The 119,876-nt window shown below is 33.9% G+C and overlaps 2 protein-coding genes and 1 long non-coding RNA gene across 41 annotated transcripts; 1 reads left to right on the top strand and 2 right to left on the bottom strand.

Moving 5' to 3' along the window:
* Nucleotides 1-2,726: 2,726 nt before the first annotated feature.
* LOC105219505 (microtubule-actin cross-linking factor 1) lies at nt 2,727-93,768 on the bottom strand. 38 transcript variants are annotated; one of them, XM_054234035.1, is made up of 33 exons: nt 93,625-93,768; nt 88,547-88,746; nt 73,984-74,045; nt 72,695-72,754; nt 67,632-67,721; nt 67,138-67,308; nt 62,521-62,800; nt 55,285-56,198; nt 54,742-55,110; nt 53,319-54,237; nt 51,947-52,577; nt 51,741-51,876; nt 49,891-49,974; nt 48,315-48,536; nt 35,252-35,373; nt 26,476-34,426; nt 24,911-25,057; nt 17,366-24,840; nt 17,053-17,278; nt 15,036-16,995; nt 14,601-14,778; nt 13,910-13,957; nt 12,222-12,266; nt 11,046-11,117; nt 10,717-10,897; nt 10,540-10,657; nt 10,243-10,472; nt 10,063-10,180; nt 6,159-6,337; nt 5,770-6,043; nt 5,374-5,536; nt 4,597-4,653; nt 2,727-3,332 (listed from the first exon to the last, which is right to left on the bottom strand). In XM_054234035.1, the coding sequence occupies exons 2-33, from the start codon at nt 88,638-88,640 to the stop codon at nt 3,188-3,190; spliced, it is 23,721 nt and encodes a 7,906-aa protein (XP_054090010.1). In that variant the 5' UTR covers nt 88,641-88,746; nt 93,625-93,768; the 3' UTR covers nt 2,727-3,187. The 38 variants fall into 38 exon arrangements, with proteins under 38 accessions (XP_054090010.1, XP_054090009.1, XP_054090008.1 ...); XM_054234034.1 differs by having other exon boundaries at nt 93,460-93,752; XM_054234033.1 differs by having other exon boundaries at nt 93,550-93,752.
* Nucleotides 93,769-106,879: 13,111 nt separating this feature from the next.
* Nucleotides 106,880-108,021, bottom strand: LOC128922877 (uncharacterized). Of its 2 annotated transcripts, XR_008472075.1 has the most exons (3): nt 107,764-108,021; nt 107,315-107,670; nt 106,880-107,252 (listed from the first exon to the last, which is right to left on the bottom strand). It is a non-coding gene; the product is annotated as an uncharacterized LOC128922877 (long non-coding RNA). The 2 variants fall into 2 exon arrangements; XR_008472074.1 differs by having other exon boundaries at nt 106,880-107,670.
* A 3,889-nt stretch (nt 108,022-111,910) lies between these two features.
* Nucleotides 111,911-117,429, top strand: LOC105219506 (tyrosine-protein kinase Shark). The gene is made up of 8 exons (XM_011195702.3): nt 111,911-112,207; nt 112,261-112,340; nt 112,410-112,820; nt 112,885-113,412; nt 113,471-114,075; nt 115,859-116,385; nt 116,439-116,610; nt 116,664-117,429. Exons 1-8 carry the CDS (start codon nt 112,126-112,128, stop codon nt 116,986-116,988), a joined length of 2,730 nt encoding a protein of 909 aa, XP_011194004.1. The 5' UTR covers nt 111,911-112,125; the 3' UTR covers nt 116,989-117,429.
* Nucleotides 117,430-119,876: the final 2,447 nt, after the last annotated feature.

Below are 119,876 nucleotides of genomic sequence, written 5' to 3'. Positions count from 1 at the left end.
TACGAGCTAATAATGTTGCCATGTGAATCGATTACTTTTAACAGATCTCTGATTTGAGCCCACGCTCGACGGAAAAGAAGGACAATTTTCTGTTTTCTATGAGCGCCTAGAAGTTATCTTCGGAAAAACATTTGGTAAATTTAGCCTCTAAGACGAAGCATCGCCAAAGTTGAGGTTGAAGCTGCAGAACGATTTTCTACTCGACTTGCAATCCTGCTCTCTGAGAACACCCATCAGAATCTCGATATACATAAATGAACTGTGGAACGGCTTTTCAAACTCTCTGCGTAACGCTGCGGCATAAACGACGCCAAAAAAACGAGATGGTACTATGGGAATTGCCATGTCGCAACGGAGAGATAGCCGATTGCTTACCTCGCAACATTACGATCGACCACAACACGAAGATAGTGGGATATATTCCACGAACTGAAGAGGGAGACCAAACGCATTTGCAGACATAATAAGAAATATGCCGAAATGAGAAAGTATAAAGAGCTTAAAAAGGTGGACGACATGGGTAAAGTTCTAAAATTTCATGAAAATATGAAGTGGATTTCTGAAGTTTTCAAGTCTGGAGCATTCTCATGTAGGAACCAAGGTGGTAATCTCGTCACTGATGTAAAGGACATTCTGAATTTATGGAGGGAACACTTCTCCGAATGGCTGAATGGCAGTGCAATATCACCAGGAGAGGCCGAACCCAATTCCCCAATCGATGATGAAATGTTCCGAAATACTTTGTTTCTAACAGAATAAATTCAAACTTGTAGTTCTCGGAAGAGCTGTGTAATTAAGAAATAAATAGACTCGTGCTTTTAAAATTGAAGTTCTGATAAATTACAGTCAGTTCAAACGTAACATATACTAAGCGTTTAAAACTTATAAAAAATAATATCCCTGGTAAAATTTCTGAATAGATCAGTTTGTAGTACATTCCTCTTGTATGATATTAATTTTAATGTTGTTGCTGTTCTGTTCGCTCATCTAGACAGTTAAGACCAATATATTTTAAATTTTCTAGAAAAAATTATGAATTAAATGAACCATTCCGCCGTATAAGCCATGATTTAAATTCTCGTTCTACCGCATTTGATCTATAAGATTTACTCTTTATCAAAAAAAAAAAAAAAACTACTGATCAGTTCAAGATCTCGCCGGTCCTGACTTTCATGATTGGCAAATTCCGCCCGTTGGGTTTTATTATTATTAATATGAAGAGTTCATACGCCGTTTTAGATGTGATTCTAGAATTAGTAAAATTAGAATTGAATTGAATAATTTTATAACGAAAGTTTTCAAATGCATTTCAATATTTGTTATAAAATAGTTAATAGTTTAACATTAATTTCACAGTAAGTCCTTTGCTCTTTGGCTAGATGTGAAGTTTCTCAGACTGCGAAAATATTCCATGCTCCGAATCTGGCCCTATTTTTCATGCTAAAAGTCTTTATTATGAATGACCAGTTATCAGTCTATCTCATTGTATTGCCTCTATACAATAATCGGATGGCAGGGGCTATATATTCGCTTTTCGATCCAACATCCCCTGGGGTCTTTTGCGGAGCAATATAATATTATTTAATATTGTACATTAGATTAGATTAGATTTATTAGAGGATCGCACTGCGACCTATGGTCTATTGTGCCCTCTCCTATTTATCACAGAATACCGTCCAGTCCTGTAGCTCTAAGAAAACTTAGCAACGCTGCAGGGCTGGTGGTCGCGATACATTCCCTCTGGGGATATAGAGACCCCATTTCCTTCCTCCTTAAACCCGCAATCGCGTGACATTCCAGGAGCAGGTGCTCAGGTGTTTCCGCTTCCAAATCACAGAATCTGCACAGGTTCGTAGAGCAGATTCCGAGTTTATTTAGATGACACCTTAGTCTGCAGTGGCCAGTGTAGAGTGCCACTAGTAGTCTCATTTTGTTTCTTGGGAGCGCAATTAGCTGCTTGAATCTTTTGCGGTGGTACCCTCCTAAGAACAGTTTCGAGTGGCGAAGTCCCTGCAGCCGAATCCAGTAGCGATTCCTACTTTCTAATTCGCCTTCGAGTAGTTCATTTCTCAGAACTTGCGGACCAACGGCAATGAAGGACTCTGGCCCCACCGGTCTGGTGGCCGCGGCTTTCTTAGCTAGCTGGTCTGCGAGTTCATTGCCTTGTACGCCTCTGTGTCCCGGTACCCAGAACAGTGTTAGTTTGTTATTGCTGCACACTCTATTCAGTTTTCCAATGCAGTCCAGGACCAGCCCCGAGTTTATTTCGAAGGATGATAGTGCCTGGAGGGCCGCCTGGCTATCACTGATGATGACAATTCGTTCGCCATGCTAGTTCCTGTCTGATATTGTACATATATATATAGGTCCTTTGTAATATAATTAAAATATTTGGAACGCAATTTTGTTTTATGTAGTTGGTTTACATGCTTAGCTTCAGAAGTTCCTTGGGGACTATGAAAATTTAAACTTTGTCATTTATTGCCAAAAATTTGATAAGCTGTAACCGTATGCAATATATGAAAATCAATTTTGACAAAGTTACATTCATTATCTTAATTTATTTTATACAAAAAAGGAAGAATAAATATCTTAACATAAAACCCTCTGAATATCGTGGGTAATATTTTAAAGGCGTAAAAATTAGTGTAGAAGAATGAATAGATATTGAAAATAAAATGAATCCAAAATTACCGTTAATTTTTTTAATAAATACATTTCGTATATAAAAAGTTGCGCAAATACATTTTTTATTTAAACAAATTAAAATACAAAAGTGTTAATAAAATTATTATTAAAATATTAGTTATGTATTAAATTTACATAATTCGGTATATATATATTTGTTTTTACACTTAAAACATATTTGGAACTTAGTTATATGACTTTTAACTGGATTGGTTATTAAATTTCAAATAGTATATTATATATGTATACAATCAAGCATTATGGAACCATAAACATTCGATGTAAGCTTAAATGTTCCAAAATCTAATAACTTTCGAAAAATAAAACAAAATAAATTAGTAAAGTAATCGATAACAATATTAGTTGGGTAAGGATACTATTATAAAGTTTTCGTTGTCTTTTAAGCGTTCAATTTTATCTTAATTATTGATTGAGTAGATAAAAATGAAAAGCGGCACCCATTAACTCCTTTGAAATCGCATAATTGGTTTAAATAATTTTAAAGGCGAAATGGTTCCCGTTTACTAACTGGTGTGGTTCCTCGTTGCATTTGCGATCTCATAGTCGAACTTATGGTTGGATCCCCGGAGCCTTTGCGAGGTGTACGCGCACCAGAAGGCGTTGTGTTCCCACTAGTATTTTTTCTAGAGAGGTGAATAAATATAATTAACATTTAAACAATCATAAGCAATTGTGGAATATCTAGCGTAAATGTCTTTTGGTTTGCTTTGGCTTCGATTGATGTGGTAAGTAATGCATATATTATAATACATAATTAAATACTTTTCATTCGCATGCTAGCGCTGTTTATCGTCAAAAAATTCTCAAACAACTAAGGTATATTCGTGATTTTTGCTAAGAGCATTATCAACATTTAAATATTAGAACAGTGGATTTAATTGTATTTCGTTACTATGTTAATTATAATAAGTTACTATGTAAATATGGGGCCTAATCATTCATTCAGCAGCGTCTTCGATTTCGATACGAAATGGTTTTTCGATCAAAAATATGATCCAATCATTGCTTTACAACAAAGGGGAAAAGTAAAACTGCTTTCTCGACAAATTTGATAAGTATGATAAATTAAATTGTCTGATCTTTTTGTTTCGCTTTTTTGTAAATATTTGAAATCGATACAACGATCGATACAAGTGATAGTGACATCTAAGCTGAAGGTTGTATAAAAATTCGTCTAAAGAGGAGGATGCATCAGTATTTAGTTAGTTAGTTTCCATTATCTGGTCAGCGCGTCATATATGATGAAGATTTAATTTAAATTTGGGTTGGGGAAAATTGCACCAACTGGTCTCTTGTTAGTGCTACTTACTATAAGGATCTCAGCCTGAATATTTTCTGTTGCAGTTACTGTTTAACATCCAAAACTTTGCATGCCTGTGAAACTCTGGTCTGATATATGGAGGGAGGGCAAAAAGTATTTACTTTGTCTGATGTTTTTTAAGTCTTTCGCTTTGTTTAGTGTGTCATCAGCGATTGTTTACATAAATACTATAAAATGGTCCATTTTTTTATCTATGAGCCGCAAAAAGTATTTTAATAAATAGGTAAGTGATCTAGCTCACTTTAATTTTATTTTCTAAACAGTTTCAACGTGATCGAATCGTGATTAGGCCCAATAACTAATTTTTATAATAAAGCAAAGCACTCGCCAAAGTTGAATCCAAATTTGCGTTATCCACTGATTTTTGAAAGTTCTATTTTTGTTAACATGGATTGAAACAAAAAATAAATTGAAAACTTATGCTGAGATTAAAATAAAAACGCTTAGCAAAAATAATGTTAATAGCCATTACGACTACGAGATTTAAACAAATTAAATACTTTGTGCTGTTAGTCTAGCTTTTAACAACTAATAGTGCAAATATTTATAAAGATGAGTCCAATTACCTAGAGCCATAGCTGCTTAATCGTGGAATGCTGGATGCTCTACTCATACCACCATTGCTGCACCAATAATTATCCATGTATACCATTCGGAATTGGGTTAATTGTAGATGTGTTAGTTTCATATGCAATTTATAAAGATAAGACATAGTTAAAAAAATATTAGTGTTTATAGTGAAATTGGTTTATGTGCCACATTTACAATTAGAGATATAAAATATAACAATAGTTTTAACAAATACCGCTATCTTCAATTTCAGTTGAGTATTTCGTTAATATTTTTTGAAACATATTTAGATTTTCCTTTTTTAACATGCATGAGCATACAATAGTATTTATCGTCCAACAATAATGCATATCGGAAAAGTTTGAAAATGCTCTATATTTATTTTCTAAAGACCATAATGAATAAAATAAATAAATTTCAAATACCAAAGATATTATTCTTACACGTCTCCTAAATCTCATAAACGTCCATATAAGCTTAAATTAATATATGTAATTAGATGCGACATAGTGGTTTTTTATCATTGAAACTTTAATATTAACTGTAAAAGTATTTTATATATTTTTAAATCCGATCCTTTACTTTTAAAACGAATGTATTTATTATCGTGTTGCTACTAGTTATGTTAATAATATGCTACTTCAGGTGTCAACTGTATTGGTATATTATTTTGTGTGAAAGAAGTTTAGAAAAAAATACTTTTTGCTCAGGTTACATATAAATATTAAAGGCATTTGAATAAGAACTGATGAGTTATATTATATTTTGTATACCTTGACTGTGCCGGACTGGCTGATCCCGACACTGTTTTCCTTCCAGACGTACCTACATCAGACACGGTTGCTGATGTCACCGATAAGCGGGCTGGCCGCGATGTGGGACCGGTTCCCATGGTCAAAGATTTTCGCTGTGGGATGCGTGATGGCGGAGTTTCATCTAAATAAATTGAAAAAATATTTTTAAACAATGTTCTATTATAATCCAGAGTCTTGCTTTTGTAACGAATAATACATTTTGAACATTGACAATGTCTCAGGAAACTACAGATAATTTTTACTGATCTGAAGAGAATGTTCGTTATATTCGAGGTGTTTTATCAAAAAAAAAAATGTATAATTAAAAATCTTTATTTAAATATACTTATATTTTCAAATTACTCAATCGTTTACCTGTGCTATCCAGTGATAGATTCGATCCATGTCTGGAAGGTGGTTTAGAACCTTGTCGGCTTAAAGGACGCGAATTAGGTTTAGAGCCTGATCTAGATCCTGACGGAGTTACAACACCACGAGTACTGGTATACGTAACTTTTCGAGGAGTGTACCGACCTGATGTTCCAGTTTGACCAAATTCATTATCGCTTAGGGAATCGGGAGTAGAAGCAGATTGTGAGGATCGGGTTGGGCGTGACATTGGTATAGAACGTACTGACCGTTCGCGCACCTTTAATAATAAATAAATAAATAAATATAAAAATATATATGTGTAGTGAATAGAGATATTTAAATTCGAAATTTAATTGATTTTGCTATTCAATAACTTTTTTCTTTTCACTTACCCAGTGTGTAGTGGGATGACAGTGTAGTACATGTGGGTTTAATGGTAAAGTTCGACTATTATTACAACGTACAAATACTGTACCTCCTGAACCCATATGAATGGGAAAAGCACATGGAACTTGCTCTTGAGTACGTATGCGTTCGAATATTGGCATTAATTCTGCCAAATGCTCATCGGCTAGAGATTTTAGTAAATATACTTTGTCAATATTTTACTAACGTAAACTAATAATTTGAGGCGCAAACGGCACATGATCATTTAAAAAACTTTGAATTTTACATGTAATGTTTCGTTTCCATGTAGATATGTTTAATTATAGTTTAACAAATAATTTTCGTTATGAAACTATATATACAAGAAATAAAGGTTTCCCCTCTCTTTATTTTGTATTCAAATCAACGTAATGAATATTTACTGCACGTAACTAGTTTTAGGCATGCTATGGCTTTAATAAAGAAACCACATTTAACACTTTCTCCCAAAAAGGAAAATCACACCGCGAAAAGTAAGAGATTCACATATACATAAACACATTCGTTGTCCGATGGGTTGCGGAAAAACATTATGGTTACCCTTATATAGTTAATTAATTTACCTTTATAATGGGACCTTGTCCACTCATGTAGGGTGACATGCTGCCATTTTGCGTGGCATTTGGTGTGGAACGACGAGGTGTAAATGCCGCCATACTTTGTGATACACCATCCGCCAAAATAAATTGCTCTCGTAATTCAATATTAGTACGACCTTTAGCTGCTCAGCAGTTATATTTTGCAATATCATTCAGTGATTGTTAAAAAGCGATAGCAAATAAAATAATAATCCACAGCGATTTGGACAGTTTTAGGCATCGGCAGTACATCGGTTTATTGTAAAACAATGAAGCAGCAACGCATTAAATTACGTCATGGGTACACAGTCACATATGATATAAGGGTCAGCGTCGATATGAAGTACGTTTTACATTTTATGGTATTATATAAGGTTTCAGGATCAGTAAACAGGTTTGCAAAATAAAACAAAAGATAAACAAATTGTTATAAACAGGAAATAAAAACAAAAATTTAAATATAAATCATAATAATAATAGCCGAATATGATTTAACATAAAACCCATGCGGACTCATAGCATCGTAAGTAAGGAATAAAGACAACATAGCATAAAAAGAGGTGCCGAAAACAAAATATATTGAAATTATATCCAAATTATTGGGCCTAATCATTGAATCCACAGCGAAATCGATTACGATCGAAAATTTTCTTGCAATCATTGATTCCGCTTTACCACAAAGTGAAAACGTAAACCTCTACATCTATTAGCCGAGGAATGTTTTTAACAAGTCGGTAAGGGAGTTCACTTCGATCGAAATTTTATTTTCGTTATGGTTTCAATGTTTGCACCGTAAAATTTTTCGATCGTATCGAACCATTTTTCGATCGAAACGGATTCAATGATTATGCCCATAGATGATTTTACAAAAATGAAAATAATATATACGAGGGCTGCTATATATATTTCTGGCCTAGGCAACACTAAGTGTTGCCAGGTACAATCTGACATTTCCATTGGAAAGTTTTACATTTTTTAGCACGTGCGATCATTTTTCACAACTTTCGACGTGGATTATCGCGACAAGAGTGCATCGATGAACTAAAATCTTTGTATGGCTATGAAGCACCATCCTATAGCACTGTGAAAAACTGGTACAACGAATTCAATCGTGGCTGACGCTCGCTCAAAGACGAATTCCGTGAAGGTCGTCCAAAAACAGCCGTTGTGCCAGAAAACATCGATGCCGTACGTGAACTGATAATGCAAGACCGTCATGTAACATACCTTCAGATAGAGGCATGCCTATGCATTTCTCCCACCAGCATACATTCGATATTGCATGAACACCTGGCCGTAAAAAAGGTTTGTTCTCGTTGGATCCCGCACAATTTGACAATCGCTCAAAAAAAGTGCTTCGAAAATTGGTTTGAGCGCATGCAAAAGTGTATAAATCTTGATGGAGAATATTTTGAAAAACAATAAAACCATTTTCGTTGATAAATATTCCTATTTTCATTATTAGGCCAGAAATATATATAGCAGCCCTCGTAATAATAAATTTAATAATTTTAGAGATACTGGAGTCATGGAAAAAATAATAAAAAAATCGTTGTCCTTCATGTAAGGCAAAATACAAGCTTTCCAAAATTTATCTTTATTTTAGTATATGTATGTAGTTAGTAATACTTTTAGTTAATGAGTACATATAAAGGTATGAAATTCTTATGCATCATATATGAAGAAGTGCTCTTCGGATTTGGGCTTATTTTGTGAGCTTTATACCCACGTAAAAATATAGCTTCCTGTAAGGACAACTGAATTATCTCTATAATTACATCAGTAAAAATCAGACAAATTGAATATTATAGCTTCTTATGTAAGTTTTTTTCTCAATTCCAACATAACATATTGAATGTTATACCAGAAAAAAGATGTGCGAACCATAATTCAAATATATTTTTATTTGGAAGAAAATTATGTACTTAGCCAATATGTTATGATCTTATTCAACACATTACGTTATTTGAGAGCGCTATAAGGGGACCTTATTGGCGATATAATGGGAATTGGAAAGATATCAGAGAAGATGTTCAACATCTGAATGTGAATATTAAAAAAAAAAAGATAAATGATTACAGCAAAAGAATGTCCTCTAAAGTAGTGCATGAATGAAATGTTTTCGATTCATAAACAGTTTTATGTAAATATGTATATGCTCGTTCGTGGTTTTGGCGACAGTGGTAATTAAGTTGTAAGCGATAAATGTGGATTAAAATAAAATGAATCACAGCGTATATAAAAATAAATTAAAGACATGGAATCATGCTAAAAACGTTACGTGTCTTCTTAGTCGCACTAGTGTTACATGTTAGCAAAAGCAAAATGTAAGTGATCGTGGCGATTCTATATAGTTTGCAAATTTTTAAGTACTACAAATTTTCGATTTTTCTGTTTGTTAAATGACCATTTCCGTTTCAGCACCAAGCTGGTGATAATATTATATTTAATGATAACATAATGATAAGAATATATGAATATAATATATTTCCAATTAAAACAGTATCCAAGCAAAGGCATGGGGCATGTTTTAATTGAATATGCATACCAAATTCATTGCTATAAATTAAAGCTAAATATGGTAGAATAATTAACATGATCGCAATTATACATTATAATTAATAGAAAACTTTTTTTTGTAGTTCTGTTATAGTTTAGTCGATATAGTATTGTAATAATTATTGACAGTATGATTGAAATTATATATATACTAAACTACTAGCAACTTTTTAGAAGAACCTAAATTTTGTCTTATTGATGATTTGTAAACATTTTATAGAACAGAACGGAATCCAGCGCCAATAAAGTTTTTGGAAATTTTAAAAGTTCTATAACTTATTAAATAAATTTAGAATTTGAATTAAGTTTTGGTAGATTGCGAAATATTTATAAAATGCAATATATTGATTATTATATATGAATTAATTCACATCTAATAAAAATTTTATTTATAAAGTATAGTAGGCTTACGCAGGGACATTTGCAAGCATGCCTGCGTGTATGGTAACTCGTTTCAAGAGAGCTAAATTAATTTCTTTAGTATCACTATTACATACCTTTTATGGTTAAAAGTATTAACTAACATCTATTGCCAATATATTCAAAATGAAAAATTGTTGAAATGAATGTGACTAATATGGTTATTGTGAAATTTATTATGAAAACTGCAGTTATTTTAATAGAATATAAATATCTAATCAACTACTTAAAACAGTTTTATTACTTATATATAATAAAGTATATCTATTTTATCTATGGAATACCCATTTAATATGGGATGTAAAAAACTTACCTCTACAAGGATCATTCTTTTGCAAAAATTCATCAAGGGCAACCCAACCTCCGCCGACGCGTACCATAACAGTACTGCGCAAAATTCTAACTAAACGCAGCTTTTGTGAATCCCCAAACTATAAAAAACATATTACATGTAGAACGTAGAATGTTCGGAGATATTACAAAAATGACTTACTCTATATTTGCCTTCTCCTACTTGGAATACACGGAATTTTTGCCTGCAAGTACAAAGCATAACTAGCCGTTTCACTTCGTCGTGTATTTTATCTGAATCTGTCGCAGGCTTGCGCTCTTGCCAGTCGGGTCTTAAAGCAGCAATAAACTCTTGCCAATCAATTAGACCTTCCCCATTACGATCGAACAAATCTGCTACAGCACTCATTTCCATGCGGGATGTATCGAATTCTGAAAGGGAAAAATATATTTTTTATTGCTTTTGCAATATACACATAATACTGGTTAATATAAGTACTTGTGTTTAATATGCCATCCATGAATTCACTACGCGGGATGAGACCGTTGTTGTCTTTATCCATTTTACGGAACAGATCCGTCAAACGTGATTTTTTGTGGTTCATGTATTTAAGGAACTAAAAAAATAGTATATATTAAAATCAATAAATTTATGTTAATAATTATTTAGGCCTACTCTCTTTCTCCAATCATCCCAACTAAAGTTTCGTACTCGTTCCATGTCCTTCAAATACATCATATGCTCATGAAGGCGCCGCTGACGTTCCCATGACAACATCCAAACATAACGCCATTTATCCCACAATAAACTGGCGCGGGGTGACCGAAATTCTATGTCTTGTGCAACCGAACTCACGCTGTGGAAATATATGTTATGTTTTTACCTATTAATGCTGAATTTACACACATAAGCTACAATATCTTCTTCGTAAATTCTAATGATAAAATGCATATGTATATTTTATTATATCTTCTTTTAAGTTAATTATTATTATAGTCACATACCTTGGTGAAAATCGGGGGCCGTAATGTGGTAAGCGATCTCGGTCTGGCGTATCACGACTAGGAGTTAAGCGACTAAAGTAAAAAACATATATATTAGATATTGATGTAACATTTTAAAAATTTTATAATAAAGCTCTCTTAAAAGTACAATCACTTAAACAAAAAAAAAATCGAAAAATAGCCTTTATTGGAAACATTTCTTATGAAAAATAATAATGAAACTCAATATTGAATGATTGAATTTATATAACATAAATTTTAATAAACTTTTAAGCATTAAAATAAATCTATAATCATTTATTTCAACTGTACACGTCACCCTAATCACTTTGGTACATATAACGCTATATGTAACTAGTTCAGTTTTAGGTGACACAAAGAACCGTTATACTACGTTCGGACCGACATTTTGTGTTTTCATTGACAAATTCAATTTTAATATTTGCTTATAATTATTATTAACGATCGTGTTTTATTGAATCATGACAAGAAAATGTTAATAATGAAGGTATTGGCTTTGAAAAGCCAGATAAATATCTTGCGCAACGGTGATTCTTCAAGAGACTCGTACAATTCAGCACATTTGCCTTGCAAAAAATATAGGAGAGTTGTACAAACAACGTTTCATCCTATTAGGTATAATAAAGGAACTTGGGCCGCCAATTAAATAATGATGAACAAAAGTTTGTTTGTTTGTACCTTTCCGACAGATTATGCATCTTAGTTTTAATTTCGGCCGCTGTGAATAGCACACCTTGTTGCTGCAACTCCACTGCCATTTCTTCTAAAATGTGGCTATTTTTTCTGGGCCCGCGAAGAGCACACACCTTATTTCGCCACAATTCAATTAGGAGCGCTGCCTCCCTCTCACCCCAGGAATTTCTTTTTTTGTACTTTTGTTTTTTCTCCATTATTTTTTAAAATGTAAACAAATATTAACTGACAATTTGGGGATAGTCTTAGGGTATGTCTTCCAATTATATCGACTAAACTAGAGCAGACATCGATTGTAATGAGTGGAATGTAAGTTTTCAGCGAAAACTGTGATTTCGTTTGACAGATTTTGTATGGATGAAAACACAAGTTTTCGAACGAAAACCCATTTTTTCAATGAAAACATGTTTTCAATGTCGTTCCGAACGTGGTATAATAGTGTGTGTATTTACATATACTTACTTAAGTCGACGAGAATTAAGCCCCTGGTCTCGAGAGCCTTTGAAACTGAAAAAAGAAAACACCAAATTTCAAAATACTTAAATAATGATAAATAGTATTAGTATATAAATAAAAACAAGTAAGGAAGGGCTAAGTTCGGGTGTAACCGAACATTTTATACTCTCGCAATTTATTGATGTAATTTTATAAAGACAACACAATTCGACCCATATATTCGGCATAAAGTTCAATAGAATAACGAAAATCATCATAAATAGTATATGGGGACTGAAGTAATTCCTAAACCGATTTCACTCGTTTTCACCACCAACTTATAATTAGGTATATAGGATCTGGGGGAAGTTATGACCCGATTTTTACCATTTCAGGTACAGAGAGAAACTGTTATAAGAAAAAAATTCAGAGGGAATGAATTACATTAAAATATCTGAGGGATTTACCTATATTTTCGGTGAAAAATTAACCTTAGGCACTGAGTTCTTCATGTTCGATATCAGGGGCCTTGAAAAGTCATGGTCCGATTTTGACAATTTTTCCACAAGTGATGTCACAGCTCAAATACAGTATTTGTGTAAAGTTTTATTCCGCTAGCTTCATTGGTTCCTTATGAATACATTATAAAGTGAACGAATCAGATGGAATTCAAAATTGGGTTATATGGGAAGTAGACGTAGTTGTGAACCGATTTCGCCCATATTCCACCCGTGTCATCAGGGTGTCAAGAAAGTGTTATATACCGAATTTCATTGAAATCGGTCGAATAGTTCTTGAGATATGGTTTTTGACCCATAAGTGGGCGACGCCACGCCCATTTTCCATTTTGTAAAAAAATCTCAGTGCAGCTTTCTTCTGCCATTTCTTATGTAAAATTTGGTGTTTCTGGCGTTTTTCGTTAGGGAGTTAACCCACTTTTCGTAATTTTCAACCTAACTTTTGTATGGGAGGTGGGCGTGGTTATTATCCGATTTCTTTCATTTTTGGACTGTATAAGGAAATGGCTAAAAGAAACGACTGCAGAAAGTTTGGCTTATATAGCTTTATTGGTTTGCGAGTTATATACAAAAAAACTTATTTGAGGGCGGGGTCACGCCCACTTTTCCAAAAAAATTACATCCAAATGTGCCCCTCCCTAATGGGATCCTATGTTCCAAATTTCATTTTCATAACTTTATTTATGGCTTAGTTATGACACTGTATAGGTTTTCGGTTTCCTCCATTTTGTGGGCGTGGCAGTGGACCGATTTTGCCCATTTTCGAAAGCAACCTCCTCAGGGTGCCAAGGAACATGTGTTCCAAGTTTCATTAAGATATCTTAATTTTTACTCAAGTTATCGCTTGCACGGACAGACGGACAGACGGACGGACAGACATCCGGATTTCAAATCTACTCGTCATCCTGATCATTTATGTATATATAACCTTATATCTAACTCTTATATTTCTTGGTGACACAAACAACCGTTATGTGAACAAAACTATGATACTCTGTGCAACAGGTTGCGAGAGTATAAAAATACAGTTGAACTTCCCTAAATCGAATCACCATAATCCACAAAAAAAAGGAAAAATGAAATTTGACTTCTATTGCCAATTCAAAAATTCGAGTTATGGAAGTTCAACTGTATTTTTTTATTTATATCATATACTAATACTATACGATTTCAGTCTTTGAAATGTACTCAACGTACCTTTGTCTTCGTAAATTACCATCAGGGAATTTCTCTCCTAATTCATGACTGTAGCCGGCGATATTTCCAAATGGTTCCAAATTGAATGATATTGGCAAAAGATTTAAATAAGTAGGAAAAAACGTATTATGTAATATATAAATATTTATTCTAAAATATATATATATATCTATTATCTACTAATCTACTAATGTAAAAGTAGTTGGCGACGGCGCGTTATATACACGATTTGATGATTCATAATAATAATTAAATCAGGTTAATTGCATCAATGAAACTTTAGTCCAGTCATTCAAATAGACTGTACGCAATGGACAGAATACAAAACGTGGATAGATGGATCAGTTATGTGGCCAAGTTATAGCAAAAGAAAAATAATTCTACAAAGCGGGATTGAGAAATTAAAAGTTCGCTGTGAATGGAATGGTTCGCTATTGAATAACAAGAAGAAAGTGAACCAGAAGATATGTGGTCTTTAAAACAAACTGAACTCTTCTGTTTATTGATATAATAAAAGAAATTATGTAGATCATTACGCAATTATTAATAACTTTTAGGCGCACACAAACCTAAAAAGGGTCAAAAGGTTTTCCATACGGTTGAAGGTAATTAATAATTGACAAACTGTTGCCATAGAAAACGAGATGAAAATATTTGTGACCATGTATGGATTTAATATAATTAAACTTACATTGGCGTTTTAGATACTCGTGACATGCTTCTGCGTGAAGTTGAAGGTGGTTGTTTAGGTTTACATGCCCGGTCCACTTCTACTTGTCGTCGTGCAGTATTTTCCATAAACTCTTTATGGTCTTCAATGAGTTTTTCCAATTCTGTAATGTCATCCGGCAAAGCTTCTTTTTCCAAATCTACCAATATACAACATATAGATGTTAATAAAACGGAAAACAACTGTAAATGTAAAAACAGTTTTGTACAAAATATACTAATTATTTAGAAGCTAAGTTATAGGATTTGATGAGATTCAGATATAATACAAATTTTATTTTAGGTTTATGCAATTGAAACAAATAGCTAGAGAGGTATTAGCAATTGGTCAAATAATGTTAACCATAATATAAATTATATTTATCGTGATTAAAATTGAATAAAAACTGAATATTACTTAATAGTGTCGCCTCTAATCCATTAAGCCAAGCCAAAAGTTCTTCGATAATATCATCCAAGTCCTTAAGTGATTGTAAATGATGATTTAATTTAGTTTCTCGATTAATAGACCATTGTAGCACTTCATCCCAACGCATTTGGATTATTGACAGCCAATTTTTTATTATTGGGATGGAATCTGGGTAAGCTTTGTTTATAATTTCTTCAGCAAACTGGAATGTTTGGGTCTTCTGTATCTCACGATTTTGCAAATCTTTTATAAACTCAGTATGCATCGTGATCATTTCTCGTGTTATCTTTTCGTCATCTGGAGCATTCTTGGCATAACGTAACTTTTGCTCCGCATGATCTAACCAATCAAACAGTGAATGTATTTCTTTATTCAATTTTTCAGCATCTTTCAGTGCCTCGCGTAAGCAATCGTTTCGTTTATTTGCTGCTTCTTTTACTTCATTCCAAAGTATTTGAAGGTCATTTAGTTGTTGTTCTACTTGGACGTTATCACTAGATTTTTCTAATTCTTTGCCGGTTCTCAGTACACCTTGCATCTGAGCTGATCGTTTTTGTAAATCATGTTCGATATGCTTATGATGTTCTATTAATCCTTGCACAGTTTCTAGGTCTCCATGCACCAAAATGTTTTCATTCAAGCGATGTTTGGCTTTTTTCAACCAATCAAGTAATTCACTAAGCGCATCAGAAAATTGACCGGACAAAAGTAACGCTTCCTCCATTTTACGTTGACGTTCAATGCTTTTAGACCACACCGTTGACCATTTTTCCTTTAGTTCTGACAGCATTTTAACGAGTGTTGTTTCATCGCTCTTTGGAGCTCTTTCTAGAAGACTTTTGCCTGAACGCATTGTAGTATCGTAAATTGTTTGTTTTGTTGCTAGTTGTCGGTGTGTATCTTTCAACCTGGCAATAAGTTTTTTTATTTTGAGAGGTTCCTTTGATTTCGATGCTTCTTCAATTATTTGATCTAGCATTTTATCTGTATCATTAAGATAATGCATAATGCTATTCCAAGAGTCATTGTATTCTCTTGCTTCTTTATAACCGTGGTCTAAGGCACGAGTACGTTCAGAAGTTTTGCTTACGATACGCTCCCAACGATGCTGAACGGAAACTAGGAGATTCTTTATTAAAATTACGTCCTGCTTTTGGCTGAAATATTTCAAATGTGTTCCTTTTTTATCAAGTAATAGCATTGCTTCACGGTGAGTGCTAACATCTTTCTGTAAAATTTTATGTTCTTCCATTTGATCTTGGATTGTTCGTAAAACTCGTGACACAGGCGGTGCATTTGATAAATGATTCTCAGCTTGGTCTAACCAATCAACAAATGCTTGAAGGGTGTCATGGAACTCAGTAGCTTCTTTTAATGCGATTTCCAATTTGATCTTCTTGTCAGAAGCCCGAGAAATTATTGCGTCCCATCGTTGTTTTAATGTACGAAGCGTATGTTGTAGATTACTTGAAGGTACTTTAATTTGATTCTGTCGTTTGATATATTCTTGACCTTGAACTTGAATAGCCTCAACTTTGGGACGATTTTCTTCTAGTTCATTGTAAACTTCCATAAACCGTTCTAGCTGCTCAGTTGCAGTTTCGGGCAAGCCTCCAACTGGCTTACTTGCACTTATAACAGCATCCACATCACCAAGCCATCCAAGAATATCTTGAACTTCCGCAATATATTCTTGTGCTTCATGTAGAGATTCTTCAAGCTCATGTTGACGATCAGATGCCTTTTGTATCAACATTTTCCACTTGGAGTTTAATTTTCGTAATTTCTCTTGTGTGGTGGAAGCTTCCAATGTTCCCTTCTCAGTTTCAATAAGCTGCCTTCCGGCATCATTTAGAGTGTCCACGGAGTTCTGATGAGCTTGAATGTCATTCGCAATTACTTTTAGTTTGGCTAACTCTACCTCCAAAAGTTGTGGATCACCTGGTATCTGGAAAATTAATGAGCTTAGAAAATGAAGAAAATATATTACATATTAATAAGTTACTGGTTTCAATTGATCCAAGGTGACATCCGTCTTATCAATCCATACAAGTAATTCGTTAAGGGCATGTTGAAATTGTCCTAGATGTAAAAGAGCGTGTTCTAATTGTTTTTGACGATCTACCATACTGCGCAGTAAGGTTTCCCAACGTTGATTAGCAATTGACAATGGTTTTCTAATCGATGCAGCTTGTTCAATAGATGTACGATCTGTTAATTCTACGGCTTGCCTGTTTATAATGCAAATTATCATTAGCAAATTTCACCCAAAACTATCATTCCGTTGACTATATACATTTAAAGTAATTATGACTTACCTATTTAATGCTTCTACCTCCAACATATGCGGATCAACATCGTTTTTAAATTCCTTAAGTTGCTCAATTTGCTTCTTCACTGCATCAATGTCAGACCCTACTGGTCCAAGCCGTTCAAAATTACGTTCTGCTTTATTCAAAAACTTTTCTAGATTTTGCAAAGTTTCGTGGAACTCCATTGCTTTTTCCATTGCATCAATTAAATTTTCTTCACGTTTTGCATATAGAGCTGTTATATTATCCCATGCGTTATCTAAGTCCTCGATATGTTTCTTAACTTCTGGTTTATCGGGTTCGCCACACATATTTATCAAATTGCTACCATTGCGGCGCACTTGCTCCACTTCTGGCTTAGTTTTATCAATTTTAAAGCGAACTTCCTGCAAGGCAACTTGTTGTTTTTGAATTTCCTGTGGCTGGGCAGCAGGAGGTTCTTGTGATGATAATGTTTCTTCCAGATCTTTAAGCGTGCCCATTACACCATTTAATTGTTTCCAGAAAGGTTCTGCCACGTTTAAGATATCGTCAAGTGAGCTGCCACGATTTTTCGTGGCCTTTTGCACATCATTCCAAAGGCTGTTCAATTTTTCGAGTTTAGACTTAATATCTCGTACAGCTGGATCTGCTTTATTACCGGCTTTTGCAATAACTTCATCAGCTGCTTTTTTAACAGCCGTAAAGGCATCTGAACGTTTATCCAAATCATCGGCTAATGACGCGTTGTCTTCGATTTGCTCTCTTATTTTTTGTGGGAGCGCTGACAGTGGATCTAGTTGATTAACTTGATCCACGGTATTAGCTAAAGCTCGGAGCATGCCTTCTAATTTATCTGAAAACTGGCTTGATTCTTGCAAAGCGTTTTCCAGCATTTGCTGTCGTTCACGTAATTCAAGACGAAGTGCTGAATAACGAGCGTTATCGGAATCAAGAACATCATTTATTTTAGCATTGTCATCATCAGATACAAGAACTCCTAAGGCTTCGCCTGTTTTATTCAACTTATCAAGCAAAGGTTTATGTTCAGTAATTGAAAGCAGAAGTCGTTCATTTTTATCCTGTTGTGTTGTTATTTGATCTGGCCGCAATACTGGCATGCTGAACCTCGAAATTTGCTGTTCCATATCATCTAACCAACTGCATAAGCCGGTATGAGATTCAGCAAAATGTTCCGACAAAGGTAACGCTTGTTCTAATATTCCTAGACGTTCGCCACATATTTGAGCAACGGAATCAACGATTTCTTTCAGATCATCTAGTTTTTCTCGGAGTGCAGATATATATTCGCTCTGTGGAGATTCTCTCAAAATTTTTTTGGATGATGCGGCAATATCACGAACGCGACCTTTTTGGCTTGAAATGTCATCATTAATTGATCGATGTTCTTGTAATTGAAAACGCACTAATGCCGGCTCGATGCCAGGTGGATCGGCTTCGCGAAGACTTGTGTCCATATCGCGGAACCATTCCAACAATTCATCAATATCTCCAGTTACTTCCTTTACACGTTGAGTACTGAGATGGAAACGTTCCGCTTTACGTTGAATCTGCTCTACTATTGCATCAAAGCGTCTATTATCTCGTGTAACAATATTTTCAATGGAAGATGAACCTTCGCCAGGCGATAGTTGACATAATTGAGGTCCAACCAAGTTAATATTGTCTATAACAGGTCGCATTTCAACTAATTCCGTTTCTAGACGTAGCAAATCTGCATGACTAAATTCACTTGCTGTGAAGGCACTTTCAGCTATTTGCATCCAATCTAACAAACGTTTATGAGAATCATGAAATTGTTGCACTAATGGAAGAGCATTCTTGGTCTTTTTAAGGAGTTCACCTCCCCGTGTTGCCAATTCTCCGTATCGTCGCTGAAGTGCGTCTAGTTTATCTTTAAGTTGTAAAGCTTCGTCATTCGAAATGTGTTTCATTAACTCGGAGCCTGAATCAACTGTAGATTCAATGTTGGGTGCCTGACTAGCAATATTTTCATTCAATTCTACTAAATAATCCATTTGCTCCATTAATTTTTCCGGATAAACAGCAATAGGTTTAAAACGTAATAATTCCTGTTCCATTCTTTCCATCCAGGCAACCAGTTCTTGATATGTTATTACTAAATGTCTTAATCCTTGACGGGACTCAGCTAACAAGGAACCAATATTTTCGCTTTGTTCAACCGCGTTAGTAAACCGATCGGATATATTTCGAACTTTCTCTGCTAATTGCACAGCTTCGTCTTCACCAACCAATTGCATTAATTGCCCAGCAATGTCTGCTAACTCCGTAAAATTCGATTTTTTAGATAATATTTCAGCATGCAATTCGTTGTGTTCCTTGATGCGATTTTGAATTTTTTCTTCATCTGTTGGAACAAGCTCCATGTTTTTGATGGATCGTTCTATGCCATCTAACCATAGCTCCAGAGGAATAACTTTATCGTGAAAAGCTTTGGCAACGTTCATTGCGGCCTCCAAATCATTTTCTCGTTGTTCAGCTCCATTTGTAAGACGATCGAAACGTTTGACAAGGTCATTTAATTGACTTTCAATCGAATCTCGTTCTGAAGATTCACATGCATTAGATACTTCCATGCCCAGTATGGAAAGTGAAGACATAGAGTTTTGCCTGTCCATTAACATTTTCTTCAAAAACTTTTGTTCTTGCAACTGTGCTTTTACAACTTTATAGTCCGAACTGGGAGGTTTTTGGTTTGCCACCATTTCCTCCGTGTCTGCTAGCCATTTCGAAAGGCCTAATAAGGCTTCTTGAAATCTACCAGATTGTAAAAGAGCTACGTCCAACCGTCTTTCACGTTCATTCATTAATTCTTTGAGATTATTCCAAGTATCATTTAAAGATTCTAATTCTCTTTCTATAACTGCTGTTGAAACGCCATTACCAGCTGACCTGACAAGATCATTGCCATTATTATTTACTTTGACAATTTGCTGCGAAAGAGCTTCTACTTTGAGATTTCTAAAATTACGGAAATCGTCCTGTTGGCGACGAATTTGATCTAATTCTGAACTAACTGGTTTAAAGTTATTGAATTCCAATTTTAAGCTTCTTAAGTCATCCAGGACTAGTTCTTTTGCATCATTAAAGTCTAATAAAGACTTCAATGTGCTCTGTAAATCACGTTCTCGATTACGGCAATGGTTATCCAAACGATTTAGTGTATTACGTATTGAAGATATTTGAGCAGGAATTTGATTTTCCGTGGAAATTCCTGAATCCATAAGAGCAGTAGAATCACGCTCCATATTGTTTACTAGATTATACATATCCTCTAGTTTTGAGCGTATTATGGATATTTCTTCCAACTGTGATTTCACGACTTTAACTTCACGGCCTGGTGGCGCTAAGTTTTCGATCTCTTGTTCCAAATTGCTTAAATCAACCAAAAAGTGTTTAATTTGGTCATTTAATTTTGAGATGGTCGAAGCAGCTGATTGTAATTCATCAAATCTATCACTAAGACGAACATTTAAATCGGAAACACGATCAAACATATTATCGACATCATTACATAAGTGATCGCCATCGCCTCCAGTTGCTTGACATTCTTGAGATATTGCCTTTGCCATACATTTTAATTCACTTAGAGGGTTTTCCAATTTTATTAATTCATCCCGTATAGCTTTTACACGTTCCAGAAGTTTTGGGTCTTTTGCAGCACCTCCTAATGCATCATGCGCAGCTAGACGATCTTCACACCGACTAACAGCGTTATCCAAATTTCTTAGCTGATCATTGAAATCAGATAACCGCCTTGAACAATTCTCGATATCTTGCGTTTTATTAACTAAATCATTGTTAAGTTTTTCCCATCTATCCTTTATATCTTGTAACTCGCACTTTATTGGATCTTTGTCAATGTCACAATAACCGATGAAGGTTTCTCCGGAACCCCTAGTTGTCTCGTATTCATTCGAATGTTTCCAAACTTCACTTCGAAGAGTTTGAATATCACGTAAGCGATTTTCAATGTTGGATTTATATAGTTTTCCGGGCGTTAAAGTAGCTAATTTATCCTCTGCCATTCGCAACCATGATAAAAATGCCTCCGATGTTTGTGCATATTTCTTACAATGTTCCATACATGTTTGAAGGCGAGAATGTCTATCGGATACTTCTCTTCGAAGTTTATCCCATAGTTGTTGTATTCGCTCCAGATCACGTTTTATAGTTCGATGTTGTTGGCGATCACTCAATTCCTTTCCTTTGTTTGTAAGCATTATAATTTCGTGTTCTCGTGCCATTACTTCACGATAGATAGGTTCATGAGCGTCAATTTGATGCTGCAAAGTTGGTTTATGCGCCGATAAAAGGAGTTTCTCAGACAAATCCGACAGTTCTCCGGATAACCATCCTAGCATTTTTGTACAATTTTCCGAAAGATGACGGCTGTCTCGTAATGCTGCTTCAGTTTCTGCTTTTTTCGTGTCCAATTTCCTTTGTAAAGCCTGATATTGTTTTTCTAAAGCAGCAACTTTGGAATTTACATCAGCTCGAGAAGCAGAATCCCCAAGAACATTGCAAAGTAATACAGCTGATTGCTCAGCGTCCGCAAGTAACGATCTTTGTCCCTCCAATTGTCTGTCCAAATTTTCAATTTTACGTAAGTTTTCGTGACTGTCACCATCTTCAGATAATCCATCTAAGTTATCACTGATATTTTGTAGTGCCTCACGTAATCTATTTATAGCTGCATCAAACTCTTTGCTACTGTCCGCAGCTCCGCCTAGGTTGTTGGCACGTTCATCTAAGCGTGCGACTATGTCATCCCATTTGTCTATAATATCATTCAATTTTTTGTTTATATTTTGTATATCGGAAACATTTGTTATACGATTTAGTACATCATGGCCGATTTCTTGAAAATGGTTCAATTGTGGTTGTTGTATACGGAATTCTTCTCGCAGTACTTGCACTTGCTGTACTTGACTCTGGACCATCCTTGAATCCGTAGAAATAGGACCCAAAACAGTGAGTATTCTTTCTTTACTTTGCAACCAATTTGATAAATTGCTGTGTATATCTAAAAAGTCACGAAGTCTCTCAGAAAGCTCTATTCGCCGCTTGCACGCTTCACTTAAACTTTTCCATTTCTCAATTATATTCTCACTTTCTAATCTTAATTCATCTGCACCAATAACATCAGATTTTCGACGAAGAATATCTTTGATCTGTACCTTAGTAGTATCTAATAAGCTTTGCTTTTCGTACATATCTTCGAGAACTTTTCTGGCTTGTTGAATACACTGCTCTGCTTCATCTTTATTTGATGCAGATTCTTTCGGAACTTGACGCTGAATTCGATCCAAAAACGAAGTCAAATTTTTCAAATTCTCATACTGTTTTCGGACTTCTTCAGTCAAATTATCGATTTCATTCTGTCGATCTGTTAAACGAACGCCAATCAAACTGTAACGATTATTAATCTCTTTTAATTGCTGTTGAACTGGGGATAATTCCGAAATTTGGAAGCCGTCTTGAGAGGATCTGCGACTTCCAAATCCACTAGAGGTGGTAGAAAGTGGAGATAAAATTCCCAACTTAATAGGACTTGGACTTCTAGCATCTCCAGGTGCCGCACGCATGGGGCTCACTCTCTTAATTGGACTATAAGACATACGTTTACGATTTGGACTTTCTGGATTAAAAAGTGCATCATATTGAGCACCAATTTCATTAATTTTGTCTATTGTATCGTTATAGTCCCTATATTTGTAAACAAGCGGTTTAAGTTCCTCATGTTGTTCACGAATTTTTTTTAAATCTAGAGCTATAGGACTCATCTTACTTATGACGCTTTCCATTTCAGACAACCAAGAAATTACTTTCTCTTTCAATTCTTCATATTGAACTTTTTGTTCGACTTTCAGCTTAGAAAGTTTGGTTTTGTCATCCAATGTCACATTAATACTTCGCCATAGATTTTCTAGCGATTTCAATCGATCACGTAAGGGATTAGTATCAGTAACATCACGTTGCCCAATTAAATCCTTACAGTTATCAACGCATTTTTCGTATACTGGGGCTTTTTTCTCTTTTGCCCCCATTAGGTCGTCAATGAGCGATGATATTTTATCTATTGGCAAGTTATTTGCATCCCTATTATCCATCATTTCTTGTAAATTATGTAAATCCTGTTCTGTGCTTTCCATTTCGTCCAAACACTTTAGCAAATTGTTATAAACATCTTCCAAAAAATCTCCTCTCTTACGCAACTTTTCAGTGAGTTTCTCAACTTTTTCAGAAACTACTTTTAAATTAGTTTCAACATTTTTAGCAATACGTGGATTAGATGCAGAATCCATGAGATGCTTTGCTGAAGCTTGCACACTATCAATTGTTGCATGATGCGAGGTTACATCGGCATAGAGTGCTTTATGTTCACGCATTTGCTCCTGCAAACGCTCTTTCATAAGAGATGCGGGACAATATTGCACTTTGAATTTATCTTCGGCCTTATTTATCCAAGTGATCAGGTTTTCAAGCGCATCTTGTACTCCTTGAGATTGTACTAATGTTTTGTCGAGGATTTTACAATGTTCACCGAGTGTGTCAAGCATTTTTTGGTATTTGCCTTTCAATTCCAAAGCAGGTTTTTCCAATTTTTTCGCTTCGTTTGGACTCAGTTGACTACCCAAGATTTTTACTAAATCATCTAAGGTTTGATCGATATCATCTATCAAACGGCCATTAGATAACAAATCATTGTGAAGCGATTTTGCTTTATTCATTTGATCGGATGCTGATTTTGTGTCGGCAGAAAGCGGTTCTGATAAAACCCGCGAAACTTGTGGTTGCATATTTCGAATCCAATCGTCTGCTTTATTCAAAGCATTTTGGAATTCTCGTTGACAGCCATTAAGTCCGGATATACGGTCCTGAAGTGCATTTGCGCGATGTAACAAATCTTTGTATTGCGTCGATATCAATGAAACTTCTTGGCGGATAGGACTCTCTGCATTCGATATTGGTTCAATATGGGGTAGGCGTTCTGGTAATGAAGTACGGAAATCATTAAGAATTGATAGAAATTCTTTACTGCCATCGACGAAACGCTGTGCTGACATTGTTATAAATCGAAGATCAGCTTGGTGTCCTATAACGTCGCATACGAATTCACGTATAGAATCACTATTTATTGTTAAATGTTTTAAGTCAGCCAATGATTGTTCCTTGTCTTCAAGACGATGTCTGGCTTCTTGTAACCAATTGAAGAAAATACTTAACTCGCCACATATTTTATTAAGCTCATCACGAATAGCTTCAAGACGTCGTAATAAACGTGTAACACGATCAGCGACACGTTCAACTCGTGTACGCAATTCTCTTCCAGCATTTTCCAATGTTGCTACTTCCGGTGTCGAAAGAACATCAGCTCCGGTTAAAACAATTTGACGTATTTGTTCTAAACAAGACGAAACTGGTCGTTGTTGTCCTTCAATTTCCTCTTTTATTTGCTGAATGTAAAATAAAAAAGAAAAACTCTTGTAGTCAACGATATGTACATATATGTATATATATACTTACTCTTAAAGTATTTGTTTGGTTGCGGATATCATCAACTTTTTCTTTCGGACCGCCCACATTTGCAATTCTGTGTTCAATTGTGCTGACCCACTTAAGTAATTCGTTTACACTTTCCTCACATATGTTGAATTTTTCAAAAACGGCTTGCTACAATAATACCGAAAATAACCATTAGGTAAATATAAAGATGGTGTGGATTATATCGAAAAAAATGTGTCGAAGAAATTCTATTGAAATAAAATGTATAGCGGTCTAAACCAGCTTTATCATTTGGTGGTCGAAATTGCTTATGAAAATTTGACTTTTCGGTCATTAATAATGATAAAATGCTTTTCGAAAGCAAACCCAATATCCATAAGTATGTCATATATGTATATTAAATTATTATATTTGCGAAAAGAAAGCACACCTTTATGTTAATATACTTCTTTTAAAATATAGTTAATAACAAAGCCATGCAAAATAATAAAGCATATAAATAACGTATAAACAAGCAAAGTACAAAATATACAACGATTTTCATAACAATTATATATCGATTATTTGTTTTATGAACATTTGGCAATTTAAAATATAAATCTGAAACGATGAAGCTGAAAATACAAAAATTTAAACATAAAATTGCATAAATACAATATAATAAAAAGAGAACAGGAGAAATTCACAACTTACCAAACCAGTATTACGTAAAATATATTTGATATATATAAACCAAACTCGTTGTTGTGCAATTTCAGTATAATATAATAACTAATTACCACGATATCGGAATTTGGTCAATATAACCCAAATATATTAACATGCTTACTATTATAGTATCTAAAATGCAATAAAGTTAAAAAATTTTCTGTACGCGTTTGAGAACTTAATCAATGATTTACATGCTAAACTTCATTCACAAAATAGTCCTGGCAGATTACAAGGAATACATTACATGTACATGGATTGGAACTCTAAACAAATTGATTTGCCTAGACTAATAGGCATATGCTTTTTTGTCGCCTTTCTTGATTAGAATTAGATTTCCCTTCGGGCTAATTTCAATATTTATTTTTTTTACTTTTACTGAAGACGAAAAAATGTTGAGCTGCTTATTTGAAGTTTATGAAGAACTAATAATGAATTCTTAAAACGTTAAGGTCAAATGTACAAAACAATCCTCAGAAAACTCACGTCAATAATATTAAGTATATTTCCCGAATATGAATAAATGTTATATATATATATATATATATATATATATATATATATATTTTGAATGAATTGAACATATTCAAGCGGAATAGTATCATATCTGATATATGAATAATATCATATCTGAATAATATACTTATACTATAGAAGAAATGTCTTATGGTTGAGCGTTCAAAAAACATACAAACAGATGGACATGGCTGATCAGATTGGACCAAAAGCGTCTCTTTTTTATGCTTACAAATGTTTTTAGTGATGGGGCCTTTAAAACGTATTGGCCGATCCCTTTCACTTCATATAATTATTACAGTTTTATATTTTTCTTCATGCAATATACTTACATATTTAATATTTAAAGATTTATAACTTACTCGCTGTTCGGCAGGTAATATGAGGCCCATTTGAACTGCTTTCGATAAATCAATATTATTTTTATTGTTCCCATGATTTACTAAACGACCGTTAATTCCATCGATGAGACCACTGTTAATAGCTGATGTTAAGGAAACGATTTCATCGGTAACGGAGCCACGCACCACTGTCGACGAAGGATCTAGCAGGCCGCATGAAATGGCTTCTAATAGTGTTGACTGATTGCCTGGTTCTGAATTGTTAGTTGTTTGGAATGGGTCGAATAAACTGCCACTTTCAGTATTGTATAAGTTGAATTGTATTGCTTCTATTAAACCAAAGGATCGTTTTGGTGTAATAAGCAAACCAGATTCATATGCATTTTGCAGTGTACATAGTTTGGACGTCTTTGTGTTCAGCACGTTAGCTTTATTTGCATCTATTAGACCTTTCCGGAAAGCTTCAGATAATCCAACTAATTTCATTTTAGCTTCATCCTTAATTAGTGCTGAATAAGGATCAATTATACCGGCAGTGATAGCATCTTTCAACGAATAAATCTTGACATTCTCATAGGCTTGAGATTGAGGTTCAGAGCCATGGTTACCATAATTTATTATGTCATGTTCGTTCGTTTTAAAAGTTATTAATCCAGTTTCCAAATCAAGACTTTTACTTTCGACCGCCTGATCAAACGTAATGGGCTCGCGCAAATATACAATAGTTGAAGGCTCGATTGCAAAGAATAAAGATTTCGGATCGATTGAAGTTTGTTTGTTTAAATCAATTAAATTATTTTGTTGAGCTATAGAAAACGGAATAAGTTTAGAAGAATTTGACTGCCGTATAAAAGCAGTACTAGGGTCAAGGATATTAGAACGTATAGCTTCATCCAAAGACATTTCTTGAGGTTTGATGGTAACATTTTTCGGGGAAGATCTTTCTAATAAAACCTGTTTTACGGAGATTTCCCCAAAAAGTTTCGAAACTGGCACTAAAATACCTTTACTAAAGGCTGTTTCATAATTGAGTAACTCACGAGTTTTAGCATCTGTAACATGTCCTTTGCTAATGTCTATATACCCATTATCAATAGCTTCAATTAAATCACTATTACACATTTCACTTTTGTATATAGTAGTTTTTGGGTTTATGAAACCATTATGTATAGCGTCATATAAATTATAGCATTTATTAGTAGTTGGGTCATAAAATGTGCCGCTCTCAGGATTATACAATTTCATACTAATTGTTGTTTTAAGACCTAGAGGTCGTCGAGTTGTAATAATTAAGCCACGCTCCCGCGCATTTTGTAAGTTTATCAACTTCCCATTTAAATTGTAATAACCGTTTTCATTAATAATTTCTTTTGTAAAGGCATCAGATAACTGCATGTATTCTTCGTTTTGACAATCTTTTATCAAACTATTAGTTACGCTCACGATATTATCAGAGCATGCTTCTCTTAAGCTTAGTTTATTGCCAGTGATGGGATGTAAAATTTTATTTTCTACCTTATCGTAAAATCCCATACCCAGTATCTCATATAACCCGAATTTTGCGCTCTCTATATCAACAATGAGACCCATATTTAGTGCCGTCTTTAAAGAAATACATTTATTGCTATGAAGGCCTTTGAAAACACCATCTCGCTTATTTATAACTCCTAATCTACATGTCTCATTTAAATTGTACATTTTTTCATTTTCTTCATCGAAATAGCAAGGTAATTGGGCATCTATAACTAAGTCCCGAATTGCTTCTAATAATGTTATTTTTCTACCTGTTTTGGGGTCAATTACCTTTCCTGCACTCTCATCAAATACACCTTGTTGTAAAGCCTTTTGAATACTTATTGGTGCTTGAGTGTCTTTTAGTATTCCTATTTCAAAAGCATGTTTAATATTAACTCTTTTATTGTTGTATGCCACAAGACCTCGTTCCCAATCAATTACGTCTGTCGCCTTGGCTTTCATTAAGTCAATGTTTGTGTAAAGTCCAGTCTCAAAATCTTTTAACTCTAAATTGTTAATGTCAATCAAACGCGAATTAATTCCTTCGACTAATGAGATTCTTTTGCCAGTTTTCGGATCGGTTATAGTACAATCGTGTTCGTTATAAATGCTTTTGCTAATAGCTTTACCTAAGGAAATTGGTGTTTTAACCTCAACTAGAATTCCATTCTCAAATGCTTCTTTAAAATCGGTTTCAGCTTGATCGATTTTAATTGTACCCTTTTTGGAGTCGACTATGCCAGCATCTATCGCTTCCATAAAAGGAAACGTTTCATCAGCAAATTTGACAATAGTCGAGTAAGGATCTATAATTCCCCTGCGAATAGCAGCTTCAGTTGAGAGTTTTTCTCTTGTAATTGAGTTACTAAATTTGCCTGATTTTGGATCATATAGACCATGATATACTGCATCAGGCAAACTTCTCTTACGCTTTGATGGAACTAATACTCTATAATCTAAAGCCTCAATCAATGACATTTTTACCGATGTATATGGATCGATAATATACCCACCAACGGGATCTAGTAGTCCTTTAGCAATCGCCTCTGTTATACTTAAAACAGAATCGGTTCTTGGATCCAATATAATTAATTCATCTGGATTTATATATTTCAGTGCTATTGCTTCTTTTAAAGTGAAAGGCTTATCATCGATTTGTAGGGTGGATGTTGTGGGGTCAAACATATCTCGTATAAGGCAGTCCACCAAAGATAATGGTTTCTTTGTGCTAATCAAGTAGCCTTTAACAAAGGCTTCGTCAAGTGTTAGAAGCGGATATCTTAACACGCCTTTAACGGTATCAAGGATACCCTCTTTAGCAGCTATTTTACCGGATACAATGGTTCCCTTTTCGTCATTTTTAATTAAAGAAGTTTCTAATTCAACGAAGCCTAACTCGATAGCTCGATGTAAAAGCATTTCATTTCCAGTTATTGGATTCAAAACTTTTCCGGTATTGGGTGAATAGTATTCGCGTTGAAGTAATTCGGTTAAACTCCAAGTGATTTTATCGGTTTTTACTAAATTTTTTTCCATTCCTACGTCAAAAGGCATAAACGTATTTGATTTGGTATCTTTCACTTGTCCGCTCTCAGGTACAACTAGCTCATCTTCAATAGCACAATGCAAATTTAGCTCCTTATTTTCCAAAGAGTCTACTATAAGAGATATTTTAGGATCCACTAAACCAATTTCTATGGAACGCTGAATATCGACTTGATTCTGCGATTTTGAATCATACAGTTTTCCCGTTTCCTGATTATATAGCCCCTTACGTATAGCCGCTTCAAGAGAAATCGGCTTGCGTGCACCAGCTACAAGAAAGCCTAATTTAAATGCTTTCTCTAATGATACTTCATGCAATGTCTGAATATCTATCATTGTTCCTGTTTGCATATTTACTACTCCCAACTCAATTGCCATACGCAGTGGAATAATTTCACCACTTACCGGATCTCGTACCGACAGGGAATGAATATCAATGACTCCATTATTAATAGCATCAGTGATGGAGCAAAGTGTACCATCGCCTAACAATATTTTACCACTTTCTGGATCAATGACGTTTTCAATATTAGATGATTTTGATTTCATTCCTGGATCGGTATAAATAATCCATTTACGGTTAATACACTCGAAAAATGGAACCTTTCTTCCAGTTTTTGGGTCTACCATATGGCCATTATGACGATTTAACAGGGGGCGTTCTAATGCATCTAGTAAAGTCTCATATTCACCAGTAGTAAAATTTTTTACTAATATAGATTCAGGATTAAATACTCTATGATACAATACTAAGTCTTGGAAGGAAATTTTTCGACTTGTTGTGGGGTCTATGAAATATTCATTTTCTAAATCATATGCATTGACTTCACTCAATTTTTGTGCCGTTAATAAATAGGGATAACTTAAAAGGTACGAAGTCGTTTTTAAAACCACTAAACTCTCACTGTGAACTTCAACTTCATCTTGGAGAGAGAGTGTTTCATTTTCTAACAACTTTTCTACATTATCCGAGAGTTTTTCGCCATTTATAATGGCTCTGCAATCTATAGGATTAATTATTTTTCTTGAAATGGCATCCTCAATTGTATATGTTAAGAAATCATCGGATGTGTCTGTAGTAACATTTTCATCGTAATCGAGTTCAGTATCTAAGCTTTGCTTATCATTCAAGCAAAGTGTGATATTCCGTCTGTCATTGCTATTGGCAGGATTTTCATTTGTCGATTTATCGGATTCTTCCATGACGAATTTTTCAATGTCATGTACAATTTCTTCTGTATTCCGTACTGAATCTAATTTTTGATTATTATCCGGTTTATCTTCAACTATAACATTATCGTTTGCAAAACATTCCGAATCTGCATCATCCCAATTACTTTGCTTTGAATAACCTGTATAATCTTCATCTACTTTTAATTTCTCGGTCAAAATACCTAACTCCTTTGCTTCGCCCACTGTGCATATTTCACCAGTTTGAATATTCCTGACTTCATTGTTTGAAACTAGAATATACCCTTGCATCAATTCAATGGTTTTTGTGGTAACAGTATGAAGAGATTTCATTGTTTCCATAGTTCTACTACTGGACAAAGGTTTTTGGGTCATAACGAAATCACTTAGCGGCTTTAATAACAAATAGCCTTCTTCTAAGGCGAGACGTATTGGTAGCTGCTCGCCAGTTTTTAAATATTTTACAGTTTGGTTTTCAATATCAATTAGGCCGTCAGACAAAGCGTCGTCTATTAGAACAGCATCTACCCTGGGAGGGTAGGGAATACACATGATAAGATGGTTTTCTATAGCTTCTTTGACTGTCATTTTTTGTCCTGTATGTGGATGTTTTATTTCATTTTTATTTGAAACTAAAAGCTTTCGCTCAACAGCAACAGGGAATGTCATTGCTATGGGTGGCAACGTTGTAGAAGAATAATTTTCATAGTTTAAATCAAAGAATTCTTCTTTAACAGCTTCGGTTAGATTGGAAGTTTTATTGTCTAATTTAAAAATTGAGTCCATGCCATCAACTAAGCCAATTTTTAATGCTTCTTGAAGTGTACACTTCTTTGGTTTCATAATCACTGAAAGCGGATCAAGTACATCGCAAATAATAGCTTCATTAATACTAAGTAGGTAACCATTCTCAGGATGTATTATTTTTTGTGAATCATTATCAATCAGACCTTGTGCTTGGAGTTTCGGTATTGACAAACTTTTGGCCAGTGGTACTAGTATATGATTACTTGTTTCTGGGTCAATAACTTCTGCTTCAACAGCTTGATTTATATTTAACCTTCGATTTCTCTGTGTGTCTAAAATATTGCCCATTTGCCCATCAATAAGACCCATCTCTAATGCTCGTCTTATCGTTAAATTCTTTTGTTTGGACACACTTTCGAGAATATTTTTGGTATCATCGTCAATAATTCCTTTTTGTAGAGCATCAATGGGTTTTAAGATAATTTTTCGCATTTTTTGCAATGGCACCGAAATACTGTTCGCCTCACTTAGCACAATGCCTCGTTCGTAGGCTACTTCAACGGGAATTATTTCGCCAGTTCGCGGATCAGTAGTAAATCGAAGTGTTTGTAAAGCATCTTCTACTGGGACAAGTGGGGAACCAGAAACTTTTATTAAACCAATTTTCATAGCTTCCATAATAGTTTTAGATTCTCCACATTTTGTCAAAATCAAGCCTTTTACAGGATCAAAAACTCTACGACTGATTGCTTCTTTAACAGGAACATCTTCATTTGTAAAAGTATCAAATATACGTACTAAATTTTCATTCAATTTGTCTTCCAATGCCGCCTCAAACAGATTTTGTGATTGACCCGTTTCTGTAAAAATCACTAACATTGTTGAAGGGTCAAACATTATTCCTGGGGAAATTTGTAATGGATCGGGGCATTCTTCTTCGCGCAAAGCTTCCTCCATTTGATTGAAGTTGGGCGATATATTTTCGACATTTGAAATTTTTTGAGTTATAGTTATATTGGTAGGAACATTTACAGTTTTTGTGTCTTTTAAAATTGTTTTGCTTTCAGAGGAAGGTTCAGCATCAAAACGTTTGTAATCAATTTTTTTGGTATTTCTGGAGTCATTTAATTTTTCTTTTTGGTAAATTCCTGATTGTAATAATTTATCACTCTCAGATACATTGCTAACGTTTATAGAAGTTTTCTCTCTTGTTAGCTCACCATTTACATCAGGGATTAGAAGTCCATAAGACAGTGCTTGTTGTACTGAATAAACATTACCAGTCTTACGGTCTTGATACAATTGTCGGTCTTCATCAATTAAACCTTGGCTAACAGCATCGGCAAATGATAAAATTCTTTCTTGAGTTTCCTGACTAGTAGTTTGTATTGAAACATACCGATTAACTGTACGCGTAACAGTTTCAGTTGTCAGCGTTATATTTAATAAGCTACTTAGAAATAAAGCACCTTCTGGTGAAATAAATTTCTTTTCAATAGCTAAATCAAGAGGCACATTTTTTCCAGTCTTTGGATCTAGTAAGTATCCGGTTTTATGATCTATTAAATTATGATAACATAAATCAATAACAGTTAATTCATTACCTCTCGCGTCATGCACCCCGATGCATTTAGTAAACATTTCGTAAACTTCTTGCCGCACCATATTTCTCCTCACCGCCACGTCTAAAGGTACATACTCGTTTTTACTAACTTCCAACGCAAAACTTGGCCCTTTTTTACATAAAATATCACGAGATAAGGCCATATTAAAGCTAACAAAATCATTGCTTCTTAAATCTTTAAAACCATCTATATTAAATATGGATTTTTGTGACACCGAACTTATAAGACCACGCTCTACTGCCTCTGGTATACTTATGACCTCACCGGTCATATAATCCCTGTACTTAAATTCCATCGGTAGTATAATACCAACGTTTATTGCCTCCTCCAACGTAATTAATTCTCCCTTTACTTTACTAATGCATTTTAAATTATTGTAATCTAACACCCCAAATCTAATTGCTTCCATTAGACCTAATTTACTTCGACGCATTGGGCTATACATTTTCTCGTTATTATCTAGCAAATTAAAATCAACCACATCTTTCAATGTGTAAGGCTTAACGATGAGCTTTCGAGTCTTAGCCTCTGTAAATGTTAACTTTTCTTTTGTAGCTTCATTTAAATAACGTCCAGTTTTAGAATTTAGAATACCAAGTTTAAGAGCTTCCTGTACCGTAATTTTAATATCATTCTTTGCATCAACCACTTCAACGATATTGGGATCAATTAATTGATTAGCTACGGCGAGGTCGAGTTTGAATTTTTCACCAGAATTACGATCTGATATCCAGCCTGCTGCATCTACGAGACCGTGAGCAATAGCATCACTCAAGCATAATGCACTTGATTTGATTGTTACTGACTCATGCTTTATCATATATCCTTGATTGTATGCCTCAGCCAAACTTAAAGACTTTTTTGGTTCGATACCAACACTATTTATAGATAAAGTCTCGACAATTGTCTGGGAATTTGTTATGCTTTTCTCTTCATTAGAAGTGTTGTGAAAACGCATTTCGGAAGATCCAAGTCCTGATTCTGCTTCATTTATCTCACTCTGTATTATTTCCAATAACGATAATTCTCGTCCTTTAGAATTTTTAATTGCGCCAGGTTTTAGCAAATACTGAGACAATTCTGTGTCGATCAATCCTTGTTCCGCTGCTGCTTCCAACGGAATATGTTTACCATCTAATATTATTGAACCTGAACGTACGTCCAAAATTCGCAAATTAATAGCTTGTCTGATTGTAATATTCTCCGCTGTTCGTGGATCACGTATGCCGGCAATATCCAGAACACTGTCATTAGATAACACATTTTCACCCACCGTTATGCTGGTTGTTTTTCTTTTGAAGCCACTGGTCTCGGTTCTTCTGGCAATCGGAGTTGTTTTCGATGAGGATCTATAAAAGAATATACAAATTTGTGAGGTTTTATAGATTTTATAATTGTATTTTGCGTCCACATTATATTAAATTTCGTTTTCGATTAAACGTAATTTCAGGTTTATTTATGATTAATTTTAAACAAATTTAAAAACGAAACAAATTAACTAAATAAAATATAATATACTATAATACAAAGTGAATTCATTAGGGGTTTCGAAAATTTAAATTTATGTTCACTGGAATTCTATTTGTTCACGTCGCATGTTGGTGAGTCTAGATAAAACATAATTCAGCACTAATCTCTACATTATATATTTATAGTAAGGTTAATATACCATATAGTATCAAAACGTATTTGTCTTAAGATATGGCTTATAATTGATGATTAGACGACGTATAATGCAGGCATAATTATAGCCTAAATTAAAAAAAATATATATTTTAATTCCAATTGATTGTGTTCTCTTGAATATTAAGATTTATATAGATTATGTTGTTAAGTTAAGAAACATCTATAGAAATGGTCTCACACTCGTAAGGGGACGAAATGCAGCTACCTGCCTGTTGAATTATTAGTTACTGTCATTTATAGTTTGATTTTGAGCTTTAAGTGATTGGTAAAAATGTAAGCCACACAGCTTCATGTCGCAAGAAGCCATTCATTATTAAAAAAAGAAATGGTATTCAACTGCGGGGTACGACCTGTACCATCAATATAATGCTAAATAGGTTTCAGTCAAAAATACTTAATCAAATTTAATTATAACAAATAAAATGTTCAACAGAATATTACGCAAAACTCACATAAAGAATATTTATATAATCAGTTGAAAAACTCACCGTATTTCACTAAGATCAGTTTTATCAAATATTGAATTGTACTGATCTTCGTCCGAAACAGCTCTTTGTGCAACATCAGCTCTAAATGTTTTAAGAGGGGTCTGAATACTTTCAGCATATTGCTAAAATTAAGTGTAAAAATCATTGTTAGTTGATATGCTACTTTTTTCGACAATTTCGACTATGTTTACCTGGAATTCAAAAGCGAAATTATATTCGAAGTTATTCATTATAACTTATGAGATATTCTGCCTTCACTCTGCTTGAGATGTTTATTTTTTATTTTTTAAAAGTTCATGTTTCTCATATTAATAAGTTCGCACAAAATACTAAGGGATTGGCGATGATTCCATCCGGTAACAGGTATTTGAGAAGGAAATATTCGAGAATATTACAAAAGCATTTATTTTTAGCTTCATCTACAGGTCATACTTTAGAATTCCAATGAACCCAAATATTTCAAGCTTCTGTCTAACAGCTGATATATTTCATATCAAAATAATTTTGCATCAGTTCAAAAAATTTTATCAACAAAAGGGAGGAGCTAAGTACTGACTCAATTGAATAGATGTACATTTACTTTCATTATTCATACATTTTTGATTAATTAAAAACACGTTATAAAAACGTTTGATAGGAATAGATAATATTACAAAGTTATCAAGAAGGTTACTGGAAAGAAATCACCGATACAGAGCCTATTTTCAAGATAATACCAATTATAGTTACAAAAATATATCGAAAAGTTGAAAGATAGCTATAATCCGTGTATGAACCTCGATGATAACAATGATAAATACGTTGATTGTTAAAAAATATTGAATTTTTCTAAACGATATGAAAATCAAACGAGGAAAATAATACGCAGCTGTTTATTATAAAAATTATTTTTGGGAATGTATGGTTTATTTCAATGAGGACACAATTCCCATTTTTTAGCGCTGCGATCGGGGAGTTTTCTTTGAGAGAGGACGTACTCCTGATTAAAAAATAGATATTCCCTTTTAAAATTAAAAAAATAGAACATTTGAACAAGCAACATATTTCATTACATTTAACACACTTTAAGCATATTTTTCACTTCAGATGTTTGAAATTAAACTGTATAGATTGAAACTAATTTACATTTTACTTTTTGAATAAAAAATATTTTAAAAATCACTTTTCACACTCTAAGTTGGCAAGTGTTAGTTAGAGATAGTCAGACCGTGACCGCCAAAGAAATCGGAAACGTGCCTCAATGAGTTTTAAACTCTGTTCGGGATGCAGGTGTTGTGTGTGTGAACATAAAAATAGTTTAAGACCGTCGCCCAAAAATCTATGTTTGTACGTGTGATTGTCATTCAATGTTTTGGAAAACGAACTTGCTCAAATACTTCAGCGAATACGTGTGAATAAGAAATGAGATAAAAGTTGTTTCGGTGCGGAAATACATAATACAATTCGCTGTTGCACAAAAAATAAAAAGGCAAAAATAATTCCAACATTTGTTAATCCTAAAGTATTTAGCTATATAATGAAAATTGGAATAATTATGCACGATGACGCCGTGTTGATAAAGCCACACGAATGACATCATCAACTAATTATTTATTATTGAAAGCAATAACACACCAACAAGATTAAATATATTATTTGTAGCTGCGTATGTAAGGTAACATTAATACACGCTAATAATTCATATTTATTTTTGGAACTAGTTAACTTTTCATACAAAAGACTATGCAATACAAGAATGTTTCGAAAACAAGCACTTCAATTCATTTCGAATTTTACAATAAAATAAATAAAATGTACGAACAACAAGTACGCGTGTTACTTTTATTTTTAGAGAAACTAAAGTTTAAGACAACAAAAATTTAGAGGCGAATAGTCGTCGTCACTCTAACATGACGCTTGAGTTACTGAAAAGTTTTCGTAGCAAATGTGTTATTTCAGAAGCTTTCGCTTAAATTTTGAGGTTGCCATATAGCAAAACAACTTAGTTGAACGCAAGCTAATGTCGTAGTGGTGGGTTAGATAGCAAGTTGGCAGCTTGCTTTGAGAGACAATATGAGAGCTTTTGTCGAAGCAGTAAAATAGAAAAAGAGTAGGCGAACGCAAGCGCTGTTGACCGCTTTCATATTTCATAGAATAAGGGCGCTCTCTGCCACTCTCAATAATTGGTGAATTGACATACGGTTGGATACACATAGTTCATTCATTTAAATATGGTAATCTAAACTTAATTGTGTTATGTATTTGCACAACTAACACTTAAATTTTTTAAAACTGGCTTTGAGGAACAAATCTTTACCTTATTTGACCTTCGAGGTATGGCATCAAGACCTAGCGCCAGCCACGAATTATCCAAATACCATATAATGTATCATTATTTTTGTTTTGTTCTACAACCAGTTTCACAAGCGTAGTAACCACAAACTTTATTAATATGCTTAAATATATATATATATATACTTATGTATGTATGTACATACATGGCACAAGGTGTTGATATTTTTATACTCTCGCAACAAAAGCTTAGCAAATGAGTATTATAGTTTTGTTCACATGATGGTTGTTTGTAAGTCATAAAACCAAACGAGTTAGATATAGGGTTATATATATCAAAATGATCAGGGTGACGAGACGAGTCAAAATCCGAATGTCTGTCTGTCCGTCCGTCCATGCAACGGATAACTTGAGTAAACATTATGATATCTTGGCGAAACTTGGTACACATATTCCTTGGGACCGTGAGAAGTTGCACTCAGATTTTTTTACAAAATGGAAAATGGACGTGGCATTGCCCACTTATGGGTCAAAAACCATATCTCAGGAACTACTCAACAGATTTCACTGAAATTCTGTATATAATATTTTCTTTCCTGATAACACGTGTGGAAAATGGATGAAATCGGTTCACAACCACAACTTCCCATATAACTCAGTTTTGAATTCCATCTTATTCCTTCACTTTATAATATATACATAAGGAACCAATGAAGATAGCGAAATAAAACTTTGCACATATACTGTATATGATCTGTGGCATCACTTGTGAAAAAAATTTCGAAATCGGACTATAACTTTTTAATACCCTGGATATCGGATATGAAGAACTCAGTGCCTTATGGTAATTTTTCACCGAAAATATCGGTATATCTCTCAGATATCTCAATCTAATTCAGAGGAAATCTTTTTCTTCTAATAGTGTGTCTCTGTAGCATAAATGGTTAAAATCGGGCCATAACTTCATATAGCTAATTTCAGGATTTTCAAAAACAAATGGGCTTAATAGCTTATAAATCGGTTAATATGTGAGCATATAATCTTAGATATAATGTATGTTTGTGATGAAAATTAGTGAAATCGATTCAGCAATTACCTCAGCCTATATACTATACATATATATGATGATTTTTGTTTTTCTATTGGACTTTATGCCGAATATATGGGTCAAATTGTGTGTTATCTTAATAAAAATATAGCAATAAATTGCGAGATTATAAAATGTTGGGTTGCACCCGAACTTAGCCTTTCCTTACTTGTTTGTAAGTAAATTTTGTCAAACGAATTATTCAAACAAAATAGCATTTCGTTAGAAAATATGAGTATCTAAAAACGTTTAAACATGTCCATGCTATTGGTATTTTCATACAGCTTACATTTTACGGAAGCCGGTATAACATAGAATTTTCCATCCGTACCTTTTTTCAATAGTCATATGTATGTACATAGTATGTACATATCAAAATCTGTATTTATATTAGTCGATAACAGATAACAAAAAAATATTGTGCATCTTTGGTTCAACTAGAAGTAAAATAAAATTAATTTTATTTTCAAACAATAACAATCCCATTAATTATTCACAATGATCGGCTATTTACAATAGCATGAGAATAAAACAAGTAAAGAAGGGCTAAGTTCGGGTGTAACCGAACATTTTATACTCTCGCAATTTATTTATTTAACTTTATTTATATTATATAATACACAATTTGGCCCACATATTCGTCATATATATTGTATAAAGTCCATTGAAAGTTGGAAACCTTAATATTAGGTTAGAAGCACCGAGGTCATCGTGTTCGTTATATGGGGCCTTAAAAACCTATGGTCCGATTTCGGCGATTTTTAGAATGGGGCTGCCACACTATTAACATAGTATTTGTGCAAAGTTCTGCACCGATATCTTCACTAGTATTTACTTTATATATTGTAAAGTAAACGATTCAGATTGTCTTCAAAGTTTTGGTATATAGGAAGTAGGCGTGGTTGTTAAGCGATTTGGCCTATTTCCACAATATATAATTGGGATGTAAGGAAACTATTATAAACCAAGTTTCATTGAAATCGGTCGAGTAGTTCCTGAGATATGGTTTTTGACCCATAAGTGGGCGACGCCACGCCCATTTTCCATTTTGTAAAAAAATCTGAGTGCAGCTTCCATCTGCCATTTCTTATGTGAAATTTTGTGTTTCTGACGTTTTTCGTTAGTGAGTTAACCCACTTTTAGTAATTTTCAACCTAACTTTTGTATGGGAGGTGGGCGTGGTTATGATCCGATTTATTTTATTTTTGGACTGTATTAGGAAGTGGCTAAAAAAAACGACTGCAGAAAGTTTGGTTTATATAGCTCTATTGGTTTGCGAGATATATACAAAAAACTTAGTAGGGGCCACGCCCACTTCCCCAAAAAAATTACATCCAAGTATGCCCCTTCATAGTGCGATCCTTCATACCAAATTTTATTTCCATAGCTTTATTTATGGCTTAGTTATGGCACTTTATGTGTTTTCGGTTTTCGCCATTTTGTGGGCGTGGCAGTGGTCCGATTTTGCTCATTTTCGAAAGCAACCTTCCTATGGTGCCAAGAAATAAGTGTGCCAAGTTTCATCAATATATCTTAATTTTTACTCAAGTTACAGCTTGCACAGACGGACGGACGGACGGACAGACAGACATTCGGATTTGAACTCCACTCTTCACCCTGATCACTTTGGTATATATAACCCTATATCTAACTCGTTTAGTTTTGGGTGTTACAAACAACCGTTATGTGAACAAAACTATAATACTCTCTTTAGCAACATTTGTTGCGAGAGTATAAAAATATAGAATATTTGGATGTGTAAAAACAGATTGGGAATACCTCAGACAGATCATGGAATGTTATGAAAGTAAATATGGCACTATATTAAATACAGACCAACTGGAATCTTTGCTGTGAACTCTCAATACCCTAATGATATAAGAGAAATAATTAAATTGAAGCGTAAGCTACGACGTAAGTGGCATCAAACTCGTTGCCATGTTGATAAATCTATTTTAAATAAAGTGTCGAAAGATCTTAATCGGAAAATTAAGAGGTTTAAAAATGAAAGTTTGGCAAAATATCTTCGATCCTTTACCAATGTAAGAAATTTCGATTACTCTCTTTGGAAAAGCTGTAAAAGACTACAAACACTAAAAATCCAGGCGCTTATGTTTGGGACAGAGATAATTCAAAAAAGTATTTTCGGATTATTTAGACAAAATAAAACAAACCAAAAATCAAATGGTTACGAAGTGATTAATGCCGACTAAAACAGCTTATTCCTACTTATCTTCTTACAGCCCCAATTCACTTCTACCGAAAATATCGAAACTTTTTGAGAAAATTCTCATAAGACGTCTCAATAAAATCGTAGAACGAAAAACCAGAATAAAAGCGCATCAGTTTGGGTTTCGAGCTAACCATTCTAAGATTGATCAAATCCATAGAATTACAATATTATAGAAAAAGTATTTGAGGAAAAGAAATTCTGTTCTATGTGTTTATGGATGTTGCAAAAGCGTTCGATAAAGTTTGCCACAAAGGACTGCTTTCGAAATTGAAACTGATTTCACCGAAACAGCATAATGAAATCATAAAATCATATTTATCAGATAGATACTTCCGTGTTAAAGAAGAAGACTAGTATTCTTGTCTTAAGGAAATAAGAGCAGGAGTTCCACAAGGAAGTGTGTTGGGCTCGCTTCTTTATATTTTATCGAACGCTTTTGGCAGATACGACTCAATGAAGCTAAGTCTGTACACATTGTTTACACGTATAACAAGATACAGTCTTGCCAATTTTCATACACGGTGTACGAATACCATACTTAAACTCCGCTAAATATTTGGGAATGACACTTGACTCTAAGTTACGGTGGAAAATTCATGTGAGAAACAAACCAAACGGAAAGAGCTAGACATGCGACTCAAGAATATTAATTGGTTAATTGGTATCAAATCAGTGTTATCCCTCGAAAATAAGTTACTTATCTATAAACAAGTACTCAGACCGATATGGAGCTATGGTGCACAACTCTGGGGTTGTACTAATGCAAATAATAAGAAAGTCATCCAACAATTCCAAAACAAAATACTAAGGATAACAGCCGGTTTCACGAAATTTTTTAATTGAAAATTAAGTTCCATTTAACTTTAATTTTAATTTTTATTTAACTTTGCACCTAAGTTTCCTGCGTTTCACCATTATTGACATATGGCATCCAAAAAATTAAAAGGTACGAGTAACAGCTGATTTATGTAAACAAATAAATTGTATTTCTTTGTCAAAATGGTAAACAAATGGGAATTCAGCTGATAGAAAAGCGTAACCATGGTTACATATGACAGTAAAGCGTGACCATTTAAATAAAAATTAAGTCAAATGGTGAAACTGAAATTAATTATTTTTCATTTAAATTTGTTTCGTGAAACCTTGGTATTGTAGATGTGCTGATATAAAGCGAAATCTAAACATAAACTCAGTTAACGCAGTAATATTAAAAATTGCAGCAGCACATGAAGCCAGGTTGCTAAAGCATTGTAACGAAGAAGTAGCCATGTTAACTTCTGAAGATGGACCACCAAGACCACTCAAAACGCGTAAAACCCAGCGATGTTTTAAATTAGTCAATATTCTCAAATTAATTTTGTAAATTGTCAATATTCAAAATAACATTATCATGTTAATATTTTTTTCCTCCATAGTTTGTAAAAACCACGCTATTTTACCGTTATGGAATGCTTTTCTACCCAAAATATTTCGTTACTATTCTTATTCAAGAAGTAATTTTTATTAAGCGTATTTTTCTAAAATAAAAAATCATTCCAATTTCTTACGTAAGCTCCCGTAGTGCTTAATTTGAGTGTGTTCTATCGATGACATAAACATTAGTTATGAAATCACTATTATTGTGAGTAAATTCAAACGGGGTCCAACAATACCTATTTAAATCTTGAAATCGGGGGATACTATACTAAAGTTTCACCTTCAAACGAATGAATACGTCTGAAATAACATTATATTTCATGGTGTGCGGGAGTCGAACGATTTCTGTAAAAATGTTTTCATTATTAGCCGCAATATTTGATGTGAAATTGTGGCAGAAAATAAATATAATCGTGGTTTCGTGGTAACAGAAATGTTATGTCCATACTGTGTATAAAAGTGTAGAATAAATTTCCATTTGTATATATTATCAACGGCACTTGCTGTATTGGAAACGGTATTACAACCACATATTTTGTAGATTTCAATTTGTGAAGAGTATTTACCATCACATTTTTTTATATAAACAGAAATGTACAATTTATTTGCACTAATTCCAGAAAACAACTCAATAAAGTATCTATCTTTATTAGTTAGAAAAATAGGAGCTTAAAGCTCATTGCGGCGAGGCGATGTGCCCTTTAAATCAACTTTGGGACTAAGCGATTTATTGGTAGGAATTATAATGAATTGATGTTCTCTTTTATAATTCTTAATTTTTATAAGGGCAGATGAGAACATTAAACGCAGAACTTTTAAGTTTATTAGCAGGACCAATTACTTCAATACACAACTCGAACTTTTAATAAACAAGAACCATTCAACTCTTTAAGAATTGCCCATAATGTTTTTTTTATAGATTTTGAGTAAATAAACTCGAATACAGATATTGGATTGGTAACAGATGTGCCGAAAAATATGTTTACTTTTAGTTTACAAAATTTATGTTAAAGTATTGTATCGTGATGTCCAATTCTACAAATAATATTTAATTCGATTTGCCGTTGAAGTAAATGTAAAAGTTTTATAGTATTTATTACATATTTATATGAAAAACGATTCCTCTATCAAATTTCAAGCAATGAATTGTATATTTAGGTAGTTAATTAAAAATGTATAAAATTGTTCTCAAATTATTTGAAATTTTCTATATTAACATATCTATAGTAAATAAAGCATTTTCCAAGCGAAACTTCCGGAGTTTTTTTTAATAATATGCACAAAGGATATGAAGGTTATTTTTTCGTTGTTACCGTTAACAAAAATACAAACATTTCCTGTAAGTAAATATACTCGTAGTTAAGTAAGTCTCCCATGCCGAAACTATCGCCACAATAAAGGGGACTATGAACATTTTTTGCAATGCCTCGCAGATTAGCCTTTTCCGTTCAATATCTAACGGTTGTTTGAAACACCAAAACTAAACGCGTTAGATTTGGAGCCATGTACATATGTAACTATATCAAAATGTGTCCTAATCACGCGAGTTGAAATCTGTATATCTGTCTTTCCGTCAGTCCGCGAAAAAACTTTCCGAGCATGAGCCGCAGAGCCTATAGCTAATTTTTTTTACCGAAAATAACAGAAATTTTTTAGACCTTTTATAGAGATTCAGAGGGAATAATATCTGTGACAAAAATTAGTAATATGTGAAACATCTTATCAAAATTAAGATAATGATTTAATATTCCCAACTCAGAATTCGTAAAATATGCTAAAGCTAATTTAGTTCCTCACATTGTCCTTACAAATATACTTAATAACATCGTTGATATAATTTTTGTGTTCAGGTTTTGTGGTTTATTTTTATTCAATATTGAACAGTTGACTTTGCTATATTATTTATAACGGGTGATTTTTTTGAGGTTAGGATTTTCATGCATTAGTATTTGACAGATCACGTGGGATTTCAGACATGGTGTCAAAGAGAAAGATGCTCAGTATGCTTTGACATTTCATCATGAATAGACTTACTAACGAGCAACGCTTGCAAATCATTGAATTTTATTACCAAAATCAGTGTTCGGTTCGAAATGTGAAAATCCGCTTTTTTATCGACAAATTTTGTTCAGCGATGAGGCTCATTTCTGGTTGAATGGCTACGTAAATAAGCAAAATTGCCGCATTTGGGGTGAAGAGCAACCAGAAGCCGTTCAAGAACTGCCCATGCATCCCGAAAAATGCACTGTTTGGTGTGGTTTGTACGCTGGTGGAATCATTGGACCGTATTTTTTCAAAGATGCTGTTGGACGCAACGTTACGGTGAATGGCGATCGCTATCGTTCGATGCTAACAAACTTTTTGTTGCCAAAAATGGAAGAACTGAACTTGGTTGACATGTGGTTTCAACAAGATGGCGCTAACGGGTGATTTTTTTGAGGTTAGGATTTTCATGCATTAGTATTTGACAGATCACGTGGGATTTCAGACATGGTGTCAAAGAGAAAGATGCTCAGTATGCTTTGACATTTCATCATGAATAGACTTACTAACGAGCAACGCTTGCAAATCATTGAATTTTATTACCAAAATCAGTGTTCGGTTCGAAATGTGAAATCCGCTTTTTTATCGACAAATTTTGTTCAGCGATGAGGCTCATTTCTGGTTGAATGGCTACGTAAATAAGCAAAATTGCCGCATTTGGGGTGAAGAGCAACCAGAAGCCGTTCAAGAACTGCCCATGCATCCCGAAAAATGCACTGTTTGGTGTGGTTTGTACGCTGGTGGAATCATTGGACCGTATTTTTTCAAAGATGCTGTTGGACGCAACGTTACGGTGAATGGCGATCGCTATCGTTCGATGCTAACAAACTTTTTGTTGCCAAAAATGGAAGAACTGAACTTGGTTGACATGTGGTTTCAACAAGATGGCGCTACATGCCACACAGCTCGCGATTCTATGGCCATTTTGAGGGAAAACTTCGGAGAACAATTCATCTCAAGAAATGGACCCGTAAGTTGGCCACCAAGATCATGCGATTTAACGCCTTTAGACTATTTTTTGTGGGGCTACGTCAAGTCTAAAGTCTACAGAAATAAGCCAGCAACTATTCCAGCTTTGGAAGACAACATTTCCGAAGAAATTCGGGCTATTCCGGCCGAAATGCTCGAAAAAGTTGCCCAAAATTGGACTTTCCGAATGGACCACCTAAGACGCAGCCGCGGTCAACATTTAAATGAAATTATCTTCAAAAAGTAAATGTCATGAACCAATCTAACGTTTCAAATAAAGAACCGATGAGATTTTGCAAATTTTATGCGTTTTTTTTTAAAAAAAGTTATCAAGCTCTTAAAAAATCACCCTTTACATGCCACACAGCTCGCGATTCTATGGCCATTTTGAGGGAAAACTTCGGAGAACAATTCATCTCAAGAAATGGACCCGTAAGTTGGCCACCAAGATCATGCGATTTAACGCCTTTAGACTATTTTTTGTGGGGCTACGTCAAGTCTAAAGTCTACAGAAATAAGCCAGCAACTATTCCAGCTTTGGAAGACAACATTTCCGAAGAAATTCGGGCTATTCCGGCCGAAATGCTCGAAAAAGTTGCCCAAAATTGGACTTTCCGAATGGACCACCTAAGACGCAGCCGCGGTCAACATTTAAATGAAATTATCTTCAAAAAGTAAATGTCATGAACCAATCTAACGTTTCAAATAAAGAACCGATGAGATTTTGCAAATTTTATGCGTTTTTTTTTTTTTAAAAGTTATCAAGCTCTTAAAAAATCACCCTTTATTATTGGTAGAGCTTTTAAATATTCGAAAGTAGGTTTCGTCACTATACGTTTTTAAACAAGTTATTTATTGTTGAAAACATTTTAGTATTTATGCTTTATAAACAATGTAGATATTGAACAAAGTTCAACCACATTTCCATCGTAATTTCATTACGAAAATATTTCTTCTTATACTTAGCTTTCGCCACATGTCTATTTTGGTTATGATTGCAACTAATCTGCATTCTATTAGTGATGAGCGATATTGCTTATTTTGAATCACTGTGATTTCAGTGATTGCTTTTTTTAAATCACTGTGATTATATTTTGCTATTGCGATCGCAACAAAAAATAAAACGAATTTATAACAATTTGTACTCTACATTTTTTTTTTAATTTTTTTACATTTACATTTTTATTAATTTTAATAATATCCAAAAATTTACCTGCTTTTGTAATCACAATTAACTAATTAATAAATTTTGGGTACATTTAACTGCTCGCAACTAAAATTGCTACTGTGATCACTGAACAGTGGTGATTGCTACTGAACAGTGATTGCTACTGAACTGTGATTGCTACTTTTCGAACTGCTATTGCTACTGAACAGTGATTGCTACTTTCGAACTGATATTGCTACAGTGATCGAATTAGAATTAATGAACTCCTATATGTACTGTGGTCGAACAAAGCACTGAAAATCTCTATAGCTACTGTGATCGAACTCAAATTACTGAACTGCCATTGCGATTGTAAATCACTGCTATTTACAAAAATTGATCGCAGTTGCTATATGCGATTTTTCAATCACAGAGAAACATCACCGGCAGTGAAATATCGCTCATCACTACATTCTATCCTTTGCTGAGCGTTAACTTTTAATTAACTATTAATCATAAATATTATGATACGTCTAACCAAATTATGAGTGTTTTTATACTCTTGTTTGTTTCTTGACACCATTGGAAGGTTGCTTTCGAAGATGGGAAAAATTGGACCACTGCTACGCCCACAAAATGGCAATAAACGAAAACATATAAAGAGCCATACCTAAGCCATAAATAAAGCTCTGGAAAAAAATTTGGTTCAAATGATCGCACAATGAAGGGGCATATTTGGATGTCATTTTTTGGAGAAATGGGCGTGGCCCCGCCCCCTACTAAGTTTCTAAAATCGTTTCTTTTAGGTACTACCTTATACGGTCCAAAAATGGAGGACATCGGATTACAACCACGCCCACCTCCCTTACAAAGGTTATGTTGAAAACTACTAAAAATGCTTTAATTCAGTACGGGAAAACAATAGATACCTTAAATTTCATTATAAAGAAGGTACGGAAGAGCTGCACTCAAATTGGTATACTAAATTTTAAATGGGTGTGGCTCCGCCCACATATGGGTCATAAACCATATCTCCGAAAGTACTCAACAAATATCAATGAAATTTGGTTTGTAATATTTTCCTTGCATCCAAATAGGCAAAATCGGTTGACAACTACGCCTACTTCCTATATAGCAGAACTTCTGAATCGTTTAGTTTACACTATATAAAGTAAGCACTAGTGAAGATAACGGAACAGAAATTGGCATAAATACTGCATTTATAGTGTGGCAGCCCCTTTCTAAAAGTCGCCGAAATCGGACCATAGGTTTTCAAGGCCCCATATATCGAACATGAGAAACTCGGTGCTTCTAACCTAATATTAAGGTTTCCAACTTTCAATGGACTTTATACCATATATATGACGAATATATGGGTCAAATTGTGTATTATGTAATATTAATAAAATTAAATAAATAAATTGCGAGAGTATAAAATATTCGGTCACAACCAAACTTAGCCCTTTCTTACTTGTTTCAACAGAGATTATACTAATTACTGAATTAGTCGAAAGGATGAACAGAAATTAATACTGGTTTTAAGGTTTTTTCCATTTCTTCGTTAAAATCATAATTTAAATTTGTAAATTCATTATCTCGAATTCTATGTACACGTTTTATTGTCTTAATTTCTTTTAAATGTTTTTAATATTTTATGAGGGCTTTTAAATGATCTAATCTAAAAACACTCAACAGAGTTTCCTAATTCAAAATGAATTCCAATAAATATAATCGATTTTTACACGCATATGCATCGCCACATAAAGTCTGTTGGAACAATTTTCTTAATAAAACTATTGTTGGTTCTTAAACGATTTCTCACAACATTTTTATGATTTGGAATATGGGGTACATATGCGCGTAAAAGGAACACGGCTGTGATTTTGCTTAAACTTACCAAATTGTTGATGTCATTTACTTCTACTGCCGTTCTTAAGCGCTGAGTAAGTAATTCCAATAACCGGTTATACTTTGCATTTAATGTAGCCAAAGAAAGGCGGTAGTATTCTGCAGCGCCAGGATCACTTTCCTTTGGTAGACTATCGCTGCGAGGTGGCAAAAATGAAGGACATACTTCTAATATCCAATCCAGGAATCCTTTACATTTACCATCATATATCTGATTTTTTATCCCAGTTTTTTTGCCGCATATTGGCAGTTTTTGTTATTTGTTATAAATTAAATTTGAGTTAACAGGTTAGAATTAATATTGGTCATAGTTAGCATTAAATTATTAGTAGTTTGATAATATTATTTACAAAAAAAATTCAGAAGTGGAAAAAAGAACCAAAATATATTTCAGTTAAAGATGTGTAAAAAATGTGTAAAACATTTATACCTAACAAAATGTATTCAACAAAGTGAACGAAGTATTTGACATACCCTTGTTTGACAATAAAATAGAAAACAATTCATGTATTTGTTTACATTAACCCGTCTGTTTTTATCTTGAACAATATATAAATTGCTTCCATGAGTTGTTTTGAACAAGCAGAAAGTATTCGGCATTTTCTCTTATTCATTTAAATTTTTTTTGGTTTGAAATTTGTTTACATTTGAACTTCAAAATTTGAATTTTTAAATAAATGTAAGGGTTAAATCAATGGCAATATACATGTCAAATTCGGGTAAAGAAAAATTAAATGTCATATACTTAGTTCACTTTGTTGAATACACTTTGGATACCTAAAAAATACAAATAACCAAATTCAGAGCTTTACGCAAATGAAAATATATTGAACAATATTAATTATTCCATAGGAGGACTTTCTTATGTTTTGCCAAAATGACATAATGGCTGTTGAATTAGAAAACCAGAAAACAAATTTTCATTTAATTATGTGCTTTCCAAAAGGGATTTTAATTTCTACTATCAGATTTTAATATGAATCTTCTGTAAGCGTATAGGACAAAATATTGCCTGAATTGCATACATGAGCACGGCATCTCTTATGTTGATATATTAAATAACTTAAAAAAAGAATTATAACAATAAATGTTTTATATTGTTTTATATAATTTGACATTTTTTCATGTAATTCATGAAATTTAAAAATATGCTTTAGCAATAATCCCACAAAAAGAAGTGATCAGTCAATATCACACTGAATAGTTTGTTGTACAGTGTAAATTCAATCGATAATAATTTCTATTAACTGCTTCGTTTTGTTTAGAGGCGCCAAAAATAATTCTGGAGAAACCGAAGTTGAATCACTCTTCATCACTTCACTCTTTTTTTTTCATAATAGTCGAAAATATTAAAACCCTTTTTACTCAAATTTTGTTGTTAAATATCTTTTCATTTGATACCCAGAATTTTACGTTAACCATCAAAACAATTAAGAGAGTTATTTGGTAGTGAGTATTAAGTTAAATGCTTTGGAAAGAGTTCTTCCCATTTGTATTTAAATTAAAACTTGTTGGCTTTGCATGAATAAAAAAACATGTAAGAGACCGCTGTAAATATATATTACCTTCGCTTCGCGTATTACACGTCCTCCAGCCACGTTCAGATTTTCGATTTTGGGTTTCCGTTCTTTAGCAGCTTCCAATAATTTCTGGTTAATTTGGTGAATTGTTGAATAATAGGAGCGGAATTTATACAATCGGATAGTTTTTTTTAGTTATGATTTGTTGTTTTAAGACTATTTTTTGTGATTTTAAAATATGTATGTATATATTTTATAATAAAATTTTTAAAGCTTTGTATCCAGATTATCATGTTTCAATCTTTCTTATAAAAAAATATCGATTCCGTAATAAAAATTATATATATGTATATAAGTAAGAAATCCTTTCTCTTACAGTCATGATGCCCAAGTCTGTAGGCAATGATGACGATAACAACAATAAATATAATATTTAATGTGAATTGGTGATTAATTTGCCAAATAAACTTTAAAGGCGAAATATTTTTGTTTGCTTCATATTTTAATTATATATTAACCACACATCTTCTGTAGTGTTCTCATGTCACAAAACAAAAAAAACTTACTCGCTTTTTGTAGATAGTCCAACATAGTTGTCGACTCCCGCCAATATGTATTGTTATAACATACACTTTAATTTTTCAAACGACAAAACTTATTCAGTTATCAATTTTCCGAAATTACTCGTTGTTATAAAAATAATATTTACGGCTGCATACTTGTATGCAGATATTGAGGAATGTAGGCGATAAATAATTAAACAATAAAACTAATATTTAGAATTTTCCAATACTCAACTTATTTACTGATTGATAATTTATTTAATAAGAAAATACCGGTACTTACACAGTTTTTTTTGTTAATTTCTACAAATTTTTGAAAACGCAAAAATCAATTACGATCAAACCTAATTACGTCCGATTGTAAAAATTATAACCTCATAAAATTGTAAAAGTTTTCTTCCTGCTTACTGCGAAATTTGTAATGAATAGAGAATACAGAAAGACAAGTACGATAATTGTGTAACTACCACCTTGTAATAAGGAATTTACACAATTGCTGTACTTTGACAGAAAACTAATACGATTATGTTTTCTACAAAAAAAATGCACACACACACAAAAATATAAGCTCCTATGTAATTTTGTATCAATAATTTTGGTTGTTACGTGTAGACATATTTTTTGGAAACATTATTTCACAAATTCACATTCACACAAAGAAATTTCACTAATTTTACTTATAAATTTACATATGCACTAAGGTTTACATTGAGACATATATTCGTGTATATTTGTATCTACGAAACTAGTTCCTTACACCACTTTACATTGTTAATACAAACTAAAACATTAGATTTTCAAACAGTGTTAGATGTAAACAAAATTACTGATATTACTGCATCTATCTACATAAAGAGTACTTTATTATTAAAAAATAATTTTCAAAGATTTTGAAGTATGCTCTCCTTTCATTTACAAATATAACATATGTATATATATGGGTATATGAATTATGACAATATAAATTACCTGAATAAATATGCAAAAATACCATTCACTTATGCTATATATATTTCAGTCAGCAAAATAATATACTTTGATGCTACGTCGACTCTGATAAAATTTAGAATTCTAAATTGAAAATATGTAATTTGATAAACCCTGCTTTATTGTGTGGAATTTGCGGCGCGCTGTTTTAAATTATTCTGAGGCAATAACTAAAATTTTCCAAATATTTCGTGTACAAATTTACAGATTCAAGACTTTCATGCAATCACAATTGTTGCAGGGACAACCAGTTTAATACTGCATTAATTTTACTCCTCATATTTAGATATACTTTTATGTTTAATATATATACTTCTAAATAATAAATATATAGTGTGTACTCACATCTAATTCATATGCTGAAGTCGCTGTCGGTAGGGCTGATAATTTCTCCGTTTGGCCATCTACCCAAGATTCTTCAACTTGAATGCTTGATTGAAGATTTTTCAATAATCCGATTGCTGCTTCGCATGAGCGCATCCTTATTTTGAAATAAAAAATTGTTTTTGAAATCAAAAAATATTTATATATAGAGTAAAATTATTATTTACCTCTCAGCTATTGTATTACAAATGGTAACCCATCGTGTATTTAACCTGCCAATATTGGTATGAAGACTCTTTAAATCGACCAAAACTTTTGTTGGAACACCCATTCGACCTAATTGGTCGGCTGCATCGTTCATTTTATCGATTTGTGGCTGATGTTGTGTAATTTGTTCTTGAATATCTGTCAACTGATTATAAAATCTTTGAAGTCCTTCAGCGGAAGATGGTAAAACAGATTGAGCTGCCAATTTGCTTTCAATATCCGAAATTAAGTTTTCATTCTCCTCTACTCCTACAAGAGATATCTCTAACAACTTCAAGCGGTCCTTATGTAAATCACTTTGCGTATGTAATTCATTCCAAAGTTCAAGCAAATTATCGAGACTCTTTTTCAGAGCAGGCGTTTTGAGTGGAATATTTCTAAAGGTATTTTGAAGATGTTGTATTTCGGGATCGAGTTGTTTTAGACGACGCTCATAATCCTTGTGAATATCCTGCACATGCTCTAAGGAATCTAAATCACGTGGTAAAGGTGCTAATATTATTTGATCTAATTCGCGAGCCATATCTTCCAACTTTGATTTAATATTTATACATTCTTCTGTGAAAAGTCGACTTGCTTGTTTGCTTTCCTCTGAAACAGAATTAAATCATAATATAAAATAGTTGCTTTAAAATATTTTAATATAGTTTACAAAAATTTAGTAACACTGAACCTTTATATTTTTTTTTCTGAAAGAAGTGCTTCATTACTGTTATAAATGTTTGAAATAATTGATAAAAAGCGTATTTAAAATCAACAATATTTTGCTAATAAATTTTTACTCATACGAGTATAGCTGTAAATGTCAACTGACTGTGAAACTCAGCGTCATACAACATTAAGAATTTGTAGAAGCTTAAAATACTACACATAATTGCTCTACAAGTCAGAACTATATGGTAACATATAAGTCAATTTTAAATTATATTTTATTTCTACAAAACAAAAAAAAATACAATTGCTCAAATAGCTTAACGCTATTATTAAAGAATATATTTGTATTAGTTCAATTAAAGACAAATACTTATTTGACCTTATTTATAAAGAGAAATACTTATTTGACCCATTATAACTTATTTGGAGAGCTTTCGACAATTTTGATCATACACCCACATGTTTACTAAATTAAAAAGTGCAATAGGGTTTCTTTATTTCTAATTGGGTTCATACCCACAATGACCTCGAAGCTATTAGTAAAATGCCATGTAACTATTTTTGATTCAATTTAACGTTTTTTAGTAAACATACATACATATGTACTATGTATGTATATTAGTATGGTATAAGTTTGCAGAAATATATGTACATAAAACAACATAATTAAAACCCTACCTTCTGCATTGGCACGCTTTTCAAATTCATCAAATAAACGGTTTACTTCATCCATTTCGCGTCTCAGACGTCTTAGCTGCGGATCATTTGAATCACCTTCACTAAGCAGCTTTTCCGCATCTTCATTTAACGCCCTGCGTATTGCGGATCGCTGATCAGAGCCCATTGCCAAAAATTGATCAAAGTCCCAGCTTTTTACAACACGTATGGTAGCAAAAATCATGTTTTGACGAAGTCTCAAATGCTTTTTTTGCCATAAATTGACTGTGCGATCAAATAATCGTTTTAATCGCTCAGCGGCCTCAACCGCTTCTTGGTCTGGCGGCGGTATTAGCAAACAGGCACTTGGAATAGAGGCTTCCTGACCAGTGGATGATCGTATTCTCCATTTAACACGTCCAGAATTATCCAAGAGTAAACATTTTTCTCCTTTTTCTATTTGAATGTGACCTGGCTGTTTGTATGCGCAAATTGCTTGAATTGTATATGGATTGTTCACTGGTTGACGTCGTTTGCTTAGCGGAATAATGAGCAACGCACGCTGCTGGAGATTGGATACAGTTTCACCAAATGTATTTAACTCTTCTCGCAAATCCTGCATTCCACGTAAGAGATTTTCACCTTGATCCAAACTAAAGTCCGACTGAGAGTATTTACTATTAAGAATGTCATCACGTTTAATAAGCCACTGTTCAGCGTCTTTTATTTCCGTGAAAAATTGATGATATTCGGTGGCATGTTTAAGGTGAACCTCTAGACATAAGGTCAATTGTAGAAGCCATGCCCACTGCTGTTGCAAAACAGTTAAGTGTGCCTCGATACATTTGGAAGCAGGATGCTGTTGGTTAAGAAGTGATTCCCCTCGATCAAGTATAGTAGCAAATTGTATTTCGCGTTTTTCCAATTCCGTCATTAAGTTCTGGAAAAAAAATTTTATTCTTAGTTTTTATGATGTTTTAATTTTTTTTTCTTTTTCTCATAATTCAAAACGGTGATTTATCGGATCGCATGAAACTCGTTACTATGGAGTTTTCGGGGTTGTTGATTACGAACTGGATAGGCCATTTTGAATTTTGAAAAAACCAACACCGCATTCGTTATCAGCGACTCCGAAACCCTCGGAATAACGAGATTTTAGCGAATTCAATGAATTTTACAAAACGTATCCGCCATATTGCTTGGGTTATCCCAAAACCTGATCTGATGGGGTTAAATGAACGTCGGATTCGGATTCAGTAACCCCAAAAACATACAATACACAGAGTAAGACCCTCCAAGTCAGAACCTAATTTTTGTGTTCGGCTGTGTTATTATTGTAGGTGATACATGAAATTATCTTACCTCATTTCCATTTCCAAACACAAGCTTGCATAATGTAAAAGCGAGAAATTAAATAGCAATTACTTATTTTCGAATATTTTACCTCATAATAACGATGTACCGAAGTTAAGTCCATGTGCTTGTCGGTCCAATCTCTAGTAATTTCCACAAGTTCTTTTTCATTAAGCCATTGTAATTCAGCCGAAGCTTCGGCTAAGAAATTTTGAAGAGAATCAAGATCTGAAAGTCGTTTTGTAGAAGTGCTTAGAAGTTCAGCATATAATTTTTGTAGATGATTAAGTCGTTGCTGGTACAGTCTCAATTCATCTCCAGAAAATTTGGACTGCTGGCGCTCATCGTTCAAAATGTCAGAATGGAATTGGTCGATTACTTTATGATCCTCTTGTTGACTTCTAAATTCGTCTTTAACAGACGGTAGATCTGAACCATAATCTGCTGCATGCAGTTGTTTCTACAATGCGGAATATAGCAAAACAATATTATTTATGGTTGGAGGAATCATTTATAAAATATAAATAAAAAACGGGCAAGACCGAAGATTTAGTTTTTCACCTATGAAATAGTATAATTTACATATATAATAGAAATAAGAGAGGATGAAGACCAAAGAGTGTTTTTCACTTACCAATTTAAATTGGCACCATTCTATATGATCCTGTAAATCACGGAAATGTGAATTGGTTTCAATTTGTCGTGATTCAATTATCGTGCGGGTTTGCCTTGTTACAGTAGTCTCATGAACTGGATATTTCAATCCGGTAAGCTTTTGTACCAAACTTGAGTTGAAAAGAGTCCGGAGATTCGTCCATCGTTCGTTTAATTTATTTACTTTATTAAGTAGCTCAGCACCATGGGGGTAGCGACCTTCATTAAGCACCAGACAATCTTGATGCATATTCTGTAAGGGTTCTTCCAAATGGCGTATTTCTGTTTCTAAAGATTCGACAACATTTTTAGCATCAATTGGATGTAAGCGTTCAATACGTCGAGATTCTTCATTTATAAGTGTCTCCAAATCTGTTATTTTAATGTCACTGTGTTTAATTTCTCTTTGCACTTTGTCCGCAAGTCGCTGTAGGCGCTCTAATCGTTCAAGTTCCTGTTGTAATATAATTTCACGATCAGATAGCGCTGATTGCATACGATACCATGCTTTTTCTATAGCTTCAGGGCGAAGATCAGCTTCAACATCAATCTCCCCTATGCTTTCAAAGTAGCGCTCTAATTCGTTATATATTTGTATAAGCTTTTGTTTTTCATTCTTACGCGCCAACACCTCTTCATTGCGGAAACAATGTAAATCGTTTAATAGTCGCTTAATTTCAATCACTGTGGGGGGAATAGATCTTTCTTGTAAATAAGCGGTTTTCTCACGACACCAATAAATAAATTGATGGGCGAGATCACGATACTCGTGTACACGTCGTTGTGATTCCATATCAAACAAGGGATGAATCGAAGGCGGTTCCGGAAACACATCGTACAAGGAAGATATATAAGTAATTAGAGATTTTTCATCAGGTTCATTTGTATCGACATCTAGAAATAAAAAAAAAGGTTTTTAAATTGGTTTTTTGGTTTACGGGTTTTCAAATATTCATATAAACAGGGGTTTTATAAATAAAATACAGCGAAATTAATGAAACGGGCAATCAAATTTGAAAGTATACTCCATATAAATAAATGCAGGTCTGGGGCATATTATTTCTACATCACGTTCAATTAACTTCTTTTTATACTCTCGCAACAAAGTTGCAAGAAAGTATAACAGTTTTGTTCACATAACGGTTGTTTGTAACACCTAAAACTAAAAGAGTTAGATATAGTGTCATATATACCAAAGTGATCAGGGTGACGAGTAGATTTGAAATCCTGAGTAAAAATTGAGATATCTTGATGAAACTACACACGTGTTACTTGGCACCATAGAAAGGTTGCTTTCGAAAATGGTCGAAATCGGACCATTGCCACGCCCACAAAATGCCGAAAACCAAAAACACATAAAGTGCCATAACCAAGTCATAAATTAAGCTATTGAAGTAAAATTTGGTAAGAAGGATGCACTATGAAGGGGCATATATGGATATAATTTGGATAATAGGGAAGGGTGTGGTCCCACCCCCGACTAAGTTTTTTGTCCATATCTCGTAAACTACTAAGACTATATTAAGGAAACTTTCTAGAGTCGTTTCTTTTAGGTACTACCTTATACAGTCAAATGGAGGAAATCGGATTATAACCACGCCCACCACCCATAAAATGGTTATGTTGAAAACTACTAATGCCCGGTTTCACAGTTCGTACTTAAGTTGTGCCCAAATAAAATCTTAGCTAAGCATTGTTGTTGACTGATGCTTATTTTCTATAAAATTCTATTATGATATATGGCAGCACAATGAAAAACATTTGTTTACAAATACCATCTGACAAATTGAAATTATTGTTGTTGAAAAATAACTTTGCGACGAATAAATTTAGAATCTGGGAAATGGATGGAAACAATAAAAGGACACCGAATTTCACCGCAAGCGAGTGGGGGCACCTATTGCAACTCGCAGGAAAGCATATAACCGTCATTGAATGCAAGAAATTCCAAAAATTTTATCAGCAAATAATTTTTATTTTATTTTTTTGACAAATAAGTCAATATTCAAAACAAAAATCAGCTGTTACTTAAGCACTGCTTAAGTCTCCCATTTTCAGTACTTAAGCAGAACTTAAGTATGAACTGTAAAACGCAATATTTCTGTTTTATCTTAAGCACAACCTAAGCACTGACTGTGAAACGGGGCATAAAAATGCTTAAATTCAGTAAGGAAAACCAACAGAAACCTTAAATTTCGTTATAAAGATGGTACAGAAGAGCTGCACTCAAAATGGTATACAAAATTTTAAATGGGCATGGTTCCGACCACTTATGGGTCAAACCCCATATCTCCGAAACTACTCGACCGAATTCAATGAAATTCGGTTTATAATATCTTCCTAGCTTCTCAATAATATGTTGTGCAAATAGTCCAAATCGGATCACCCCTACGCCTACTTCCCATATACCAGACCTTTGAAGTCGATCTGAATCGTGTACTTTACAGTATATAAAGTAAGCGCCAGTGAAGATATCGGAACTGAACTTTGCAAACATACTGCATTTAAAGTATGGCATCGCCCTTCCAAAAATCTCCGAAATCGGTCCATAAGTTTTCAAGACCCTATATATCGAATAAGAGGACATCGGTGCTTCTAACAAATTTTTTACAGAAAATATAGGTAAGTCTCTCTGATATTTTGAAGAAATTCAGAGGAAATATTTTTCTTCTAATAATATGTCTCCGTGCCAAAAATGAGTGATATGTATATATGCGAATATATGAGTCAAATTGTTTGCTATATTAATAAAATTAAATACAGTTGATCTCCTTTTTGCACGGTTAACTGGGACAGTAAATTACTCGTGTAAAAAAAAAACCGTGCAAAAAAAATCAATTTTTTATATAAAACTCACTATTGGGACCAATTTAAGAAAAAAATCGTGCAAAAAATAGAAAACGTGTAAAAAAGATCTAATTTTACATGAAAATATATCTATTCGTACAGTGAGAATTTACACTGTTGTTGTTGTTATAGACTTTTCTGGTATGTATAATTTATGTATATATTACTGTTAGAAGGAACAAACAACAACTATTCTGGGAATGGTAAAAAATAATACATTTCAAAGTTCCGTCATTAATCGCTGTGTCTTCTTTTTTCTTACTTCTTCATACAGCTTCATTTATTTGTTTACGTATTGAAATTGTTGCAACCTTTTCAATGGCTTTCGAATCTAAAATTTGTATTTTTTAGTTTAAACCTAATTTAGAATTTATTAAATTCTATTAACAGCAATAGATTTGTGACGTATTGACGTATGAAATTTTGTTTTTATTGCAAAAAAGTATACAATGAAAATAAAAAATCCGTGTAAAAAAAGTAAAACCGTGTAAAAATGGTATCTGGGAAGTGGTCAAAAACACCGTGTAAAAAAAACCGTGTAAAAAGGAGATCAACTGTAAATAAATTGCGAGAGTATAAAATGTTCGGTGAAACCCGAACTTAGCCTTTCCATACTTGTTTTAATTAAAATTAGTGAATAACCAATTAAGAATAAAATATGTATGTATATTATAGGTTTTAAAAACTTACATAGATTGAAAAAATTAAAACTAAAATTATTTCTAAATTGTCAGAAGGGGTTTCTTAACACCTTCATTTGAAGAATTTCCTGAGAAACGATTATCCATATTTCCTATGGTTCTTGTACACTTTAGGATAGCGTGGAAAATATCATATTTTAACATCAAGAGGTCACAGTGTTTTTTCAGTGTAAAAACTCAAACGATGTATTGCATTACAATCAATTTCATTACATTTAGAATTTAACCAATAATATCAGAATTCATGATATCAATTAGATTTTTTTTCGGTTTGAATTCTGATTCCGACAACTTACAGATTCCACAACAACCTTAAATAATGTGATATGTCACAGCTATGGAAAATCACATAGATATGTTTATTCGAAATTGTATTTCAATCAATTGGTGTCCGGGTCATCGAAGTTGACATAATAGAAATGTACATATTTGGTTAAAATTGTTTTCGTAAGAATTGTATTTTGATGGCTGTTTTGAGAAAACTCCATTATTTTTCGTTTTCCATTTCTAATAAGAAAAATTAAATAAGTGCTAAGTTCGGGTGGAACCGAACATTTTATACTCTCGACTTAATTTTTTATTTTATTAAGATAACACACAATTGCATCAAAATATTCGACATAGATCTACAGAAATCGTTACATATACAGAGGTAGTCAAAATTATTTACACATCGAACGTTTTTTTACATGTTTCACACAAAAAGCTTTCTCTTGTTGTTGCTGTTGTCGCAGGGTAACAAAATGCTATGTTGTTGTAAACCTTGATCTATTCCCGAGCGAATGAAGTCAGTTTGGCTAGAATTGCTAGTACTATGGCGGAGAAATAAGCAAATGAACTTAAGACTCGGAGTAGTCAAAAGTATTTACACACATTTTTTTTGCGTCAAAAGTATTTACACATCGCGATTTAGCCTTTATTCTTGGATTTGGTCTAAGCAAGAGTAGTAATTGGATTCTATTGCATTCATAACCACCAAACTCAGTCTTAAAATATAAAAATTGGTAAATAAAATGTCGAAAACAAAGGAATTATCGATTATAACTAGATTGCAGACTGTTACTAAGTTTAAAACTAGGGTTTCGGCTTCGGAGTTAGTAAAACTTTATAGAATTTAATGGAATACTGTTTATAATGTTATTAAAAAGGACACGAAATATTACAAGGGTAATTTAAAGATAACTGGGCGGAAACCTGTGATAACTCAAAGATAATGTAGAAGATTAGTAGGAACTGTCATACAAAATCCCACAATTAGTCCTGTTAATATTGCAGCAGCATCGAATCAGCATATTGCATGAACAGTCAATGATGCTACACTGTTAAGGCCATTTAAAAATAGTAACATAAATACCTACGTTGTGCATAAAGTTGACCACTTCCGAAACCATGAAAGTTTTATTTCCGAAACCAAAAAGCGATATGCCTCTCATTTGCCATTGATTGCATCCTAAAGCCTGTCGTGGGCAGATAAGGCTAAATTTTAGTTCCAGGGCTTCTTTACTAAACGCTTTATGCATTTAGTTTAGACGCTAAATAGAGTCGCGAGTGACATTATGATTTTTTTGAATTTTTTTTTGTTAGAAATTTTCCTTACTTCTGTTTTGAAGATTTGGTACTAATTTAGGGACCCTAAATCATCCGGATATATCAGACTTCACATCACCATGCCATTCTAGTGGTCCGTTGGCCTTTTACAACTATTGACTACATTTTACAATAGGATAATGCATTTCGTAAAGGATCTTTACCTACAAAAGTTGTAAATGAAGCAAATCAAGTTGACCTCCGCACAGCCCTGACCAAAACTTTAGTCAAAATGTTTGGTCTTTCGTTAAATATCAAAGGGCAATTGATATAATAACCGAAAACTCCGAAATTACCGACATTTGGTCTAAATTAGCTGTTGACTTAGCGCGCAATTGTGTTGAATCAATTCGGACCATGAATCAGGCTGTTATTGATGCCAAAGGCGGTGTAACCAATTATTAATTTATCGCCTTAGAATAGGAACTTATACTGAACATTAAAATTTTAATGTTATCACTAAATAAGAACAGGATAATAGAGTTCAAGTTGTGTGTAAATACTTTTGACGCAAAAAAAATGTGTGTAAATACTTTTGACTACTCCGAGTCTTCAGTTCATTTGCTTATTTCTCCGCCATAGTTCTAGCAATTCTAGCCAAACTGACCTCATTTGCTCGGGAATAGATCAAGGTTTACAACAACATAGCATTTTGTTACCCTGCGACAACAATAAGCGAAAGTTTTTTGTGTGAAACTTGTAAAAAAAACGTCCAATGTGTAAATAATTTTGACTACCTCTGTAAATATATATTAGTATATGAGGGCTGTGGTAATTTCTGAACTGATTTCAACTATTTTCCTATATTACTATAGCTATATTATATCCATTATTATATGTTCACTTAATTTTGGTAACTAATCTAACATATTAACCTATATACGGTATAAAACCCTCCGGTATTAGGTATGGGAAATAGGGGAAGAGAGAGGCTCTTATTATAAGGAAAAGCTTACCTCTGAATTTCTAGAGAATATATGATATATTTAAATACATATATTTTCGGTAAAAAATTAGACACGCCCACTGAAGGCCTCAATTTCGATACTTGGCCGATTTCGATAATTTTTATATGAGGTACACCTCCAATGCCATTGTTTTTGCGTTTTAGTTTTATTCCAATATCTTTACTGGTGCTTCATTTATGTATTGTACAGTGAACGAACCAGATGGAATTCAAAATTGTTGTGGTTGAGTACCGATTCAAAGTAGGATATCACAGAAATATGATATACAAAATTTCTGTTCAAATTGGCGAAATATTTCCGATTTCACCAGTGTCAAGTACAATGAGATATAAAATAGAAACGTTCGAAGTAAATCTAGTTGATATAGATCTAGTAGTTACCGAGATACATATATATGGATGAGCGGGAGGGGCCACGTCTACTTTTCCAAACAGAATTTATTAATAGATGCCCCTCATTATATTGATTCTCTACATCGAACTTTACTTTTATAGTCTAATTTGTGGCTTAGTAATGGTCACATTTTGCCCATCTACAATACAAACCACCTTAGGGGTGTACAATTAAGATATCTTCATGTTTACTTAAGTAATCTCTTACACGTGCAGACGAACGCACAGACAACCGGATTTCAAATTGTCTCGTCATCCTGATCGTATAATTTTAGATGATTCAAAAAACAGTTAAGTGGACAAGTTTATTACACTCTGTGTAAAATGTTACGATAATATAAAAATTAATAAGTAAACATATCATATAATGTGGCATTTACCTATACAAAGTCTCAAAATGGCAACGTAACAACATGAGTTAAAGGAGCGCTCTGTGGCAATATTGCTATAAGTCAGCTGTTTTTTATTAGTAAAAAGTAGCCAATAATAAGAAACCAAAAACCATTAAAAAATTATTAGAAGTAGGAAGTATCTCTTCCATTTTATTACAAATACCAAATACGCGCTTTGAATGAACAGCCGATTGTGATTTGCGACAAAAGCGACACAAAATGCCATTGAAAATAGTATCGCATATTAAAAATAAGAGCTGTATTACGATGTTGCCATAAATTTGCGATATTAAATGAATTTAAGTAATACAGTCTTAAATAGATTTTACCTTCCGGGTCCAAAAGGCGAGTAACTCCATACTCTTTTTCCACAATATGAAACGCTTGTTCCAGACGCTCACGTGGGCGATCTGTCCTTGCTTTCCGCCAATCAAGCAAATCTGGTCTATTCCGATGAACCAAAGCGGAAAATGCCAAGCCATCTCGCCAGGATGAGGTGAAGTCGTTCACCCGCACTCCCGGATATCGTAGAGTCGAGCGACGAGCCCAACGTAACAAAGCCTCCCGTGCAGAAACATTATCATCTTTTCCAACAACAATATCCGAAATCTGTTAAACAAAATAAAAAGCATATTAATTACTGTGAATTAAAATAAATTTTTGTTGAATTTGAAATGTTATTTTTTCCAAAAAATGTAATTTAAAATTATTTAACGTGTCAAAACAAAAATATTCAATACGTGGTAATATAAATCAGTAAATTATCCAGAATAAATCAGTAACAATCCGAGCTTAGGTATTATATTATATTTTTCGTCCGATTTCGATGCGATAAATATTGTAGATCGAAAATGTTCATGCAATCATTGATTCCGTCGATAAACTGCTTTACCACAAAGTGAGAACGTACAACTGTTTTATCGACCTTCATCGACAAATGCGACAAATTTGATAAAGTTTCTGTGATTTTTCTTTGTTAAATAAAATTAAAACTGACCTTTAACTATTGTGAATTTTCTTCCAAAAAACTTTTTAATTCGCCTGAGGCTCTTTGGGAAAATTATTTCGCTATTTCGAGGGGGTAACTTTATATCGCTTTTAAACAATTTACTTAATTTTTGTTAGTCCGTTTTTGTCTCTTGTTTCTAAAATACTTATTTAAAACATAATTTAGTCCGTCATCAGTAATTATTTACATAAAAACTTCCAAATTATTTCTTTTACATTTCCGCAACTCATTCACGAACTGGATAGATTTCGACCAAAAATTTCGATTTTGCGGATTCAATGATTTCGTAATTAGCGACATCTATTAGCCGCGGAGTGTATTTTTTCGAGTCGGTAAGTAAGTTAATTGTGATCGTAAATTGTATTTTCGATACTGTTTCAATGATTCCGACTTAAAATTTTTCAATCGAATCGAACCATTTTTCCATTATAATTTTGGGAATCCAGTAAAAACACGATTAATCACATCGTAATTTTTCAGCCATTGAACAAATTAAGGAATTGCAGTTAGTCCGATCCCAAACAACTGTGTATTAGGTATTATTTCATATAATATCAAAAAGGTAGATAGATCAAGATTATACTAAAATTAAATAGCAATATTTTACCTTTAGGTTCGATTCTTGGCAAATTTCTCGAGATTCTGATAATTTATGGCCATTTTTTAACTCATACTGCGCTGAATTACCGACACTACCAAAAGCGGTTCGATTTAATATGGTTACCTTACGTACTGAACTTGTAGTAAGACGACGTTGTCCATTTGCAGACCGTTTCGTCACTCTATCACTGTTAATACTATGACCAAATATTTCGGTCGATGTATATTTGTTATGGATTGTATATTGCACAGAATTCGAAGCACAATCTGGCGTCTGAGAATTATCTCTTTCAGTCATAATCCTGAAATGGCCTGATTCGGTGGTCGTTTGGAAAAATTCACAATTTTTTTTTTATTATCAATATCTAAAAACTCAGGATTGTTTCGGTAAATTGAAATACAACTATTATAAGTTAAGAATACGACAACAAGTGACCTTAGACAAATAAAGTAATTTAAGTTCTGAACAATTTGAAACTGTATAGTCGAATTTATTTTACAAAACATAACAACACATTATTACACTGTACAAAACGTGTCCGGATATTGAACCAAACTAATAGTTTCCGGGAGATTGAGTTATATGTAAAAAACGTGTATTCTCCGATGTTCGAAGTCAGCGCCTATAATTTAAATATTTATCTTCGAAATTCAAAAAAGACTTATTAAAAAAAATATTATTATGTTTATTAATATATAGAAATATAGGAATTTCATATATCTATCATCGTTCAATTTGGAAATAGTTTTTACATTTCTTCATTTGTGTACTGTATTTGAAACACTTTGGTTTAAAATCACAAACAACTTTTGAACAGAACAAAATTAAAGGAGTGTTTTACGAAACATCATAGTTATTTTACATACAATGCATTTATAAAGTTTGTTTAATAACAAATTTGCTGTATTTTATTATAAAATCTTTAATACATTATTATTCACACTGCCTATGTAATTCACTTTGTAAATGATTTCAAAATATTCAAATATACTTTTTGAGAAATAAGAGGAGCTATATATTGAAAAGAGGAAAACTAATTCAGTTAACAAAATTGATTATCCGCTAAAGCACTTAGTAAGAGTCAATTTGTTGCGCTGTTTTAATAATAACTGAAAGACAGTTTTTGATACCAATTTCAAAGCTCTCGGTCTAAAACATAGGTGCAGAAGTTACATTCACATTTATTTGTATATAATATTACACTGATCACTGTGCTCTCTACCCACATACATAACAAAAACATTGTCGCCTACTGCGCAGCTGGCTAAATGAGAATTAAACTGGTTTTCATACTCAATGGGTTGCTTCTCTTTCTTATAAATATTTACTTAATATCTTCAAAGTAAGAGAAAACTGTTCGTAAATATTTTGCTCTGTACTTGTTGGATAAACCTGACAATCGTTACATGTTGCACAAGTAATTGCAGCTGGCATTAATTAACCGAAGAACTTATAGGACATACGAAATTAAGGAAATAACTTTGAAACTAAGGATTTCTAGCAGACAAAATAATGTATTGTCAGCATTAAAAAATCAAAGTAACCACTGTACCATCTATAAGTTAGCAATTGCAGATATCACGTCCTCTACAAATAAGAGAAGTGGACAAAGATATACCAAAATTATATTCCCTATATAGAAATATATTATCTACACCTCAATCAATAAGTCGCTAACTGTTTGTGAAACCATGCTATTTCTACATTTCCTTAAAACAATTATTTTTCAGTCGATGTTTATAAGGACCGGTAACCTCATATTCAATCAAGCGTCTCATCTAATTGCGGTGGCCATAATTACAAGTATTTTATGTTCGTTAGTAAGAACGTGTATAGATAGTAAAGTTTCAAAACACAATTTCTTATGTAGTTTTTGTGAACCTTTAATTATGAATACGTCTTTACGTAAAATGTAGAAAAATCTGATGTAAGTAATGGCATTGCGAACGATGGAAAAGTATAATATACCTCAGAATTGCATTGAGCCCGTACATACGGCGTCAAGTGCAAGTGGACTACTGCATACATTAAAGTAAATCAAACAGAAATCTCGTTATAGCATTATTTTTATTTGGTGTGGGTTATGTGTAGGCGACAAAGTATGAAGATACGTAGGCAAACTCGATCGTCAGTTTGTTGTTTGTTGAATTAATAAATTTGAAATAGGTTTCGAGTCAATAGTTGTAGAAAAAAGATACATACACACATAATACAAAAGTGGTTGTAAAAGTAAATCCAAAATATTTCGAGTGGGAGCAATGAAATAGCATTAGCTTAAAGCCCATTCTACCCACACTTTTTTCTGTAATGAAATTATTAACATTTTTTATATACACTACGGCCTGAAGGTTAATTATACACGTATAAAGAAAATTTTATAATTTCAAAATAGCTTGTAGCACAGCTTAAAAAACACTGAAGGCAATATTTGATCGTAAGTAAAAATCACCTTCAGCCGTTGAACAAAATATTTCACGGTTCTATTTATTTTGCTTACGTATATTGAAATATTTTCCTAAAAAATGAAAGCCAATCTCAAAATATATTCCGTAAATATTTTGTTACTAATGATTGTAATATATTTGTCATAAATATGTATTGCCATCGGAAATGAGCCTACATTTAAAAACTTCAACACCGTGGGAGAGAATTGAGCCCACTAATATGTGTATGTAAACCTGTACATTACATACATTGTACTAACACGAACGCGAAACGTTCTCTTTTGCGCTTTATGCCTTTTGTGAACAATACATACATATACATATATCAAATGTATATATTAATCAGAGAGTATGCGGCATGTATTACTCTCTCAACAGTCATTATTTATGTATTTCACGATTTCTTACGCTATAATCGGATGAATAAATTTTTACCAAGAAATTATATTGATTTTTTAGTCATCAAATGATAATCTTTAAAAACATTCATTAATATAAACGGATTGCTATTTTAGAAAAACAAACATCTATTACTACGATCTATGTAGATCCAAATATAATCGCATACAAGCCACCTTTTTTGTTGCACTATCGAAATTAAAAGTTGATCAGTTAATCATTCTACCAAAGGTTTCCAAATATTCAAATTATTACATACATACATACGTATGTATGTATACCCATAATGTGACAAAGTTCATTGAGATGGACAATCGGTGTTTATTTAAATACTATTTAAATGGAAGGTACTATTGTTTTTTTATTTTTGAAGTGGTCAATTCCAAAAGATAAAATTTCAGAATTTCGGGTTTCTTAAATAAGTTAACCTATTAATGCTTTCATGTTTTTCAAACTTTATTTGTTTATGAAAAAAAAATTAAATTGTACTTACTTGGAAATGCAAGATGATAGTCCAAATGAGGCCGAGGGTCAATTTCGGATTGCCATCAACAATATCTTCAGCTCGAATGTTAACTAATTTAATTTTTTTGTAACGAAGAAAGTCAAGTGCCATTTGGGCGTTTTGTAACATATGGAAACGCATTTTTCCTTTTTCACGTGGCTATAAACAAAAGATAATTTATATTAGTCATAAAACTCAAACAAACGCATTCACACTATCCAAAAAAAGGACATTTATCCAAACAATCCTATGCATTTTCATGCTTAAAAGTAACTTATTACAATAGCTTAATAAGATTACAATAAAATTGGAAATATAAAGTAACTTAATTTTTTAGTAGTGCTTTTATTTATATCTATATGGTAAATACAAGTAACAATATAAAATTTAAAAAAGTTATGTATTTTGCTCCAGACTGATTTATATACACGTTACTGAGATTTTCTTATATTAAAAAAAACATGAATATATCTTTAACTTACCAGGTGTTCGTTCGATAAAACTTCCAGAAGCGTTAGCAAATTGTGGCCATCTCGTAGATCTTCAAATAGATCATCCACTTGTCTTTTAGCCTATTAAATTATTAAAAAAATAATTTTGTTTTCTGAACTATCCCATTACAAGGACATTTACAGAACGTAGTATGTACAGTGGTGGCCAAATCATATGCAACTGGAACGCGTTTTTAGAAAAAGTATATATATCTTACGAATAAACTTTGCAGACTGTTGATTGAAACTTAAATTATTTTAATTTGGTGTTTTTACTATTATTTAACGTTTATAAAAACAAATATTTTCATTATTTAAAAAAAATACAGGTACCATTTTGATTTCATCTCTAAAATTACGTGGACAAAACATATGCAACTTTTTAGAAACAAAGGTAAAAAATATGTTCTGCTAATATTTTGTTGCAATTACAATGATTTTTCATGAATTCACGATATTTCCTTGGCATTGAGCCAATTAAGTTGTCAAAGATTTTCATCGGAATCGATTTTCAGGCTCCTTGAAGTCTATTAAGAAGTTCAACGTAATTTTCAATGTTAGTCCTTTCTATGCGCCTGTTAATCAGATTTTACAAGTTTTCAAAAGGATTTAGATCTGGAGCCATTCCATAACATTCACAATATTGGCTTAAAAACAAGATTTGGCATATTTAGACGTGTCCTTTGGGTAATTTTCCTATTCGAAGATTCAACACAATGGTATTTCCCACTCAGAATAGGGCAATATTACACCTTTATAAACACATTTGTAGTTATAATAATTCATAATTCCATTAATTTCACATATTAGTCCAACTCCGTTAGCAGAAAAGCAGCCCCACACAATTACATGGCCTTAGAAGCTTTAGTAAGACGTTGTCGTCCATCATACAAACCGATGGAGTCGATAAAAAACAATGTTGAGCGTTTGATATTCGCTAAAGAGTATTTAAATTGGCCAATTATTAAATGAAAAACGGTTCTATTCAGCTATAAATCAAAATTTAATTTAATAGGCAGTAATGGAATATCTTATGTGCGATGACAATAAATAAGAGATTTGATCTTCATGGTTAAGTATGGTGGAGGTCATGTAATGGTTTGGAAGTGATTTTCTTGTAACGGATTTGGACCTTTTTATTAAATTTATGGAATTATCAATCAGTACGACTGCAAATGTATTTATAAAAGTATAATTTTGTCCAACTCTGAGCGGGAAATGCCATTGTGTTGAATCTTCGAATAGGAAAATTACCCAAGGACACGTCTAAATATGCCAAATCTTGTTTTTAAGCCAATATTGTGAATGTTATGGAATGGCTCCAGATCTAAATCCTTTTGAAAACTTGTAAAATCTGATTAACAGGCACATAGAAAGGACTAACATTGAAAATTACGTTGAACTTCTTAATAGACTTCAAGGAGCCTGAAAATCGACTCCGATGAAAATCTTTGACAACTTAATTGGCTCAATGCCAAGGAAATATCGTGAATTCATGAAAAATCATTGTAATTGCAACAAAATATTAGCAGAACATATTTTTTACCTTTGTTTCTAAAAAGTTGCATATGTTTTGTCCACGTAATTTTAGAGATGAAATCAAAATGGTACCTGTATTTTTTTTAAATAATGAAAATATTTGTTTTTATAAACGTTAAATAATAGTAAAAACACCAAATTAAAATAATTCTTCAAGGAGCCTGAAAATCGACTCCGATGAAAATCTTTGACAACTTAATTGGCTCAATGCCAAGGAAATATCGTGAATTCATGAAAAATCATTGTAATTGCAACAAAATATTAGCAGAACATATTTTTTACCTTTGTTTCTAAAAAGTTGCATATGTTTTGTCCACGTAATTTTAGAGATGAAATCAAAATGGTACCTGTATTTTTTTTAAATAATGAAAATATTTGTTTTTATAAACGTTAAATAATAGTAAAAACACCAAATTAAAATAATTTAATTTTCAATCAACAGTCTGCAAAGTTTAATCGTAAGATATGTATACTTTTTCTAAAAACGCGTTCCAGTTGCATATGATTTGGCCACCACTGTATGTATACATTTAGGAAAACTTAAAATAATCAAAATTTTCATATATTTAACATTTAGGATAGCAGAAAGTTTTACATTTTTTTTTGATATATTCAGTTCTTTAGTAAACTAATGAAAATAACAACAGTCCAATCTTGTTTTAATTGGTTCTAAGTGGTACATATGTAGGCAAACACATAATATACAACATTGGATATAACTTTTCGCATATATTAATAGGTAATTTTTGTATTCATTTTTACACAAAACATTTTAATCTGATTTTAAATGTTAGGCCAAAAAATGGGTAATTTTAATAAAAAGTTCAATGGACATACTAAGGCACCCATCTATATTATATTATTATTTTTGATACCTTCAGCTACTAAATTAAAAGAATATTGCAAGTTGGTGGCAATGATGTTTTTAGATCTTCGACCTATTTCTGCAATATACGATTAATTTTTATATTAAAAAAATATTTCTTAAAATTCCACTTATATGTATGTATATTGGCATTTCCGACAGAAGGTCCACCACAGACAAAATATTAAAAATTAATAAAATTACAAAGTTTTTGCATATTTTCATAGTTAAATAATTAAATGTATCTATATTAAATAAATTTTAAATTTCTTCATAACCAATTTCGGGATATACGAAGGCCTAGTCACGCAGGAGCGACTTTTCTCATTTAGATATTTCTTACATTTGTTTTTTGGAAAATTATTAAAGAAACGTATTATGTATTAACTTATGCTGTGTGTAACCCTTCCTAAGGGCACAAAGAACAAAATAAAATCCATAAGAAAGTGTGCGATTACAAATAACACTAGGTTTTTGCTCTCTTTTTATCATATATTTCAATGTCACGTGCGACATCAAAATCTAACACTTGTTACCACTGCATCGGAAATATAAGTAGAAAGCTCGCAAAATGAATTTGGGTATAAACAGTTAATTTTTATACAATTAAAATAAAAAAAGCCTTGTTCAAAAATCTGAAGATTTGTGATTTTGGTTACTACTTAAAATAGGTCACGTGGTCACGTAGGTGTGGAGTTCAAAAATTGAAAATTAAATTTTGTCTTATATAATTGACGTAAGTATTTAAATACATACTTTATTATTTCATTATTTATTTACATATGAGCAAAAACTGCACTTTAAATTCCACTGAACTACCTATTCAAATAGATTTTGGCAAACTTATAGGCTTACAAATCAAAATAAGAGTGCTCATTTTAACAAGATTGTCAGGAGAAACTGTTATAAGTGATAAGAATAACATTTTAATTTCTTGATAAATCTCTTAACTAAAATTAAGCAATCCTTTAGTTGCGTTTCTAAAATATTTATTTTTTCTGATAGTAACTGCTCTCAGATTAAAAACAAATTTATATTATCAAGCCGGGTTGATTTTACAAAGAAAATTAAAATGCTCTTCAAAAACGAAATAGTACAACTGGGCTTAAAATGAATTTTATGTCATCAGATTGTAAATCATTTTTAATAAAAAATCCTATTGACAACATCTTTCGATATCAGGACCGTCCAAAACAATTTAAGCTTTGTTGAATTCTTATCTGTTCTTTAATATTGTTTCTGAAAAGAATGGCTATTTGGTCTATTACTATCTGCATATAATGAATGAAAAATCGACTGAAAACCGTATACATTGGCCAACTTTCTAAAAAAATCAATATTATGCAAATCTGAAGATTTTAAAGTAATTGGACTTACTTTAATAGCAAATCATTATTGCTGACAAATTAAGCTTTGTTAAAAGCTTAGCTTTCTAGGATGATAACGGGTTAATGCATGTAAGGAGAATTAACATTCTAATTTTTTGTTGTAATCTATTATTTTTTCAAATACATGCTATATTTTTAATTTTAAAAAATTTCTAAATATTAGGTATTAGAATTTGGCAATAATTTGTATATAACAACAGACCCATGATATTTTCAGTCAATATGAACTAATTACTTGGATTGCAGACAAATAATGAAATCTAAAATAAATAACTTTCTTCTAGTCACTATGACCATTTTTTCAGCAATTAAATTAAATAGCTTAATAATTGTTGACTATTTTTTAGTTTTCCAAATTGCTGTTACTCTTTCGGAGTTATGTACTCAGCAGTAGTGATGAGCGATATTGCTATTTTTAAATCACTGTGATTTTATATTGTTATTGCGATCGCAACAAAAAAAAAAAACGAATTTGGGAATTTGTACTCCACATTTTTTTTTTTAATTTGTTACATTTACATTAGGTGCGCCGGTTGGCAGCCACTCTACCTACATTTACATTTTCATTAATTTTAACAATATCCAAATGTACCTGCTTTTGTAATCACGATTTACTACTAAATAAATTTTGGGTACATTTAACTGCTTTTGTAATCACCGTACCTACAATTATCGAAATCGCAACAAAAATTGCTAGTGAACAGTGATTGCTACTTTTCGAACTGCTATTGCTACTGAACTGTTATTGCTACTGAACTGTGATTGCTACTTTTCGAACTGCTATTGCTACAGTGATCGAATTAAAATCACTGAACTGCTATTGCTACAGTAATCGAATTAGAAACACTGAACTGCTATTACTACAGTGATCGAATTAGACTTTTTGAACTGCTATTGCTACAGTGATCGAATTAGAATTACTGAACTCCTATATGTATTGTGATTGAACAAAAGCACTGAACTTCTCTATAGCTACTGTGATTGAACTCAAATTACTGAATTGCCATTGCGATTGTAAATCACCGCTATTTACAAAAATTGATCGCAGTTGCTATATGCGATTTTTCAATCACAGTGAAAAAATCACCGGTAGTGAGATTTCACTAATCACTACTCAGCAGCAGTTGAATTAAAAAATTATAAACAAAGTATTTAAATGTATAATTAAAATGCAAGCAAAATACTGATTTAAACGAAAAGTGTTGTCTAATAGCACCGAAATAAAATTAATTTGTTTCATAACTTTAAGAATTCGAACTTACTGAAGGCGGACAACATGGATATCCATTAGTGAAAACACACATATGTAACATTGTGTATTTCTGAAATTAGAGTAGATTTTGTTTTATTCATATTATTATTATAGACTGTGAATTCCATAAGGAAATATAACATCTGTATATCTTCAAAGTTAAAAAATATGTTGGAGGTATATTTTACGCAAATATATAATAAATTGGCACACTTTCACAAAAATTCGGAATAATGTAGGCTTCTATTGAATTTGCACGGCCTATAAGCGTTGAATGCATTTTTTGGAAAGATTTTTTTCATGCCATAATTAGATTTAATTGTAAGTTATTTATGTTATATGGTTTTAAATAATTACATTTGCTCAATTATATCATTATATATTTATTACTTTATTTTATAAATAGAGAAAACAATTACCTTAATATAATCCCAATGCTGCATTTTAACACCAGATGAAGAGTTAAAATTAATAAAACCAACAAAGTGAGAAAAATGTTTAAAAAATATATAAAAATTATCTACTGTTTGGTATGTCAAGTGAAATTTATGAGATACTCAAAATAATCATAATTAATATTTCGAGGATGTTCATTTTTATACAAGTCTTAGCCTTTTTTATCAATAATAGAGAGATTTTTTAATTTATTGTATTAAAAAAAGTTGTTGGCAATAGCGCAAAACCTTATTTTGGCAGATGAAAATATAAACAAACCAAAATTATAAATTCTTGTAGATGTATAAAATGTCAAATTAAAACTTTATTGATATTTATTTTGGTCATCCCGGATACTTAAAATGATTGTAGAGTTCTTAAAAGCAGTGCGCGATAAGAAAAAGTGCGTTTTATTTGTTCTTGATTTAGCTTTAGCTTGTGATGTCAAATAAAACTCGCCTACTAACATTCAAATGTGTAAGATCTACACTTAAAGAAAACAACATGTTCCTCATCGAACGGGACTAATTTACTGAAAAAGGGATAAGCAAGTGATACTTGAAGTTAATACTAAGGAGTATCTTAATTTAATGAAAGCAGTCATCACACCTGAAGGCTTCTGATTGATTGGCGAGGATTTAAATGCGTTCATATACATACATATGTTAGTTTATTTTAGAACTCAATTTCACGATTGTATCAATACAATCAATAAACTGTAAGTTTAGTGAATAGAGTAGGATGGATGTAGTGTCTAATTTGTGGTTTTATATTAAATATGATTAAACATTTGTCTACTTATTTTCCAGTTTTCCTATATACATACACACATACATCGATTGCAGAAACATTTATAAAACATACCTTTTTGAGATGTTTGTTAACCCATTTTGTAAATGTCTTCTTCTGAATAGCATCTCGCTCATCTATATATACAATGAAAATAATGGAAAAAAATTAATATTAATTCATACATATAATATGTATCTAAATATACCATTTTAGATGTTTATGTATATCCTTATTTTATGTTCAAAAAGTGTTAGAGTCCACTGTTCTCAAAAATACTCTAATTATTGAAGATTTTGAATGATTAGTTCTATAAAAACAAATGCACTCAAAATTGTATACTTCCGTCAACATTACGTGTTTTAAATTAGTCTTTTAACTTAATTGGAATTCAGAGAAAATAATCATATATTGTACTAACTTAAAAACAGAGAGCAGACAATGTCGGTCAAAAACTTAAAATGTTATTTGCAATCAAAACAAAGCACGATGATCGTAAATACAGTGGAACTTCCATAACTCGAACTTCTATAACTTATAACTCGAAGATCTCCATAACTCCAACACTTGAATTGGCAAAAGCGTTTAGAAGCCAAATTTCATACAAATTTCCTTCCCTAACTCGAAGTTCTCCAAAACTCGAACTTTTAAAGTGGCAATAGAAGGCAACTTTCATACAAATTTCCTTCCATAAATCGAACTTTTTGGTCAGGGCATAATACAAAATTTAAAATTTTTCTATCGTGGTAGAATTTTAGAAGTGTCCCTCTATATCTTATGGAGGCGAACAAAAAGTATGTATTACATAAATCATGTAACAAAGGCATGAGATACAGACGTGAAGAGCCAAACAATTGCAAACTGCAACAAACAAAATTTAGAATACATGTTTTAACGTATGAACATAAAACTTTTTGCGAATTAAATAAATAAAACTGAATAATGATTTTTCTATAACTCGAAGTCTCTCTAACTCGAAGTTTTTTTTGTGGATTATGGTGATTCGAATTAGAGAAGTTCCACTGTATATGAGTTTGGTTATGCGTTATACCCCTGACAGACGGCGGCGTTAACTCGGAATAACTGCTTTAATCGGGGTTAATTCGAGAGTTATCTCAGTTAACTCCGTTTGCTAACTCCCATTTAATCCTCAAAATTTTAGAGAGTTAGTGGAAGTTCGTGGTATTTTCGTTGGCAACATTGTTAAACATGGCCGCTTTTTATCTATTGTGAATGAAAATATGCAATACTGACAGATGTTTTTCGATTAAATGTAAACAAAAATATACGCATGCTAATTTTTTCTAAAATGGAAGTAATAATAATAACGTATTTATATCTATTTTTTTAATAATTAATGTTTTTGCACTATTGTGCGGCTAACAACCGCAATAATTGCTTTCTATCCAATTTTATTTCACCAAAATGGAAATATTATTGCCAATCAGATGCGAGTTTATAACTCGCTTCGCTGCTGTCTGTCACCCACAAAATTGGAACTGATTAAAAGCGCAGTTAATCGGAAATAACTTTGCCGTCTGTCTAGCGTATTAGTTTATACTATTTGATATAGTTTTTTTTTAACTTTTTTTATACTCAGTATTGTAATTCGATACCGAAGTTCGCTATTTGTAGAGGCATCTGTATTTTAATTGGTCAATGTGTGAGCTACCCTAATGAAATATGGTGGGAATGTTTTCTGGAGTTTCAGTTTACAATCAAAAATAAATAAAGAATGAAAGCAATAACCAGACAGTATCTAATATAACGATCGTCCACCTTCCGGATAACTTTATATATAGTGTGTTCCCTATAACATATGGGCATTTCCGCCAGAAGGTCCACCACAGACAAAATATTAAACATTATTAGAATTACAAAGTTGTTGCATATTTTCCTAGGGTAATATTTAAATTTATTTATACTAAATTATTTTTAAATTAATTCATAACCAATTACGACATCGTAGGTGTGAAATTTAAAAATTGAAAATTATTTTTTGTCTTATAAAATTGAATTACTTTATTTAGTTACATATGACCACATATGATCACTGTACTAACTATTTAAACATATTTTGGCGAAAATTATAGGCGTACAAATCAAAATAAGGGTGCTCATTTCAACAAGGTTGTCAGGAAAAAATCGTTTGCTGTTATAAGTGATAAGCTAACGCATAACATATTATTTTCTTGATAAATCTCTTAACTAAAATTAATAAATCCTTTAGTTGCTTTTCTAAAATATTTATCTTTTCTGATGGTAACTGTTCTCAGTTTAAAATCGAATTTATATAATCGAGCATGGTTGGTTTTATAAAATAATTAAAATGCTCTTCATTATAATGGCTTTTTGTGCAAGGAGCCGTCAATGCAGTGGGATCAGTTATCAGAAGGTAAGTCTGGTCCAAAAAGTTGTTTATACCCGATGCATTTTATCAATGTGCACAAAATAGTACAACTGGAGTTAATGTGAATTTTATGTCATCAGATATAAGTAAAAGCTGCTTCAAATTCATGATAATACTTTCATTTTCATTCATAGAAAAACTTTGTTGTGTTTCTCGTTTGATGTTATTTAAAATAAATACATTTACTACTTTTTTACATATTTTTATTGGACTTGTTAAATAATTCCGAATTATAACAACAAAATCAACATAAATATTATGATGGAAAAAAATGTCCCGTGCGACATGTCTATAAACTATAAATTATTTTTGGGAGAAATTCATACCAATTTTAAAGGCATCCATGTACAACGTTTTACAAAAACGTTTTAATTTTGCCTCACAATTCGCTGAAATCGGCGTTTGAATCGTTGTCTGGAAAAACGACTTCCATTCTTTGTCTTGGTTTTTTGCAATTATCTTGAATATGAAAATCGTTGAAAAACCTTAACACTAAATGTAGGGCTAATAAAGAGCTATTTAAAAATCCTACTGTCAAATTTAAAAAACATTTTAGTTCAAAATTTTTTTTTAGTTGAAATGTGTGCGATTGTCACGTTCAACATGACGGAAATGCCAGTGTCAAATACAACTGATTTTAAAGAATTTGATATACAATGTATTTACATGTATGTCAGTGTGTTTGAATGTTTCAAAAATTTATCTCGTTTTATTTATGCTTTAAATTGACCAATCCACCTACATGAAATTGTACCTGATGACTACGAACACCATATTAACTTGCATTGGTGAATGACGTCAGTTTCTTAACTTCTAAACACCATATATGAAAGTATTATTTGTTCATACAAATATATATGTCTATGTCATTCAGAAGAGAAATACTCGGTTATATATGAAGAGAAATACAGTTTTGTTTATAATCGTTACATACATACATACATTAAATAGAGAGTTAATTCATTTCTATATGCATTTTGTAGTTGCACAAATTAATTGACTGGGTTGATATTTAATCAGGAATAGAATTTAAAAGACTTATAAAAAACTACACGGCACCTTACAATAAGTTTTTCTTGATTTAATTTTCAAATTAAAATAATCACTGAAATCTTACAAATTAGTCACCCTCTATTACACACTATTTTAAATAATAATTCTGATAATTATTAATTTATGAGTTGCTTTGAAAAAAAAAGGGAAAACGAATAATGAGTTAAACAAAATTTTATTTTATTTCCAACAATTTATAGGTGTACCACTACTAATATAATAGTTTTTCAAAAATAAGTTTGAGACCAGTAATTTAAGAATAAATTCTGAAAAAATTCACTATTACTTCTAAATAGGATTCCTTCCCAGTGAAACAAAATCTTAATTGAGTGTTATAATAGTATGCAAACATATCGGGTAAATGATATCAGATGAAATGTCAATAAAAACTATGTTGTGAAAAAGTTTAGTTATTTAATAGGCGTATATCTTAGATGTACATATATACATAATGGAAAAAGTATTAATGAAAGTGTGAATATAAACCATTCAACTCTCTTGGAGAGAAGAAAAGAGAGTATACTTTCTGAATTAACAAACCTTTTCTCTTTTTTTATAACTAAGATATATTTGGTTTTCAAGTCAGTAGTTTACGACTTCTTATGGGAAATGACAATGAATAATAAAAAACACAAACATATGTGTAGGAGTAAGCGATTTTCGAAACCACACACAAATTGTTAAAAAATCGTTATGACGCCATCTAAGCAAGGAATACACATTTATTTTTGTTCATGACAATACAGTAGGTTTAATCAAAACTTAATATTGTTTGGAGCGTATGTGGTGATGTCATGATATTGGTATACGTTTTAAAATATCATTTTTCATGAGCTTTGTTCACATACGCATTGGTAAACGAATTAATAGTTTATAACAAACTAAACATTCTTCTCTGGCGATAAATTGAAAGATCCGATTTTCATTTCTCTTAACAAGTTAATTTTGCGGGATCGGCAATAGCATGTTATAAATAAAAAACGTTGAACATTATATCAACAATAGTATTTGCAATACAAATTTATATATTAAATTCCATTTAAACTTTCTAAGTCGGTCTGAAATTTATAGTATATTATCCGCCAAAATATAGAGGACTAATTTTAATACTTTTGAACATCACCGCCACTAACACCAATATTAGATGAATTTATTTTAGATTTTAGACTACTTAGACTCTATTTCAAGAATTGAAATTTATGTGAAATATCATACAAAAAAAAAAATTAGCAGCTTTTATGCATACAACTAGTTCATAATATATGCAGTAGGTAGGTAAAACAAAGCACAGTTGTTAGTGAATTACAAAAACTTCCAATAAAGTTAATAATAAATTGTGGACAGGCAACCACTTAACCAAAAAATAATTAAATTCAAATTGGTAAATTGGTTCCAATAACAAAGTAAGAAAGAACGAATTTTAATATGAAAAACACTTTTTTGAAAGGTACTAAACAAAACAAGTAAGGAAGGGCTAAGTTCGGGTGTAACCGAACATTTTATACTCTCGCAATTTATTTATTTAACTTTATTTATATTATATAATACACAATTTGACCCACATATTCGTCATATATGTACATTGTATAAAGTCCATTGAAAGTTGGAAACCATAATATTAGGTTAGAAGCATCGAGGTCCTCGTGTTCGATATATGGGTTTGGTATGGGTAAACGATTCAGATTGTCTTCAAAGTTCTGGTATATAGGAAGTAGGCGTAGTTGTAAAGCGATTTGGCCAATTTTCACAACATATCATTGGGATGTAAGGAAACTATTACAAACCAAGTTTCATTGAAATCGGTCGAGTAGTTCCTGAGATATGGTTTTTGACCCATAAGTGGGCGACGCCACGCCCATTTTCCATTTTGTAAAAAAATCTGAGTGCAGCTTTCATCTACCATTTCTTATGTGAAATTTAGTGTTTCTGACGTTTTTCGTTAGTGAGTTAGCCCACTTTTAGTAATTTTCAACCTAACTTTTATATGGGAGGTGGGCGTGGTTATGATCCGATTTCTTTAATTTTTGGACTGCATTAGGAAGTGGCTAAAAAACACAACTGCAGAAAGTTTGGTTTATATAGCTCTATTGGTTTGCGAGATATGTACAAAAAACTTAGTAGGGGGCGGGGCCACGCCCACCTCCACAAAAAAATTACATCCAAATATGCCCCTTCATAGTGCGATCCTTCATACCAAATTTTATTTCTATAGCTTTATTTATGGCTTAGTTATGGCACTTTATGTGTTTTCGGTTTTCGCCATTTTGTGGGCGTGGCAGTGGTCCGATTTTGCTCATTTTCGAAAGCAACCTTCCTATGGTGTCAAGAAATAAGTGTGCCAAGTTTCATCAAGATATCTTAATTTTTACTCAAGTTACAGCTTGCACAGACGGACGGACGGACGGACGGACAGACAGACATTCGTATTTGAACTCCACTCTTCACCCTGATCACTTTGGTATATATAACCCTATATCTAACTCGTTTAGTTTTGGGTGTTACAAACAACCGTTATGTGAACAAAACTGTAATACTCTCTTTAGCAACATTTGTTGCGAGAGTATAAAGATACCTTTGCCGCAATAACTATGCAATCAAAAGTTAGAACCTTATTGGAAGATTATAAAGCGTTTTAATTTTCAAGATGGCTTTTAAATTGAAAACTTAACGTTTATTTTAACATAATTACATGTGGTAACATAGAGTTTTAAATTGAGGGAAACTAAACAAAACAATTACTTTAATTTACCTTTAAATTGTGTCAAAGCATCTTCATAGCCACCCACAGGCAACGATTGCTGAGAGGGCACTAAGGAATGCTTGGCTTTTTTTGCTGGACTAGTTTCCACATTGAAATCAATATCACCGATTCTTGCCTTTTCTTGCAAAACAGGTATTTGAACTGCATGCTGTGAGTAATAAGCAACATTTTGCCGACCATGTTTTTGTGAGCTGGCGTAGTTTTGGTTGTGTGGGTTGTCTGGGTGATGGTGTTTCGAGTTTTTCCGCACCTGCGGCGATGACGTAACTGACGGCTCATTGCTTATGTCGTTGGGATCGAAGCCCAAACGTTCTTTATAATATGCGTGGGAAGTCATTGCGAAATCTACCACACAAAATTAAATATATCGTCGTGATTTTTTTTTTAAATTTATTTTAAAACCCACTAAAAAATATTTAATCAACCTCACGCACGCTTGGTTATGTGTATACAATTTGAGTTACTAAAGTGACCTTAAATTTTTTTAATGAAAAAAATCAAAGATTTCAATGTTATATTGTTTAGTATTTTTACAAATAAAGTGAAGCGTAATTTGTTTTCTTTTTAACAAAGAGGCATGAGTGTTATCTCCATAGTCATTATTGTCTTTAAAACTACATTATTAATTAAAAAACAAAAACACATATTTTGATTAGTAAATTGAAATTCCCTTAACGTGGAATAATTCAAATTCGTCTGCAATAGGCAACGTTGTCGATAAACGATAAAAATTGCTCTGTTGCAAACAAGTAACAAACGAAATGAAAATTACTACGATTCGAATAGTTTTAACCAGCTACATGCAACAGGTTTTCTACAAAGAGAAATATAGCAATGGAATAAGGTCGATGGTTTAATTTGGTATACACAAATTTTGTTAGCACATTTTCACTATTAAATTATTTTATTTTATCATTGCAATGATCTTCATGCAACTGGTTGCAGTATTCACTGTTAAAAACACATATTTAGCACCTTATTTTCATCAAAAGGAAGTTTTTCTTTCCAATTTCAACAACAAAAGTTATTTACACGCAAGATATTATGTTATAAACAATTACAAAATTCTTCAACAAACGTGCGACACGACGGCTCGTTCCAGACTGAGTAAAAGATAAAAACGAACGCTGATTATACAGTTGACTAATACCAATAAAAACAGACGAGTTGCGTTGAGAGTTATCATAACCTTGAGTCACTCGCCATTAATTAAAGAGTAACTCTGCTTCAATTGTGTAGGTTGTGCGATCAACGTCAGTTACTTTACAATATCAATCAAAAGAGAATTTCAAAATATATGTATACTCTTTGGTTTTTAAAGAGTAAACTAAGTTTAATTTAACCAGTTTATTACTTTTTATTGGATAGGGTGAACATGCAGCTCAAAACAAAGCGTACACACATGTAGAATTGAAGCATAATTAAAATGATCATACTAATAATAATAATAATAACAAATTTTATGCATCTAAATCATGATCATTTCAACTCAAACCTAGCTAGCATACATACAAACAAGACATTTTGATGCATTGAGTATATCGTACTACAAATTCAAATACCATCGATATACATACATACATATATATGGGCATTTCCGCCATGTCGAACGTGACAATCGCACACATTTCAACTAAAACAAATTATGAACTAAAATGTTTTTACATTTTGACAGAAGGATTTTTATAGCTCTTAAAAAAAATATTTTAGAAAAGCAACTAAAGGATTTCTTAATTTTAGTTAAGAGATTTATCAAGAAAATAACAAACGATTTTCTCCTGACAACATTGTTAAAATTAGCACTCTTATTTTGATTTGTAAGTCTACAATTTTCGCCAAAATCTATTTAAATAGCAGTGGAATTTAAAATTAAAATTTTTAACGTATCTATTTACATACTTAAGTTAATTTTATAAGACAAAAAATAATTTTCAATTTTTGAACTCCACATCTACGTGACCACGTGATCTATTTTAAGTAGTAACCAAAATCACAAATCTTCAGATTTTTGAACAAGGCTTTTTTTATTTTATTTGTATACAAATTAACCGTTTGTACTCAAAGTTTTGCGAACTTTCTGCTTATGTTTCCGAAGCAGTGAAAACAAGTGTTATTTTGTGATGTCGCACGGGACATTGAAATATATGATACTAACAGCCGGTTTCACGAAACAAATTTAAGTGAAAAATAATTAATTTCAGTTCCACCATTTGACTTAATTTTTATTTAAATGGTCACGCTTTGCCATTTAAATATTATTTAAATACTGTCATATGTAACCATGGTTACGCTTTTCTATCAGCTGAATTCCCATTTGTTTACCATTTTGACAAAGAAATACAATTTATTTGTTTACATAAATCAGCTGTTATTCTTACTAACATCCCTGCCTTTTAATTTTTTTGATGCCAAATGTCAATAATGGTGAAACGCAAGAAATTTAAGTGCAAAGTTAAATAAAAATTAAAATTAAAATTAAATGGAACTTAATTTTCAATTAAAAACTTTCGTGAAACCGGCTGTAAGAGAACAAAAACTTACAGTTATTTGCAATCGCATGCTTTCTTATGCATTTTATTTTGCTCTTTGTACCCTTATAAAGGTTTTACACAAAGCAAACATTAATACATGATACGTTTCTTTAACAATTTTGACGAAAAAACAAATGCAGTAGTAAAATCGAAATGAGAAAAGTAGCTCCTATGCGACTTGGCTTTCGTATGTCTCGTAATTGGTTATGAATTAATTTAAAAATAATTTAGTATAAATATATGTAAAAACTTTGTAATTCTAATAATGTTTAATATTTTGTCTGTTAATATAATACAAAGATAACAAATATAAATTAATTATCATCCAATTCTGGCATGAAACATGTGTGAAAAACCTTACGACACCACAGATTTGATTGATAATAATTAACTTGTATATAACATATTTAACAATTATCCTACACATATCTTTGAATATTATGATTCAGAATCAGAATTCAGAATTTGCAGGTGTGAGAACATTATACAGTGCGTGAAACCATCACATCAAAGCGACGAACTTCTGGTGACCGAATCATAACACGAAATGGTACCATTGGACATTGGGATAGAGAATTGAAATTCCCTCCGATAGTAGTCATATGCCCGAAGCAAACATGAATTTACGAAATTTGCTAAGATTATCGCATATACACATACATATATATTTTTTTGTTCACAACAGCATTAAGCTATAGACTTGTTTGTTTATGCAATAAAAAATTATGCCAAAATAAGTGTAAAATATTACTATATTCGTGCGGTTTCCCCAGAGATAACATAACTTTATTATTCCACTGTTCCATTATTCTCAGCATGTGTTACAACTGTCTTTTTATGACTGTTTCAGTATATTTCATTCATTTGAAACATATACAATATTTTTTTTTCACTCAAATATCTAAAACTTTGTACCTGAAAATGTGTTTTTGTGGGGAGTTAAATGGTTTCCAAACACAAGAAGAACTCATAGAATCTTTGGAAGTCACTCAAGCAGCCATTTCAAAATGTTTAAAAGCAGTCGGATATATTTAAGGAAATTGGGTGGAATGCTGCTTGAACGATGCAAAAATAAATCGTTTTTGGATAGGATTGTAATTGATGATGAACATTTGAGCCATTATAACAATTTTAAACGCTAAAATCATATTTGAAACTTGGTCAACCAGATAAATCAACGGCAAAGCCGAATACCCATGGTGATGCTCTGTATTTAGTGAAATCAGAAGGACGGGCTTGGTGTATTATGAGCTTCTAAAACCGGGTGAAATTTTTAACGGATGCGAACGAGCGATTTTCGAAAAAAAAGCTCGAAATTTTCGACTAGATACGAGGCAATAGCTGCCTTACTAGCAGGCTATTATTGATTAGAATAGAAACTTATACTGAAATTCAAAATAAATAAAAAATATTTTATTAATTTGACAATCTCATTCCCATGTATTTATGCTTTCATACAAATGAATGAAATCTTTCAAATTATTACAAGTAAGGAATGGCGGGTGTAACATTTTATACTCTCGCCAATTATTTATTTAATTTAATAACACAATGTCCCATATATTCGACATAAAGTCCGCTAGGAAACGATTACAGTATATGTGCAGTATCGGACAAAACTAAAGCAACCCTAGTGAGTGCCTAGGTCCTCATTTTCGGTATATAGAGCCTTGAAAAGTTTGGTTGGGTTTCGAAAATTTTTTAAATGAACAATGTCACATTTCTTTATAGGTTTCTGATTTATATATTGCAAAGTAAACGAACGAACGAAAAAATATAAAATTGGATTTAGTATATGATTGTTTTCGATTGAAAGTGTGGATCTCCTAGATGGTAAAAGTAGATGGTAAAACTTAGCAAATTTTAAATCAAGCTCACTCCTTTTTTTTCTTGACATGCTCTTTCCAGCGAAGCTTAGCATCTAGGGTGATTCCTAGGTACTTAGCATTATTGTGATGTGGTATAGGAGTACCATTTATATAAATGGGATGATATGATGTTTTTTTTAAGTAAAATCTACGGGTATTGATTTGGAATTGTTTAATTTAATGCGCCACTTGGAAGCCCATTTAGTAATTGCATTGACAGCTGTTTGCAGTCGAAGGGTAGATATTGAGGTTGACTCTCCTGCTGCTAACAGGGCTGTGTCATCCGCAAATGTCGCTGTCACATAACTTGAGTCAGTGGGGATATCTCTTGTAAAAAGCAAGTAAAGCATAGGCCCCAACTCGCTTTCCTGGGGAACACCCGCTTCTATCGGTTGCAAGTTTGAGTATGCATCCTCTTGTTTTATACGAAAGTATCTATATTTTAGGTAGGAAGCAATTATTTCGCAATATTGTTTGGGTAACATGCATTTCAATTTCAGCAGTAGACCCGAATGCCAAACACTATCAAAAGCCTGAGACACGTCTAAGAAGGCCGCCAAACGTTCATTTTATCAATAGCATTTTCAACGAAATTCAGGATTCGGTGCACCTGGTCAATTGTTGAATGGTGGTCACGAAAGCCGAACTGATGTACTGGTATAAGATGTTTTCGATCTATTATTGATTTTAGCCTCTTTATGAGAACATTCTCGAAGACTTTCGATAGAACTGGCAGCAGCGATATTGGCCTATAAGATGTGACATCATGTAGTGGTTTACCCGGGTTAGGTATCATAATAACTTCAGATACTTTCCAAAGCGATGGATTTTAAGTACCTTATGCACTGTTTACAACGTTTACAATTTTTTTATACAATTCTTTGGTAGATTGCGTAATATTTCTCCGGTTATTAAATCAAACCCTGATAAAACTTTTAATTTCTATACTAGTAACTGGAGAAATGCTGACAAGTGGATCCAACCAACTATTTTCACAGTTTAGCTCATGTCCATCGTTAGTTGTAAATGTGTTTCTCAAATTATTTGCAATTACTGCAACTTTTTTTGCATTGGTTTCGGCCCATTCAGTTTCGTTTAATTTTATTGGTGCGGCATGTTTTATTTGTTTATTAATATTCCTTGCAGCTTTCCAGAGCGAATAATTGGTAGATTTATCAACAGGACAAATACGTTTTGAAGGAATAGTTTATAAACTGTCTAATTTTTGTTGTTAGTCCCACTGTACATCTATTAAGCTCTGTTTTGAGAGCAGCCGACCTAGTTTGCTGCCATATTCGTCGAAGTTTACGTTTTTTATGGATACCATGTATTTTGGGAATTTGTTTCCACTTATATTCACGCGAATATTCGGTGTACTGTTCCACGCAGCATTTTGAATTACTTTTGTGAAAGATTCAACTTTACAATCTAAGTCAGCATCTGTCGATATGCGCTTTAGTTTAAAATCGACTTTATTCAGTATAGTCTTAAATTAATATCAATCAGTATGTTTATTAGATAAGGAACACGTGCCGGACGAAATTACTGGTTTTTCACATAAAGTTAGTAACAGTGGTGGTGAATGGAGAGCTTAAATCTGAGCTATCTTCAATACGTAAATTGATTTTTGATACTTTGTTGATGAAATAATAACATTCCCTGTCGAAATAACATTGCATCCAATAACTTGTATAGCTTTCAGAAGTTATCGATTGGTTGTAGTTAAACGTGATCCCCAATGAGTGTGTTTTGCATTAAAGTCACCACAAATGATGTACCTTCCGTCATATTTTTTTTAATAAACTCGTATAAGTATCAGTTATGATATTATGCCTGGGCGGACTATATAGAGCAATTAAGTACAATGACTGACTGTGTATTTTTACTGAAATTACAGTAGCTTTAATTAATACATTATTTAAATATAATAATGTTGTAACATTTGGCAGGATCTTTTTCGGCTTTCAGTTGTACGATGTTTGCCTCCACATTTCACACATCTCGATGACTTAACGCAGAAGTTTTTTTTATGTCCAAAAGCTTGACAATTTTTGAACCGACGGATTAATTTAGAGGCTTTATATATAGATATAATAGAATAGGCTCAACCTTGACAACAGTTAATAATGCTTTTGATCTGATAAACTTTCCTAATGTCCTCGGTAGCATCGAATACTACTAAAAACATATCTGGCGGTTCTTTAGTCTTCCACTTAAGTTTGTTAATTGCATTTAACACATTAAAGCAGGGACAGTAACTCTTATGACTATTATCAAAAAAATCAAAAAATAAGAGTTATTTTCGATTTTTATATATTTAGATCAAAAATAAAAATTATTTTTGATTTTTATATATTTAGATCAAAAATAAAAGTTATTTTTGATTTTTATATATTTAGATCAAAAATAAAAGTTATTTTTTATTTTTATTTTTTTAGATCAAAAAATAAGAATTATTTTTGATTTTTATATTTTTAAATCAATAATAAAAATCAATTCAAAATTTTTATTTATCTATTTATGCCGTATGTATTACAATATGCATCATTCCAATTTTTATATGTTACAAATTTTGAATTGATTTTTATTATGGATTTAAAAATATAAAAATCAAAAATAATTCTTATTTTTTGATCTAAAAAAATAAAAATCAAAAATAACTTTAATTTTTGATCTAAAAAAATGAAAATCAAAAATAACTTTTATTTTTGATCTAAAAAAATAAAAATCAAAAATAACTTTTATTTTTGATCTAAATATAAAAAAATCAAAATTTAAAAATCATACAGTATTTCGCATATAGTTCACCTAATAATCATGATGGTGTTATCAAAACTTTTCTACGATGTTCCTTTATGTATGATTTTTCTTATTAAAAATTGTAAAATAACTCTTATTTCCGGTCCCTGCATTAAAACCTTAATCTTAAAGGTCGTTCAAGATGGATTGAGTATCACATATGTGGTGTAAATTTTTTATCATTACCTTTATTGGCCTGTTATGTTTTCTCTCGTAGCTAAACCAAGGTATATTTTCGTTTGACAAGAATTTTTCTTGTTGTTCGATAGTCAGTAGCATCAAATGTATTTAGTTTGTAGGCACCGTTACTCAAAAGCTTTATTAAAAATTTGTTTTTCGTTAGAGCGGTAATATTTGAATGTAATTTATTAAAATCGTTAACGTCGTTTATTATAATTGGTGGTGGTCGATGAATTTTGATATCATTAATGGCCGCCTTTTCTTTATTTTTATTTTTCATAGGGCTAATAATTGTTGGGGAACTATCAGCTTTACGTTTTTTTGGAGAGCGTTTCTTTTTGAGTATCCACTCCGTTTCTTTAGCTAGTTCATCTTCATAGTTCAGTTTCGTATACTTCATCAACACTTACATTTGATGGTTTTGGTGCTGTACTAACAGGCTTGCTTTCAGTTCTTCGTTTTCTTTTTTGAGTGCCATCTTTGTGTAATGTAGTTAGCCTTTTGTAATTCTCTAATTTGATTTACTCTAAACGAGCTTAGACTGTTTCTCGGCGTCACCTCATGTTGAGGTTCAGCCATTACATAAAGTAAACATTTTAGAAATCGCACTATAGTTTTATACCCGAATACCGGATATGAAATTTCGAACTCTTGATAGACATCATACCAAATACATGAGATAATTTCCGGGAAATATATAAGAATATATTTTTTTTCCCCCAATTTGGGCTCTGTGGTGAAAATTTATAAAATCTGTTCAGTATTTCCCATACTCCTAAATATATAATTATCATTATCATATTAACTTGGACAAACTGTGGCTTAGAAATAAGTGAAGTCGGCCCATTAACTATGCATGCGAAATTTCGTCTAAAAACATATTTTAAGCTCAATGTAACATTTTTTATTACAAAATTTTCCAGGCTTCCGGTAATATTTCCCCTATTCACTAATGACAGTTTAACAATATCTATTATTTTTTATTATCTTAAGCTTACAAAATATCACACTGTTAATTAAACTTGTACTTATTTACCTGCTATTCTTAGTACAGCTCTATCTGCCGGATCAAGTTGTAGAATACTAAGTGGCTTATCTTTAGCCCACTCGCTAAGGCTTTCACGGTCCATGTTTTCCTGATATTACAGAATTGTTGCCATCAATACGGTTTTTGGTGCATATTTTATAATTAATCACTGCCGTAAGTTAGAGAAATTACTCACTTTGACTGCTTTCCTATAAGTTGACAACAACAAAATTAATGGAATTAAAAGTTTTTATTTGCAATTTTAAATTTACATTAAAAATATAAATACATAAAAATAAACGACATACACTCACACACCTACTCCTATCAATATATTAAATTCCGAAATGTTTTGGGATTCCAGGTTAAAACTTCTTCCATATACTAATCGTCTAAACTAATAAATCTACCTATACTCACTACTTGTAGGAAAATGCTTGGCATAATATACCTAGTAAAACTTCTGAATAGTCCTTTTGTCTGATATTAACTTGTCTCTGCTCGCTCAGTAGAGAATTTAGATAATCATTTTAAAATATTCTAGAACAAAGTTCGAATTAAACGAACCATTCCGCCGAATATGTCAGTATTTTAATTCTCACTCTAGCACATTTGATCTATCAGACTCACTCTTTAGCATTAAAAACGATTATATCTTATAATGTTTATATCATATATAAATTTCATTAACGGATGTAAACGAACATTGAATACTCTCGCAATTTACTTATTTAATTTTATTAATATAACATACAATTTGACTCACATATTCGTCATATGTGCATTTCCGCCAGAAGGTCCACCACAGGCAAAATATTAAACATTTTTTGCATATTTTCATAGAAAATTTCAATTTTTAAATTCGTTTATATTAAATAAATTTTAAATTTATTCATAACCAATTCGATATATACGTATGCCAAATCGCTTAGGAGCTACTTTTCTCATTTCGATTTTTCTACTGCATTTGTTTTTTCGTCAAAATTGTTAAAGAAACATATCATGTATAATTTATTGCTTTGTGTAAAACCTTTATAAGGGTACAAAGAGCAAAATAAAATGCATAAGAAAGCATGCGATTTCAAATAACTGTAAGTTTTTGCTCTCTCATTATCCTATATTTTAATGTAAATTTTTGTACAATTAAAATAAAAAAAAACCTTGTTAAAAAATCAGAAGATTTGTGGTTTGGTAACTACTTAAAATTGATCACGTGCGACATCGTAGGTGTGGAATTTAAAAATTTCAAATTATTTTTTATCTTATTAAATTGACTTAAGTATGTAAATAGATACATTTACATTAATTATTTACATATGAGCAAAAACCGCACTTTAAATTCCACTAACTAGCTTTTTAAATAGATTTTGGCGAAAATTATAGGCTTACAAATCAAAATAAGAGTGCTCATTTTAACAAGGTTGTCAGGAGAAATTCGTTTGCTTTTAAAAGTGGCAAGTTTACGCATGACATATTATTTTCTTGATAAATTTCTTAACTACAATTCAGAAATCCTTTAGTTGCTTTTCTAAAATATTTATTTTATTTAAGGTAACTGCTCTCAGTTTAAAATCAAATTTATATTATCAAGCCTGGTTAATTTTATAAAATAGTTAAATACTAAATACTCTTCATTAGAATATAATTTTTTTGCAAAAAAAAAACTCAAAAGGAAGGTCTAGCAGATAACGAAATCCAAAAATTTTTATACCCGAGGCATTTCTGAAAAAAAAAAACACTGTATTTCACATTCATAATACTATTTTCATTTGATACTATAGAATTTTTGTTGTTTTTCGTTGGATGTTAGTTAAAATAAATAAATAAATACATTTAATACTTTTTTAAGCCATTTTATTGGACTTGTTGTTAAATAATTCCGTATTATAACAACAAAATCAACATAAATATTATGATGGAAAAAAATATACCGTGCGAATGTGGTAAATATTAATTTAAAAAAAAAAAACTATAAATTATTTTTGGGTGAAATTCATACCAATTTTAAAGGCATCCATTCACAACGCTCTACAATCAAAAACATTTGAATATTGCCTCACAATTCGCTTAAATCGCCGTTTGAATCGTTGTCCCCAAAAACGACATCCATTTTTTGTCCCGTGCGAATACCTTAACACTAAATGTAGAGCTAATGAAGGGCTATTAAAAAATCCTACTGTCAAAATTAAAAAAAACATTTTAGTTCATATTTTTTTTTAGTTGAAAGGTGTACGATTGTCACGTTCGACATGGCGGAAATGCCCATATGTAAATCTCCGAGCCCCTGCACATATTAATGTAAATATTTGTAATCCTGTCCATCGGTAGCAAGAGCCTTGTGATATTGCATTCAGTTGTTACTGGAGCGCTAAAATTTGAGGACATTTTTATGTTAATTTTTCCAAAATAAACATTTTTTGAAGAATAAAAATTTTCGACATTTCGATATATATGTATAATTGACATATTTATTTCGCCCGCCGTGGCATATACCGCGCTCGCTATAATCCAATATTCATGTGCAAATACCTCGCGAACAGTGCATGATGTAAATTTTTTTATACCCTAAAGTGTTTATTTTAGGTTAATTAACATGAAACAGGCCTCAAATCTTGGCGCCCCTGTATTGAAAATCTCCTCGATATCATGCATTGCTTCCACAACTTTTTTTTTTTAATTTTTGAGAGTCCCCAGGATTTACCACTCATAACTTGTTTCACGGAAGTTTTTCCGAAATTTAAATTGTGCTACTGCCTGCCTGGCACTGAATTTAATTTTTTAGCTATTGATAAAATTAATAATTCCTGTATATATTGCAGGCAAATTTTCCAATTAAGTGATGAGAACAAGGAAACTGTCAAATGGCTATCTGTCTTATCTAACTGAAAAGAACACAGATTTTATTACAGTTAAGAACAACTAATATTTAGAAAATATGGGGTCGGCTTTAGTATACTGTCCCAGGCTTTCGGCAATAAAATGGGTATCGTTGGAAAGAGGAGGTTCTACAGATTAAGAATATAGCTGCAGCTGACTTATAGTTTTCGAGATATTCGCTTTTATCTCGAATTTTCACAATATATACAGAATATTTTATTAATATTATGCACTTATTTTACATATACACTTCATCACATTGTTTCTGCATATTTATTTTATAAAAATTATGACGAAAATAGCTGTAAATAAATATTTAACATTTTAAACAAATCTTCGTCTAAAAAATAGTAAAATGGTTGCAGGTTGACAAGTAATGAGTGTTGCCATATCAAATATTTTGCAAAAATGAAAAGAATAAATATAAACAGTAAAAAGAAGGATTATACACCAAATATATAAACCATAATGATGTTATGACTAATGCAAAATCTCGGTATTACCTTTTCTTTGATAACCCCCGGTGATGGCCCGACCAGGGTTATTTTTTTGGCGCGCGGCCAAAGGCCCCCAATGCGGAAAGTAGATCTTTGCGAAAGAACTTTCCATTTCCCCCTCTTTGATAACTCCCGGTGTTGGAATGACCAGGGTTATATTTTTGAAGCGCGGCCGAAGGCCCCCAATGCGGAAAGTAGTTCTTTGCGAAAGAACTTTTCATTTCCCCCTCTTTGATAACTCCCGGTGTAGGCTCGACCAGGGTTATTTTATTGAAGCTCGGCCGAAGGCCGCCAATGCGGAAAGTATTTCAAACGAAAGACCTTTTCATTTCCCTTACTTATAGTACATAGAGTGGATATCATAAACTTTCCTTATATTATCTTTATATAATCTTTTTATAGGGCATTTGTTTTCTGCATTTGGGGTATTTATTTATTTTGGTTCTTCTCATTCGTTTGCAAAATATCTGATATGGCAACACTTATTACTTGTCAAGCTGCAACCCTTTTTGTTATTGTTGAATTTAAGAAATTTGTGTAAAATGTTAAATAATTATTTACAACTATTTTCGTGATAAATTTTATAAAATAAATATGCAGAAACAATGTAGTGAAGTGTAAGTGTAAAATAAGTGCATAATATTAATAAAATATTCAATCTATATTGTGAAAATTTAAGATAAAAGTAGCACTTTTTTCAACTTTAAGTGCGAATATCTCGAAAACTATAAGCTATCAGCTGCAGCTATATGTATATATATTCTTAATCTGGAGAACCTCCTCTTTCCAACGATACCCATTTTATTACCGAAAGCCTGAGATAGTATACTGAAGTTTCCCCAAAATATGTTCCAGCTACTGAAAAACAAAATTTGAGATTGATGAAAAATTCTCAGAATATCATTATCTTAATTCTGAAGTACAGCTTACACCTGTGTAAGGTTTGTACAAAAGTAATACATAACATAATCTGCCTTTAATCATCTACGGTATTTTATGAGGGTTATTAGTCATCGTTCATTTAATACAACCATTCATTATTCGATGATGTTATACAGTCCTATATCCTTGAAATAATTATTAAATTAAACACTCAAAACTATAGGTACATAAAAAATAAATTATATTATTTTCTCAATGTATTTTTAAAAAAGATACAAGACAATGATAATTTGGCCAGTTACTCCTTAAATGCGTTATGACTTCTATACATGTTAAAGCAAAGAAAAAATCTAGATATAACCACAACTCTAAAATAAAACAGCTCACGCACAAAGCTAGATAAACGATTAATCAATCCGATGTACTGTAAATTTCTCTGCAATTTTGTGTGAATCTACGGAAATATACACAATAAGGACGTATGTAGTTGGGTATTAAACAAGTATATTTTATATCTTTAACTTAATTTAAACACCTAGTAAGAAGTTAAATTTCAAATGCCGGTTAAGAAAAAAACTTGAACTTAGACTTCACACTTAACACACTCAAAATAACAAATAACATTATTACAGCCTTTTCAAGACATATTGAAAATTTTATACTAACTTTTTTATTATTATCTTTATTATTTTCGCATGTTGTTTTACTATTATACGTGAATTTTTAATTAAACAAACCCGCTTGAAGAAATCTTACCAACATTCATTAAGATATCGCAATTTAAGGAAGCTTCTTTAGTTAACCACTGGTATTCAAACACCTAATACAAACCTATTGAAACTTCATTTTTCACAACTTCCGAAACTACAATTTTCCTGTGCCTAATTACTTTTCAAAATTTTTTGATACTACGATAAGACACAAATCATGTACCAATATGAATTAACTCATTTATATCGATGTTGTTTTTAACAACAAAAAGTAGAGTTGCCGCTTTTTACAAGGGTATGGAGAAAATATATATTCCACAACCAAAATCATTATGCCTTATGTCTTATATACACATGTGAATTTGAAAAGAAATCATGATAGAAGGGTAGGAGAAAATTTTCCCATTTATTCGAAAACAAGTTTATATTAGCCAGTTTAGTATTAGTTTTTATTAGTCATCGATTGGTCACTTCTCTGCTCGCTATCTTTGTGCGCTGCTCGTCTGTCAAAAAATTTACATGTGAAAGCAACAACGAAGGTATCTAGTTGATTGCGGATACCTCATTAAAAATTCTATCGCCGCTTTCTAAATGCTGCCAAATTTTGTTTTACATGTGTATGCAATTCACAATGGTAAAAACGACTCAAAGGACAAATTTAGACAAAAATGACAATACAAATATATATGTTTGTTGTTTTAACTTTGAAATACATTTTAATTTCTTAAATAACGTAAATCATAGACGAAGCTCGAAACAAAGGGATACAAAAATATTTTTGTGCAGGTTTAAGTATTTCTCCACCTAAGAAAACTATTGCGCATGATCAAGAGAATATTTTAGCGCAGGCTTGCACCGTAAGTGAATATTGCATGATGTGGGCGACATCAAAATTGGGGTCTCTCATAGGAAACCCTTGTTTCCTTTTCATTGAGTGGTGGATTCCAAACCATATGCACAACAGCAAAAGCTGGCTTCGCTATCTCATTTTAGCTCGCCTCCAAACTGATTTCTGTTGACTACTCGGAGGATACTTGGTGTAAGACCGACAGTCGTGAGCTGGTTGAGTCACATGCAAACTAATCGTTTCTGGGCTCTCCTAAGTAGATGGCAGACAGAAATTTGCCGCACTTATGTGAACTTCAACCCCGGAAAGTATTTAGAGCCACACTGCTATCCAAGATGTTAGAGTTATTTATGTTGTTGTTATAGCGCAATGATTAACTGAAATTGCACGTTTTTTTTATCCGCTGTTACGAGAAGGTTAGGTTAGGTTAGGTTTGTAGGCAGATCTCTGCAAAGACAGAAAGATCTCACTTAGACAGCCTGGCGCTGTCCATTGTGGTACCAATAAAACTCCCCGTGGATCAAAGACCTTTAAGATTCAGCAAACCGCTTGGAATCCGTTATAAATTTCTTAAGACTGGTAATATCGATTCTAGCCAATTCGCTAGGATCGTCGAAAAAGGGCTTTCGGAGGTGTTTCAACCTCAGTCTGGCAAAAGCTGGACAGTGCAGTAGGAAATGCTTAGATGATTCCATCTCGCCTTCCTCGCATGGGTACCCATTGGACAATGTCCAGTAAGTACCCCTATGATTGCGCTGAGATGGACCTTGCCCAGAGAAAGCAGTTGAAAGGACCGCTTACGCTCCACAGAGGGCCAAAAGGACCTCGCCACTGCACAAGTACTGGTAGTTAACCAGCGTTTGACGAGCTCATGCGTAGTCTGCATGTCCAGCGCTCTTGCGCAGGTGGACCATGGACTACCAATGCACTCCCATTCCGACGTCAATGTAGCTAGGGTACACTCCCTTGCAAGCTTGTCCGCTATGCAGTTACCAGCGATCCCGCGGTGACCGGGTACCCACACTAGTCGGATTGCAAAATAGCTGGAAGCTATTGATAAGGATCTAAGACACTCCTTAACTAGCACAGAGCGTACTGTCATCGATTCCAATGCCAGTATTGCCACCCTGCTGTCGGAGTGAATACATACCTCTCTAAAAGAGGTCACCATACGAAGCAGTGCATCCACTGCTACTTTGATCGCAGCGACCTCTGCTTGGAAGACACTACAGTGGTCAGGTAGCCTAAAGCTGTTGTTCTTCGCGCTCCGCTGATTCCAATGAGAGCCGTTCTTTGGCCACGCTCCAGCTGCTTAGCTAGTGTGACTTTCTCGAGTGCCCTCCACCAGACGACAACTCCATAGAACATTATAGGTTTAATAATGGTCTCATACAACCATAAAACCACTTTCGGTGAGAGACCACACCTTTTTCCAATAGCCCCTCTACAGCAGTAGTAGCTCTTTACTTTCTTTCTTACCCTCTCCTCAATGTTTGGCTTCCATGAGAGCTTCCTATCAAGAATAAGCCCCAGGTATTTCACCTTATCCGCAGGTTTTAGACTGGAGCCTCCCAATGAGGGGAGAGTAACATTTGGAATTTTGTATCTTTTTGTGAATAAGACGAGTTCCGTTTTACTCGGGTTTATGGCTAAGCCACTTCTATGCGCCCAGCGGGTTACCATTTCTAGGTAACCTTGGGTCATTTCATATACGGTGTTTAGGAATTTTCCTTTGACCAAAAGGACTACATCATCAGCATAGGCCGTCACTCGACAGCCTTGATTTTCAAGTTCCTCCAGTAGGTCGTTCACCACCAGAATCCAGAGCAAATTGGCATATGAGATGTGTAGTACTGATACGCTTAATAGCGGATTGGGAATTGGAAGACAGAGCGGAAGCAATTGTACACCTAGTACCGCAAAATGATCGATAAAGCTAGGAATAACACCGAAAATCTAGTTGTATAATCCGAGATAATTTTATAATCTCGGATTATGAAGAGAGGAATTTTGTATGAGAAATATCGTTTCTGAATTACAGATTATGGAGTTAAGCTCGTAAATAGAGATAATCTCGTTATATGTAAACATAGTATAACAGATTACATTTAGCCAAAGATTATTGTCAACTGTAAAATGTGATGTATAATGTTGTTGTAGTACACATCTTTCACTCGCCGGCGACCATTTTTGTTTACATTGTCATTTGACATTTCTCCTCTTCTTCTAAAAATTATCGATAAAACTAGGAATCTTCTTCTTCTTGACTGGCGTAGACATCGCTCACTTGTTATAGCCGAGTCCACAATAGCGCGCTATTAGTTTCTTCTTTTGGCTGTTTGGCGCTAATTGGTAATACCAAGTGAAGCCAGGTCCTTCTCCACCTGGTCCTTCTAACGGAGTCCTCGGCTTCCACCAGCGGGTATTGCATCGAACACTTTCAGTGCTGGAGAATTTTCATGTCTTTTTATTCCCTGAACTAAGTCAATGTCGTCGTTTAAATCGTGCAGCTCATTGTTCCATCGTCTTCGGTATTCGCCGTTGCCAATGTTTAAGAGACCATAAATCTTCCTCAAAACCTTTCTCTGGAAAACTCCCAGTGTCGCCTCATCGGATGTTGACGTCGTCCAAGCTTCTGCACCGTAAAATAGGACGGGAATGATAAGAGACTTGTAGAGTTTGGTTTTCGTTCGTCGAGAGAGGACTTTACTTTACAATTGCCTACTCAGTCCATAGTAGCACCTGTTGGCAAGAGTGATTCTGCGTTGGATTTCCAGGCTGATATTGTTATTGTTGTTAATGGTGGTTCCCAGATAGACGAAATTATCTACAACTTCAGAGTTATGACTTTCAACAGTATCGTGGGATACAATGCGCTGACTGTTTGTTTAATGCTAGAGACACGTCTCCGTCTTGTCCTCGTCAGGAAAAATCTGAAGTAACGGCGCGGGTGTTGTTTCCAATGATATCAATATCCTTAGCGTACGCCAGCAGCTGTACACTCTTATAAAAGATTGCATCTTCTCTATTTAGCTCTGCAGCTCGAGTTATTTTTTCCAGCATTTTTTCTGAAACCTCGTTTGGTATTAAACGGCTCCTTCCCGATCCTGACGGAGCTTTTGGTGTTGCTCAACGTCAGATTACATAGCCGTATTAGTTTTGCAAGGATACCAAATTCAGACATCGTGACATAGGTGCAGCTCCTTTTCGTTCTGTCGAAAGCAGCTTTAAAATCTACAACGAGGTTGTGTGTGTCGATCCTCTTTTAACGGGTCTTCTCCAACATTTGGCGCATGGTGAATATTTGATCATTTCTTGATTTTCCAGGCCTAAAGCAACACTAATAGGGTCCAATCTGTTTGTTGACGGTGGGCTCCATTGGCGGTGATGCATTCACTGATAATTATCAGTTCTTCGACACTGTATTTGAATACCTCGGCCGGAAATCCATCGGCCCCGCCGTTTTATTGTTCTTCAAGCGGGTAGTTGCTACTCGGAGTTCTTTATCTTTTCGTAGAATTTTCGAGCATTAGCACTGTCGGCGAGCATGTCAAACTCTTCATACTCACGCATTTCGGCTCTCTGTATATTTCCCATCCCGCTCGTGTTGCTATCGATCGCAGCATTGCGAGGTAGGCAGTCTGTTTTCTCTCCACTGCGAGACAACAATCCTCATCATACCAGCTACTTTTTTAACTTTTCCGAAAGCGAATAGTTTCGGTTGCAGCTTTACGTAAGGAGCTTAGCTTGATATCCGGTCCGCGCTTTGCTGCACAGAGGAGGGTGCGTATCTTAGCTGCTACAAGATAGTGATCCGAGCCGATGTTGGGACTACGGAGCGTATGCACGTCTAAAACACAGGAGACATGTCGTCCAACAATCACAACATGATCGATGTGTTTGCAAGTAGCTTGATGTATTTTCTTATGCTGGAATCTAGTACCACAGACGACCATACTTCGGGCACCGGCGAAGTCGATCAGCCTCAGTAGTCCTTTATACGTTTGCAGTGGTCGTTATCAAAATTGGGGTCTCTCATCCGATGCAATTGCTCCCGTTTCATTGGGGGGTTTTTCATGTGGTGGTTTTCAAACCCTACGCACAACCGCATAAGCGGCATTCGCCTTCTCACTTTAGCTCGCCTCCAAACGGATGTCTGTTGGGTACCCAGAGGATAATTGGTCTAAGACTGGAAGTCGTGAGCTGCTTGAGCCACATGCAAAATAATCATTCCTGGCCGTTCCTAGCTGATTGACAGTCAGGAACTTTCCTCACTTACGTGAACTTCTACACATGACCCCATCCTCCACCGGAATATCACCGCAAATATTGTTGTTTAGGATAGGTTAGGTTTGTAGGCAAATCTCTGCAAAAACAGAAAATCTCACTTAGACAGCCTGGCACCTCTATTGTGATACCAATAAAACTCCCTGTAGATCAAAGACGTTTAAGATTCAGCAAAACGCTTGGAATCCGATACAAATTTCTTAAGACGGTTAATGTCGATTCTAGCCATTTCGCCACTGAACAAGTTCTGGTAGTTGTCCAGCGTTTGACGAGCTCATGTGTAGTCTGCATGTTAATCGCGCTCCCATTCCGACGTTAATGGAGCTAGGGTACCCTCCCTTGCAAGCTTGTCCGCTATAGAGTTACTAACGATTCCGCGGTGACCGGGTACCCATACTAGTCGGATAGCAAAATAGCTGGAAGCTATTGATAAGGGTTTAAGACACTCCTTAACTAGCCCAGAGCGTACTGTCATCGATTCCAAAGCCAGTATTGCCGCTCTGCTGTCGGAGTGAATACATACCTCTCGAAAAGAGGTCACCGTGCTAAGCAGTGCGTCCACTGCTACTTTGATCGCTGCGACCTCTGATTGGAAGACACTACAGTGGTCAGGTAGCCTAAGCTGGTGTTGAGAGAGAGCTTTCTACAGAAAACTCCCCCTCCCACCTTTCCCCTTACCTTCGATCCATCCGTGAAAATGCTGACTGCACTTCTCCTACATTGACTTCTTCCTTCCCACATATCCCTCGTAGGTACGTGCGCAGAGAAGAAACCTATAGGGGACGGTTCCGCGGTGCAGTGGTCCAAGTAGTCACCGATGCAATTGAACCGACGGAGAATTTCAGAGTGTCCCTGCTTGGGACCGATCATGTACGCAGCGTCTCTGAGTCTGACAGCGACCTTTGCCGCAGTGCACCTACCGCCAATATCAACAGGTGCGACGTGTAAGATGACATTTAGAGCCATTGTTGGTGTTGTTCTTAGCGCTCCGCTGATTCCAATGAGAGCCGCTCTTTGGACACTCTCCAGCTGCCTAGCTAGTGTGACTTTCCCGAGTGCACAAACATAAAACCACTTGCGGTGAGAGACCCCACCTTTTTCCAATAGCCCCTCTACAGCAGTAAAGAGCTACCGAAGCCTTTCTTACCCTATCCTCAATGTTTAGCTTCCATAAGAGCTTCCTATCAATAATAAGCCCCAGGTATTTCACCTTGTCCGCAGGTTGTAGACTGGAGCCTCCCAATGAGGGGAGAGTGGTGAGTGGTATTTTGTATCTTCTTGTGAATAAGCGGGTTACCACTTTTAGGTAACCTTGGGTCATCTCATATACGGTGTTGAGGAATTTTCCTTTGACCAAAAGGGCTACATCATCAGCATAGGCCGTCCCTCGACAGCCTTGATTTTCAAGTTCCCCAGTAGGTCGTTCACTTCCGGGATCCAGAGCAAAGGTGAGAGAACGACACCTTGCGGGGTACCCCAATTTATAGTCGGGAGCGCATTTGCACTTAAGGTTCGCTTCTACCCCAAAATCGTCTAGCGCACCAATGACCGCTTACATTGTTAAAGGCCTCCTCGATATCGAGGAAAGTACCTACCGCGTAATCATTAAGAAGGCCTCCTCTATGCACGGCACTACAGAGTGTAAGGCGGTGTCTACCGCCCTGCCCTTACAGTATGCGTGTTGAGATTTAATAAGCTAATATCTAGGGATTTTTTCCCTTATGTACAGATCCATGAGCTTCTCCAAAGCCTTCAAGAGGAACGAGGAGAGGCTAATGGGCCTGAAATCTTTTGCAGTACCATGAGAGCTTTTACCAGCTATTGGGATGAAAGACACCTTAACCTACCTCCAAGCCTCCGGAATATGACCCAGTCTGACGCAGTTCGCGTAGATCGAGGACAGCCAGCTTCATGATACCTTGACCGCTCGCTGTAGCTGCGCAGGTATAATGGCATCTAGTCCGGAGGACTTGAAAGGTTTGATAGAGTTTCGTTTTCGCCCCCTTGAAGCTCTCCGAGGGATGCTCTTTCCGCTGATTGTTTTTTTGGGAAATGAGCATCCATAAGTAGCTTTAGTGACTCCTCATTGCTCGAGGTTCACTCACCAGCATCATTTCTCAAGTAACCTACGGATATTGGGCTCTTGGACAGAATGCGCCTAAATCTCGAGGACTCCTGGCAGACCTCCACGCTTTCGCAGTAGGCTCTCCAAGAAGACCGTTTGGCCTTCTTCATTTCAGATTTAAAAATTGCAAGTCCCACCTTGTACAAAGCCCAGTCGTCAACAAGACCACTTCTACGGGCTTTATTGAAGAGCCTTGGACTTGAAGATCTGAGCTCCGAAATTCCGACGTCCACCAAAGAGGTTTCCCTTTGCCTTTCTGAGATCTCAGAGGAGAGGAACTTTCAAGGGCCATCCTGCACCCAGAACTGAAAACTTCGACAAACTCATGAATCGTGTTGGCGGAGAGAACTGAGTCTGGTGGGGGCGCGACCGGAAGAGCTGAACGAAGCTTTCTACAATATAGATCCCAATTAGTATTCCTAAGGTTCCAAAAAGGTTTGCGGACTGGGCAAGCCCTGTCCAGGTTGAAACTGACACTGAAACTACCTATGGTCCGAAAAAGAGTGATCAGCCAAAGTTCTCCGGCATCACCCTCCAATCTGGTGGTCACAACGTCTCCGTTACTGTAATTGGGTAAAAGGAAAACGTTAAGTTCATTACGGACCAGCATGCAAGCTCTGAATTTACCTGCGCAGCTAGCTGTCATTAGCCTGTGGCCTGTGGCTAGCCAAGACTCCTGGATTAGGACAACGTCGGCTTCGTCCATTGCTAGACGAAGCAATAAGTTGGAGGATGTCGCCTTTGCGTTTGCAGGATCTTCATCCTCCAAACTATTCTCCAACAGTGCGAGTTCCGCACTCTCCATGTATTCAACTCGATCCTCTTCGAACAGTTTGCCGAGATTGAAAACGGATCCATCTCCAATACTCGCCGTGACCGAGTGGGATGAATTAACATCCATGCTCGTTTGGGCATCAGTTCCTCTTCTCCCGCTCCTGGAGGTAGTCGGATATCGGCTTTGGCATCGGTAGGGAGGACACGATGGACCACCTTCTCGAAATCATAGCTGATGACCACCTTTACGCCGCTGAGAGGACCCAAGGACTCCTTATTCAGAAGTATCAGCACTTACCGATATGGCTTCTGGGTTTTCGCTAGCCGAATGACCTTGCAATATCGCAAAATTTCATCGATCTCTCCTGGAGTGGAGGGTTCGGCGGAGAGCCACACCCGAGCACAAGGGCGTAGTGGAGTTCTTCCTTAGCCACCGCCTCGAGCTTAGCCCCCTTCCAGATCTCTCCTACCAGGGACACCACTTCCTTGTATAAGGATGCTGATCTTTCATCAGCAAACCTGACATACTTGTGAATGCCGTAGGGCCAACCTGCGTTCTCGCAGCTTGGAAGGGGACCAGGGATTCCTCTGATCACCCTCATGAAAACCGCCAGATGACCGCCGCGACCCGCTTCCACTCAGCGTGGGAGATGGCTCCATCCTCCCTGCTCCGGTCGCATACTCCAAGCTCATTAGACCCCGCGAGTTTGGCGATTTCGCTAAACTTCGGGGCCTCTCCAATCCGTGGTTTTTTACCAAAGGAGGATTCCCCTCGAACGACCTTTGTCGTTTAACCGGCAATTGAGCTTCACCCAATCCCACCGGTTTACCATCGCTAAGCACCTTCCTAGCCCACTCTAGTGCGCTAGAATGCTACCCAGGTTGCCTGTCGCCCGTTTGCTCCGGGCCCCGGGACTCCTGTGAGCTTAACAGAGGCTCCTTTACTAGTGCTGGTGACTTCGCCTCGCACCACCTTCACACTAACCGCTGTTTTCGGCAGGCTTCCGCCGACAGCGCCTAATTTATTGCCCTTTACGGGGGTATTCTCACCTGCGAAGGTTTTGACGGTACCGTCACGCCGGCAGTGAACCTCCCGGGACACTGTCCGTTTTAAAAGTCGGTTCCGACTTTCCATCTACTCTTCCGTTTTAGTTTTCGGACAGCTAAGACATTGCTAGCAATATTTGAACTAAATATTAGCTGTCATCGATTGGTCACTTCTCTGCTCGCTATTTTTGGGTGCTGCTCGCCTGTCAAAAATTTTCAATTTAAACGCAACAACAAAGTTATCTAGTTGAATTCGTGCGGGAGAGTACGCGGACACCTCATTAAAAATTCTATAGCCGCTTGCTGAGTACTTCCAAATTTTGTTTTATAAATGTAGACTATTTACAATGGTCAAAACGACTCAAAGGACAATTTTTTGACAAAAATGACAGTACAATATAAAACAAATAAATATTTTGTTGTTTTTACTTTGAAATACACAGGGATAAAACAAATATTTTTGCGCAGATATAAGTATTTCTCACCTAAGAAAATGGTGCAACTCTTTTGCGCATGATTAAGAGGACATTTTAGCGCAGGGTTGCACCATAAGTCTGCCTGTCAGCTTCAATTACGGGATAGTGCATTCTATCGTCTTCCCTATAACGTTTTGCAGAGAACGCTTATAGTGAAGGTTCATGGTGTGCCGATTGTCAAGTTGGTCCTCTTTTCGCAGGGGTACTCGCCAAGATGAGCGTGTTTCACCACAGAAAATTATTAGCGTATTTCACCACAGGTTTCATCAGCGCACTCGAAAATAGGAGAATTGAGCGTTTTCAGTGTTAAATGAGAAAAATTGTGTTAATTTGAATGTTAATACCTGTTCGCTTGCACAAACGACTCGGTATATAATTTCATTTACATTTAATATCAAAATACATACGTATATATGCAAAACTTTATGATTTATTCCATAAAATGCTTAGAAGTATATAATGAAATAATTATTTTATATACATATGTTACAATAAAATATAATTATATACTACATATGTATGTACATATAAATATTGGCGCATAATTTGTAATTATGTGTGCATGTAAACAAAATCGAAAAAAGAACCATACGCATAATGTTCGTAAATTTGTTTACATGCAAATGAGTGAGAATATGTGCACTTGTAGTACATTTCTTGTAAAATCTTGGGCGCAAATAGTGATTTTTTTGTTCTCATATAATTATTTATATTTGCTAATAGTAAGTCAATACTATCTAATAGATATTTTGCGCATTTATAATTATTGAGGGATCACTTGAAACGGCCCTGTAGGGCTCGATGTGTCGAGGGATTGATGGCCGCCTGCGCGACGCTACATAGCGTTATTGGTAGAAAATCGTCTTGTCGTAAATATATATGAATATGTATGAGCATGCAAACATATGGACATACATTTTTGCGAGCCTCACATCAAAATTTGTGCTGAAAATTATTTTCAATCGACTCTAGGGGTATGTTGCCACTTTTGTCACAGAGTTTTTGCGGGGTTGAAACTTTTCCTTCTGGAGGGAACATTAGAAAAATCTTCAATTTATGATTTTTGTCATCGTCGCGAAAATAAGTTTGTTGACATGACATGCGCGGGGAGATGTGTATGGCAAGGCGGAGCTAACTCATACATCACTACACATGCAAAGTTTTTCAGCTTTTACCAACACATACGCAATAGTAACTTTTTGTAAATTTTGTGTTAAATGGCAATCTCGGTAGTTAGAGTGGCAACATTCATTAACACTAATTTTTGTATGTATAAGAGAGAGATGCACGTACTACAATGAAGCGATCAAAATCTCTGGCCGCCATTTATATGAAAAGAAAATTTGAAGTGTGTGGAAGTAAGTGCGTATTAATAATTTGTTACTGATATTATTTTATATTTATTTAATTTTCTCTTTTCAGAGCGGTACTGTGGTTGACTGGATGCTGCAGCTTATTTTAAGGTAATAACTGCTGAAAATGGTCTCGGAAGGCAAAGCGACCTGAAACGCACATCTGGTGCGTACACGCAAAACTAAAAAGAGAAGCAGATGGGGGAGTTGATAATATCAAACCTTATATATGTATATACTAAACATAAAATCTTTTGTTAGAATATACTTTTATCTTTTTATTATCTTTTTCAGATATTGGCAAACTCCGGAAAAAGCTTAAGCTGGATACCTCCAATATACTCCCATATAGGAAGGTAGCTATACTTGGTATTTGTTCGTCGAGAGAGGACTTTACTTTTCAATTGCCTACTCAGTCCAAAGAAGCACCTGTTGGCAAGAGTGATTCTGCGTTGGATTTCAAGGCTGACATTGTTGGTGTAGTTAACGCTGGTTCCCAAGTAGACGAAACTATCTACTACTTCAAAGGTATGACTGTCAACAGTGACGTGGGAGCCAAGACGCGAGTGCGCAGACTGTTTGTTTGATGACAGGAGATATTTCGTCTTGTCCTCATTCACCACCAGACCCATACGCTTCGCTTCTTTATATAGTCTGGAAAAAGCAGAACACACGGCGCGGTTGTTGTTTTTGATGATATCAATATCATCGGCATACGCGAGCAGCTATACACTCTTGTAGAAGATTGTACCTTCTCTATTTAGCTCTGCAGCTCGTATTATTTTTTCCAGCAATTGATTGAAAAAGTCGCACGATAGTGAGTCACCCTGTCTGAAGCCTCGTTTGGTATCGAACGGCTCGGAGAGGTCCTTCCCGATCCTTATCGAGCTTTTGGTGTTGCTCGGGGTCAGTTTACATAGCCGTATTAGTTTTACGGGGATACCAAATTCAGACATCGCGGCGTAAAGGCAGCTACTTTTCGTGCTGTCGAAAGCACCTTTAAAATCGACAAAAAGGTGGTGTGTTGTGGATTTTCAGGTCTAAAGCCACACTGATAAGGTCCAATCATTTTGTTGACGGTGGGCTTTAGTCACACACAGTACGCTTGACAGATACGCGATGTTAAGGAGGCTTATCCCACGGTAATTGGCGCAAATTGTGGGGTCTCCCTTTTTGTGTTTTGGGCAGAGTACACTGAGGTTCCAATCGACAGGCATGTTTTCTTCCGACCATATTCTACAAAGAATTAAAGGTCCGGACATTCCAGGTGCATGCCCTCAAATCGTGATCCTTAAAACGTTTGCAGGGGTCGTCATCAAAAGTGGGGTATCTCTTCCGAGGCTCTGATTGTCCCAAACCCTACGCACAACCGCAGAAGCGGGCTTCGTCTTCTCACTTTAGCTCGCCTCCAAACGGATGTTTGTTAGCTACCCAGGGGATACTTGGTCTAAGACCGGAAGTCGTTAGCTGCTTAAGTCATATGCAAAAGAATCGTTCCTGGACACTCCCAAGTGAACGGCAATCAGAAACTTTCCTCACTTGCGTGAACTTCTACATATGACCCCATCCCCCATCTATATTTAAATATATAAATATATTATATACACCAATGAACCAAATTTAAGTATCCACTGATAGATGGCTGATTAAATAAAAAACTACTACAGGGGGCTCTACTAACAACAGAGTGACATATGCCTTTCCAAACCAACAGAAAAATTAGAGCAGAAAAACATATGCAGGATTTGCACCGAAATCAATGAGAGAGAGAAAGCAAGATAATCAAACCGACATGCCGTAAAAGAGGAGAAATGGTAACTTTTTTTCCTGCTGCTAGAATAAGATAGACCAAAAAAATAATACAAGCTTTCTTTACTGGTAACCAATACACCATAAGATAAGTAACTCTACTCGTCTTGCAGGGTAGCAACCTTGTCAAGGTTGCCGTTTGAGGCACTTGTTGTTTTTGCACAACAATGCTTTTGACTTTTTCTGAAGGTTGACAAACTTACAAGTGTATGCTTATGTATGCATTATTTGTTTGGCATTGTTATACACATATGAATGTATGTAAATATAGAATAGGTGCACGCAGCCTTCACTGATAAGTGATAATACCATTATTTGGATGTTTAAAGACACACGTACATAAGAATATATAGATATACATATGTATTATATACCCTGCAAGACAGGTACCGGCGAATTCTTCTTTGAAAAGCCAGGGAGCGGTACTAGCACTTTCAATGAAAGTTTCTATGCGATTCTTAAGGGCGAATTGACAAAAGTACCCGAAACTATTGTGTACATGTGATCGTTCATCCCTTTCTTGCACATTACATTCATCATTTAACAATTTATATATACCTCTTGCACAATTCTGTGAATGATCTTGGTACAATCACGGATGAAAGACCCAAAACTGCGAGCCAAAACTACATATGTACTTTCGGTACTGTTCTTGGTACTATTACGGATAAAATACCCAAAACTGCGAACGAAAACTCCACGAGCACTTTCAGTACTGCGACCCACAAAAGCCCTGAAACTATACCCGCTATTTTCATTAATTTCACTAGTACTAGATTCATCCAATTTCTGGGAGGAGGGTTTCTATAACATATAAAGTAAATTTTTAATTTTTACAACATAAAAGTTGCTAATAATTACCTTATGTTTCAGGAATTCTAAATATAGCACGGGCAACGTTCTAGTCATAACATCCATGCTCTTGCTGTAGTTTTTCCATTGAACTAATTTCGGTGAATCCATGTCCTTGTAAAACGATACAACAACGTTATGATTCCTCAATACAAGGCGAAAATTAATCAAAACAGTCCTCTTAATTAAACATACAAGAAGTTTTTAAATTTCTATGAGCACAAACATTCATTCAAATTTACTCTCTAATTTCCATGTTTCAGCTGCTGGTATGACAAACTGAGGTGCTGGTAAGTCCAAAAATACTGCATTTGCTTTGCCCTCTAGCTCATTGGCAAAACCCAGTTGACACACGTCGCGATGATAAACGGTTACAAAATCACCTAAACCATGTCGTTCCAATTCTCGTGCATGTGTTGACCAAAAGGTTTAATTGCACGTAAAAAAATTACATTAAACCTAATATCTGGTGTGTAAATGATTTGTGTTCCATGTAGCAGCGTTTGCATTCATCGTTCTGGATTTGCTTGCAGCACATATTCCATCGCTTCGAAAGTTCTACGCTGCTACCATAAGTGACACTAATAAGTTTGCGTACCTTTAACGCGCCATATGAGGTTTGAAATATATGTATGGAAAATTAATTAGAATTTAAGGCAAGATAATATTATTATATTTAACAATTACTTACGTATTCAATGGTTTCGCCATTGATGTTGACCATTGTTGGCGTAGCTTCTTTTGCGTGCTTCGAATTGACAGTGCAATGAAGTATTACTGTATCACCCTCAATTCCATATTTTGGCTTTAGAAAACTTTTATTTTCCTTGTTACTTATTTAAAAATGCGTGCTTCAATAATTTAAACTTTAATTAGGCTGCAGATCACTGATTTAAATAAAACACGCAAAATAATACTTCACAAGCAGTCATGATATAGCACAAAACAAAACTTGTTCAAAAATGAGAACTTTGGTTCTTTCTTTCTATCATTCAGGGTACTGTACGAGAGAAGAGTTGAGGTAAATGTTTATGCACATTTTGCCCTTTGTTGCATATGTGTGTATGTGTGGTGTTATTAAAATTTCTTTGAATGTGTTGGAGTTTCAGTACCCATGACTTGCTGGGTACATATTCAAAATTTAACTGATGACGTAGTTTATATTAATACAAAAGGAATATAAAATTTATTTAAAATACAAATATTATTAAAAAATACTTTGTATGCACATAAATTCAAATAATTCATATGTTAATCAGTATGTACTACTGATGAGCGATATTGCTATTTTTGAATCACTGTGATTTCAGTGATTGCTATTTTTAAATCACTGTGATTTTATATTGCTATTGCGATCACGACAAAAAAACGAATTTATGAGAATTTGTACCCCGCATTTATTTTTTATGTTTTTTACATTTATATTTTTATCAATTTTAACAATATCCAAATTTTACCTGCTTTTGTGATCTGAATAAACTAATTAATAAATTTTGCGTACATTTAACTGCTTTTGTAATCACCGTACCCAAAATTATCGGAATCGCAACGAAAATTGCTACTGTGATCACTGAACAGTGATTGCTACTTTCGAACTGATATTGTTACTGAACAGTGATTGCTACTTTCGAACTGATATTGTTACTGAACAGTGATTGCTACTTTCGAACTGATATTGGTACTGAACAGTGATTGCTACTTTCGAACTGATATTACTGAACAGTGATTACTACTTTCGAACTGATATTGTTACTGAACAGTGATTGCTACTTTCGAACTGATATTGGTACTGAACAGTGATTGCTACTTTCGAACTGATATTGTTACTGAACAGTGATTGCTACTCTCGAACTGATATTGTTACTAAACAGTGATTGCTACTTTCGAACTGATATTGGTACTGAACAGTGATTGCTACTTTCGAACTGATATTGTTACTGAACAGTGATTGCTACTTTCGAACTGATATTGGTACTGAACAGTGATTGCTACTTTCGAACTGATATTGTTACTGACCAGTGATTGCTACTTTCGAACTGATATTGTTACTGACCAGTGATTGCTACTTTCGAACTGATATTGTTACTGAACAGTGATTGCTACTTTCGAACTGATATTGGTACTGAACAGTGATTGCTACTTTCGAACTGATATTACTGAACAGTGATTGCTACTTTCGAACTGATATTGTTACTGAACAGTGATTGCTACTTTCGAACTGATATTGGTACTGAACAGTGATTGCTACTTTCGAACTGATATTGTTACTGAACAGTGATTGCTACTTTCGAACAGATATTGTTACTGAACAGTGATTGCTACATTCAAACTGATATTGGTACTGAACAGTGATTGCTACTTTCGAACTGATATTGTTACTGAACAGTAATTGCTACTTTCGAACTGATATTGGTACTGAACAGTGATTGCTACTTTCGAACTGATATTGTTACTGAACAGTGATTGCTACTTTCGAACTGATATTGGTACTGAACAGTGATTGCTCCTTTCGAACTGATATTGTTACTGAACAGTGATTGCTCCTTTCGAACTGATATTGTTACTGAACAGTGATTGCTTCTTTTCGAACTGCTATTGCTACAGTAATCGAATTAGAATCACTGATCGAATTAGAATTACTAAACTCCTATATGTACTGTGATCCATCAAAAGCACTCAACTTCTCTATAGCTACTATGATCGAACTCAAATTACCGAACTGTAATTGCGATTATAAATCACTGATATTTACAAAAATTGATCACAGTCGCTATATGTTTTTTTTTTTCAAAATTTGTTTATTTATTGAATCTGCTCTTTGGAGCCTAATAATAAGTTATAAAATCTTAATTCTAATTAAAACTAGACAAGCTCAACCAAGTGATTGAGTTGTTGTCTGGTGAAATGTTGCTCATCAGTGTGCTGGCATATCTCTTCTTTTTAGACGTGATTGATTGCAAGAATGTACTAAAGTGTTAGCCAATGGGTTCGGGTGATCTCGGAGTTTGGATAAATATTTGTGTCTGCTCTTCTCTACTTCTTTCTTTACCATGAGAATACCAAGATCTTTCATTACGCATGTACCATGGTGAGCACGTGATTGTTCTTTTTTGATTGAAATCTCTGAATTATTTCGATATTGGTTGCACAGGTCGTACCCCACAGTTGAATGCCGTTCATCCAAATCGGTTTTATGATCGCGTTATATAACAAATCTTTGTTGTCTAGGCTAAGTTTTGATTTTTTGTTTAGAAGCCAATTTACATTTGCAGCTCTTATCTTCATGCAGGTTATTTTGCTCGAGTTGTGTTTTCTCCACGTGAGCCTTCTATCTAAGTGAATACCAAGATATGTTACTTCAGTCGCTTGGGGTAATAAAATATTGTTCATTTTAACTGCCGGGCACGTTTTTGGTCTTAGGGAAAATGTAACATGCTTGCACTTTTGTTCATTTACATTTATACGCCAGTTGGCTAGCCATTCTTCGACAAAAATCAAATGATCTTCTAATACTCTTGATGTTATAATTGGGCATTTGTTTCGGCTCACTAAAGCTGTGTCATCCGCAAAAGTTGATGTCAAAACATTACTAGCTGTTGGAAGGTCTGCTGTATATATTATGCATAGAGTTGGCCCTAAAACACTGCCCTGAGGTACACCAGCTCTTATTGGTCGTTCTTCAGATATGAAGTCTCCTACTTTGACAGTAAATTTTCTATTCTTTAAATAAGACTCCAAGGTTTTATGCATTTCGAGTGGTAAGCTTTTTTAATCTTATATAAAAGCCCGTCATGCCACACTTTATCGAACGCCTGAGCCACATCTAGAAATATAGCAGAACAGTACTCTCTATACTCGAACGCCCTTCTGATTTCGTTAGTTATGCTATTTACTTGTTCTACAGTGCCATGTTTTGCACGAAATCCGAAATGGTGTGATGGTATTACATTATTTTCATGGAGGAAAGGAGACATCTTTGATAGTAACACCTTTTCAAATAGAATAGGAAGACAGAGTAGAAGACTGATTGGTCTGTATGAAGTCGGCTGTGTCAAGTCTTTCCCTGGTTTGTCTATCATGATGATCTGCGACTTTTTCCATGAAATGGGATAGTAACCGAAACTGAGAATAGCGTTAAAGAGCAAGGAGAGCACTGTTAAAGCAATATTGGGCAATTTGCATTTTTGGAGTAATTTTATCGTGTCCTGCCGACTTTTTTGGATTCAGCTCTTTTATGATTTTAATAATTTCAGAAGATGACGTGAGTTGCTATATGTGATTTTTCAATCACAGCTAATTACGAAATCATTGAAACCGCAAAATCGAAATTTTTGGTCGAAGTCTATTAGTTCGTGAATGAGTTGCGGAAATGTAAAAGAAATAAACCATTTGGAAGTTTTTATGTAAACAATTACTGATGACGGACTAAATCATGTTTTAAATGGGTATTTTAGAGACGAGAGACAAAAACGGACTAACAAAAATAAATTAAATATGTTTAAAGCGATATAAAGTTGCCAACTCGAAATAGCGAAAGAATTTTCTCAAAGAGCCTCAGGAGAATTAAATATATTTATGGAAGAAATTTCTCAATAGTTAAATGTCAGTTTTAATTTTTTTTGAATAAAGCAAAAAGCACAGACACTTTTTCAAATTTGTTGTATTTGTCGATAAAAAGTTTTATGTTCTCACTTTGTGGTAAAGCAGTTTATCGACGGAATCAATGATTGCATGAACATTTTCGATAGAAAATTTTTATCGTATCGAAATCGAATTGGCTGCGGATTCAATGATTAAGCCCATTATACGTTCTCTAGCTGTGCTTAGCCAATAGATGACAGCTTTTTATTCTGATAACATATTTGTAACGATATTTATTGTTGATGTGCATGAAAAATCTTTTTCTTTTGTTGTTGTAAAAATATCGATAACAATATAAATTATCGTGAAATCTCATATTTTTGTATTTGCGAATAATATCCGAAAGGCTGGTAGACTTATTTAATAAACTTGTTGAATATGTAGTGTTTTTCGTTAAAATTTCATAATAAAAATGAGTCGTTCCAGTGAAGAAGGAATTAATTGGTTCCACCCTGGACTTTCTCGTGAAAATGCCGAAAGATTATTAACAAACGGTATGCTACAATTCAACAGTAATAAATTCATCTCATTGTAATTTAATAAACAGAGTCTTATGAAGATGGAACATTCTTAATACGGGAATGCAATTCAGCAATAGGAGATTTCGTACTTACTCTTTTACATCAGGTGAAACAAATATATTCTGATATATATTTATATTGTTTTAATATGATTGCTGTATGTATATTTTGATAGGAGACAGTGTGTCATTATCAGATACGAAGGCATGGTGGCGACGCATTTTTCTCCATTGATGATAAGGTAAAGATTTTGCATGGTCTGGAGTCTCTTGTTGAGTTTTACCAAATGGCAGCCAATGGTCTTCCAACAAAACTTACAAAGTTTATTAAGAAGGAATTGCCTCCTAACGATGCACGTCGTCATGGTAATACTAATTTGTTACATCGAGCAACCAAGGAGAATAATGCAACGATTGTTGGCGAGTTATTAAAGTGTGGCTATCGAAACGTCGATGCCAAAAACCAGGATGGCCAAACAGCATTGCATTTAGCCGCCATTCATAGTGATCTTGCCATATTAAAACTCATTCTTGCAACTGACGTAAATGTTAATTGCATGGATGCATTTGGTAATATGCCACTTCATGTAAGCTCATAATTGCATATTCATAAATATTCACTTGTAAAAGCACATTATTGTCAACTTTTAGTATGCTTGCCGTACAAAACCAGGTGTTTTCATCAACAATTTAATTGAAGCAAACGCAAATGTGCAAGGTCGTAACATTAAAAACGGTTATGTACCATTACATGACGCATGCAAAGCCGGTAATATCGATGCAGTAAAAGTACTTTTAGAATCAAATGCACCACTATTACCACGGACAACTTCTGGAGAATTTCCGATTGATTTAGCTCGTGAAGCTGGAAAGGAGGCTGTTGTAAAATACCTAACTGACTACAAATTGCCAGCAGCACAAAGTAAAAGATGCTTATGGTATCACGGTACATTAACGAGAGAAGAAGCTGTTGAAAGTTTACAGAGATTTGTTAAAAGAAGAAATTTTACTGTTAAAGAGAAAAATGTGAACAACAACCAGCATCATGCAGATATTTCGAATGAAGACATTCGAATTGACGGTTCGGGAAGTTTTTTAGTTCGCTACTCGGATCGTTCTGGATTTGTTTTAACCCTTCTATTTGAAAGTCAGGTTAAAAACTTCATAATATCACAGTCGGTAAGTTATAATGATTGAGTTATTGTATTTTTAATGAAAATTGTAAATAAATTTCAAGTCCAAATATTTGTACATTGATGAAGGACCATATTTGCCAACATTAGAGCACTTAGTTGAACATTTTATGCGTTTTAATGATGGACTACCAATTAATTTAAAGTATGCAGTACCACCAGAACCCAAGCCGCCACAACCGCTACTCTCGACCCTACCGAGAAATAAATGCCATAATAAAAAAATAAACACACCGAATTCGTCAAATGAACATATAGGAAATTTAGAATTAACCAAAACCACATGTAAATCCAACAAAACAATTTCAAAAACTTTGCCGGAGAAAAAACGTAAAGAAACAACGAATTTGATGATGACTAATTTTTTAAAAATAAAATCGAAAGATACTCTAAACACTGACGCAACAGTAAATTCTTGTACGGAAGCAGCATCACAACATACGATAGAAGAATTTCCGTGTAAAGGTTTATCATTTTCTGCAAACTTCGTTAATTCTGAAAAAAATAATAACCCAGCGCTGAACGACATGTATAACATTCCTAGAAATAATACAGCTGTAGAAGTGCAAATTGCGGATGAGATTATTTTATCCAACATAGAATCGAAATTCAAGGAGAGCGTGATAAGTTCGGAGGATTCTACAAACCGGTAAATAATTTAGTATGAAAAATTACTTTAATGCGTTTAATATTATAACATTCAAAATATAGATTATACCCCTATGAATTTAAAATATTTGTTACAAGATACATTGATATAAATTTGATTACATAATTATTATTACTAAATTTGTATATACATACGGACATATATATACACATTATATTTCTGTGGTGCCTATAACTTTTCATAATTATAATCAGGAGAACAACTTCCCTCCGACCATACCATCATTTCGCGGTGCCAAAAAACCAACGAGAGTCTCAGTCACCTCTTACGCCGATGATTGTGACTTTGGGACGAATGAGTACAGTCTAGACCTTAACATTTCTGTCGATGACATTAAAATACCGACCGTTAACAATCCCCAAAAATGTTGGGTGTTACGTTGGATAGCCTGTACTCTTTCACTCCCCATATGACAGCGATTGTTACCAAGGTAAAGACCAGCACTAAGATACTCAAGTTACTTTCCGCCAGCACATGGCCGCCCTTAGGTCGCGTGGGTGCAGTAGGTCGCAGATAGAGAAGCTTCTGACTTGTCAAAATACCACCCTCCGGATAGCCAGAAGTTGCCTCTTGATGTCTCCCGTCGAGCACCTACACATCGAGGCACGTATGTTGGGAAGCATAAAAGCATACCGAATTGCTCTACAAATAGCTTCTGTTGAGATGTTTTCGCATAAACCATCCCTGCTGTCATTTGGTGGAGCAGCCTCCCAGAGCCATAAAGAGTACTTTCCTGAAATACGTCACCGACTTACAGAACCATACCTATTCGGCAAGCACTGAATGTCATTCACAGAGGAGCTATTCTTAATTGACTAACTTCCCGTGAATGGTGTACTTGGAGACAAAACACCAACTATTGCAGACACTGAGTTCGACTTGTCTCGCGAAGCTAGAGTGACCTCCCCGCAACTTCGTTCTGGATATTGCAGCATATTGCATTAAACTCCTACCTATCCAGACTGCAAACCCGAATTAATCAATATATGTTATGCATGCAAAGAGTCCCCGCATGACACTAACCACATTTTGGCATGCCCACTAAACCCCACTTATCTAACACCCTTTACGCTAACATCAGGAACACCCAATTTCATAGAAAGTTGTGGCGTCACTCACATTTAGTTCAAAAACCATATCTCAGAAACTACTCAGACCAATTTCAACAATATGTCGGACGTAATATTTTCCTGATATCCTGATCTTACATATGGAACATAGAAATCGGTTTACAACAATGCCTAATTTCCAAAATAAATTCCATCTGAATAGTTCACTTTACAATATATGAATCAATGACCAATGAAAATATCGTAATAAAACTTTGTACATGTATTGCATTTGAGCTATGGCATCGCTCATTTGAAAAACTGTTGAATGTCACCGTTTATTGCATTGGTTTATTAATTTATTAACGATTTGTATTTGTTTATTAACGAAAGTAATATTATTTTTAGAAATTTTTACCTATATTAAATATCCACAAGTTACAACCAGCAAGGACTTGTATTGAAATCGCTTGGTCATTCTGATCAATTTGATATATGATCTAATATTAAATATATCGGTTACTTTAAAGTGTTACGAGCCAAAATTATTTAATATTGTAAAATAATAGTATAATAAAATAGTAAATACATAAAAGCTGTTTTCTAAATTGACCATACACCAGCTTAGCATATTATCTTACTCATAAACTTACATAGTTTTTTATAATTGATGTTTTTGCAAGATAATATTCTATCATTGTGAATAATTGCAGACATTACAAACAGACAAATGAAGCAAAAGAACTAATAAAGATTGATTCTGATGGAGATTCTATACAAAGGCAGTGTGTGGCACAAAAGCAGTTGGAATGGTTTGATCCCACATTTATTCCAAATGGGGAAAATGAAAAAGAAATCTTCAGTTATTTCATTTCTTACGAAAACATAGAATTGGGAAAGCTGATTGGCGAAGGCGAATTCGGATCCGTTTATCGTGGTTACTTAAAAGAGACATCTTTAGGAGTTATTGATAAGAATAATCATGTGGAAATTGCAATCAAAACCTTACGCGATGAACACTGTCGAACTAGTAAGCATGAATTCTTACGCGAGGCCTCAGTAATGATGCATTTAAAGCACCATTGTATAGTCCAGTTAATTGGACTATCTAAAGGCGAGACTTTAATGATGATACAGGAGCTCGTGCCTCTAGGATCAATGTTGCTCTTTATACAGAAAAATTCTAGGAAAATTGATCCAAATCGAGAATTGAAACTGTGGGCGTCTCAAATAGCATGTGGTATGCATTATATATATCATAAATTATAACAAAACTAAATGTATAGATTTTAGGAATGCAATATTTGGAGTCCCAGCATTTTGTACATCGGGATTTAGCTGCTCGAAATATTCTACTAGCATCATTCCATCAAGCTAAAATAAGTGACTTTGGTTTATCTCGAGCACTAGGGACATGTAATGACTTCTATGAAGCCCAGCACGGCGGTAGATGGCCCATTAAATGGTAAATTTGATATTATATCTATGTACTGGATTAAAAATCTAATATTTTTAAAGGTATGCACCAGAGAGCTACAAAAATGGAATATTCTCTAATTCGAGTGATGTTTGGTCTTATGGAGTGACATTGTGGGAAATGTTTTCATTAGGGGAAGCACCGTACGGTGAAATGCTTGGTTCTGAAGCAGTAAATTTAATTGAAGATGGGAAACGTCTGTTACAACCCACATTTTGCCCTAATAATGTCTATAATATTATGGAAAATTGCTGGCAATATAATCCAAAAGATCGACCCACATTCAGTTTTTTGACCGAGTTTTTTACGAAAGATCCGGAATACCAAAATATAATAGAACTTGTTAAAACAAAGAGTATTAGTTGAACTGAAACGAGATGTGCACAACAAAACGGCAGTTTATAAATAGTTGTGGCACAGTTAGTATAGCTGGAGCAATTTCATATGAATTTCTATAATGATTTTCATTCTTGGAAGTTTTGAAATCAATTAAGGTCATTTTATAGATTGAATTTACGGATATCTGTCAACATTTTATTAGAATTTATATTCTCCATATTTTTCGAGTCTCCAATAGTTCACTTCTCTAGTATCGGCATTTTACATATCGCTCATTTACATGAATAGTGTCATAACTAAAAAAACACGATTTTTGAGTTGAGTATGCAGAAATGTGCGCAATTTCATCGTCCATATTCTATAAAAATTGCATTCTGATGCGTAGAAAAAGAAAGCATGAAATAAGAATATTTTAACCACAACAACGACACATCTCAGCTGTGCCAGAATTAGGTATGGTTTTTTTTTTTCAGAAAGAAAGACATATTTTGTGTTACAACGATAACTGTGAAAAGGAAATGTAATTATTCATGTTGCTTTTTTTTCAGGAATAACGACAAATTTGACTTCTGACAGTGAAATTGATTTTATATTTTTCACAAATAACGACACAAAAGCGGTTTCAAAAGGGGTCATATTTATTCCTAAGGAAAAGCCTTATTACACTCTTTTTGATCCACTTATGCTCAGCATTGTATTTAATATATTACATGCCAATAGTCTATTCAATAAACTCATGGCATTTTTCTATATTTGCTAAATAAGAGACAACTGAAAACTTTAAACCGCTCTCCTGAAAAATCGACTTTTTTCAGTTGTGACACTATTCACCTAAATGAGCGATATGTATATACCGTTGCTGAGTTGTGTATCTTTTGCAGTTAAAATATTTTATAGTGAAAAAAGTTTAAAGGATATATTAAATTATACATAACTAATTGTATATTTGGCAGAAAGCAATTATGTTCTGATCATTAAATATATATATATGTATATTTAAATTTCATAGAAGTTCAACTAACCTTTTTTTTCTTTGTATTAAGTATATGGTAACGATAAAAAGTGATTAATAAACCAATTATTTAAAGGGATTTCTAATTTACATAAAAACATATTTTTTACAATCAATTTAATAAAATATAATGACTAGAACTTGGGGTTTTCAATTAACATTGTACTACAAGCAAATAGTGATTAGCGAAATTTCACTACCGGTGATTTTTTCTCTGTGATTGAAGTTCACGTAAGTGAGGAAAGTTTCAGGCTGTCATTCACTTGGGAGTGGCCAGGAACGATTCTTTTACATGTGGCTCAAGGAGCTCACGACTTTCGGTCTTAGACCAAGTATCCTCTGGGTAGCCAACAGACATCCATTTGGAAGCGAGCTAAAGTGAGAAGGCGAATCCCGCTTATGCGGTTGTGCGTAGGGTTTGGGACCCACCACATAAAAACGAATAACCAATGAATAAGAAGCAACAGCCTCGGATGAGACACCCCCCTTTTGATGACGACCACAGCAAACGTATAAATAACTATGATTTAAGGGCATGCACCTGGAATGTCCGGACGCTTAATTGGGAAGGTGCCTCTGCCTGGTTGATGTCCTCGTAAGAGTAAAGGTTGACATCACCGCAATCCAAGAAAGCGATGGATGGGACAAGGACGTAAGAAGGTGGGTCCTTATGACATCTACTACAGCGGCCATATAAAGGAGCGCAAATTCGGTGTGGGATTTGTGGTGGGAGAGAGACTCCGTCGTCGAGTCCTGGCATTCACTCCGGTAGATGAACGTCTAGCCACAATCCGCATCAAAGCGAGGTTCTTCAACATATCGCTGATTTGCGCCCACGCCCCGATGGAAGAGAAGGACGAAGTGATCAAAGATACCTTCTATGAGCGCCTAGAGCGCCTCAAAATCGTTTTTGGTGATTACAACGCTAGGGTGGGTAAAGAAGGTGTCTTTGGCACAACAGTCGGAAAATTCAGCCTCCATGACGAAACATCACCAAACGGTCTGAGGCTGATCGACTTCGCCGGGGCCCGAAATATGGTCGTCTGTAGTATTTGATTCCAGCATAAGAAAATCCATCAAGCTACATGGTTTTTCCCGGATCAAATCACTCGCAACCAGATCGATCATGTTGTGATAAATGGACGACATGTCTCCAGTGTTTTTGATGTGCGTACGCTTCGTGGTACCAACATCGACTCGGACCACTATCTTGTAGCAGCTAATATACGCACCCGCCTCTGTGTAGAAAAGCGCACATGTCAACAAAGACACGGAAGGTTCGACATCGAGAAGCTGCAATCACAACCGACAGCTGAACGATTTTCTACTCGACTTGCACTCCTGCTCTCTGAGAGCACTCATCAGCATATCGGTATAAGGGAACTGTGGGATGGCATATCAAACTCCTTACGTACAGCTGCAACCGAAACCATTGGCTTTCGGAAAAGTCAAAAAAGCAGCTGGTAAGATGAGGATTGTCGTCTCGCAATGGAGAGAAAACAGACTGCCTACCTCGCAATGTTGCGATCGACCGCAACACGAGCGGGATGGAAAAGATACCGAGAGCTGAAGAGGGAAGCGAGGCGCATTTGCAGACAAAAAAGGACGTGGCCGATATGCGTGATTATGAAGAGCTTGAGAAGCTGGCAGACAGAGGTAATGCTCGAAAATTATATGAAAAAATGAAGCGACTTAACAAAGGTTTCAAGACCGGAGCATCCTCATGTAGAGACCAAGGTGGTAATCTGGTAACCGATGTCCAGAGCATACTGTGATTATGGAGGGAACACTTCTCCAGCCTGCCGAATGGCAGTGAAAGTACAACACCAGCAGATGGCGAACCCGATCCCCCAATCGATGACGATGGAACAGATGTTCCATTACCCGACCGTGAAGAAATTCG

The sequence above is a fragment of the Zeugodacus cucurbitae genome, chromosome 6 (assembly GCF_028554725.1).
Source record: "Zeugodacus cucurbitae isolate PBARC_wt_2022May chromosome 6, idZeuCucr1.2, whole genome shotgun sequence".
In the NCBI taxonomy this organism is placed as follows: domain Eukaryota; kingdom Metazoa; phylum Arthropoda; class Insecta; order Diptera; family Tephritidae; genus Zeugodacus; species Zeugodacus cucurbitae.
Note: the sequence above shows the minus strand (reverse complement) of the source record. Positions and strands in the feature narration are given on the sequence as shown.

Bases quoted from the DNA above. Each gene is read 5' to 3' on its own strand.
- LOC105219505 (XM_054234026.1), bottom strand. From the start codon at position 80,469: ATGACTTCCCACGCATATTATAAAGAACGTTTGGGCTTCGATCCCAAC. The intron at 67,309-67,631 runs GTAAGTTAAAGA...TTTTGTTTATAG, and splicing joins TTTTATCGAACGAACACCTG to CCACGTGAAAAAGGAAAAAT. The intron at 14,779-15,035 runs GTAATATTCAGT...GTATATTGGTAG, and splicing joins ATTAGAGGCGACACTATTAA to ATTTGGAAAAAGAAGCTTTG.
- LOC105219506 (XM_011195702.3), top strand. From the start codon at position 112,126: ATGAGTCGTTCCAGTGAAGAAGGAATTAATTGGTTCCACCCTGGACTT. The intron at 112,208-112,260 runs GTATGCTACAAT...TTTAATAAACAG, and splicing joins CGAAAGATTATTAACAAACG to AGTCTTATGAAGATGGAACA. The intron at 114,076-115,858 runs GTAAATAATTTA...GAATAATTGCAG, and splicing joins TCGGAGGATTCTACAAACCG to ACATTACAAACAGACAAATG.